General features: G+C 40.8%; 7 protein-coding genes across 8 annotated transcripts; 2 read left to right on the top strand and 5 right to left on the bottom strand.

Moving 5' to 3' along the window:
- Nucleotides 1-59458: 59458 nt before the first annotated feature.
- emx2 (empty spiracles homeobox 2) lies at nt 59459-64168 on the bottom strand. The gene is made up of 3 exons (XM_034681981.1): nt 63375-64168; nt 62093-62277; nt 59459-60691 (listed from the first exon to the last, which is right to left on the bottom strand). Exons 1-3 carry the CDS (start codon nt 63763-63765, stop codon nt 60524-60526), a joined length of 744 nt encoding a protein of 247 aa, XP_034537872.1. The 5' UTR covers nt 63766-64168; the 3' UTR covers nt 59459-60523.
- Nucleotides 64169-66344: 2176 nt separating this feature from the next.
- On the bottom strand, nt 66345-80540 carry eif3s10 (eukaryotic translation initiation factor 3, subunit 10 (theta)). Its single transcript, XM_034682562.1, has 22 exons — nt 80258-80540; nt 79635-79825; nt 79375-79511; nt 79031-79194; nt 77051-77250; nt 76710-76918; nt 76448-76619; nt 76219-76323; nt 75997-76095; nt 75778-75894; nt 75480-75665; nt 73483-73830; nt 73294-73398; nt 73106-73219; nt 72896-73018; nt 72223-72376; nt 71816-71997; nt 71370-71560; nt 70818-71278; nt 70501-70642; nt 70172-70389; nt 66345-67174 (listed from the first exon to the last, which is right to left on the bottom strand). The coding sequence occupies exons 1-22, from the start codon at nt 80304-80306 to the stop codon at nt 66987-66989; spliced, it is 3855 nt and encodes a 1284-aa protein (XP_034538453.1). The 5' UTR covers nt 80307-80540; the 3' UTR covers nt 66345-66986.
- Nucleotides 80541-82480: 1940 nt separating this feature from the next.
- Nucleotides 82481-92658, top strand: dennd10 (DENN domain containing 10). The gene is made up of 10 exons (XM_034681370.1): nt 82481-82671; nt 82756-82810; nt 83129-83325; nt 83435-83514; nt 83604-83752; nt 84702-84813; nt 85199-85299; nt 85435-85542; nt 85620-85714; nt 90814-92658. Exons 2-10 carry the CDS (start codon nt 82765-82767, stop codon nt 90979-90981), a joined length of 1056 nt encoding a protein of 351 aa, XP_034537261.1. The 5' UTR covers nt 82481-82671; nt 82756-82764; the 3' UTR covers nt 90982-92658.
- Nucleotides 92659-92661: 3 nt separating this feature from the next.
- On the bottom strand, nt 92662-97600 carry sfxn4 (sideroflexin 4). Its single transcript, XM_034681371.1, has 14 exons — nt 97394-97600; nt 97216-97281; nt 97071-97127; nt 96938-96964; nt 96714-96768; nt 96223-96248; nt 96075-96128; nt 95938-96000; nt 94571-94639; nt 94354-94444; nt 94069-94184; nt 93903-93988; nt 93704-93821; nt 92662-93627 (listed from the first exon to the last, which is right to left on the bottom strand). Exons 1-14 carry the CDS (start codon nt 97430-97432, stop codon nt 93550-93552), a joined length of 945 nt encoding a protein of 314 aa, XP_034537262.1. The 5' UTR covers nt 97433-97600; the 3' UTR covers nt 92662-93549.
- Nucleotides 97601-98071: 471 nt separating this feature from the next.
- On the top strand, nt 98072-106227 carry prdx3 (peroxiredoxin 3). Its single transcript, XM_034681372.1, has 7 exons — nt 98072-98158; nt 99455-99566; nt 99742-99883; nt 100029-100164; nt 102582-102685; nt 103348-103513; nt 106050-106227. The coding sequence occupies exons 1-7, from the start codon at nt 98123-98125 to the stop codon at nt 106098-106100; spliced, it is 747 nt and encodes a 248-aa protein (XP_034537263.1). The 5' UTR covers nt 98072-98122; the 3' UTR covers nt 106101-106227.
- Nucleotides 106228-107092: 865 nt separating this feature from the next.
- tm9sf3 (transmembrane 9 superfamily member 3) lies at nt 107093-129370 on the bottom strand. The gene is made up of 15 exons (XM_034681855.1): nt 129001-129370; nt 127792-127987; nt 127529-127651; nt 123811-123971; nt 123598-123675; nt 121875-122006; nt 121523-121689; nt 120192-120286; nt 119964-120094; nt 117533-117672; nt 116735-116803; nt 116509-116655; nt 114669-114752; nt 114452-114528; nt 107093-108716 (listed from the first exon to the last, which is right to left on the bottom strand). The coding sequence occupies exons 1-15, from the start codon at nt 129094-129096 to the stop codon at nt 108649-108651; spliced, it is 1764 nt and encodes a 587-aa protein (XP_034537746.1). The 5' UTR covers nt 129097-129370; the 3' UTR covers nt 107093-108648.
- Nucleotides 129371-136870: 7500 nt separating this feature from the next.
- si:ch211-117n7.7 (uncharacterized protein LOC751622 homolog) lies at nt 136871-143437 on the bottom strand. Of its 2 annotated transcripts, none has more exons than XM_034681910.1 (13): nt 143186-143437; nt 141503-141609; nt 141325-141430; nt 141100-141219; nt 140937-140967; nt 140787-140832; nt 140361-140490; nt 138298-138335; nt 138134-138213; nt 137945-138027; nt 137734-137812; nt 137445-137566; nt 136871-137345 (listed from the first exon to the last, which is right to left on the bottom strand). In XM_034681910.1, exons 1-13 carry the CDS (start codon nt 143275-143277, stop codon nt 137324-137326), a joined length of 1056 nt encoding a protein of 351 aa, XP_034537801.1. In that variant the 5' UTR covers nt 143278-143437; the 3' UTR covers nt 136871-137323. The 2 variants fall into 2 exon arrangements, with proteins under 2 accessions (XP_034537801.1, XP_034537802.1); XM_034681911.1 differs by lacking the exon at nt 143186-143437 and adding an exon at nt 142921-143023.
- Nucleotides 143438-144179: the final 742 nt, after the last annotated feature.

The following is a 144179-nucleotide window of genomic DNA, read 5'->3' as shown; positions in this document are numbered from 1 at the left end:
TCACTTTTACTTTGATTTATCCCGCAGAGGTTAGCTGTACGTTAAAGAAAGGAGGAAATCAGAGAGATGCTCTGATAAGTGGAGAGGGATGAGTATGTAAAATATTTATACAAATTATTTAGGTGCGAGGTCATTTCTGGGTTTAGCTGTTAGCACAGAGATAATATTGTGATCATGATTTACGTCCGGCCACTAGAGGTTTGTCATCTGCAAATGATTCAGTCTGAGGGACCGGGCTATCATGTAGCTGGGACACTTACAGAGAGGCTGGTGGGGAGTCTCACAGCTGTGAACGGAGAAATAATCCACATTGTGTGAGCTGGGCTCCAGTGCACTCCTCTGTTTTGTTACCTTCACATGGAAATATTTAATTTTCTCTGCTGTTACTTTGATGACACTTGTGGGATCATTCTGGGTGTTTTTCTTTTATCTGTAAGGGTCACTTATTACAGAAAGATGTTAATTTACACAACAAATTAACACATGAACCTGTTTCTGCTGGCTGTACTCAGCAGAAACAGGTTTCTCTGGAGACCACGATACAGAAACAACCTTGCCACAATTATTCAATGTGAAGCGTGGGAGTTTTTTAAGATAGAGATTAACCAACCCAGAAAAGAGGTGCTCTTAAAAGTCTGTGAATAACCTCACAACACCTGTAAATAAAAAAACTGAGTTCACTCGTCTTCCCACCGCTCAAAGCTCTCCACACTACACGTCACACGTCACATTCACCCTTTCACACACTAATGAATCCACTGACAGATCCGCCCCCAGGAGCTACCTGCTCTACCTCTGAACCAGAGCGAGCTCTCAAGACTTTGTGCAGCCAGAGCATCTCAGAGCTCTGTCCTGTGTGTTTCTGTTCCCGCCCAGCGTGATATGAAAACTTAATCAACATGGGGAGTCTTTTTCTTTTAGTCTGTATCACTCCCATGTCAAAGGTAGTGCTGATGTAGGGGTAACTTGAGGTTACACTTCAACATGAGTCTTCTAACATTGTTATAAAGCTTCTTTATAGCTAAAAGGAGTAAAATATGTCTTAGAATAAAGTCTGTGACTGTTGGTAAAGTGAATCATTTAATGACTTTATGCTTCAGTGATAAGGAAAGTCATTTTTCAGTCAATATCTAAACTGAATGATCCTCCAGTGATCAAATATTTCCATGTCATAAAAAAGTCTAAATCATTTAAATGTGTTGTACTGAAAATGACCAAAAGAGAACTATTAGACTAATCAATGAAACATTAAGCTCTTTAAGTAGCTTGTTAAAGTCACATCAGAGTTTACAGATGAACTCTTTCTAATCATAACTCTGCTCTTTATTCAAAAACAAAGGTTGGTATTAGTCTGTCCCCCCTCCCCCTTTGTGAACCTTGCCATAACCCGGGCTCCTGAACCCACTTGTACATTTTAGGCCTTGATAATAAACCAACATCTGCAGAACTTACAAGTGCTTTACCAGAGTTAATTGAGAAAATTGAAGCAAGCTGCAGAGCAGTGCTGATCTATGATCCCCTGTTGAGGGCCCAGAAGGGAGACAACAGATTTACTGCAAGGACAGTGGGCGGCCTTTTGTTCAGACCCTGGTTCATGGGAAGTTTGAGGTCAGCCAGGATTAAAATATTTTAGGGAACAAATGGAGTAATTTGAGTGCAGTTTAAGAAGCACTCCACTAGTTTGTACCCGGCATCCAGGTGTAATTTATTTGATTTTAAGCCCTGCGTCCCTTTTTCATCTTTATTTTAAACCCTTCACTATTATTTGGGATTTATAGATTACTTGATGATTGGTCCTTTTTTAACAAGCCATTAAATTCTGGTTGACATAACCCCAAGAGAGGGAGTCATGCATTAGAACACAAACAAATACCATGAGGGAAGCGTCTGTCTCTTCTTTTTCTTCTCAGGGGCAGTTCTGCTGTGTCTCTGTGAAGTGCTTTTGAACTGTGACATAAAAACAGAATATCAGATCCATTAAAAATAACTCTGGATGCAGATTGAGGATGTTAACAGGGTACAGATCTGTGTCTTGTGACCGTGTGATGTAGTTCATTGTAGAATTAAAACTGTCGGCCATATTGTCTCTTAGATATTTGCCTTTAACTACTTAGCCATTAGAATTACCTTTTAACATTAAATCAGATTGACCGAAGGAACACCTAAAGGCAGCTTGAACCAAAACAGAAGTTGTGGGAAAAGTTGAATAACTTCTTGCAGGTTAATTATCTCCCTAAATATAGACCTAACCTTGTCTGTGTATATCTTCTAATGAGAAAATGCACTTTATTTATTTTGTTTTATGAGACATAAAGGCGCTCATTCAGAGGTTAAAGTAGTTTTTGAGCAAAGAAGCTTGAGGTGACCCCCACCTCACACACAAACTGCATCATAGATACATAACCACAACTCTTTGTTAAGTTTTCTTTGTTGTAGTTATTAAAAAATGAGGTTACCTTGCTGTTTTTCAATGAGTTGTTTTATTCACACGACACAAAGTTATATCAAAGCAAATTCTCTCGTGCCCTGGGTATCCACCGGTGGACCTTATTGCAAGTCTTCAGTTTCTGAACAGTGTAGCCAGCTTTGTCATTTTAAAGGATTTTGAAAGGTTTACTAAAAACAATGTTCTGCATTTAAACCAACGTTTTGTAATTTTGAACTCAACTTTGTATCAGTGAGCTTATCTTATTTACTCTTGAAAACTCTGCCTTTCATGGTTATATTGTAAGTTTGACTACATAATACAGTGCTTCTAAGTGCTTCTTTTCACAAATTCAACAACAACAGATTTTGCAAATCTTAACACTATTTATGATGTGAACAGACAGAACGTGATGATTTTTAAAACTCTGTATCCACATATTTAATTAAAAACGACTCAAAGACAACTTATCAAAAGTTGAAACTGAGGAACTGCATTGTTTTGAGAAAAGGTGCTCATTTTGAATTTGAAACCAGCAACACGTTTCCTAAAAGTTGGGACAGTGACAACAAAATACTGGACATGTTGAGAAATGCTTCAAGAAAACACGTATGTGTTTGTGTATGATGTAACACTTCATGAATGATAAAGCTTACAAGCAACAGGTTAGTAACTTAATGGTGCCCAGAAAGAGCATCACAAAGACTTAGAGTCTCTCTGCAGTTAAGATACGGCAGGGTTCCTCACCCATGACAGACTGTACGGGCAAACAACGTGATGATTAAATGTGTCTCAGTGTAAAAATATCTAATAAAAGTAAAGTCCTAACCAACCAACACACAAACTAACTAAATTACTTACCAACTCACTAACCAACAAACAAATTAACTAACCGAAACACTAACTAACTAACTAACTAACTAACTAACTAACTAACTAATTAATTAATTGACTAAGTAACTAACTAACTAAATTACTTACCAACTCACTAACCAACAAACTAATTAACTAACCGAAACACTAACTAACTAACTAACTAACTAACTAACTAACTAACTAACTAACTAACTAACTAACTAACTAACTAACTAATGAATTAACTAACTAACTAACTAACTAACTAACTAAATTACTTACCAACTCACTAACCAACAAACTAATTAACTAACCGAAACACTAACTAACTAACTAACTAACTAACTAACTAACTAACTAACTAACTAACTAATGAATTAACTAACTAACTAACTAACTAACTAAATTACTTACCAACTCACTAACCAACAAACTAACTAACCAAAACACTAACCAACCAAAACACTAACCAACTAACTAACTAACTAACTAACTAACTAACTAACTAACTAACTAACTAACTAACTAACTAAATTACTTACCAACTCACTAACCAACAAACTAACTAACCAAAACACTAACCAACCAAAACACTAACCAACTAACTAACTAACTAACTAACTAACTAACTAACTAACTAACTAACTAACTAACTAACTTACTTACTTACTTACTTACTTACTTACTTACTTTCTAAATAACTAACCAACTCACTAACTAACTAACTAACTAACCAAAACAATAACTAACACAATAACTAACTCACAAACCAACCCACCCACAAACCAACTAACCAACTAACTAACTAACTAACTAACTAACTAACTAACTAACTAACTAACTAACTAACTAACTTACTTACCAACTCACTAACCAACTCACTAACTAACCAAAACACCAACCAAGTAACTAACTAACTAACTAAATAAATAAATAAATAAATAAATAACCAACTCAATAACCAACAAACTAATTAACTAAAACAGTATCTAACACACTAACTAACTCACAAACCAACCAGCCCACCCACAAACCAACTAACTAACTAACTAACTAACTAACTAACTAACTAACTAACTAACTAACTAACTAACTAACTAACTAACTAAATGACTTACCAACTCACTAACCAACAAACTAATTAACTAACCAAAACAGTAACTAACTCACAAACCAACCAACCCACTGACAAACTAACTAACTAGCTAACTAACTAACTAACTAACTAACTAACTAACTAACTAACTAACTAACTAACTAACTAAATAAATAAATAACCAACTCACTAACCAACAAACTAATTAACTAAAACAGTAACTAACACACCAACTAACTCACAAACCAACCAACCCACCCACAAACCAACTAACCAACTAACTAACTAACTAACTAACTAACTAACTAACTAACTAACTAACTAACTAACCTACCAGCCAAAACACTAACTAACTAACTAACTAACTAACTAAATAAATAAATAAATAAATAAATAAATAAATAAATAAATAACAACACACTAGTGAGCAAACTAACCAACCAACAAACCAACTAACTAACTAACTGACTAACCAACTTACTCATTTACTTACTTACTAACTTACATTATTTTAGGGCCTTTAGAAGATGAAAACTACTAAATAATTTCAGTAACTATTTTCTTGGTGGTGTTGTTATAAAGGTACAAGTTCTCAGATCCAGGTGAGCCCTCACATGTGAGGATGTTAAACATATGATTGACTGAGGGACACGATCGGAGTCAGCCATCATAGCAGAGCATTTATCTAAAGCTATTGATTTAACACACGATTGGTTGTTCTTCTGAGCTGACACATAAATTATCTTAAACTAAATGTTTACTTCAACAGTAGGATAGAATTTTGTAAAATGTAGAGCTTTTTCATTTATGGGGTTCTTTTCTTTCATTTGCTCAGAAAGGTCTGATAATTCAGGTAAAAGACAAAAATCTGAGAAATTATTTTGAGACATAATGACAGTGAATCAATGAGAGAACTTTCTATCTGCCTTTCTTCAGTCTCCCTTGAACACATATTGAAAAACAGGCCCATCTGTCACATAAGGAGATTCACAAGCAGAAACTGAAGCATATGCTATTATCCCTCAAGATGAGGAAACCTTTAGGCCAAACGTGGATTCATTCCAGGCTCAGAATTATAAGCAGGTCTCCTTCATGTTTCTTGTTGAAGCACACATGTCACAATATTTTGCCCAAAATACGAGTATCTGGTTCCCTATGCCAATACATGTCTGTATTATTGGATGCAAAAGATAATTAGCCATGTTGTGTCAATGGGCTGCCAGCCACACCATCTCTAGAAACATTTCACACGCAGATTTGGACAACAATTGGCTCCATGCCTCCCCCATTCACTACAGTGGAGTCAGTGAGCAACCGGAAGGTTTCCACAATGGGAAGGGTAGGGAGTGACACACAAGGAGCAAAACAGACTGAGGCTGAGAGCAAAGGAGGAAAGGTGGGAGGGTAAAAAGGGAGGGAGAAAGAAACAGCGGGCCAAACTCGTTTTCCGCTTGATGGGTTAGCTGCAGAGAATGTGCCTTTACTAGGTAAATGATTAAGGGTGGTGGGAGGGGGGCCATGCTGCTCTGCTTTATGTACTTCAAAGGTCTCTTAAGGCAGGTTAAATGAAAAGCAAATGTGTTGCCCTACTGCTCAAATACCTCGAATGTTTTAGCAGGTGCCATCAATGAAGAGGTGGGCAGTGAGCAGTGTGCTGCACCTTGCTTGGATACCGTAGGTCCTCCGATTTGGGGAGACAGATAGAGTCAGACGGGGTGAGGCGGGGTGACGCACAGGTCAAGCTCTGCTCAGGATTCCCACTACTTTGTCCAACATGTGACACACAGAGGACAGAGTAATAAAGAAAGATGTTGCTTACGTGTTAAAGACTCTAAATCTAAATAAATCAAATGAATACTTTGAAAAATAAGACAAAACCTTATTTTTTGTATTTATTACAAACATATCAAAGCAACACTTTTACAAAAAACTGCAGAAAATGGTCTGAGCCTTAGAGTCATATTGTGTTTTTCATGCCAACAGTATCAGATTTATAATGAGTGAGTTTCCTTGTAAGCAGTAGGTGTCAAAAGATTCAATGAGTGGCTTAAATGAACTGAAATTAATGTCATACTTTTTGAAAATATCAATAAGATAAGAAATAAGAAAAATAAGCGTTTTCTTGTGACTTTGTTTAACTGTTTGGATTTGCTTTCTTAACTAAGAACGAGACAAAGAGGACAAAGTTTCTGCCAAACTAAAATGTTTTCTAAAAATGCTTTAAGTAAGGAAAGAAGCAGATTGACTTTGGCTTGATCTGAACACCGACTTCAAGTGTTTCTGTTTCACGTCATGGAGAAAAACTAACATCAGAGTCACATGTCCACTTTGTCTTGATACGATGACTGATGGTGCACTTAACAAGACAAATGTAATCATTTAGCACAAATGATAGGATAACTTCATCACCTGCTGTATATGTTGAATCCAGCTAATCTCTAATTGACTATTAATCAACATCGTACTGCACCTAAGTGACTATATCACGTATATTAATAACGAGGACATAACAGCGCTGACATAATCAGCAGTGTGTTTGTAAATGAAGTCCCTGTTGTGGATGCTCTAAATGAATCATCTCTCTCGGCTCACCTGTTCGATATCAGCGGGGTCCATTACATAATCAGAGAGCAGTGATTACAGGTCTCCTACTCGCACAGCAATTACCCCGGCCCAGTCATTATCACCTCATAACATCATCTGCTCTCTACATATCACCACAGACAACAAAGCTGTATATTATTCAGCGTTAGGTCACAAAGCGTGTCTGCCGCGCTATAGCAGTCTAATTTGTTCGTTATAATTAGGGCTAATGCAGGAGGTGTTCGCACTGATGAGCACAATTGTGAAACCATTATTCTCGTGTGTTTGGGGGCACAAAGGAGGCGCATAGAAAACTGAGTTTGAGCTGTTATGATTCTGAGAGAGTCAAATTCAATCTCAAATCATCAGATTTTAAGATGTGATTTCAATTAATTATGAAAAAGAACACAAGTAGCAAGAAAATGTTAAATTTTAGCGGAGGCAACTCAAATTTCTGTTATGAAACAAGCTAGTTTTTGGTGCTAACAAATAAAATGCTAAATGAAATAATGCATCAAGCTGACCTGCTAAAATGATTTCACAATACTAGACCGAAAGACAGCAAGTGATGAAATATTGAACTACAGGTCACTTTGATGAGGACGACTTAGTTTAAGGGAGAGAAATAAAGACCATATGCTTCATTTATAAATATTTAAGGTGTTTGTACTAATTTATGTTTTTCTACTTTATTACATTTTACATCTGCTCAATTGGAGTGTTGTAGCTTTTACTCCACAGGATTCTGTCACGAGTGAATAAAGGAGGGGGAGGACGCAGGTGCAGATTCAAAATAAAAAGGATTTAATAAACTTGACTGAGAAACAAAAAACTTAATGCAAACAACAAAAACTCTGGAAACACTGGAAACAACATCGCAGAACACAGACAAACGTGTCACAGGTATAATGAACAGGCGCAGAAGGGATGAAACACTGAGACTAAATAGACACACTGGGTAACGAGTAAGGACACACAGGTGAAGACAATCACAAAGGTGGGAAAACACAGGTGAAACTAAACTTAACATGCCAGACTATTCTACAAAATAAAACACTGAAAACCAACTGAAGACCACAGGAAAACACAGGTATTAACAAGACAAAACACCTAAACACACAAGAACACAAAAAAAGGTAACAAATGAAAAACAGGACATGAATCACTGAAACAACAGTGGGAAGACACAAGGATAACTCTGAAGTGAAATCAGAAATAAAAGTCAGGACATGACAAAGAAAATACAAAACAAAAGTAACCCATGACAGATTGAAGGATTCAAGGTTGTTTATTGTCACGCCGACACATGCTTTCACATGAGGTGGAACGAAATTTTCTTTCTCAAGTTAAAAACCAAAAATAAGAAGACACACAACAACAAAAATGGACAAGCACGAGCATTAGACTGTAAAGAACAGCATACTTAAAACAGTAGTAAATAAAAAAGGTAAATATTGTGTGTAAATGAGGATATACAGTTTGAAGTGTAAAGTTTTTATTTTATTATTGTGTCATGCATACAATCGTATGCCAAGCCTTGGGCCATGGGCTCACAAGACATCATAAATTCATGCAGTCCAGGGTCAGAGCGCACAGCACACTCATTCAATGTAAGGAAACTAAGAAAGAAAATTAAAACAAATGAAAGATGAAAATAAAGATAACAATGCACACTACTTAGAAACACTATCTTGTATTCTTTACCAGGATTTTGAGACAAAACTAGCAAGTTTGAACAAGTCAGAATTAAACAACCATTGTAGTTTCTGCACATCTGTCCACCACAATACATCAGGCTTTTTACAGACAATTTCTTGAAACAATATCTCTCTGAGGACATCATAGTTTGTACAGTACAAAATAAAATGTGTACAGTTGGGTACTTGCAAACATGCAATGTGCAAATTTGTAAGATAGTCCATTGTATTATATTGTTCACAGTAACACTTGCAAGCTTTTATCAGACACTCTTTATCAGATTATAGTGTGACGAACAACACATATTTTAAAATCATCAAGCGTAACGTATTTTAATATTTTCAAACCACACTAAATTGAAAATAGCTAAAATCAAATATTTGACCGAAATCAATATTTTACCCCATTATTTTAATTATTGGACACAGTGGGAGGATCCTGCAGAATGTGATATATAACCCCTGATGTATTTGTAAGCATGGCGCCACATTTGTATATGTATTTGTATTACTTTTGACAATTTGCAAACGTCTTCTTCTTTCTGTGGAGTGGCACTTTGATGTGTTTGACTGTATCAGATATACTCGTGTACCGCTGCTTTTACTGAAGGAAAGATCTAATTACTTCTTCTACCAACACCGGCACTTGGATTTTCTCTATAATCATGATAATGTGCATTAATGATATTTATAAGCCCACGCCACAGTGTCTCATCATTCAGTGTGTCACCTATAGCTCCATTACGGATCTCAGCACTGCGGTTTTGAAGACAAATGACAGACTCGGAGTTTGATGAATGCAGAAATGATCTGTCATGCTCGGGGTCTTGCTGTGCTTTGTTTGCTCTGTCTCTCAGCTCCTGGTCTGCAGGCATTTGTAAATTCACGTCTAAGGAGTACAGGTGTTGATTAATCCTCTCGACATTTTCCTGAGACATTCTTTCATTGGTATCGACATTCCTGCGGCTGCCTGGAGAGTGGTAGGGAAATGAAAGCGCTGCAGTGGTATTTTGGAAGCCCCTCAGAAGTCAGACTTACACAGGCTAGCTGCTGTGATGGCCTACATTATGGAGTTTATGGCCTGTGGGGGTCTGCTCCCATGAGCCAGTGCTTCAGGAAAAAACATCCCTGACTAGTGTAGTACCTGGAAGACTCTTAAGTGCCCGTCCTCTCTCACACACACGTTAGAGCTAACTGCTACAATCATAAACACACAGAAGAATTAGAGGAGTCCTAGCTGTGAAGATTAAACATATAATGAGCCTGAGCTGTCATTATTTTCACTGTAATAATATTTCATACTTTACAACATGAGGGTAAAATTCAACCCTGACTTCATCAGCCACACAGCCAGAGCTCGCCCACTCCTTCCACCCTCACAAACACAGTAGCTCCCCCAGCAGTTCAGCCTGCTGGAAGAGGGCTGGTCTGATTTGGTTCTGATCTACAGCGGAGCGGTAATGACTCACAATTGTCTGTGCTGCAGAACATGGAGGAACTGTGTGACACTGTGGCTGACTCCGCACACAGCCAGGAAAAGAATTTCATGGTGGTGGTTCAGCCGCAGATAAAGGCTTTCGCTTCATTAAGAGAATAAACAAGCAAGGGAGGAAAATTATACATCAACACTTTATTGACATTACAGTTTTTTGAACCTTCTCTGCTCATTACGATTCCTCTGCTGTGTTGTCTCCAAATTGTCTGATGGAGAAGTTCTCACTGTGCAATTTAAAACTTCATCACGTACGGAGTTTGTAGTTTGATGAACTTTTGACACACAACTGTTAATGATAAAGCACACACACACACACACACACACACACACACATGATACATGACTGAATGCTATTAACGTGCTGAATTAACTCACCCGCCAAGTGGGAGCTAAAATGTTTTATTAGCCGTCTTTCTTACTGATCTTCCGGCTGTGTAAGAAGCTTGATTCTGATTGGTCAAAACACCTTGACTACAGTTATTAACTTTCACTAACATGATCAACACCTGAGGCAAACTGATCACATATCATGTCAAATCAATCCACAGAAAAGAGTTCAGACACATTTAGCTTCTGCTTGTTGACACCATAGACCATAAGGTGAGGTAAAACCGTTAGCTTCTGTTAGCATCAAAACAATGTGGCTAAAACATTAGCTTTGGTTAGCATGCTAAATTGGCAGGCTACAAACATTTACATATTGGATCCTGTCCATCAATCTGATGAAGGAGCGGAGCAGGGGAGAGGAACTTTAGGTTAGCGATCTCTACAAAGAAACTTGAGCGGTGGTGATGATAGCAGCAGGGTTCAAAGTTGTGACATTGGTTTCTTTTTAAAGGTGTGTGAACCGCAGAGCTCAGAGAAGGAGAGCTGAATGAGGACAGTTTCATGTTCAATCCACCACAACAGGCAGAAGAATCCCTCACCATGGAACAATCACTGATGAGGAATCACTGGGACTATTTTTAAAAACTGTAAACATAAATCATTTAAATCAATAAAATAATCTTTAATCAATGTTTTTGATAAAGTGTTTGTATTATAAGTTAATAGCCAGGTAATAAGCAGGATAATGTATGGTTAGCAGGTTGTTATGGGAAAAAGAACGCTTCGCGTCGGGGTCTTCTTTCTCTCATAATAACCCGCTAACCATACATTATCCCTTACTTACACACTTTGGACTCATCGATGGCGTTTTATTCCCTCTGAAAATGATGTGCTCTTTAAAGCGCTGGGTGCAGGGTGTGGGATTTTATGCAAAGAGGCATCTCTAACCAAAGCTTCTTTTTTTTGTGGGTCAGGTTGAGCACTCAGTGATGGAGCAGTGAGAGGAATCTTGGCTTCTGCACTTATCTGGTGTGTGGAGTGTGGGGTACTTTCCTCCTTCTTTCCTCCATTTCTTCTCTATCTCTGGCACCAAACTTATCAAAATAATGTGCAGTAAGATCATTTTTGGCTTGTGCCTGACAAACTGATATAAATTTCAATCTGACTCTGACAGAAGTTTTCATTTTGCCAATAGTGCAAAAAGAAGCATGCTTGTGTGTACTGTGTGTCCATGTTGTGTGTGTGTGTGTGTGTGTGTGTGTGTGTGTGTGTGTGTTGTGGGTGGGTGGGTGAGAAGTTTTACAGTTCACATCTTGTAAAAAAATTGAATTGTCATCACAGGGAAAGTGGAGTTGGCCAGAAAGTGTTGAGCATGTGTTTAAAGAACACTCAGAAAGAAGGAGTGTTTTCTTTTGAGTAAATCACGTCTTACAAATATTTCAGCCTAAGCCCCGCCTCATGCTCTCGTCCCTTTAATAAGGCTATTATTATCTCCCCACTGTAAACCCCAACAGGTTGAAATGACTCAAAATGTTTGTGGTAACTGATTATATAAGAGTTTTTCAGTAGCAGAAATACAATTTTGAGTATAACTGAAATTCTAAAATATGATTTCAGTTTACTCAATTGTTTTCTTTCTTTATTAATTATTAAGTTTCCCAAACTCATATGTATTAACTCAATTTTTCTATATTTTTAATGCATACATACTAGATGAAACTGAGTCCATGTCATGGTTTGGTCAGTTTAGTGTGTTCCTTGTATTTCATGCCTTGGTTTCAGCCTTCCATCCATTACCTTGATCGCTTATCCCGTTTCGGGGTCACAGCTGACTTCGGCGGGCGGAGTCCCCGGAGAGAACCCACGCATGTACAGAGAGAACATACTCCACACAGAAAGGCACTTGCCCGACCGGGGACTCGAACCAGGAACCTTCTCCCCGGGTTTATTCTGTATTAGTTCTCCTTTGTCTCTCTTGAGTGTTTAGTGATCCATGTCTCTTGTTGTGTTTTCTTAGTCTATTCTTGTGTTTCCTGTTTTATTTTGTAGTTCTGAATCTTTGTGTCTCCAGTTTAGTTTTGCCGCTTTGTGAAGCACAGCCATTATGGTTTTTCTCGTTTGTGAAGACTATGTGGTGACATTGATGACATCATACGCAGCGTCCCTCTGTACACTCAAAAGTTGTTATTTGGACATGGATATTAACTCAGTAAAATTGATCCACATGTAATCAAAACAACATTTTTCAGATAACTCAATAATTAATTGTTGGTTCAACTAAATAGCTGGTTTTGAGGGCTCTACCCTTAATGGCTATGAGTTAGAAGTACTGTTCGGGTTATTGTTATCATTTTTACAATTGTTACCACCTGTTGGGAAACAGTTAAACAGTGAAAGTGTGAAAAAAAAAACCACAGACACAAGGAGGAGGGAACCCGGTCTGGCTGGGATGCTACTCAGAGGTGTGCCATCAGCGCCCCGGTCCAGCTTGGCACCAGCTGCATAAGCAGGAATCTTGCACCCTCATTACACCTCAGGCACTCTAATTACAACCTGCTCAAGAGCTGTTATCCTACACCTTGCAGTGACAATGACAGCACCTCCTCCAAGAGACCTGGTCAGTTTTCTAAACTGAGGCGCAACACAACACCCCTGTTAATAAATGACTGTCCTCCTGAAAAGAACACAAAGCATCTGCCAACTCCAGCCTGGGATCTGGTGGAGGCAAACATTTGCTTGGATTTTACCATTTATTTTTAAATAAGAGCCATTTCCTTTATTTGATGATGTTTAATGGTGAGGATGGTTTTATGTATTCAAGTAAATGATGATGAAACTGAGCATAATTCTTTCTGGCCCTTCGCTCTGTTTCATGGAAAAGAAATCCATTTACACAACAGGCGGTGAATTCAGCTGTGAATGTGTTCCATGGTTTCTTCCGCACACAAATTATTGTTTGAGATCCTGTGTTATGCTGACAAATCCTCTCGTGGCGGCAATCACCTAAGCGCCGTCCATGAAAGGGATGTACATATTCCTCCACTTATTTCAGAATTTATTGTGTTCATCTCTAATCCAAAGATGGGTTCCTCTTGTAATACCTGCCATTTAATCATTCTTAGCACTCCAAGGGCTTGTAAGACTAGATCCTTTAGACTGTAATTGTTTTGTCAATTGATTCCACAGAAAATCTGAGAGAGATTAGAGAGCAGAAGAGTGTGGACCATCATTTTGGAGCATAAAAAATCCACATCAATACTTTTATTTTAGATATGTACAATTCTTCTAAATTAGTATCTGCTGTGACATAAACCCGGCACATTCAGGGGATACATTCTGCCTCTTTGAGAACACCTTGATGTTTTCTTGGAATACAGTGAACACATTGTTTTGATAAGGTGCCTGACTTCTGAGCTCTGTCACAGCGAGCGGTGGCTGCCTACTGTAAGTCCTCACTGAACCTAAACATATTACACAGCATAATGTTTTTATAAAAGTCCATATTAGGCTACACCGATCCTAAAAGGTTTATGACGACCATTAAGCATCATGAGAGCGAAGCTTAACATGGCCATGTCAAGATAACATGCAAGCATCCGTGTTGTTTTCATTGGCTGTCAGCACAGATTTTACACTGGCTGCAGGGAAAAGGGGCATATGGGCTTAAGACGCTCCTGCAAGGGCTGTCACTGCAGGAGAGCAGGGACGAGGATGTTGAGTACAAAAATAGAACAAGAGAGACACAGAGCTCTCCTGTCCAAAAAGATGATGAGGAAGAATAGAGCACGGTGGATAATTTGACTGGAGTGGGGGGATAATATGGCAGCAGTGTTTAATTTGAAGCTGCAGATCTTCTCTCATCTGAGGCCCATTCAGTTGTCTGCTCTCAAAAGGAGTGCATGGGCGAGAGCGGCGCTGCAGAAACTAGGTGGAGCTATTGCTTACATCTGTGTCCACTGCTGAGGAATAAGGCCAAGATATGGGAGAAGAAAAGACAGTGTTTGAGAGATGAGAGCAGTGCAGGTCCGGGTCACATCCTAGAATAAGACCTCAGGGGTAAAGAGCTGCACACTGCACACCTACAGTTAATCAATAAATAATACAAACAATTTTAAATGCATCATAAAAAAATGTGTTTTACAAGACAGACTGTAAACACAGAGCTCTCTCAGTATCATTGTCGGCGTTGTTGTGGTCTAGACCAGGGGTTCCCGAAGTGTGGGTCGGAACCACCTGGGGGGTCGCAAAACACTCTTTAAGTATAAAGACAACAATATATAGACAAAAACAGTAGCCAAATTTGAAATAAAACCTTGAAAATAGAAAATGTAATGAGTTTTCTGCCTTTCTTTGTTCCCAGATGACTCCTAAGTTTAGGGTTAGTGAACAGTTGATTATCAAAAGCATCAGTAGCAGCAGGTTAATTCATAACAGCAAGAGGAAACACAGACACATGCTCATATAGGTATACAAATGTTCTGCAGACCAGCTAAATGAAGCCACATTAAATCACTTTGAGGGACAGTGGGGTTCGCACCTATATCTTTGGCACCTATATTTTGGGGGTTGCGGGCCAAAAAGTTTGGGAACCCCTGCTCTAGACCAATTCCAAACTCCTGCATTAGTTCCCTGATAGGAAATATTTGCACAAAGTATTCATTTAGTTTCTGCATTAATAAATGACTCTTCATTTTCTCTTTTTGCTCAGGAAGCTTCTTTCTTTTGCTCTGTCTGCTGATGACTGCAGCTGTTTTTAGCTCACCACTGTTGCCTCGGTAAAAACAGATGCACCATCGATGGCACTAAATAAATGTGAGAACATGGTCCCTGATATTCTCTGACTCTGAAGTGAAACATGAATTAGGTAAACAACATCTGTAAACAATCTTGTACTAATTTTTGCTGTTGTTTATGGAGTGTATTATTTGACCCAAAAGCAGAGCTCAGCCCCTGGCCTTACACACACACATAGTTGTGACAGCTGTGTGACAGCTGATGTCAAAAAAGATCTCATCAGGCTTATTATAGCTCACGTAGTCCATGCTAGTTAAACGTGTCGTGATCAGGTGGTGTGAGCTGAGGAGGAGCTCTGTGGACACCTGTCACACAACACAATGAGCTCGCTTTAGGCCTGCTTGTTTTATTGAAATAGAGTAAGAAAACATCAGTTTAGTTCGTCCTCAACAAAGATGGTGCTCCCTACACCCTAAAGATGACACCCAACAGAAATTAATCTATAGGGAGATTGTGTTGCAGTAATGCTGAGTTGAAATGTGCAGACTAAATTACTCTTTGGCTCTTCTGGCTATCTACCCCATCACCCATGCATCATAAAAGCAGGGGTTTAGTGTGAGATGAATAATCTCGCTCCAGCATGCCTCTCTTCTGCTGCTTCCCTTCACACCATAATCAGAAGGCAAGCCAGCTTAGTCAACCCTGTGCTACGGGCCAGGATAATAATTGCTGTATTAATTGGTGTTGTCCAGGCTAGACAGAATATAAGAGATCCCACTGGGGCTAAGAATTAATGTTTTTTCACCCTCTCTTTCTCTCCTCCTGCTCTACCATCCCCAGCACCTGCACACACACACACACACACACACACACACACACACACACACACACACACACACACATGGACACACACATGGACACACACACACCATCTCTGCCTGTGTTTGCTGTATCATTAAGAAAGCACTTCAATACCTCCTCCAATCTGAGCAGCCGGATGATGATGTATCACAAGAGTATTTTTAGGTGAGGCGTTAGACAACAGCTCCACTGCCTGTGTGTTCATTTAGCTTTTTTTTAATCTCTTGCTTCTCAAAGATACAGGTATCATGTTTTCCTTGCTGTTCAGAGTGAATCGTGGGGATGAAAGGTCACGTTAAGGGCTGATACAGAAGCCTGGGCTGAACTGAGTGAAGCCGGCGTGATAAGAGTGTGAAGGCAGTCCAGTCAGGCAGAAAAAATAACACCAGGCAGATTAGAATATGCTCGAGTCCATGTCAACACTTCAGCAAATGAATGAATCAGGAAAGAATACAGGTTTGTACGCTCAGTGGTGTGTTTGTCTTCATCTTTTTTCTGCAGGTCTTTGTTCTCCTAACCAGATGGCTGCTTCACTATACTGCCCCTCTTAATATGAACCTGCTTAAGTTCCTTGTCGAAGCCCAGTGAGTCAGTCTGCACGAGTGATTGCCAAAGAGGGGGAAAGCGTTTTATGAAAAAGCACAGAGGAGCTCATGGCAGTTTTACACGGCCCTCTACCTGCAGGAAACAGATAATTACAGGCTGCATTATGTGCTGTAGTATCATGTCAGAAAGTACAGACACTGCACAGGACTGCTGAATGTGCTGTTACGGCATGTGTTCCGATTGTAAAACGATGATTATACTCTATGATCCCTGTAATGACAGATATGGGGATTTTTTCTCTCAGCTGGTACTTAGCGCATTTCTCAGTGTGGTGCTTTTAAATACATCTCCTAGTTTAAGGGGGAGGGAACCTAAATTTGGAACCAGTCTAGAGGAAAACGGCCTAATAGGAATCTCACTTTGTTATTTCAAATAAAAGGGCAGAGGCACGCTAACTCGCAGCTCTGTTGGGGCTTTGATTCCGTGACCTCCCGTGGTGTACTTGTTCTCTTTATTTCTTCCTTTTCTGTCTTTGAGAGTAAAAGGAAATGATTGAGGAATCAAACCTCTCTCTCTCTTTGGGGCTGTGGTGGTCATGCACACAAACTGTAAGTGCTTGTGCTGTTGAGATTTCAGGTCATATCTGGCATTTCACAGAGACTGTTGCTTAAACATCCGCTCTGTTGTCCTCAAACAAGTCGATTTGCTGTGTTCTTTATTTGTAGCCTCAGCTTTAATAAGGCTCCAACCGAATGAAAAGCAACTCCTCTGTAACGACATTTACGGGGAATTGGCAGAGGTATAGCTCGACAAACGGGCAGGGAATTAGGACCATGTAGAGGCCCTACTTTGTTAACAGTCCTGACAGGGTGATTTGACCATCTGCTTTAATTACAGGTACTGACACACTCACAAGCTAATGCCTAAGTGTCACCCATGTGAAGGTGCAAATTAGTTTCCACTCGAGGAACCTAGGTGTGCCACAAATCAAACTAACGACATCACTACTGGCCTAAGGCTGCAAACATAATCAGCTAAAGAGCTCAGGCAAATCTATTCCAACAACGTTCCAGTCTTTGAGTTTCAGGAGTCCGTTTGATGGTTTGTTCATAAATACAAAATAAAATCATGTTTTTCTTTCTTTTAACACATTTTCTGAATAATAGATGTTGCTCTCAGCTCGGCTTCACAAGTGTCCACATGCACGTATAATGTTGCCACCGTAGTTGGCATTTAAAAGGCAAAGGTTTATGAAACCTGCAGGGCAAATTAAACAGCTGCACTCCTAACATGTCTTGTTTTGTACCACACACACAGTTAACTCAGTGGAAGCCCTGCTTTTGATTCAATTACAGATTTTACTAGTACCTGATCCGTTCCTCATTCATGTGAACTTGTGAAACTGCATCAAGTCCGTCTTGCAATTTTATCCCCACATTGCACCTCTTCGCTCCCTCTTCAACATCTGCAGCAGGCCAGCGCCTCGAAGAGGGCATGACTCCAGGGAAACCTACAGTATTACTTTTCACTTTTCACCCGCACTCACCTCTGACTCATGGGTGTTACCGGAGCAAACTATCAACTAATCAGCTTTCCACACATATCTGCCCAATGTCGACAGTTTGGCTGTAACTCTCCGCTCGTATGGATCTGTGTAGAGAAGAGTGAACCATGTGGATCTTAAATCAGGCCGTCATTAGTAGAAGAACAGATTGTCTTTTCTTCCACTGCCCCTGTCCTTCAGATAAACAGGCCTGAGTGCTGCTGACACATGATCCCTTCAACTAACACAGCCCATCCTGACCAAGTGTTAGGAGGAATTGTAATCAGGCAGTCAGTCACATAGTATACCACACACAAGGTGCAAACTCTCTTCTTCAACTGGAGGGGATAGAGCAGTGCTGTATGCATTGATCTTTGAAGTGATTTCACTATGCTTACTTTAACGAGGACAACATTATAACAAAGAGGTAAATTAGACATTTGGATTAAAAGTAGCACCAAACAACATGTTCTGTATTCTCCACACCACTGTAAGATGTGATCGTTAGTCTTCTGAGGTAGTCTGACTGAACAAAAAATCAAAAAGGAGTGGCTCTCATTCTTGGGTAAGCTTCCTAATGGTGTGTTTTTATCCAAGCTAAACGGCTGTCTTTGTGATCTCTTCCTGCAGGAGCCTGGTGTTCTGTCAGCCCCAACCCAGGCAATAACTGTCATTAATTAGTCTGATAAATTACGTCCAAAACAATGATGTGTTTAAATGGTCCAATTTGGCTCAAATCTGAAATGAGATATTACATCAAAAGACAGCAGTTTCTCTCTTTGAGCCCATTTAAAGAGGCATACTGCCTTCCTGAAAGCGTTTTAAAGGTTACGATTTCCCGAGATGATAAAGCAGTACCTTTTAATGAAATTCTAATTAGTAATTTCATGGACTTTGTTACCAACCATATCTGATTAGTGCACATTTTCACAGCCCACTTTAATTAAGCACACTAACAGTACAGTTTCAAACATTCACCACTTGAAGATGGAGCTTAGCACAATCATACAACTTACTTTGTAAACATAAATGTTGCAATTTCCTTTTTTAAATTAGATTAAATTTGAATAATACATTTCTTTGTGCGTGCATGCGTTCATGTGTGTGTGTGTGTGTTTGTGTGTTTATTCACTTCAGTGGAAGTGCTTTGAAAACATAGAAAATCTGGTCATGATAAGGTTCTCATTATGCATTCTGCTCACCATGATTTTGAGTTATTATTTACTGTGACAACACAACTCGATGACTACAGCTTTTTCTATGATTGTTGTGGAACTTTCTGTCCAAGCATAAATTCAACTGCATATAAAGGGATGCATTTACCTTCCCAAATGGTAACATCAGTACTATTAGATGTACCGATTTAAAGATGTCAATTAGAAGAGGAAACTTCCAAATATGTGGACTAATTGGAGGACATTACAGGTCAATGCTGTAACTCCTCTCTGACTGTGTTCACCATAATCGCATCACGGTTTCCAAATATGTTACATCAGGGGTGTGTCATGACTTTTTTGACTGGGGCACTTAACGTAGGCAGGGGGGGCTGGGGTATGTGTGAGCCCATACACAAATTAACAGCATACAGGGCGCTGGTGGCCTAGTGGTCTAAGCACCCCACGTATAGAGGATATAGTCCTCGTCGCTGAGGTTGCCGGCTCGACTCCTGTCTTCCCCCACTCTCTTCTCCCCACATTTCCTGTCTCTCTACGGCTGTCCAATCAATAAAGGTAAAAAAGGCAAAAATATATATATATATAAAATAAACTATAAAACATATACGTTGTCTCTGTGACGTCACCCATTTGTTTCTTAAGTGGAGTTTTGAAGTCTGTCGTAGGTGGTTGCCATATTGAAAATGCTGACTCAATCTCACTTTGGTTGACATAACATGAGTTGGGGTGGGCCTTTAGCCTCTTTGCTAACAGCTACAGTGTTCCCGCCTGTCCATCAAATAAGCTGTGCCTCTAATTATGCAAAACGTTTAAGTGTCATATCTTCAAAAATAAAGAGTTATAAAAAAATCACCCTCATACAGTGTGTGTTGATAGAGAAATGAACTATTCAGACCTAAACTGTTTTTTGAACCAGGTTGTAAACATGTTTATTTCTGCTGTAAAGATCGTCTTCATTGAATGGATGTGGTTTCCCGGTGCCTCTGCAGCCAGCCTCTAGTGGACACTCGAGGAATGCAGTTTTTAACACTTCCAAATCTGCTTCATATTTTAGGACCGGAGGTTGTTGCTTGATTTACGCTCTCTGTCTTCACTATCTGCTTTAACAACTATCATTTAAGCATCATACAGCTTTATATTCCTGTGTTTAATTGTTTGACCTGAAAAGAAACACAACTAAATAGTTACTTCAAATCTTCTGAGTTTATAAAAGAGCAGATGTGTGTTTGAAGTCACAACAAGACACTAATAACAGAAAGTAGTTTAGTGGTTTTCTCACCTGTTAACACATTACAAATGGTGGATTTTAACACAAGTTCCGCCTCTGACAAGGCAAATAGACAATCATAGCTTAGGATTCAGGGTTGGCATCTTGGTAGGCCAATCAGATTTCAAGGGGGCAGTTCCACCCCTGGCCACCCCTCTGAACACGCCCCTGGGTTACATGTCTCGCGTCCCGGTCGGTCAGATTCGATTAATCACCAGCGGTGTGCAGTTGAATGCAGAGGATGTTGACCAAGAACCCATCAATTACATAATTTGATTTCACTTCCATTTAAATTGTTTTCCACTCTGAGATCTAATCCTGGTTTCCTAAAAGAACTCTGACCTTGGATGTCAACTGGACCGCTCTTGGTATTTAATGTTCATCAGAGCATTGTGGGAGTCTTCCCCTCACAGTGGAGTGCTTTTGACACCGCCTTCAACCAGGCCCCCAGCACGGGGCCCCAGCAGGCCCTCTCAGGTCCCTAACCACACAAGTGTTTCCACGGTGGCGAAACTGTTTCAGTCTGACTGACATCCCGGTGTTGGTGAACACAGCTATAAAAGTGCACAAGGCGTGACAGACCACCTTGGCCCTACCTCCTTGCCCCATCTCTGCTTTTAAACATGGAGTCCACCCTGTCAAGTCACATGCCAGAGCCGTAATTTAGACTAATAATTACCAGACATCACCACAATGAAACATCAGTGTCTGAACTTCTTTGGACCAAACTGAATTTTAATACATTTGGAAAAGGTTGGCCGGAGGCAGGAACCCCTCACACTGGGAAAGTCAGTGCACATGTGGAAGCACTTTGGGAAGTGATAAATGATTTGAAATCCACAGCGTCCCCGAAAATGGAAATTAGGGCGAACAGGTGTTAAATGGGAACCACTGGTCCATTTTGAAAAGGGGGAAAGAAAACGTCCCGGGTCGTTGGGGCCAGATGTGACGGGGCAGCCGGGGATGGGGAGGGCATTGCTGAGTGGCCGTGGCCTGAGGTGTGTGCTTTGTGAGGGAGCCCTCTGTCTGACCCCCCCTTCACAAAATAACAGATCACTTGTGTCAGCTGTTCTGGAGGGAAAGCTCTACGTACTCTTCCCCCTGTTGCCCCAAACACAGTGCTTCTCTGTTGGCCGTAAAAGAGAAGTATTATCGATTTAGCTTCACCAAACTCGTCTCTTAGATAACATGCGTAAGGTTATATTTAGCTGTGATATACCGTGACTTCAGCTTGCACTTTCTCAACACCTCTCGCATTATTGCTAATTTATAGTGGTGCCATCTTTAACGTGGATAATTGCTACAATGAGAGTTTATTCTGAGAAGGTCAGGAAATGGCCAAGTTTAACAGTTCTCAAGCCAGGAAGAGTCATTTTCCCTCTGCTTTACTTCACTCTGACTGGGGTTTGTATCCACAAATAACAACATAACCCCAGGGGCTCTATTCACCTTAGAGAGGCATTTTAAATGTGATCAGTCATCATATTACTTTGTGAGAGAATCTGAGCATCATTCATTTATTATTTTCAAAATGACACAAAACAACAACAGAAAAATACAAATTTTTCCATGATCAAAAAAATCAGATTTTGTGCTCCAATTGAAAGTGCAAGAAAGCGGACAACAAGCACTCCAATCAAGTTTATCCCACTCTGCTTTTAATAGACCACAGGGCGGCCATCATCTTGTGACGTCACACTAAGGGTGGAAAGTTCAAATATTGTTTTCATGTCTTAATTCTGTGATCCAGGTCATTAGCCGTGTACACCTCCATAATCTGACCCTCTGTGGTCGTTTCACAGCTCCCTTATTGAGCCTCAAAGACAATAAACATTGGAGATCCAGAGAGAGGTTGGGCAATACAGTATTTTAAGTGAACAAACATATTTGACAGCCTATTAGCTTACATCAGACACAGCTAGTGTTAGCCTTTATCCACTTCCTAGTTTACATTTACATTCAAAAATCACAGAAAAGATGGGAAAGAAGAAACAAATGATGATTTTAAAGATGACTACTTTGGAAGTGCTTGGTGTAATGTTGGTTTCCCTTTCTACATCACTTTACTCGGCCACAATGTTTAAGTCATGCAGGCAGATGCCGGTGTTATGGTTTTCCGAGCGACCCTGTCAACTTGGGACTTTCAGCCTGTTATTACCATAACCACCCAAGTGGATACCTTTGGCCATGAGAAATAAAGCCAATGCTAAAAACTACAGAGCGTCCACTTGAAGCTGGCTGCAGAAACACAGGAAACCACATACACACCAATTCAAAGAAGACGATCTTTACAGCAGAAATAAACATGTTTACAGCCTGGTTCAAAAAACTGTTTAGGACTGAATAGCTCCTTTCTCTATTAGCACACGCTGTATGAGGTGAATTGTTTTATAACTCATTATTTTTGAAGATATTAAATGTAGGATTTTTTTTACCAAATAAGGACATGGCTGACTGAGTTCAGCATTTCCATAAATGGCACTCGCTGACGGCTCCAAAACAGCGCTTCAGGAACAGATGGCTGACTTCACGGATACTACGTCCATTTATTATACAGTCTATGGAACCACCTAAGCCTTTGACTAATACTCGCCAGTAAACAGGATCACTCCTTAAACCCAAACACCAGTGGTTTACCTTCGTCACCAAGGGTGTAAGAATCAGTCTGGTTCCAGGATGAGAAATGTTTCTTGTACAGCAGCAATTTTCATCAAGCGAATAAAGAAACGCAAATAAAGTCAAAAGTAAAATCCCCAAAAAATACAGTCGTGTTGTTGGCTAGCTAATGTGATGAGGAAAATGGACGCAAACATAAACATTAGCATGACCACAGTGTGTCGCATTATGGTGGTTTACACAGCTTATGACGTGGAACACAGCATTAAGACATGATAACAATATTTAAGCCAGCCACCCTGAGCGTGATGTAACAGGAAGATGGGCGTCATATTTAAATAAAGATTTTTAAAGATATTTAAAAATGAAAATGGGACAGAAGGTTTTTGAGTGCTTGTCATTGTTATTTTTCCATCTTTGGTTTTAACACAAAACCAGTGAAAGAGTCATTTTCTGTTTTTTCTTTTTTTTTTTAAGTGTTTTTTTTTACTTTTTTTTTTTTTTTTTTCATTTTTTGGTTTCATATAGAAAAATCTCTGTAACCATCTAAAAATACACTCTACTTTCTTCATGCACAGAGATCTACAGGTCTTCTTACTGTTGGTACACCATGGTGGTAGTTTCTTCCTGTCAGTCTCACCTTCTCTGCTGATTTCATGGAAACTTTCTCAGACTGCTGAAACTCTCAGATTGTTTTGTCCCAGCTGTCAAAACAAGAGAAGTCAACACTCGTCAAGTTTGCAGTCTCGGCTGATGTCTTTCCCTTGGTCTATATCGCTTGGACCATAGAAGATTCCCAAATTTATCATCCTGCAGATGGACAGCTGTTGGGACACTGTGGCACGCTGCCCAGATGGAGCCTAATCCTATCTTTACATCAGCATAAATTAACCATTTCATAAACCCAGCTGCACTAACCAGTGCTGTGGTTAAGCTACACTGCTGCATTGTTTTGCCATGACACCACCGTATGAGAGTTTAATTGGCTATTCCATTAATAACATGGGCAAGCTTATTTAGTAGAACCTGTCTTCTTTAAACCACAGGAACAAAGAGTAGGAGGGTGGAAATCAATCTCAGCTTTGTGCCTGAGCTACTGACCCGTTCATGCTTTGAAGATTGCTGCTTTAAAAAAAGCATCTAAGAAGTTATTTAACTACAAACAGAGCCTACCTTTCCCATTCCAGCTGCATAATCAGGCATAATAAGTGACTGCAAAGGTCCACTTAATGTATTTCTAACACTGGAGACCTGCTAATCCTGTCAGGGGGAATAAAATGGAGGGGGGAACCGTGCAGAAGCCCAGCCATGGAGCTGAGCATTTAACTCCATAACCATGCAGGCAAATGCCTGGGCGCCTTTCACACAAAAAGAGAAAGAGAGGGAGAATAAGCCCAGCTTCATATTTCAACCCAAAGTGGGGATCCATTTTTCCGCTTTAGTGGTCATCGAGGAACAGTGGGAATAACAACAACAGCAGCCACGGCAGTAACAGCCTGTCTCACCGGGCTGAGTCCTCATAAACCTGAGCCATTATCACTCTCTTTATGGGCCTTTAAATAGAGAGCCAGATCAGCCATGTGTGCTCCCCCAGGTGAACATCAGCCCTCGCTTTTTTCGCTGTTTTTAGTTAGACAGTCTTTGGATTTACCTCTTTGTCAGTATTTATTTTACTGCTTTTCAGACAGACATTGTGCACACTATCCAGAATGTGTGTATGGTTTATGCATTTGTGTTGTGCATGTTCAAATTCTTATCTAGTCAACAGTTTATTCAATGGCTCTCTTTTATTACTCTGTCTTCAGATTTATGACATTCATAGACCTGATGTAAGGAAGCCAGTTTGAAGAGCATTATGCTTTTAACCAACAGAGAGCAAAATCTGAGTGAATACGAGGAAAATATTGAGCCTATCACCGTGGATGTGCTGTGAATAATGGAAAAACTCTAAAGGGTTGAATACAAACATGAGTCCCAAATCAACAAACACTCTGAGACTTATCAGATATGGTGTTCTCCCCAGCTCTGTTTGTCATAACACCTTTTATGGTAGTCTTTGAAATTCAGGGGGCCCATCAACAGTTCAAGCATATAATCACATCTCCGTAATGAGGTAATAATTAAGCAAGGGGCATCTATTGGCCCGCTAAACAGCCTCATAAACAATTGACAGGAGATTTGTGAATTTTGACTCCCTGACACCATTAAACAAATCAATATTGAGTTTTGCAGACATGCTCTCCGGCTGGCTCTCTCTGGTCTTTGCCAATCAGCTCTGTGGAATACTAATGAGGGAATTAACTGCCTCATATTCCGCATGTGTCCCATCAAACAGATCCTTATCGAGAGAGTCTCATTTGCATGGAGGAAGGCTCTGCTTTGTAGGTAAAGATTTCCCAATATGTCACTCATTATGCTAGCCCACCCCAACCGAACTCAGCCTCTTTTTCCACCACTCATCTCTTTTTTCCTTTTTCTTGTCAGACTCTTAAATACCCCCAAGAGCATCGGCACACACACAAAGACGTACACATGAGCACGCACACACACACACATGCACGGCTAGTCTTGGCATTTTTTAAACTCCTGCAAAGAATTAATGATGTAACATAATAAACAGAATAAAAGATTTGAAGTGGCGTGTTTGTGCTCACTGTTTCTACTGAAGTTTGCTCCCACCTTTGCCTATTGTGCTCTTCTTTGAAATGACTGCCTGTTTGTTGTTGCTTGCCATCGCGCCTCCTTTGAGTGCCACGCTAATCTTGCTTGATGTATATTGCGCTCAGAGTGCTTAATGATGTTTGCTGTTCAAATTGCACGCTAGATCATCCAAACCTGCTTTCCCATTGAATTTAACAGTCTAATATAAAGTCACATTCTCCTTCCAGCTTTTGTTCCACTTGGAAGCAGACACCTGTATTTAAAAGTAGTCTGCAGAGAGAGTCTGCAAACGAGAGTATAATGTTCTGTTTGGGTTCCTTAATGAGAATTAAAGGAGACTCTGACCACTAGTAGCACTATGGAGCAATGTTTTAATGAGGAGGTCCTTGTTGCGTCTGTGTGTGCGGGAGGACATGTGCATGTGTGATTCAAGCAATTCCAATCTCTCAGTTGTTGCTGCTGAAGCCAACAACCTGCCAAAAATGTTCAGTGATGCAGAGGACTGCCTGCAAAGCAAACACGGATGTAAATAAGGAACATTTGGAAATATTTTAAAATCAGCTTTGCTCTCCAAAGAGTCACATTCATGCAGTTGTTGTTTGAGCTCAGGGGTGCAGTAATAAGTTAACTGAAGGACATTAAATATACAGATGTTGTTTGGTTGACCTCACAACTTTAAGTTATCTATATATTCCTGAGATTAAAGCCACATTACGCAATTTATGTTCCATTGAAGACAAAGATACTATGTGGACTCATCTAGTCCTACCCTTTAGACCAGTAGTTCTCAAAGCCTGAGGGGTCACATGACACTAATAATGTGTCCATATAGATAGATAGATATCTTTATTGTCATTGTACGTTGAAACAATGAAATTCGTAGGAGCAGTCCTCCAGATGCCTGAAGAAATAAGACTTAAGTAGAATAAAGTATTAACTTTAAGAAAATAAACAATAGATTAAACATATAACTATAAAAAATACACAAATACACTGTATGAAATGTACAATATATAACGAAAAACACGAAAGAGTAGCATCTAATGAGAGAGCTCCGAGCCGCAGCATCCTTGCGAGCCGCCATCTTTAATGTTTCAGCTAAGATGCCGTCTGATTCCTTAAATATTGTTTATTCTATTCAATGTTTTAAAAACATAACCAAAAATAGTTGTTAGATTTAAAGCAAAACCATGCTAATAAATCCATTTTCTACTTTCTTTGTTGTTGTACGATCTGTGAGGGGATTACGACAGATTACCCAAAGCATCAGTAGCATCCGGTTCATTCACAGCAGCACAGGTAACAGCATTGGGTGCTAACTTTCTACAGCTAAATTAAGTTTCTCACACTTTGAGCCACAGTGAAACTCACACATGAAGATAAAGATACTTGTGTAACGTGAGGGTTCGATGTGTGGTAGTTGGGTCACTCTATTAATAGAAAACAGCAGGATGGAGACAGATAACAGCATAACAAGGGCTGTTTTCAAGACCGCCTACTATATACTAACTCCGAGTAAGTACTGCACACTGTGTTTGAAGGTAGACTGTAGTATGTCTGCTCTGTTGGATCTGGTCTGCAGGATGCTGGGTCAGGTGTTGCAAGATTTCTGGTTTCAGAAAGCGGAAGTAAACAACGTCCAAGCTGATAGAGAAACTTCTTCTTTAGCATCACTTATGATTTAAAAAGTTAAGAAGTGGTATGTATGGAGTTGAATAATTTCACAACACTGAAAACCTGAGTGCCCCGTCATATACAGAAAAAAAGAAGAAAAAAGTTAGCGCTGTGCATTGTGGGAAACATGTTCCTGAATCAGTATGACATCCGGGAAGTTTTGGCAGATTTTGCTCTTGTTCACATACTACATACTGAATTTTGGATAAATCAGTACATACTGGTAGTATAGTAGAAGGTTTTGAACACAGCGATCGACACTTTCTTGTCACTCGATCACATGTCACAGAACTAACCATTCAGAGGCCAGGATGACCAAGCTACAAATAAACGGAATAAGAACCACAGATGTACATTCAACACGTTTTGGTCCCAACTTCAAGATGCTTTAGAAATTATTCTAACATCATAAAGACATAAGTAATCACTTAAGTAAACTTGTGTGTGAATATTTCACTGTATGAATACTATAAACACATTTTAACCTTAACTCAAATACATGAATTAACTCAAATTTTGAACTAATTTTCCTGGTAAAGCTAACACTCATGCTTGTGCTTGTGTGCGGCTGTGTGCAACATTTAATCACCTCGGGGGACTGTGGGGGTCACAAGTCTCTGACACGGTTCTTTTGGGGGTCCCCGGCTGAAGAGTTTAGGAACTGTTGATTTACAAGTTCCAGTAAAGTGTTGAGAAGCAGTTTGTAAGTAAAGACTAAAAAGAAGACAAAAACTTCATACACATGGCTTTATGTTTTATGAGGAAGGAAATTCACTCCACAGATTTGTCAGACAAACCACAGTGATATTTGTGACCTGATCAAATGTCAGACAGAGTAAGATATTTGTTCAGAGCATTTCCACGCATCATTACATTCCCCAAGTTTGTTTCATCAGGTGAGCCCAGAAAGAAGAGCATCTAATTTAATCTATTTTGGGTGTGCTCTCTGCTCTGCTCACCCGAGGAAAATGAGTGACAGGAGATGGCCTGTTGTCTTTGTGCTGTGTGTGTGGCCAAGGGGCGGTGAGTTAATGCAGGAGATTGACTCTTAATTGCAGTGGGGAACGCTCATCTTTTCTCATTAATGAGATGGAGCCAGAGCCGGGAGATTTTCTCGTCACACAAATACTGTCCCCCTCCGTTCAGGTTAAGTGCTGTTTAGATTATTGCCTTCCTTGCATATGATTTCTTCCCAAGCACTATGTCTCAGATTGTGAACATAAGCAGAAGATGAGATGAGTGTGAAAGCAGGGAGGCTGTGTGTGCATGCGTCTGTTTGCTGAGGGGGAGTCTCTGAAGTGAGGCAGTCACATCTGTGGTACAAGTCCAGGAGAGGCAGGGCTCAATCCAAAGGGCTGGTGAAACCTCTTCATAGAGACTAACAAGGCAGATGAGAAGGCCATTTATGGGATCATGTTTCGTTTGCATTTTGTTCAGCCTCCAGATCAAAAAGCAATCTTAATTTTAGGGCTGCACTTATAGAAAGTGAGTGTTTCCTGATGGGTACAGATGTTGTGGGTAAAGCAGAACAGAGGCAGTGGAGGAGAGGAGTGGAGCGGTGCTGCAGGTCTGTCCGTCTGCTTGTCTGTATGTCTTGAGGTGGGGGTTAACCTCCGCCTAAAGAACGACCCCTGGCTCCCTATGATGCATAACCGTGAGGGATTAGAGAGCACAAAGCAGCAGACTGTTTGGTTGAGCACTAAAATGTGCTCCTCTGGGGCTCATTGAAAAATGATTGCCGATTAAGTGTTTGAAGTCTGCCAAAGACGAGTGTGCGTTTTCAGTGGGATGACGATGAAACTCTATCTTTCCTGCTTATGCAGGCAATTTTCCCTCTCTTTTTCCTCTAACTGTGCCATGATGTGTGTTCTCTTGTCGCGTCTGGAGTTGGGGTTGCCAAACTCATTTCACCTCTTGGACCCCAGCTTGACTGGAAGCCAGACAACCAAAAGTGATAAGAGTGAATTAAGCTGTTACTCTCCAGCGGGAACGGTATTATACCACTGCAGAGCGGCATTGATTTCCTTTTGAGAACAACAGGTGAGCTTGTTGAAAAAATCTCAGATTCTGTGTTAAAAGCAGGTAAAGCCGGTCTTTATAGATATGTTTTCTATAAAGGGAGGATAAGGCTCAATATCTAAATGTACACATGATAAATTGGGTCCTGTCCTTATGGCATATTAAGCACACTATAGAAGTAATGTATAGTAATTAGTCTTTTCTATTTCAGCAGCAGTTGGGACAACATTAATTTAAAAATGGTATTTTCCCAACATGATTTGCGTCTCTCTCTCTCTCTCTCTCTCTCTCTCTCTCTCTCTCTCTCTCTCTCTCTCTCTCTCTCTCTCTGTTGTTCACTTAAAGGAGAAAGCAGCGAAGTGTAGCATGAAGAAACACTGACAGAGAACATGAAGAATAGCTTGAAGTCCACAGCGATGCCGTGGTCAGCTCAAACCGCCTTGCAGAGGCTTGGATCTGTGCCGTATTTGATTAATTGAAACCCTAAGAAGACTAATACTCTGAAGTGAAGTGGAGGAAATAATATGTGCAAGAGACAATGTCAAGAGTGATGACAAACATAGCTTAGTGTTTCCCTGGTTGCACCTTAATTCCCCGCGATGTCAGCTTTGAAACTGCAGCACTCCTCAATATATTATCATGTTACACTCATTTGTTTTCATTATTGCATCAAAGAGGATCTGGTCATGCAACAGCCATTTTCTGCTGTACAGAGGGCTAGAGAACAAATGTGACTCTGGAGTCACTTTGAGGTTATACAAACAGAGAGGAATCTGCAGTTTAATAAAGGGTTAGACTCACATTCTTATGTTACTACCTAAAGAGAGCACAAGCCACTGGACTTCAGAGTGAAAAAGTCCTCAGTGTTGCCTCATTTGGACTTAATATTGTATCATTTGTTTGAGGTTTTAGACGAGTTTAGTGCTGAATTCACATTCTAAACTTCTCTACAACAACAAAAAAACAGACTGCGAAACAGTTTCTGATTCAGCACATGGCCACACGTAGAGCAGTGTGTTTTCCCCTGCTGTGTTGATAAACTGTGGCACTGTTTTGTTAAAATGCTGTAAAAGGAGCTGAGCTGGGTATGTTAAGTAGTCTCACAGAGAAGCTGGGGGTCGAGGGGTGAGGGGAGAAGCTAGTCTTGGCGGACAGGTGGAGGTAAGCTGAGAGCCATACCACCCAAGGGGAGGATGAACTTGAGACGTGTCCCTCACCGTCCTGTGAAGGTGGAGGTCAGCAGACAGCCACGCTGACCAGCCCAGATGCCCCAGTCAGGAGGAAGGACTGGACCCTTCTTCCCTCAGATGAAATGAAGCCACCAGTGGGCTAGGTCAGCCACAATTAGGACTCATAAAATATAATCAAAAGCTGGGCTGCAGTCCTCTGGTGGTCAGCAGAGAACACAGAACATCTTTGTCCTGCAAGAGGTTTTACTCATGCATGAAACAGACACACCTTGTTCCAACCACTGATTTTTTTCCTCTCTAAGAAGCTGAAAACAATCAGCTTTAAGTAAGTGCAGACTTGTGCCTATAAAGCAAGAACTGATTGAGCATAGTAAAGTACGGTTCTTACATATTTCAGGTGTCACAACCCTGCAAAGGCTGTTTTCAACAATGTATGGAGGCTCTTATTCTAATCTGTCTAAGACATCAAAATGTAACGACAGCAGGCTGTAAGGTTGTTTGCTTTCCATCAGCATCTCTTTCTAAGGCACAGTCATTGTTTGTTTTATAAATCTGGTAATTAAGGCAGCTGCAAATTTGTATTTCTGTTGTCTGATGCCTTGGGCCAGGATTAACAGCATTTAGCATTGTAGGGTGTACCCTGCCCCCCCGTAAATAGAGCAGATACACATGAAGATGAGTTTGTGTTGCGGTAATAGGCACAGAGAAATGCAACGTTGAAAGTTTCGTTAATTAAAAAAATGAGTCAGTCATTTATTTATTTATTTTAAGACATTATTAAGAGGAGCAGGTTGGGAAGCACTGCTGTATGCACTTTCTATGTAATACACATGAAATAAATATAAACACAGGAGTGTTGTTCTGTATCTCTTTCCATAAAAGGACACGTCAAATGTTTGTTTTTATAAAGACACGTCATGTGCACACATGGTAAATGAGAGCTGTGTAATATTTCTTGCACTTCACGGCACAGCTGACATAAATCACATTTTCTCAAGTGAAACAATTACAGCTACGCCCAAATATGGATTTTGGTTTTGACACCGTGGTGACGTACAACGCCAGAAGGTATTTGGAATGGCCATTGCTTTTTGACACACATTACCTCGCCATTACAAGAGCACGTCAACCATGAACATATTTCCCATTGCTGCAGTGAAACTTTAACAAAGAGTTACATTATAGCCCAGGAATCCTTAGACGCTCACTAGGCCTTATTTGCCCTAGGCTGCACCCACAGGTGACATCTCAACTCCCTGGCTTATTACATCTGCCTGTCAAGCCCAGCTCTCAATGTCTTGCTCAATAACAAACATGATTTGAGCTGTCACTGAGAACGACCCGCTGTGCAGACTTACTGAAAGGAAGTTTTCTAAGAGCAGATCAAGGTGATAATCCAGATTGAGCAGGTAATAAGTCATTTTAACTGACTGATCATTTAACTCCTTTTGACGTGCTGATATCTGCACTGATAACATCTGCAACAAATTATAGGCTATGAAAAGATCTACTTTATGAGTTCACTGATGCGGCATTTTGGAAAGATTTCGCTGGTAGATTACAAAACCCAAACCTGAAGTTTACAGAGGTGAGTCATAATGGGTGTGTATGTGGTTTCCGGTACTTCCGGAGCCAGCCTCAAGTGGACACTTGAGGAACTGCAGTTTTTAACACTTTCACATTGGCTTCAATTCTCGCGGCCGGAGGTTGCTGCTTGATAAAAACAAGATAAATGAACTTTATGATCAGACACCCAAAACAATGCTATTTATGTGACTGCTCATCAACTCAAATAACCATGTCTTTAGCCAAAACTCACATCTGCATTGTATTAAGGAGCATTAACTAGCTGTTGAAGAAGATTTGTATGTTACAGAGAATAAAACAAGTTGCATTTGATGCAGTTGCAGTAAAAAAAAAGCACTCATTAGTTGACTTCACCAAAAGTCGCTTGCAGTTTAAATCTCTGCAGACAGTGGTGGACAAAGTACATGTCTTCATTACTGAAGTCAGAGTATAGATCCTCCTGGTCAAACATTCCTCCAATACAAGTGAAAGTTGTTCAGTCAGATTCTGACTTGAGTTAAAGTCCTGGAGTACTTGCTTTTAAAATACTGAAGTATTCAAAGTACTTTTTAAAATATCTCTAAACATATTTTCACAAAGCATGAGGTCAGTCAAGAATGCATGGGTGAACATTCTGCTCCATTCTGTTTATCTAGAAAACATCATTTCAGATCTAAAAAGCCTACCATGAAATATAAACTAAGTTACTACAAGCACAGACAAGTTTACAATGTTCCTCTGGAATCAAAGCAGTGTGTTAGCTCCAGACCTCCACATGCTTTCTCAGGTTAGATGCTGATGTTTTGGAGGCTGTGATGAAGTTTGTGTGGTAAACAGATCAGAGATTTACAAAAATACAAACAATCATTCTTTATTTCAAAACCTCAAACGTGGGTTTAAAATATGGCCGTGGTGCTCAGGTAGAGAATCATCATCCTTCTCAGTCATAGCCATCATCACCACGACTAAATGAAAGCACTGATCTGAAGAACGTCTGATCTGGTCTACGCTCAACCCAGGTACGACTACACCACTGAGACAAATAAATACAAGTACACGGACAGTTTACGGTCTTTGGGATCTGATTTCAGAAAAGAAAACTCATGAGCTGACTTCAAAGCAAAAGTAGTGAGTGACTAGAGCACTGATAGAAATGTAGCTTCTGTTCAAAGAAAGGATGCTCACAGGATAAAAGGAGTGAAACCAGTCATTTACAGACCATCATGAGATGCTGTATGAAGAAGTGTATGTTGTTATATTTAAGTGTGAAACCAACAGACATCAGATCAAACTCTTTTAATGTAGGAGGCACAGGTAACAGTGTGAATGTGCTTTATAGGCTATATGAGGCTTTTAATGTTTATCCTCTCAAGATGTTTAAAATAAACTTTATTCTTGATCTCAGTTTTTATGAAGAAGACGTTTGTCATATTTGTTTTAGTGAATTCAGTCAGGTTACATTGTAAACCTGCAGCAGTGTGTGTCAGAGGAAAACTGTGTTTTTTCTCATACATCCCTCCACCATAGCTTTGTCATAAGTTATTTTCTGCTCCACTGCAAACCCTAATTGATCGAGCTCAATCTTAGCTTTACATTACATGGGCAGATGACATCATTTGATACCAATATTTCCTCACCGCTCTCTCAAGGTGAGCTTGTTTTTCTTGCTTTATAGCACCGCGCTGTCTAGACAAAGGTGTATGTACACAAAAATCAAGCGTAAAAATGTTTAGACAATCATTATTTTAATTTAAAAATGTGAAGGTTGACTTCCCTCTGTGTGAGGTGCCAGAGTGTGTTGGATGGCTTGTGTGAGCTAAGGCCTCCAGTGCTTTCGGCTCTTTCAAGCTCACTTGCTTCAGGAGGTTTAGCGGAGAGTGACGAGACAATAGTGTTATTTATTAGATAGCTGAAGATCGGGCCCTGCTGTCAATCCTGCCTCGTCTCAAAGGTTAAACTACACACTCTCTTATTGTTTCAGTCAAAGAGCAGTGATGGAAGTCATCCTGCACTTTCTCATCTGTGTCTGTCATTGCTGACTGTCAGCATTCTCCTTTAATGATTCCTAATAATCCTCCTCTGTGTAGACATGTGACATCTGAATACATGATGTGGAATAGTTCTTGTAAAGTAAACATAAAGTAAAAACATGTTTGTTTGTTTTTAGCTTTTTGAAACAAGAGTTTATCTGCTGGGTTTTAAAGGTGATGCATGTTTTCTTTGAAAGTTATAATATTGTAACTCCTTGTATCTTTGTGGTGCATGAAACAAAGCTCAAATGTTGCTGGTCTAGTCTGTCCTTGGAGCCTCTGTCTTACATCTCACCTCTCTATCCGTCTCTTTTGAAGTGTGGGAAATGATACTAAAGTTATGTGACAGTATCATTTAGCTGTAACGTCTTCATAACACTAAGATAAGCAATTTGTTTTTGCTCCGTAAACTTGCATCACCATGAGTCTCTTTCCTTCCTGCGTACCTAAGTCTTTCATTTTAACGAGACACTTAAGATACTCTCAAACATCAGTCACTTCAGGCTTTATTGGCATTCATTTCTTCAGGGTAGTACAGCAGCCTCCCAGAGGGCCTGCTAAATCAACCTTAAGACCTAAGACTAGTGCGTTAACCCCTCGACTACCTCTCTCCAACTCCTCCCCCTCTCAAAGCTTGTCCTTTAGACATTTACTAATAAACAACAGGTCAGCACCTGCGGTGGCAGGTGATTTATTTGACCCCAAACAGCCATGACGAGCACGCAGTGGGGAGTGCAGCAGGGTGGAGGTTAAGGGGGGTGGGGGGATCCTCTGCAGAAAACCAGCTTCACAGCCCTGGAGGCCTGGAAGTCGACGCCCCCACTGTAAAGCACTTACTGCTCACTTCGTTCTGCTTCTCATCTGACTGTTTTCTTTATTTCCCCTGTAAAAGACTGCAGAATCATTCCCCTTTATCACCATGAGCTCATAAAAAGCCTGGAGGATAGAATAATCACTTGTATGGTGGGTGAGGGAGTGTTAAGGCATGTCCCCTGTGTGTGACATCACTAAGCCTGACCAAAATGTCTAACCAACTCCCAAATAATTCCACCCAGTCTCCTACCTGCCAGGCCAGTCACACAGGGCCACCATGTCGTGGAGCAATGATAAAGGATTAAAGCATGTTTCCCTTGCATCTGTCCAATGGATTGAGCTGATCAGACAAGGTACAGTGCAGGATGTTGTCCAAGGACCTAACTAGAGCAGAATTATTGAGTAACAGGAAATTAAAAAATTCCTGCAATGCTGATCCACCACTCAAAGCAATTCTTTCGCAATCTGGCCTGCCCCCTCTCTGAACTCCAGCCATTGGGGGTTCATCTTTTTTGTTGTCCCCTTCAAAAGATCTCCAAATAAAAGAGAGTAAAGTCATAGTACCTTTGCTTTTTCACTGTGTGGTAATTGTTTCATGCATCTAAACACTCATTCAGAGTGTATTGAGTCAAACTTCCCATTTGTACACAGAGAAGACAGAAGCAGAAGTTAATACAAATGTAAGGAGTGTAATGATTGTATTTGATGTGACTCGAGCTTGTCTGGTCCGTTCATTTGGAGCGTTTAGTTCCTCTTCAGGAACTTCCTCTCCACATTCAGATACAGTAGCTCTCTAGTTGTTCATACAGGAGGTACAGGCCAACATGCTCTACTGTCCAAATGACTCCCCCGTAATTATACTGGAATAACATTATCATTATTATTAATAGTTATTTACAACAATGTGAGTCTTTTCCAAGAATCACAGGAAAGGGAACTCGTATTTAATCAGACCTTCATCATACCAAGCTCTCTCTGAGTCCAGCATGTAACCACAATGTTTCATGTGACAGCTCTCATAGCAAAGTAAGATGTGAATAAAGCCCCTGAAGGATAACAGCCATGTTCAAAAGTTATATATTTATACTTTTGAAGTGTTCAATTTAACAAAATATGACAGTTGTAGAGTTATTACATGGAGAGATGACCTCAGAGTTTGACCGTGTGCTGCATGTGGGTGTTATTATGAATTATGTGAACACATTACACAACCGTACGAGCTGGAGCAGTCGGTGTCTGTAAAACAGTAAGAGGGTGTTAATGGAAACTGAACAGGAGTATCAAACTATAACTGCGTGTACCCATAAACCTGTCAGACCCAGTGAATGTGACCTTTGACCTGCTCGTAAAAAATTAACAAACAGAGGAAATATTAAAGGTGCATTACTTTAGATTTCATCAGCATGTGGGAACACTTTCTGCAGCAGCACTTATGTGGCCTAACTGGCTGCTCTCATTAGCATGATGGCTGAGATAGGAGGGCCAGGGAGCAGGATGATGGAGAGCATTCAGGTCCATTTGTTCAAGACTTCAGCTCACCTCAAAGCGACAGGAGGATTTGGTGAATTCACTTCCTGCTCCCTGTTTGCCACTCCTCCAAAAAAAAAAAAGCAGTGCAGCTGGTATCATGCACATCAGTCCTCTGTTACCTCATTTTAACCCTAAACACAGCAGGGTCATAAAGTGTCAGCAAGTAGTTCATTTGTTTTAACCATGCTGGAGCAGCAGAAGGGTGGGGTTTACTCCTCTGGAATAAGGTCAAAAGATGAAACACTGAGACCAGAATAGTCCACAATAAAGTCTGTGCTGCAGTGCTTTTTAATTTTAACATACCACAACTGAGAAAGTTTTGGGAGTGTGCATGTCCTTTTAATTTCATCTATTGTTTTCTGCTTTGGATAATTTTGGAAATCTAGAAACAACTCTTTATGAAATTACACTTCTGTCTTCTTCTTCTTCTTGTATGTACAATTTGTAAGAACTCTGCTAATAGTGTAAATAATTTCATGAGCTAGAGTCGCCAAAAATACGATTCATTGGAGAGGCGGGAAGAAAAAGAGAGATACAATGGAGCAGACCAGAGTCCCTGCACTGTGTGCGCAGGCTCTTATTACAACATTAAATAATTAGAGCCCAACAGAGCAAAAGTTTCAGTCTCCTTATCGGTCGCTCTAACAAACTGAGGATCACAACCATGTTTCCCGTGTAGGCGGCTCGACTTAGAGTTTGTGTTTCACCAACCTCCCTGATATCAGAGTTGTGTATCTGTATGCAATCAGCACAGTGTTCTTTAAAATAATCTTTTCTAAGATGTGCAATTAACATTTTACTTCTGCTTCTTATAAATACATGTCTTTCTTAGGTGAAGGGTCATTTTTATGTAAACAGGAAGTTAAACTACCAGTTAAAAGTTTGGCAACACTTTCTCATTCAAGGGTTTATATGTATTTTAATGATTGTAAACACTGTAGGTTAATACTGAAGACACCAAAACTATGAAAGAACATATATGGAATTATTGAATGAACAAAAAAGTGTTAAACAAAGCAGAATCTGTTTTATATTTTAGATTCTGTAAAGTAGCCCCCTTTTTCCTTCATGACAGCTTTGCACACTCTTGGTATTCTCTCAGTCTGCTTCATGAAGTGGTCTCCTGGAATGGTTTCTAATTAACATGAGCCTTGTCAAGAGTTCATTTGTAGAATGACTTGCCTTCTTAATGTGTTTGAGACCATCAGTTGTGTTGTTCAGAGGTAGGGTTAGTACACAATGGATAGCTCTATTTGACTACTGCTGTAATCCAGATTATGGTAAAACCAGATTATTCCATAGTTTTGATGTCTTCAGTATTAATCTACAATGTTGAAAATAATTAAAATAAATAAAAACCATTGAATGAGAAGGTGTGTGCAAACTTTTGACTGATATTGTAGACTAGCTTGCCCACAAGTCAAAGTTAAGACCAGTTTTTGGAGCACCCTGCCAGTGACACCAGAAAGAATCTAGGTTGTATACATTTAAATCCTCACAACGTGTGCACAAGTGTGTTTGCCCCCGTCAAATTACATCAACCTCAACATAATTCTGTTTCATCCAAACAATCATTTGGATTAATTGTCAAAGAAAATCTCCTGTGCAGAAACCCGACAGTGAACCCCTGCCCTGAAAAGCTGAGTGTGTGTTTGCGTGTGTGTATTTATTCCAGCAGTAACACAGTTATTTTTCTCTCTGTCACAAATGTGAGGACTTGAGTGGAGTGTGAGTTGTGTTTGAAAGGTGGTAAACCTGCTGAGGCTCTTTAATTTTCTCCCTCTTCACCGGCATGAGGGATGGTTCAAAGGGTGACTCTCTGACAGGGCATGTGATCGCTCCTCCGTCCTTTATCTGCCTCCCCACATTAGCACGTAAATGAGGCTGCACTTTGGGTTTTGGGAGCTGAAGCGTGCTCAGTGTAAACAGGAGTTGTTCTGTTATCATTATTGGACAGATTTCTGACATCCTAACACCTCAGTTTCATTAACATTCAAAGAGCTAGGATTTTGACACAGCTTCTGTTTATACAGATTTCTGAATACTTTGTAGTGGGGATTGTATACAAAATACTGTAAACATAGAATCTCCACTGTTGGATGGAGTTACACACACATGTAATAGTAGCCAAAGCATTGTGGTCACACAGACGCCAAATATCCATGATGATTCTTTGCTATATCACGATGTAAAAACCTGAAGAGACGAGCCAATCACCAGGAAACTAAGGTTTATGTCTAATCAGCTACAGCGCTATATTTCAATGTGGCTTGCATATCGGTGTTGATGTGTATGCTGGAGTGTGTTCTCAGGCCTACAGTGGGGTGACTGCAGGGTCCTGAAACTCCATTGTGATTCAAGCAGAGCTTATCGCATGGGAGAGAACTGGCAGCCTCTTAAAAGGTATTATATGTGCTCTCGTTCTCCTTCCCTCTGTCTGACAGGAGCCCTTGGGATGAAAGGGAAAAGCAGTGGAAAAAGAGACATCGGTTCCCGACATGGGGAAGTCTTTGTTTCTTTTCTCTCCATCCCAAGTCTCTTCAGGAATCCTAATTTCCACCATTCACCTACCTATCGGCAGATAAAAGCTGGTTGAAGGGGGGGATTTCCTCAATTGAGACAGCTTGTAACCAGTTTGCATGAGGGGGGAGCCATACAAAGCTGGAGTGAGGGGAGGTTGGAGCGCAGATTTTAAATCGCTTTGAATTTGAGCACAGTGGTGATCTAGTTGTTCCAAAGGACATTTTCACAGAGCCTGATCTGAAACCTGGCTGGGAATCTCTTAACGGCAGAGTTTGGATCAGAACGGTGACACATGAGGAAAATCTCAGCAAATCCTAAATATTTTCAAAACACAAAAAGGAAGACGTGGGGCTAAAAAAAAACAGGGTGTGCCACAGACTTGTTTCCCATCATGTCAGCTTCTTGAAAGGACTCTCATTGTGCCGCTGCTTGTATCATAGCTGTTTCTTTTAGGGGGATGGTGCTTTTATGATGATGTCCAAGTTCGGGGACTGCCAAGCTTGGCATCTGACGTCCTTAATGTGGCTGCTTGGCATTCGAATGAGGGAGGGGAGAGTCCGTGCCTGTCTCAGGGGAGAGGGAGGTGTTAACTTCTAATGGCTTTCTCTGCCACGGCCCTGACATCTGCAGGGCTCCCAGCAGAAGAGAGTGAGGCCTTTTTGAAAAATTAATGGAGCTGAATGCATCTCACAGCAAGGAGAGGGCTGGATTAATCAGCACATTAAGGGCTGGCTCCGGATTGGAAATAATTATTGGAGCTGACAAGGTGCAGAGGTGCCACTGCCAGCTCCTTTCAGGAATGCATTTTAAAAAGCAGTTTAAAAAGCCTTCAGATGTTGGCATTATCTTGCATGACCAAATTAGGAGCAAATGAGAAAAGTTTATCTAGCATTTTGGAGTATTGAAAGAGCTTAAGCTTTATAAATTATACAGTGGTGTGTGTGTGTGTGTGTGTGTGTGTGTGTGTGTGTGTGTGTGTGTGTGTGTGTGTGTGTGTGTGTGTGTGTGTGTGTGTGTGTGTGTGTGTGTGCACGCTTACATGTGTGCATAAAGGGTGCAGATGTTTTTTGTAAGTGGGGGGAAGGGTTGCAGGCAATGAGCATTATGGGTAAATCCTTTTGCACAAAAACACACCATAGGTTTCAGATTAAAGTGGGTGTGTTTTTTTTTTTTTTTTGAGACTGCACAAAACTTTAAGGGGGATTAATTTAAATGGGTGCTTGAAACTATCATACTGTTTGTGGGAATAAAAAGTGGATGTCTTAACACCCTGAAAGAGCCCGACGGTAAACTGATTACTGTTGACCACCCATGAAACGCATGAAGACGGGGGAGAGGGCATGATTTAATAAGAGACATGTTTTTCTGCCTTTCAGAAATAATCCTCTCATTTTTTTTCTGTGGATGTGATTGCGTTACAGTCATCATTAATATTCTCTACATTTCAGACATCCTGTAACAGACAATATCTGATGGATATCAGCCAAACAGAGGCAAGGTGAAGCAAGCCGAGTCTGTCAAAATGTTAACTGTGGTAATTATTTTAATTAATTTACATTTGGGGAAAATAAAATCCTTAAATTATTTGTTTTAAATAGGCTTACATCAGTCACAGGGAAAAATCATAACTTAACATTTGTGTGTAAAAAATGAGCCAAAATGAGAAATACACCGTAGTCTTTTGTCAAATATTTGCAGGATTTTGTCAGAACTTCAACGTTTACTTATTTATTTATTTATTTATTTACTTATTTACTTATTTATTTATTTATTTATTTATGTTTTAATTGTTAGGAACAGATACAGTATTAATAGACAAACTGAATCAGCCATCCCTTTCAAATATCAGAGTGTTTGAAGTGAATGCTAATTTGCAACTCCCGTCCCTAAAAGAGCTTTTAAAGAGAATCAAATATTAAGATAAGATAAGATAAGATAAGATAAGATAAGATAAGATAAGATACTCCTTTATTCGTCCCACAACGGGGAAATTCATGGAGTTAAAGCAGCAAACAGAAAGGTGTACAGTACAAGAATTTCAACAAGAATCTATATAGAAAAGAAATGTCCATCAGAGACGACAGCTTGGCGATAATTCTCCCGTCAGCCACCACCTCCACAGGGACCAGGACTGAGCTGGCTTACACTTAAAATGGCAAGTAAAACTAAAGTGTATGTAAAGTACAGATAGATACAATAAAATACACATTTGGCAGTGACAAAACGTGCAAAACAAATCCGACATGAGTGCAGGTTTGTTGCTGAATTAAGCAGGATTTGGTGTGGCTCTTAAACGTGGTGAAGTTTGTAAAGATTGAGAGTTTCAGGATTTTGCTCCTTTCCCAAAGAGAGCTGTTTGAGAGGACGATGTTCTTTACAGTCTCCACTTATTGCAAAAGATCCTTTACAAAATAAAACATGTTATTTTTCCAGAACTGATTCCTATCAAAGTCCAGTGAATGATACTTAGCTCTGCAGTCACACCCTGTAATTACATCACATTTAATACACTTTCACATTTGAGACAATGTTTGAACGCTCTGTAATCTGAGCATTCTCTCCTCCTAATCTGCATAAAATGAATATGGCCTCAGCCCTTTAAGCAAACAGAATGTGACCAAATGGATTATCAGCAATAGTTTGTACATCTTTATGGATGTAAGAAGACAACACCTTTGAAGAGAGGCGGTCCACGACTTCAAAAGACATACGGTGAGGAGAGCGAAACGTCTTCATGAGCGTTTGATCTGTAAAGCCTCCTGATCAGATACGTAACCTTGGCTGTTATTCTCTTTAAGCCATCAACAACTGCTCCCCAGGTAAGAGCATCACACTCAATAACAAATTAGAAGGGCTGAGAGGAAGAGTAATCTTCACAATCTTTGTTACACAACAATGAAAAAGGGAGAAACTTGAGGCCCAGGAGAAACTTTAGTGCTGAGGATGAGCGATGACTTTATCAGACATCTGTGTTATTCTGTTTTCTGGGAGGTTGTCACCGTCCTCGGACATGTTACACAAAGCGTGACTAAAGCCAAACCTCAGACAGTGGAACTGCAGATGTAATCTGGTTTGTAATACACCAAACTCAAATTTGATTTAACTATTTCGACGTGAAATGATGTTTCAAAAAAGGTTTGACGGAGAAGGCACGTAAATTGAAAAATATAAATAGGAGAGAGATCCTCTTAATTACCTTGAAATTGGACTCATATTTCATGGTGCAGATATGACAAATTGTCAAAGGTAAGACATTCCAGTTTTTTATCCCCTAGTTGAGCTGCTGATTGTCGACATGGCATTAAACACATTGTATTTCCACACAGGGAATCAGTGAAATTGTGTTCATTTCAGTGTGAGGTAGATGATTCCACCAAAGGTGTGAAGAATTATACAGTTAATCGTTTAATACAAAAAATAAATCACTTCCAACGTAAATACTCTGCCCTGTAGCCTGTAGCTGAATTTCTTAAGCTTTTACACTCATGAAATCCAGGTATTTACCACCTGTTAATGCTTACACTCTAAGATAAACTCCTCATTTCTCACATCCATGTGTGTGTGATTGTATTTCTGAGGCCTCAGCTCGGCCACAGAGCCTCAGGGGCAGAGTCTGAGGCAGAGCTGTGTAACACCGAAACCACTGAAACTTAAGTGTGTCAGACTTGTCTCTTTATTAGGCTACTTATAAAGAATCACAGGGGGACAGTTTTTTCTAAAGGAACATACTGCGGACAGAGGGAGTTTATGTTTCTGTGTCCTGAAGAAGTCTAAAATAAGTCACTTCAAATTGACTTTAAATCCTGCAGGGATGAATTATGCCTGGAGGAAATGACAAACTTCACAAAGAGGGCGTGATCAGGAAGACATGAACAGCTTGTCATTACGACCTGTCCCACCTCGTATTTCCCCCCTCTGTCAGCAGAGCAAACCACCTCTGCCTCACAGCCATAGCCTCAGGCAAGGCATTCTGGGTAGTGTTTGAACACACCTGTCTCCTCATTTCAAAGTAGTTTAGATCTCAGGAATATTTATGGATCCCTTTTGATATCTTTGTGTATTACACTCATACAGGAGACCACACTCTTTGTCTCCTCCTCCTCATCCTCACTTAAAGCAGCAGCTGAAGGATTCATTCTGTGACAGAGCTTTAGGAGCTCTGTTTGTACAAGAACAAGGCCTTTGTTTGAAAGACACATTTTCACACAACACATGCAGAGAGCTTTGTTACCATCCAACAACAGGTATAATCCTGGACTTAATAAATACAACATTTGACAAAGATTACAAAGTTACAAAACGGCCATGTGCTGTTTGACTGTTTTCACATTATGTCATTTACACTACCAGTCAAAAGTTTGGAAACACCTTCTCATTCAAGGGTTTGTATTTATTGTAATGATTGTAAACACTGTAGATTAATACTGAAGACATCAAAACTATGAAAGAACATATATGGAATTATTGAATGAAGAAAAAGTGTTAAACAAAGCAGAATATGTTTTATATTTTAGATTCTGTAAAGTAGCCCCCTTTTTCCTTCATGACAGCTTTGCACACTCTTGGTATTCTCTCAGTCTGCTTCATGAAGTGGTCTCCTGGAATGGTTTCTAATGAACATGAGCCTTGTCAAGAGTTCATTTGTAGAATGACTTGCCTTCTTAATGTGTTTGAGACCATCAGTTGTGTTGTTCAGAGGTAGGGTTAGTACACAATGGATAGCCCTATTTGACTACTGTTGTAATCCAGATTATGGTAAAACCAGATTATTTCATAGTTTTGATGTCTTCAGTATTAATCTACAATGTTGAAAATAATTAACATAAATAAAAAACATTGAATGAGAAGGTGTGTCCAAACGTTTAACTGGAAGTGTTGATGTTATATTTAACTTTGTTGAATTAAAGATTACAGTGCTGCTGGTTTCTGACTTTTCTAAACTTGTGTGTTTACCAATTTAAAATGTAATTTATACAAATTTCACAAAAGGGAAAAAATACATGAAGAGGTTTACCAACTTTGACCACAGGCAGTCATAATGACTGCACATATTTTACCGCAGTGAGAACTATCTTTGTCTCTATAAAACTTAGAAACTGGCCATGAGTTAGTGTACAGAGCAATTTGAAAGGTTTTGGATTGAAACTGAGAAAAATAGACAACTCCATTTTGGCAATTATAGCAAAAAGAAGCTCAAACAGAGAGATGAAAACAGGAAGCCTGCTCGTTTTTTCAGAAATTAGATTGCACTGATCAGCGATCCCTCTGAGGAAGAAGCAAACGAAAGTGACTCATCATGGAAAGTTTTGTCCTATATGTATAAATGTACATGTATATCCTTAAATAATAAACACATCCAACCCCAACACGGTCTCAGCAGATGTGTGTCTAACATGAGTCTGGTCCTGCTGGAGGTTTCTACCTGTTAAAGGAAGTTGGTCCTTGCCACTGTAACTTGCTAAATGCTGCAAAGTGCTCTGCTCATGGTGGATTAAGATGAGATCAGACTGAGTCCTGTCTGTAAGATGGGACTGGATCTTATCCTGTCTTGATGTTGGGTCTTTTTTAATAATAGAACATAGAGTACGGTCTAGACCTGCTCTGTTTGGAAAGAGTCAGAGGAGAACGTTTGTTGTGATTTGGTGCTTTATCAATAAAGATTGATTGATTACTCTATATATTGGGTATTTATCATAATAGATCATACAATTTGGAATCTAGCAGTCAAAATGACCTCTCGTGGTCTTTCTTGTGTAATGTAGATGAGTACTGATATTCAACCTTGCAAAGGAATCTACTTTGTTCTATGTTTTTTGTGATTTTTTTAATTTACATTTTCATGTTTAAATAAAACAAGACTGTGTTTATGAATGCAAACTGTAAAAAAAATATATATACAAGTGTGTCCCCACAATAGCCAGCAATTAAACTTTCTCAAGTCTACAGAGAAGATGTTACGAGGGTTGTGAATCTTCAGCTGGCAGCGTGTGTGCTGTGAGGGTGCTGATGGTGCTGTATGGTGGTGGAGCAGAGCTGTGATAAAGGCCAGCTACTACCAATTTAATGAAGGAGCAGGGGATGTGGCCCCCCACAGCAACTTATCACCACTTAATGGCACCACTAATCCCTGTAGAGATGGTGCTGTACACACAATTGGTCTGCCCTCCATGTGGCGAAATACCCCAGCAACACTTTCTTACATCCAGCATGCCCCGTTAGCTGCTCACAATCACTATGAAATGGTGCCTCTTTGAAAAATACTGACAGGAGAACGCATGAGCTGGCTCTCACAGGTGATTCAGTGAGGAGCACGGTCTGTCTGATGGTGTTTCTCTGTCAGTCTGCCACTTCATCTACTTTATAACTGAAGACACGGCTTGGAGGTGCACACAACTAGGAGGTGTAAAAATGTGCCCATTATTTTTATCACAGTAAGGCTCTGTTGTTTATGACTGCTGTTGGCCACATGCTGCTAAACTGCAGTGCAATGATCACTCATACTTCCAGGGTTGTGGTGTTACAGGTTAAGACTGATCCATCACCTTTGGTCCTGTTCAGATGCTCTCGACATTCTTTAAAGCAATCTTAATTGGCCCTGAGCGTGAAATCGGATCTATGAGCTGCAGAGCGGATAGTCTCTGACCTGTTAGCTTTGCCAGGAATTCTGTCCTACATTTTCCCTGCATCCATTCAACAAGAGCCTCAAGCTGCTGCTATCACCGGCGATGTGCATACAGGCCTCCTTCAGGTCTCTCATCAAACACAATGATTTGGCTTTGTTTATACATAGCATGAGCAATTCTCCTGTCCATATTTGAACGGAGTCTCATCATAATAGCTAGGGGAAAGAACTCAAATTTCTGGTACTACTCATCAAACATACAGTACACACATACACATTACTCTCAAACACTTACAGAGCCTAGACGGACTAATGGAAATTGATTTGCAAAGCATGAACTCGTAACCACACTCAACAAAAATATTCCACACATAGGTTTGGCGGTTTCAAGTAAAGGGAGCACTTGTAACAGGGTGTGTGACGCAACCAATAATATTCTCAACTGGGAGCCTGCGTCTCCTCTGGAGAGGGGATACTTATTTTCCTTGTCTGGATAATAATTTACAGATTTGCTGTCTCACAGAATACACTCATTTTCTGACTTCAGTTGATACTTAGGTTTCAGCGAGACTCTGGGGCAGCGGAAACAAAACCATTCTGATTCTTTCTGGGCCATATGTTTTTGTTTATGAGCAGCTACCTCTGCCTGGGAATTCACCCCATCGTGTTGGGACACAAAGGGCATTTTCCTCATAGTTCAGAGGATATGCCCAAACATGTACTGCTGCCCACCTGCCCAACACACACACACACACACACACACACACACACACACACACACACATACACACACACAAGCTCTCCATGCAAATACACAACACACACACTCACATACACTATACCTCCCTCAGCCTTGGATCCAGATGTGCTGTGCTCCCGGCGTAGTCTGAGCTGCCAGCTGAGGGGAGAGCATTAGCCTGGCAGGGAGCAAAAAGGCCAGATGAAACAGACAGAGGAAGAGGATTAATGCTCCCCTCCCCTATTTTTTGAGAACCTGCCTTTGCAAACACTTGCCTCATACATTGCAACTAAGCCATAAAGAATTTACAAATTGGCTTGTTATTGGCTTTTATGAAGTCTAAAAGGAATTAGACACACCGGAGTTTATCCTGCAACTGCCCCCACGAAAAGTGTGTCATCGCTGATTCAGACTTTATTGTCTTTTAACTCATTCATGTCATTCAAAACCATTGCAGTAATAAAACCATGTTTATTGTTATAAAGGATATGATGGCAAGCTGTATGCTCAGAGAGGCCTTTGGTGGCACAGTGCATGAAAGGAAGACAAGTCATGTTCCTCTCCATGACTCTTAAGGGGGTATGTGCGCAGACATTCCTCAAACCAAAAAGTAGCACTACAGTTTAAATATTTGTGCCAGGTGTATTACCTTTTATTGTCCACTTGAGGCTGGCTGCAGAAACACCAGAAGTCACATACACACCCATTGAAAAAGGACGATTTTTACAGTATAAATTAATATGTTTCCAGCCTGGTTAAAAAAACGGCTTGGGTCTACGTAATTCAAAGCTTGATCCATAAGGCAACTGGACTGGTAGAAATTGTTGCCTTACGGATCAAGCTTTGGATTAACATGACCTGGATGACTGAGAACCTTCACAGACTTGGGTCTACGTAGCTAATGTCTCTATCGGCACACACTGTATGTCATGTCTTCCAAATAAGGACATGACTGACTTGACTGACAGGTGGAAACACATCGCTGTTGGTTAGGAGGTTCAAACTCTGCCTCTTTACCTCACACTAAGTTTGGTTGAGTTCAGCATTTCCAATATGGCTTCCACCGACGATTGGCTTCAAAACAGTGCTCAGGAACAGATGGGGGATGTCACGGATTCTACGTCCATTATTTGTACAGTCTATGATCTGAACACACCTTAACGCACAGCAGCTTTGCAGACAGAAATATGTCCCCACAGAGATTTTGTTCTCACCCTGAAAATATGCAATTTATTTGCATTTGTAAAAGTGCACTGGTGAAAAGACAAATCAGCACCATCTCTTTCCTGTGGCAGTGAATGAATACGATGAGCCACCAGTGAAAACAGGAATGAAGCTCTTGCTGCTATTGCCCCCATCATCCTTGACAAATGGAGCCGCGATAGAAAGGCCTCTTTGAGTGAGTTGTAACTTTCGGCAGCCCCTCGCAGGTGTGGGTGATCTTTCATCCTCCCAGCCCTCCTCCTCCTCCACCTCGGTGTCCTATCTCTGGCCTCCATCAAAAGTGAACGTGCTGCCCCAGGTTCAGATTAACTCCACTCTGACAGACCAAAGGCCTCCCCTCCCTCCTGCCCCTCTCCACCTCCACTCACACATCTCCTACAACAGGGGAAATTAGGGCTAGTTTAGCAGATCTTACAGCACCACTAAACACCACCTCAGATCACTCACTGATTGCCTGGCTCAGGCCATTGTGACTCTCCCACCACCTCCACTCCCCGTGCTTATCTTTGCCTTTGGCCAAAAGCAGCTTCTCTGCTTTAAACCCACCTCCCTTTACTTACACACACACATGCACACACACAGACACACACACACAACACAATCCTTCCTCCAGCTTGTCCAGGCAAAACGTTTAACTAACTTGTTGTGAACAGCCACTCATCAGGTCAGGTGATAGAATCAGAGCAGACTTTTGGCTTGTTGATGTTTATTTGGTGATTCTCCATAAAAACAGTCAAAGTTAATGTTTCGTTTAACTGTGGATTCAGACTGTAAGAACTGTAAGAACTCTGTTATATGTTGTTATTTGGGGGACATGTGATGCTAGTGCTTAGAGATCTACCAGGATTTGTGATGTTCTGAGTTGTAGGTTCTGCTAGAGGAAAGGTGCTCCTTTAAAAACTCTATGATTTCGTACTTTAACTCTTGCAGCGACCGTCCCTGTTCAGCCTTTGTAGCAAACTGCTCAAACACCCTCAGTTGGGTGAGACCTATCATTTGTCTCTCTTGTCAGTTTCCTGTTTTCCTGAGTAACTCCCCTGACCTGGCTGGCAGGCCCGTCTGCCCTGAAGAGCACTTTCCCTTTCCTCATGCTGTGTTGGGCCAGCAGGGAAGAAGGGAGGGAGTGTGTGTGTATGTGTGTGTGGAGGGGGATCTAACTTAATCTGACCCATTGCTCAGGTCAGTGAGCTGCTTACCGGGTCTATCCAAACATAGGGGCTTGTTTTGCTAAAGCTGTGGAAAGAAGAAGTACCCTCTTAAATCAATGCTTTACTCAGAGCTGTGCACATGCAAGGTTGTTATGCGTGAAACCACAGGAGGCAGAGCTGGCATACAACCAGCAGCGTGCTCCTCTCCTTCATACTCCCCTCACCATGAAGGCAGAGAAAAAAGAAAACTTGCTGCTGTACACAGCCAAAACTTTTCAACCTCCAAGCTTGTATTGCTGCATTTTTTAAGAATAGCTTAAGTTTGTCCAGTAATTTCCCCACAATTTCTATAGTGCATTCAGATGCAACAGCATTTCCATTTAGGCCTTACACAGCTTGTGCTCTTCCTTTGACAGAAGGGAATTGCACTCTTAAATGCATCCAGCTGTGTGTACTTGTGTTCTCTTGACATATTTTCAGCAAAAAGTCCAGCCCTGATTTAATCATGATGCTGCAGAGACCACATCAGGCAGCACACATGTATGTTTGTTGTGCACAGATGGGAGAGGTTTGAGTTCTTACTCCAGGTATCGTATGATCTAAGAAAGAATGTAGAAATAAGCCAGATTTATTGTTCCTGTTTGACTGATCGTTCGCAAAGGCAAAGGGGGAAATGTTTCTCCTAGCTTGAGGAGGCATTTAAGGCATCTTTGATGAAGCTGTAAGACTTCTCAGGGCACTTAACAACCTTGTCACAGACAAGAGGAGATGCATTACACACTACAGAGGTGGAGTGTCATTTAGACTGAATTTTATGAGCGCCTAAAGGCATCTCTCTCCAACAGTGTGTTCTGCAGTTTTAACCATAACACCTGTTTGTGTATGTTCCCAAACTGTATTATCACTAATGATTAAATGGAGTGCAATAAACTTGAACCCAGGTTATAAAGGACTTCTGACAAACATGGCCACCGGTAAAAGGCTCTTGTTGTGACTGTAAACAAAGACTCTAATTCACCATAATGGTTCTATGGGTCCAATGCTCTGGGAGATGCAATGGCCAGTCTCAGTAGCTTAATTATCTTTCTAATTTGTATTAGCACCGGCTATCCTCTCAGGGATAATTATGTATCTAGTGTTTGAGCGAGCTTAATGAGGTTCATTTAAGTCTTTACATGGAATAAGGGTTCAGTCACCTTAAAGAAGGAAAAAAGGCCCCAATGCTGCTGATTGCTGTGTTTTTCTCCTATAGAGATGATGACTGCAAAGTGTTGTAAATCCCAGAAGAGGGCAGAGGTGCAGTGAACTTAATCTCAGTGGTAACAGGCAGCAGAAGACACAGGAAGTTAGTTGAATGAAGGGAAAGTTGATTTAAACTGGCTGAGAGTAGCTCCACAGTGTCCTAGATGACCTGTCTGTGATAAGAATCAGAGGCTGCTCCTACCAGATCAATATAATGTTGCTATCACTCACCACATTACCTCCGCTTCTCCCTCCAGTGACATTTCTGAGCGATCGCAGCATATCTGCCAACCAAAAGTCACTGAATCATGTTTAGCAGGTATTGATAAGAACTCCAGTCTGCTTCATGATAACATCTGAATTCCCAAAGTTCTGTGATCATGTTCCCCTTTAGTTCACACATACCATGCCAGCACAAAGACGGCACACGGTCTCCTGCGACTGAGTGTAATCCACAGCTAAAGAACCCTTATTTATTTGCAGCACCCCGACCATGCACGTTTGCTTGCTCAATACTTTGCTGTTCTTGCTGCAGGTGAGCAAGGTAAACCATCTTATCTGTGACTGGAGGGATTTATTAGTGCAAAAAAGATAATTGCTATTCATAGGCCACTGGGGGCTGATTTACAACCAGTAATATTTGGGATTCCTAGAGCCGTTTTTCAGCTTTTTTATCTCCAGCCCTGCCTGCAGCACAAGGGGGGGGAAAGGTCAGGGTTGGACGATGAGGGCTGGGCTGGGCAAAGCCTCAACTCACAGCAATTTGTCTGAAGACTGATGTGAGAGGAAGTTACCAACACGAAAAGGATTCGTCCACGTAGGTCTGCCTGAAGCTGACAAACACCTGTTCTGTTTTAATATTAAGTCCTCAGCTCAGGTCTGGTCCCTTTCTGTGAGTAAAAACAATCCTAAGAAAACATGATGTGAAAATAAAAAGAAAACACCAGGAGGAGCAACATGTCTTAAAACCACCATATTCATTTTCACAAGAGTGGTTCAGCAAGTATAGATCTGCATTATCTTCACAAAGGTCATACCTTGGTTATGTTGATTGTCCTACCTGACACACAGGTAGCTTTTCTTGTGTGTAGTTTGGGAAGAGTTTGTTGCAGGCGAAACAGGAAATGAAGAGTTTTGGGCCTGTCTGTCCACGCTGATCCTCCAGCTGACCGGGAGGCAGCCGAGGCTTCGGCGAGAGCACTCAGATGTGAGGTCACGGGTTCAAAGCCCAGGTGTTGTGCCTCGCAGCGGGACACTTCCCAGTCTAAACAGTGTAAATGATTTTAGAGAATGTAGAGGTTAACCAGAGATCAAAGAGCTCCTCCTCTGAAGAGACACTCTGCACTGTAGCCGTCACAGACACCACTTTGTTTGCTGCTATCCAGTGTATGTGTGTGATTCATCATTATTCCAGCAGTAATGATGTTATTTTGAAAACTAAAACAGAATAAAAATAAAAACACTTTCATACAATCCAGATTGCAGCAAATCCAAACTGCACTTTTCTGCAGTTTTTTAATGAACTAATGTGAATCCACTTCCCTCCACAAAAGGCTCCAACCATTATCAGTTTATTTTTCAATTTGCTGTGTGAAGGAAAAGAGCATATTAGTGGATGTAAACTGTGATATTACAGCTGCAGGAAAAAATATATGCTTCCAGAGAACCCACAGAACACACAGCCACTCTCTTTTGATTCCTGTGTTATTGATTTAATTTCTCCTTCTTAAGGGATGTCACTTTGTCAGAAAATGTATTCATGGTGCATATGCGACTCTTAATGACGCTAATCTTTTTGCCAGAGCAGAAATCTCATGGAGGGATAATCTGAGATAAATATAGTTAATTGAGGCCAGGTGAACTTTCTTTATCAGCAGCACAGTCAACCAATCTGAAGTTAATGTGATAATTAGAATGGAGATGTCTTCACTTAGAACGGCGCGTGGTCCTATCCCACAGCTATTTTCCTCAAATTATATCTGATTTCACAACACATCACAAATCTATAAAGAGCTGGGGAAGTGAACGCGGCAGTCTGTCGAAAAGATGTATGTAAACATGATAATCTGGAAGCTATAAGCAGGGAGACATCTTCCACATTTGCCCCCAACGTGCATTTAATTGTGTGCATGAGCAACATTGCTAATCTTTAACATAATTTCATAAAACACAGCAACTACAACCAACCAGATTCACAGATTCACAGATTCATCGTCTCTCTGAGAGAAAAGAAAAACAAGCCTTCCTCAGTTCATTTCATTTCCTGGTGAAGCATAAAAGGGTGTTCTCTATGGCCAAACACGCAGCCTGTGCTCTGCCTGGACACCATTAACACCCCTGAGAAACCACGTCCTAATTACTCATTCAGCCTGACAGAATCTCCTTAATTACAAACTTCATTAGCCTGCAGGACTTTGTTTTTCTCTGAAAAAGGAGGGAGCAGGGGACAGCTCAGGCCAAGGTGCAGGGCAGACGAGGGGTAGGGACTTTAGCACCTTATTCCTCCATGCATTTCTTTTTTTTTTTCCAACAGAGATGCTAAGACAGCAGTCAGAGATCTAATTAGATTCATGGTGAGAATCAGACACCTTTTAACTAGCCTCTGGAGTCCCTTTAAAAGGACAGCAAGATCCAGGGTAAGAGAGGAACAGAGGATTAAATGGACCTACTACTGCCTTTCATGTGTGAAGTGGTCTGATTTGCCATGTCCTCACCTCCAAATACAAAATAACCTGCAGCACTTACACACCTTGCACCTATTATACCTCACTTATAAACACATTGTGCTGCCCATGGGGGGAGGGGAGGACAATGCCTGCAACACGACCATGTGCAGTAGTTTGGCTCTTGCAGTAATTGGACTTAGATGGACATATATTACCATTACCTTGTTTATATTTTCTCCACTCAGCACCGCACCTGTTTCTTCTCATTCCTGTGGTACAGTAAAGAATCATCTCAGGATGTGATGCACAATTGCACGGATCATAACACTTCACATGGTGTTAAATTCCCCTATTATTTTTTGTGCTGAGGTAACATGCATTAAGACATGATATGCTCACACTGCATGCAATTATATCGTGAATAGCACTGAAGCCAGTGAGCATTACCACCAGTTAGAGTCAGGTGAAGCACAGAGCACCTCTCAGTTGTTGCTAATGCATAATGGAGCGCTGCACAACCGTCAGTGTTTGAGAGTCCCAAACTGTCGTTGGTCCAACTTCAAAGTCTGTCTTTGCACGAGGAGCGCTGCTGCTGCTGCTGCAAATGGGAGAGTAATTATTTCACCTTAAGCCCATATAAACCCGCACAAGAAGTTATGCTTGTTATTAATTAGAAGGCAGCTGTTGGAAAGTCCACTTGAGGTCGTTAGACAATGTTTGCATCCCTCTCCTTCAATGGCTAAGCTCTGCAGCGTGGAGGAAAAACAACATGAGTGAATATGAGTGAATGATTTGCAAGTATAATTTGGGTTGGTTTCTCTGTTGAGGTGTTAAGGTGTTCACTGGCCCATAATAGATGTCACAACCTGAATTACTACCACCAATCATTTACACCACCTGTCAAGCAATGCTTCTTCATAGTTAAACTCCACATTTACACTCAGACAAACAAATGAAGTCTTCTTGTCTGTCTACATTGCTTCAACATGTCTGTGTTTGGGTGTCAAACACACAGACACACTGTAGTTTTTCTCTGAATGCATTCTGAACACATGGCTGCACTTTCTTTCTGACGGGTGTTCAACATCTGCAACCATAAAAGAGGAGTAACAAACACTGTCCTTCTCTTAGTGCTTCCATCCCATATTCTGAATACTTCCATATTTGTATTCATCCTCATGCTTCGTGACACAAAACCATATGCTAAGTAAGGTGTTTGTGCTGAACATACAAAAACACACCCAACCTAGGACATCCAATTTCTTGAGACAATGTGGATTTTGTCAAACAGCACTTTTCTGTGAGGAAGACCCGAGAATGCAAAGATACCCACAAAAGCACATGCACACATATGAGACACACACACACACACACACACACACACACACACACACACACACACACACACACAAACACACACAACCCCCACAGAAAAATGCTGTTGTGAATATTAGTCATGTTAAAACCAACTTCAAGTGTCTGTTGTGCGAGGGGGAGGAGGGTGTTATGACAGCACTGACCAAAGAATTTTCACGGCTTTGCATCGATGCCACAAATAACTTCAGTGTCATATGAAAAACTAATAAGAGTTGGCATAAGAGTCGTGTCAGCATTCATGAAGCTGTGGAGAAGGCGAATAACCATCAGTGTTGAGAAATCCCTGCCCAAGAAATATCAGTGTTATCTGGTGTGAATTAGGCTTCAGAGAATAGTCAAGAGCTCTTGTCAGTGTGTCTTGGCAATAAAAGGAAATTATGTATTTATGTGTATTTAATTAGACAATTACAAGAATATTTTAGCTTACAATAAAAAAGTATTTCGAGTTTGTTTTATGTTTTACTTTCACTTCATCAAACCTCACAGACTTGAATCCCTGAATGGAGAAATCTAGAGTTACTTTCTAAATGTGTCACAGTCTGAATTCACTCCCTTGTCAAAAGAGAATAACCAAAAACATTGCTCAATCCAAGTGCACACAAGCCCCTATCCAAAAAGCACACCACTAGTATTTAATGCTGCTTCACTTTCCAGACACTAAACACTCAGCTGCCATCAAACTGAGCCAACAGTAACTTGATATTTCATGTTACGGGGGATGATTTTTCTCCCTCTCAGCTACCAAGAGGGGGAGACACAGCAAAGTTCAGGCGGGTGCAAGGCAGGGACAGAATAACAGGTGCCCACAATTTCACCTGTCTATTCCACAGCCCACTCCCCAGCAGCTATATTACATTTCTGCTATAATTGTTGCCACATTTACAGCACTTTCACAGGGCTCAGGCTGCAGCAGAGAAGAGGGCTAAGATGCCAGTTTTACACTTGAGATCATTTCATTGTATGTGATCATTTCCTGTCATGCAATGACACAAAACATGGTCAGAAGAAAAGGTAGCTTCCATATGGATGTAACAGAGCCAGGGAGGAGAGTTGTGTAGCTACAACAAGCCGTACTCCTACACTCCAAATACTTAGCCCCAAGCAGGTAAAAGAAAGGAGCTTCTAAAATCTGTGGTATTATTATTATCAAGTATCTGCTTTAGTGCCACGGCACCAGCCACAAGCAGATGGACCATTATCAGTGATGATGTTGGGAGGGGACTTGCAGGTCAAGAGACACAAAATAGTTCAGCAGGCACATGTGATATATTTAGTGAGGCCATTGTTTGTTTTATTTAGGGAGCGAATTGAGGATTTTCCAAACTGCAGGGCCCCTGAGGTATTTTATCAGGTGTACAGTCCACCATATGTTACACATTAGTGCACTGAGGGGGATGCATGGTTGCAGATACAACCCATAAAATGTTTGGAGTTTGGAACGTCAGAGGACAGGGGGTCGACAATTGCTCTCTTCAGAACGGGTGGATGTGTGGGAAACACTTATATGCAAATTAAATTGCATCAAATTGCAGCCTAAATTCCCCCTATCATAAGAAATAAAGCTGAGGAATCTCTGAGTGAGCAGCGAGTCCTTAAAATATGAATACTGCTGAAATGCGTCTTCTGGGATACAGCTGTTGAAATAATATGAGAAAGAAATAGGCAAATAAAGGTCTAAAATTCCCGAGGCTTCCAAAAACTGACGGGCCGGGTTCAGGCAGAGACCGGAGGTGTCTGCTAACTGCGCGGGGCATTATGGGACAGAGGCCAAGAAGAGGCCTGACAGAGGAAAAGGCGTCTGTTCAGGTGGAAAATAAGTTAAGTGTCTTCAACACGCAGCTGTCAATAAATATTTAACCATGAAATAGTCATTTGTCACTCGTGGGTCTGCGACATCTCTTGCTTGGATGTCTGTGTTGACCTCTGTGAACATGGAGCACCACACCCTGCACAATGACACTCCGCGTGACTCCTTGAGAGACGCTTGTTGTGTGGCTGTCGGCCTGCTTCATCTATTACCGATCACGTCATGGTGCTGGGCCTGGAGAGTGTGTCCACCAGCTGTAACCCTGCTCTGTGCGCGGCCATGTGGACGGGGAATAAAAGAGACGCAAATATGGAAGGACCAGAAAAATGTTGCAAAAAAACACTATCAAGTTTTTCATAAAAATAAGATTAAATTGATTGTTTAGTGTAAAGAATTTAAAGGAAGAATAATGTATTGTCACACTTTAACATAACTTCATATAACTCATAGGCCGATGCTGCGGCGAACACTGAGGCTGCGCGTCATACTCACAAACCACCATTTCCCCCTCAGATATAATCAGAAATAATAATAATTTATTTTAAATTATATTACATTTATAAAGGTCGCGTAGTGTAGTCTTAGTTAAAGGATTCTCTCGTCCGAACTCCTGCCTTCATGCCAGCAGAAAGTTGTCGGAGTCGCTGTTTAGTCCGTGTCAATAAGTGCTGATTGCTCCCGGTGGTGAATTACAAAGTGCTGCGTTTGGAAAACATAATCTTCAGAACACATCATGGCTGCAAACGCCCCTCCCTCGTTATTAATAATCAAGAGAGAAACTAAATCCAGGGCTCCGATGTTTAATTTATCATTACGTAAGCTTTCTGAAGGGTGATTGTATGGTAATTGCTCATTAGTTTTGTATATTTGTCACTGCACCTTATGTCAAGGCCAAGGAAATTGTGTAGGGTTCATTCTCTCGTTTCAGGGATCAGTTTCAGAGGTAATTTGTGAAACGGGACAGATCAAGTTAGTCCTGGCGTCGCGTTGTGGCAGGGCCGGCCCACAGGTGCCACCTCAGGAGCATTTCACTCTGACGAGGTGTTTTCAAATGAAACGAGAAAAGTCGACTTCAAGTCCCTCGCAGAAAACATGTTGACAAACTATCCAAAGCCTTCCTTTCAAAAAGCCACTTGTCCCAACTTAAGAGATTTCTGCTCGATCAATTATTGACCTTCAGCACTAAGACGAAGCCTGTCCTCCGCCTGTTCCCTCCCTCTGCCACTATGCACATTAGTGGTGTCAGCGGACGTAATTATACCTACTAATTGCAGATTAGAGGTTTTGGGTCAGTGGGGTCACTTGATAGGACCGACTACTCTTTTCAATGACGGATAATCATTTCACGTTGCAGACTAAATGTTTCATGGAGCGGGGCTTAGGTCCAAAATGTCCAATCCGGCCCGCTCCTGAATATTGGAGGAAGAATCAAACGGTTCGGGAGCTGTGATGATTTATGGAGAGTTTGGCCCCTGCGCGGAGCAGGGCAGCTTAAGTTTAGATAAGTGGGTCACAAAAGGTCCCCACAGCTGGTCCATAACGCACAGCACGAGCGTGCGGAAGAGGGGTGCGCTATGTGAGGGCCAACTTCACATCACACTGTTTGAAGAACGTCCAAATTAATTATATTCCCATTTATGTGATCTTACAGTCACAGTTTGTTCCTGATCGCTTTTTAATGAGTGCCAAAATTTGAAAAGAGAATTATGTGACCCAAAGAGAGAGAAAAGAAAAACAAATATTAGCCATGCTTTTTCTCCTGACAACTTTGACCCAAACTTTAAATTTCAATACGCCACTTTCAATTTGAAATGTTAAATCCAAATTTCAAAACGTAAAAAATGATCGTTGCCTCCACAATAATGAGTCATTTGTAAATTAAAATGATGTAGAATGGTGCGACACATTATTTGTAGCTCAACCAGCAAATTCTCCATTCCCATTTAATTCTACTCTTTCCATACACAGAGCTACTCTGCCCGTATTTTAGAAAAGGAGGTTTCCAGTTTTTTTGTTTAGTCTTTACAATAATCAAATTGTACCAGGCTCTAATGAGAAGCCTGTCCTGTCTCCTGTGCGTCCATACAGGCGCAGGGGGCTGGGGGGGCTGGAGGGGTTTGGGGGGGTGCGTCAAATTTGTTTGCGGCGGATCAAGGCTCGCCGCCTCCACTGCACTTCCTTTATCTTAATTCCAACTTGAAAAGATATAATTATCTAGTTTGAACAGGACTGCTATCAAATCCTTCTTTAGAGGCAGGGTAGGGAAAAGCTCGAGTGGATTGTGAAGCTCTGAGCCGCTCGGTGTTGCCCGAGATAGGAGTAATGAAGTTGTGGAGTCCGGAGATACAAAGGGCATTAACCTCATTAGCATGAAACCTTTTCTTCTAACTATTGTGGGACCCTTTCAGTCCTCTAATCCCCCCTATTTCAAAGCTGGGTTTGTAATAAAGCTTTTAGGGTTTTTTTTTTTTTCAAAGCTAATGGTATTCTCTAAAGATTTTTATTGCTGTTATAATCTGGACCGATTAAGAATTCCCTATAGCCTATACCATGCCCCCCAACCCAAACCACAAAACAGCTCTTTTTCTTTATGAAATATTTAAACAAAAAATGCACCTCACACCCAAATACTCCGAGGTCGGGCTGGTAATGTATGAACATGGAAAAAATAAAGACTGCTGTTAAAATGAGTCTGATGTGAAAAACGGAGCGCTCATTGTTTTTCTGTTGGTTTGTTTGCGCGTAAATAGGAACCGTCTACTGCTGGAAATAGCATCTTTTTAGTTTAGCCTCCGGGCTCATAATGAAGCCTTGTAATGTTCCCGTTCAGTCCAAAGCAGCAGCTTGCAGCATGGTGCAGACTGCAAAACAAGATTTTAAACAAAGATCCCATTTTGCGGCGCATTGCAACCTTCTCTTATCGCGTCGTGAGGGGTAGTCAGATTGTACTAAATTATGTCCAACCGAGCCCCCTTGGATCCGTGGATTAAGAGATTAAAGTGGACCACTGGGCAATGCATCCCCTTTCCCCTCATATTACTCGCATGATAATTGCCTAAACTGATTTGCACTTTCACAAAAGCTTGGAGGGATTCTTTGTAGCTGGAGCGGAGCAGACGCCGCAGCCCCTCAAAAATAAAACTAATGCGCTCTTTATCAGGCTCAGAAACAAATGCAGCACTGGACAACAAATTACGGACTGCCGCATTCTCTTCATTCTCTATTCTCTCTCTCTCTCTCTGTGTTTAAATTAAACCAGCGTCCTAACTCCACATCATCAAACCTCCCTGCACACTCAGGCAAAATTGTTCAGCTTTATGGCACAAAGAATAAAGATCACCGCCCTTAAAGCTCATTAAATTAAATCTATTCACCTGCTCTGGTTAATGAAAAGCCTGAACTTTGACTAAGCGCAACATATTGATAAAACTTTATTGACAAAATATTGACAATTACATACTTCTTAGAAGTATATACTTTGTGTTAAAATTGTAGCAAACTTAACACAAACACAAAATTATTTACATTCTGTAAAAGAGGGTTTAACAGAAACATTGATTTTTAGCATCTGTACATGGAATACGCTCAGTGCTTGAAGAATTATTTTTCTCTGTCTCAGTTGTTGCATTTAGTCCGACATGGCAACTTTCACTGGAGGGTCAAGTCCTGACAGAAGGCTGCGTGGGGCCGCAGCGACACATTGGTAAAGCTTTAGGTTAAAGGAATGTCCTGACACCTTCCCTTTTCAGTACTTCATATGTGGTCTGATTCACTTTAAGTAAGCCTCTTTCATCGAATTTTTTCTTCTCTTTATGAAAAAAAAAAACACTAAACGCAGCACCGCTACTTCATATGTTTTCACAATCACTTTGACACGAGAATCATTAAAGACTGCACACTTTGTAAAAAGGAAATAGCACGACATCTCTCAGTTTGAAAATAGAATTAAAAACAAAATGTTTTTTTCTTTTCTTATTTGTTTGACAAAAGTGTCAAATTAAAACAAGTACCAGGAAAAAAAATATCCCATGCATTTCAAGTTTTACAAAAGCTGTTTGGTGTTTTGGTTTCTTGGGTGAAAACTTTCTTTCTTTCTTTCTTTCTTTCTTTCTTTCTTTCTTTCTTTCTTTCTTTCTTTCTTTCTTTCTTTCTTTCTTTTTTGCTAAATAATCCTTCTGAAGTGCAAACGTCCAATATGAATTGGAGAAAAGGGGCGGTGGTGTGGAGAGGTTGTAGAGGTGGATGTTGGTAGGGATCAGGTAGGTGCACTGACACTGTGTCAGTTAATTTGTCCTGGGTCATTTGGATTGACAGACCCACTTGGTGACAGCAGAGCCACCAGTCGGGGTTCTCTCACCCTCAGCTGCCGATCTCCGGAGATCTGAATTTGTGACATTTGCTTTTTACCCTCTAACTGTCTCTATGTCCTCCTTTTATCCAAGTCCTCTTTCACTCAGACGCGTATAGTCTTTTTAATCGTCCGAAGTGACATCAATTTCCTCTGGACTCGTCTGTTTAGTCGCCAGTCTCCACCGATTTATGTGATGAGATCCCTTCTTTTTCTGCTGAGACTCGGAACCCTCCTCCTCCAACTTCTGTCGCTTGAACTTCGTCCTTCGGTTCTGAAACCACACTTTTACCTGAGGAGGAAAATGAGAGGAAAAAAAACGAAAAAAAATTGGATCAGTGTCACCAGATGATCCGCGATTGGCCAGCGCGTAAAAAGCGAGCACAAAAGGGGCGCATTGTTTGGATCGCAGGGCAAAATACAGGCAGGCAGCGGTGCAGTGGAGATAAAGTTAAACTGTGACCCACAGCTGATGTTCACAGAGCAAACTACCAGTTTAATGAACTAAAAGTCATTTTATATTCATGAAATCATGTCCCTTAAATAACAGAATTATTAAATGAGCACTTACATCGGTAGCACAAAATAGTAAATACACGCACAGAGATTTAAATGTTAAATCTGCCCCTAAAAATACAACTGAGGCAGAGCATTGAGTTCAGATAATAATAAAGTATATTTTAAAAAACAGTTTTAATATTTCCTGCCTGGAAAGCTTTGCACGCTTCATCTTTAGTGGGTCATCTTTTTTATTTTAAACTCTGAATATTTTGAAGACAACAATTTTAAAGGCCATCATAGACTCGCGTCCATGCTGCGTAATTCACATGTATTTTTACTCACTCCTCCAAATCAACTCGGCGGTGTTAAATGGTCCCGTGGGGAATGAACAACATTTAAATCGATAAATTGTCTGCTCCTGCTTTGTCACTCTGCTGCCCGTCTAGTGCTTAAATGGCAACTGAGGTGCATTTAATAAGCCTTCAGTGGGCTAATTGAAGTACGTGATGGTTCATTTCTCCCTTCACTACCTCCAAAGGCCCCGCCGTCCAAAGAGGCACAGTGGACAAAAGACAGCCGCTGATGGGCTCAAACTGCGTTTTAAATATGGCAGGGGGGAATTCACTGAACCCGCCTCGCTCTTTGTATCGCCTATCCCATAAAATGGTTAACTGGTTAATTTCCCCTCCATTTTAAAAAGCAACATCCTCCCTCTTAAACAAAGTAATTCAACCCCTCCTAAAACGAGGTGAGCTCTGCACAATGACAGTGGAACAGATCCAACAGAAAGCCTCTGTCTCAGACTGACAACAAGCATTTCTTGTGTTTGGTGTGCAGAAACATCTCGATGGATGATTATCCAGAATAACTTTTTACTGAATATGTCTTAAAAATACTAAAATAGTAAAAACACTTTCAATTCATTTTTATTTCTGGTGCGCTTTTACGCACAATGTCACGTTGAGGAAACATTGTAAAAAACTATTATTGCATTAACTCTACATCAACAGCCACAGTGCATTTTTTTTATAATAAAACCATGGTCTGTAAAACGCAAGCAGGCCTGCTCTCATAGCATGGCAATTAATCAACACATGGAGAAGCAGTATACACTCAAAACAAGAAGCGCACGGACGAGGAAAAAAGACAGAATGTAAATGTAAATGTTTTTGAAAAATAACACGTGTCTTACCTGAGTTTCTGTGAGGCTAAGGCTGTGCGCGAGCTGTTTCCTCTCTGCTCCCACTACGTAATGGTTTTTCTCAAACGCGTGTTCGAGCCGCAGGAGTTGCGAGGGTGAAAAAGCTGTCCTGATTCTTTTGGGCTTTCTGGCAAGCGCGTTGTGCAAAAGGAAGCTCTCCGGACTCGTTTCATTACCTGGAAACCAAGCAGAAAACGAGAATCCGTCATGACCTTTTAATGTTTTGATGTGAACACTTTTAGCACAAACAGCAGGCCTACGCTCAGCTGCTGAAAGCAACAGCAGTCCGTTGGAGGAGATGTAAATATTCCATGATAATAATGTCTGAAGAGAGGATGGACATGGGTGAATAAATATGTGTTATCGGAAACATGTATATTTTCTATGATTGTTTGTTTGTGTGTCATTGATGAGACCACCGCGTGAAGAGGAGAGGGAAACAACACAAAGCTGCAGGTATAATCCCGGCCTAATTTAATTAGCAGGGAAAAAACGCCCATTGTAAAATATCACAAGTCAAATTACAGTAGCGTCAAGACATCCCAACAACAGTCGAAAAAATAAATTAAATCAACTTCGACAGATCATGTAAATATTGGGATTTCACTTTAATTAAGTAAAATAAGTTAAACTGTGACTCCTTAGAATGCAAAGGAAACAAATAGCTCATTTAACGAAATTCCTCTCCCAGCATCCCGCAGGCCAATAAACTTAGTAAATAAATTAAAACCGCATCAAACAGCCTCGTGACAGCTTCAGAAAATCAGTATTAGGCGATTTAAATTACCACTTCAGCTGCTCCGTTTTTAATTCTTTTTAAAAAAAATAATATTCTTAGTCAACATGTGAAACATTCCCATCATCAGCTGCAGAGCAGCGAGATGGCATTCTCTGCCTTTATTTTTTTTTTACACAAATACTAACATGCTGCACAACCTGCAAACATGCAAAGCACTAACATGTCACATTTTCTGTTGTTTAGCCCCTAATAGCCGCACTAACCACAGACAGACATAGAAGCCGTGTGGTGTTATTATTTTTGTGATTATTCCTCCAAACAGAGGAAACAGATCACATGCTTACATGTAAAAAAATATACATATTAAAATACGTGTTATTTTGCGCCAAAGGAGTTTAGCTCTACATTATTTTTCGTTTGATCCGCATCCTGCTCTCTGTGCAGACAAGAGACAGAACATTTTATAGCCGTTCTGAGCCGCTCGGCACGTGTCGTGCGTAAAAGTGAGCCCAACAAAAGACATTGAAAACTTACCTTGAAATCTGTGTCCCAAGTACCTATATCTGTGTAATAACCAGGGGTAGAAAGTTGATGGGTCCCTTTGCTGGCTGGCAAAAAGGGGGTGCGGACTGTGCGAGGACGAAAGCGGGTGAGCGGCCAGAGCGTGCGGCGGGGCCACCGAATGCACCGGGACGCCGGAGTTCGGCGGATGGGAGACCGCCTCGGCAAATACCAAGTCCGGGTTAGAGTAGACGCCCCTGCCGCCAGAGTGAAAGCCGTTGAGAAATGGGTTCATCTGGCCGGAGTTTGCATAGCTGAGAGCCGCTGGCCTGATGGGCTCCTCGGAGCGGGACACCGGTAGAGGATTATCCTTCGCCACTAAAGACTCTATAGTAAAACACCTCTTGGGTGTAGGTTGAAACATGGTCTGAATGTCCAGATTCCCCAGTTTAAGTCAAAGTTGTTGTAGGCTCTCTCGCTTAAAAATACTCCACGGGCAAGAAAAGGGGGAAAGTTTCTTTGCAGTAAATAAGTTCAGGAAAGGCGGCTGTGTCGAGGAAGCCAAAATAAAAAGTGCTCGGCTACTCCAGACTAATCCATGGATGTGATCGTTTTCCTCGCCGGGTTCGTGCAGGAAGATTTGTTAGTTCATGAGCCTAATTAGCGCTGCAGTCCCATAAACAGCTTCCTCTGAAGGCTGTAATGGCATGGTGATTGGTCGCTGCCGCTGCTGCTCGCCTTAAGGTGGAGAAGGGGAAGACGCTTAAAAAGTACGTCAATGGGAAGCAGGGGCGCGGAGAGGCGGACTCGAACGAGCAACACGGAACGGATTCGTCCAAAGGAGCCCCCGCACGCACACTTACGCGCACATATCTTGGGGACATTTAACACACTCATCAGAACCAGTAGAAACACCCAAGGTAGCCCGACAGGTTCAAACTGTGTTTTTACGGCTGGGTAGTGTGTATGTGTATGTGTGTGTATGTGTGTGTGTGCTGTTGGTAAACCTTCCAAGTGATTACTATGAATCATTCACAACAGTGTTGCGCACACATCAGACCAGCTTTGTTAAAGTAGGCCTATATTTCATTCTTTGCGCGCTAATATTAGCAGAGTTGAGCTGGCTGTCACTCGGCTTCCATACTTCTTTAAATCGTTTCTTTACAGATTTTTAGAGGAGCTGATCTTGGCCTTTCGTGCTCATTTTAAACTTTCCTCTCATTTCACGAGGATATGATTTCAGTCCAGAACAGTCTTACTTTCTGCAGGAAACCATGTAACCACTGGGAGACAAAAACAAGCTTTGGCTTTGATGCTTTTAGTAAACTAAAGAACATTTAGAAAAACCCAATGACACGTTCCCATTGATGAGTGGCTTACTCAGTGTTTTCAGAGTAAATGCTGGTAAATGTTTGTTGGTGTGCTTGACTGGAGATTCTCACCTCGGTGTGTGAGTCAGTGATTGAGAGCAACGGCGCAAAGATCATGGCCGAGCACTGTGGGCCTTCCAACCAAGGGATTCACACAGCGCGCCACGAGCCTGGTGAGAACCGACCAGGCCCGGGTGCAGCCCTGGTTTCAGATGTGTTACAGACCTAACGGAGGGCTGCTGTCACTCGTTTCAGGTTCTGGGGATGTAATGGAAATAATGGAAATGTTAGGTGGAAATTATTTACTCATTATTTGCAAGATGCTGGAAATAGAAATCCCATTTTAATGCCACAGTTGCTGGCCTGAATGGCACAATATTATTACCTATTAATAATAATAACAACAATGGTAATAATAATACTACTACAAGTAATAATAATGATAATAATAATGATAATAATAATTAGAAGAATAACACAATTATTATTATTATTATTATTATTATTATTAATTATCATTATTATTATTATTATTATTAAGCAGGTCGTTGTAAGTCGAGTTGTCCACACGGAGCTTCTGGACCTGTCTCTGTGTGTGGTGTTTGTATGTTACGAGTCTGCGGATTAAAACACAAACTACAGAGTAAATTGAGTTCTCACAAATAGCTGTACAGGATAAAATAGAGCTTATTTAACAAATCACAAATGCCGTATCCAGAACTCAGTTATTAAGAAGACGGAGAGGACTCACTGGGAAAAATGTCATATATGTGTTACAGCTCCAGAGGTAAATACTTTTAGTTTTAAATACCTCATATTGAATATCATCTGTATTTGAATGAACCGTTAGACACATTGTATTTATAATAGTTATTTTATTGTTGAACCCGGTCATACAAAGGTGCAGGTCATCAAAAATCAAGATTATTGAAGGAAAACGCGCTTTTTATTTACTGAAGCGCGCAGCATGGATGAGCGTCTTTTTTCTTTTTATCCTAACAGATGATGGTACCCACCGACAGACCGTGAACCGGCCGCAGCCTGCATGATTATAAATTCAAGTTTTACAGTGAACCATCACACACCTCGCATGCTTCATACTGTGGAGCGTGAGGGTTAACTTAACGTGGTGCGTTAGCGACCTCTAGCGGTGACATGGTGGTAGCGTGATGAAATGATACCAAAACAGGTGTTGAGGTTAGGAGAACCAGCAAGTCATCAAAGTTAGGACTTGTTTTGTCTTATTTGGGAAGTTAAAGCTGGCGCTGTCACCAGGGTCAAAGTTCAAAGGTCGCTCTAGACGCGTTTTCAGAAGGAACTCATGACCTGATGGATTATCACGTCTGTTTTTCAGGTGTGTGGATGCTTCATTTAAAGGGATACTTTCACACCTCACACATTTGAGTCTGTTCTTCCTTTTATTCATTTATTTTTAACTTCAGTTACATACACGCATGATTGTAGTAAAGTTGTTAAAATACTGAGCAGACAATGTTTCTGGAAACATCACGACCCTGACATTTGTCTCGTGATCCCCCAGGTCGGAAACCACTGTCTTATGATTTATGCAAACCAGAATTAGATTTGGCGTTGATCTAAAATACTTAAATGATAAAACAACATTCAGACAAAATGAGTTAGTGTGATGGTGGGCAAACATCTTTATTAATAAAGGCTTTATCTGTACACATGCAAACCTGGCTTTATACCACGACTGCTGCAAGATGGAACCATACCCTTTAAATCAAGCCAGACCAATTGGATAATCTAAGCATGCATGTGAAAATGTAGAAGCATCTGAACATTGGATGAGAAATCAATAAAACATGAACAATTCTTAGTCACTGCCATTACAGGAGCTGGAGATCTGAGCCGTACTAGAACATGGAAGCAGAGGTTAAATATTTCAATGAGGCATTTGGTGACACACTGAGTTTGCATTGAAAGTCGGAGCAGGTACATTGCTGTTCTGAAATCAGTTTTACTTCAACATGTAAGGTGGTTACACTCGTTACCATTGGGGCAGTCATGTTTACACTGATGGTTTGCACATGGCCTAAGAGCATGATCTTAGTTACTGTTTAATCAGCCAAAGTCAAAATAAAAGGAGAAAACTATCATCTACAAATATTTAGTTCAAAAAGGAATTACAGAAGAGTGTCAGAAGCTTGTAACCAGAAATTTACCGCTGTGGATAACCAGCTGATAGGACTCTTTTTTTATTATCCCAAAACCATCCATCATTAACCGGCTGACTCGGATGCTCGGTGGTTGCTCAGCGGCGGACAGTAGTCCAACCGTCGTCATCCGTCTCGTTCTTGGTGCGACGAGGGTTGTCTTTGTCAGAGCGCCACCCCTTCTCTCCGTCTGGCTCAAGCTCCCTTTCCCTCTCCTTGGGTCGCTCCACTGCCTTTTCTTCACCTCCAGCTCCACCTCCTCCACCTCCACGACGCCACGATCCACCTGCAGAGATAAAAGATGCTCATCAGGAGAAATTCAACCAGGAAGGTTTGAACGTGTCGAACCTGGTGGTTAACTTGTTGAGACAAAGGTTTGAATGCATCTGGACCACAGACTGTAAATAATGGACGTAGTATCCGTGACGTCACCCATCTGTTCCTGAGCGCCATTTGAAGCCAGTCGTCGGCGGGAGCCTTATTGGAAATGCTGAACTCAACCAAACTTAGTGTGACGGAGTTTGAGCCTCCTCGCCAACAGCTATTCGTTCCCGCCTGTCAGTCAAGTCAGTCATGTCCTTATTTGGGCAAAAACTCGTAATCTTAATATCTTCTGAACCGTCGCATTCACAATTCACCCCGTACAGTGTGTGCCGATAGAGAGATTAGCTAAGCAGAGCCAAGACATTTTTTGAACCAGGCTGTGAACATGTTTATTTCTGCTGTGACGATCGTCTTCTTTGAATGGGTGTGTATGTGGTTTCTGGTGTTTCTGCAGCCAGCCTCAAGTGGATTCTTGATGAACTACAGTTTATAACACTTCCGTATGGGCTTCATATTTTGGGAACAGAGGTTGCTGCTTGATCTTGACAGATGAAACCTCCACTGACTGATTACGACTCCCTCTGATACCTCATCGCTGTGTTTAACAATAAAAGTTCACGCATACTTATAAAGTATTTTTTGTAACTTGGTGACTATATGTGGTGCTGTCATTACAACAGACGCTGTGTGGATTTATGATTGTGATAACAGCGAGAATCAGTCCTTCAAGGAAGTTTGATTCATGCAAATTTAACCACTTCAATCCTTTTCCACAAATTGGACCTAGCATCTTATGTCCTGTGTGTTGTACGTTATCACACTCACCTCTATGATACAGAAATAGTTGCGCTCATTAGATTTGCATTATTGTGGAAACATGAGGGGGTGTTGTTTAATGTGTTTTAAATATCTGTGGACAGTAATCTTGTAATTTTGACCAATCTCTGCAACTTTTCTCTAAATTTGATCTTCCCCCAAAAGCATCAGCGGATTCTAAACCAAACTTACTTCTGATTTGAAATGACTGATCCTGTTAGGTCTGTAATGTTGTTTGAATAAAGGAGGGTACTGATCACTGAAATACTGAGTGAAATGTTCACTTTATTCTGGACTTTAAATGGCACTGAAATGAGGATAGCCGTTTCAAATTAGTATGTAAGTATTCGGTTTGTATACATCTATGTTGCGTCTGCAGACTCGGGGAGTAAAACCGACCTCTGCCAGAAAGGCAGCAGGACCTTTCTGAAGAATTGGTCACAGATTTAGTGTTTCTTGTTTTATTTGTCAGTATGTCGACGTCTGTCTTGGTACACAGCTACAGCTATGACATGTAGCTATGTAGCTATGCTAACTAGCGCTAGCACTTATCCATGATAAATAAAAATCATCCACTAGATCTTCAAATCTGCAGACGTGGGGAGTAAAACCGACCTTTGTGTTTATTAAGACAGCCTACAACTAGCATGCCTCCCTCCTAAGCTCCTTGTTAGCACACGTGTGCAGGGAATGAAAAATGGAGGAGAGTTGAGTTGTATTTTATACAGTCTATGGACTGAACAAGCTCCGAGCTCTGACTCCATTACAGACCGGATATTGTTATGATGTAACAAAAACACGGAAGTCTGAAACGGCTCGTTTCACACACATTTACAGAAAGGTGTAGAAATCAGAACAGGGGCAGAATGGATTTTTTCCATTTTTGGGGGGTTTGTAGACATGCCAGGGAAACATATTTCAGGTAGAGACCCATTAAAAAGTCAATTTTGCATGATATGTCACCTTTAAGACGGACCATGATATTGACAGCTAGCTTAAAGATTATTTGGAACTGATATCTATTGAGCAAGCAGCATCAGCACTTGTAGATCCAGGCAGTGGCCACAGAGGCTCTTTGAATTGTATTTTATTAGTGATAGATAAAAGGCCTTGATGGCTATTCTAAAGATTTAAGTTGCCAATCACTATGAATACAGTCCAGTACTGATAGACTCTTATTGACACTTGAGTTTTAAACCCCATCAATTTTTGAATGAACATGAATGTATACATTTTTTTCTTTTACCTTCAATTTTCTATCTCTTTATCTATACACTGAACAATATTTACGCTCCACCCCTTGCTCCCGAGTCTTGTCCGGTTGTAGGTTCTCACGTTTATTTGTTTGTATATTTTTTTGTTTTTCTCTTTTAGTTTGTGTATCAGTGTGTGTTAGACCTTGTCCAGTCAGAGTTGTGTTGCTGTATTATAATTTTGTGTAATAAAAAAAGTAAATAAATAAAAAAAAAAGATGGACCAGAAGTGATGTCTGAAGATCGGCAGCTTGTTATTCCAATGAATGGCTTTTTATTGGAGAGTTGTTCTCAGGGGATATCAAAGTGTTTCACTAAAGGCTGATTTATACTTCTGTGTCGAATCGACTGCGTAGCCTACACGGAGGTCCGCATAGCTCGGGTACCTACGCAGAGGCCAACGCACTTAGCTGATGTGCACCTCCTCCAAAATGTTACCATGCGTCGAATCAACGCGGACCACAAGCCCTGTGATTGGTCTGCATAACACACTGAATCGCTATGGAAAAGTAAACAGAGATCGTAGCGGGGCCGGAAGCAGGCGACCGGCTATCAGAGAGACCTCACTGCCCTCAAATGTTTCAGCGGAGTATTGCTGCGCGTCACGGACACATCGACGCACAAGTATGTGGTGCTCATGTCCGTGTCAACCCCTGCTGCATAGAGGAGACGCAGAAGTATAAATCAACCTTGAATATAAGGCTCATAATGTTGCAAATTTAAAAGAAGCTTCCCTGAGATCAGATACTTCAGACTGTAATGATCGCGGCAGAACCAGTAAACCCCTGGAGACTCTGCTGCGATGTTTGGAACATATTGAGACTGATCTGGAGGTAGATCAGAAGAAGCTGATATGTTCAAAAGTAATCCCATGCAGAAACTGTGCTTACCTTCTTCTTGAGGTTCTCGTGGTGGTGGGGCTCTGACTTCACGGTCATCCCTGCGGTCTTCTCTGCGGTCATCCCTGCGGACCACCTCACGGCGGTCACCACGGCGGTCTTCTCGGTCGCGGCGATCGTCACGGTCAGTTTCTTCTTTGCGGGATTCTCTCCAACCCCCTCCGCCGCCTCCTTCCTCAGCCCCTCCTCTCCTCCAGTTATTGTCCTCTCTGTAAACACATAATAAACACACAGTTACACTGGAAACAACGACACGCTCTACATTTACTGAAACAGAATGAATGATTCGTAAACTTTGGTCAGAGGTCTATCAGGCTCACTTTGGAGGGCGTCGGTCTTTGAAGCTGTCCTTATCCTCTCCTTCACCATTATCTGCTTCTTCCTGGCCTTCATCACGGGGTGGTCCCCAGCTCTCCTCCCTCGCCTTCTCCCGCTCACGCCAACCACCGCCTGCAGCAGATCCTGTGGATCCAGATTGTGGTTGATATTGTGTAAAGGCACAGAGCTTCAGACAGATGATTCAACATTTCCTGATTGTAAAATGTAGATTTTTTACAACTTCTATATTTATGATTTATGATGTTTTAATTCATGTCCATCACACCACATGTCAGTAGCTCAGTGTCAGTCAGCTTACCAGGTCTGGCCAGGGGCTTCCATGGTTTGGCATCATCACCACCACGACGTGGTCCATCATCCATGCCTCTCCTTCTGTCATCATCTCCACCTCTCCTGGGACCCCAGTCTTCATCAGCCCCACGCCTGGGCGCCCTCATGTCATCCATGCCTCTACGAGGACCTCTGTCCTCATCAAATGTGCGCCTGGGTCCACGGTCATCATCAAATCCACGCCTGGGACCACGGTCATCATCAAAGCCACGCCTAGGGCCATCATCAAAGCCTCTGCGTGGACCGCGGTCATCATCCAACCCTCTGCGTGGAGGGCGGTCGTCATCACCACCACGTCGCGGGGCTCGATCGTCCTCAAAGCCACGCCGGGGTCCTCGGTCATCTCCGCCCCTGCGAGGAGCTTCTCCTCTTCTGAAGGAGCCATCTTTCTCCCCACTGTCCTCCTCTCGGCCCTCCTGTCTCCAGTCCCTTCAGAGACACACAGGTGTTATTAAAGGAGCAGGGCTTCAGAGGGGGTAACTACAAACATGCAGGTTTGACATAGACCACCATCACACACCTTTCAGGCACAGAACGGCGCCATTCTGAATCCCCGCCTTCGGTACGTTCTGTACGCTCTGGACGCTCTGTACGCTCTGTACGCTCTGTACGCTCTGTACGCTCTGTACGCTCTGTACGTTCTGGACGTTCTGTACGCTCTGCACGTTTTCTCCATCCTCCTCCTCCTGCTTCCTCCTTCTCACCCCAATCCTGTACAAGCAAACAGATCAATCAAGACACAGTGGACCATCACACAGGGATCATGATGTTTTATGATAAATCACATCTGTTGTATTTGTCTTGTAATTTGGTGTTTTTTTGCCTAAAAACACCAAATTACAAGAAGTAAAGGGTTTGATTTTGCTCAAGTTGTGAAATACCTGTTATCATAATGGCATGAAACTTGAACATACAGTGAGATTTGATGGATGACCTGTACGCCCTGACCAAAGATCTAATTTGTACCTTGGCTTTCTCCTCAGGGGGGACTCTTCTCTCCTCCTCACGACGCCGCTCCCTCTCCTCAATCTCCTGCTGGCGAGCACGCTGCTTGCGCTCTTGCTCCTCAAGCTTACGCAGACGCTCCTGGTACTCCCTCTCTTCTTCCTCGCGTTGCTGCTGTTCCAGGAGTTCCTTCTCCTCTCGCTCTGTACCAAAAACACGAAGTCACATGGGATTCAGGATAATACAAGAACGTTTCCACAACAGCTTCCCTTCCTTCCAAAGTCTCCAAACATTTAGTGCAAGTCTCTCAAAACAAGAACTTTTAGCTCTACTGCAGTTATTTCTGAAAGCATGCACTCTTTAGTCCTGATGGGTGGTCTCAGTGGTCTCTCTGAGCCAGCTCACACATGTAAACAGAAAATAATGACCTTTCTTGAGCTGCTCCTCGTGGATGCGCTGTGCTTCTTCCTCTTTCTGGCGGTAGAAAGTGTTACGCCTGTCCTCTTTGCGCTGCTTTTTCCTTTCCTCCATGCGCTTCTTCCTCTCCTCCACCAAGCGCTCCTGGAAAGCTTTCAGTTTTTCCTTCAAAGACATGAGAGCGTATGTGAAAGCACTGCTGCAAACATAGAATTGTGTCTCATTTTCTTCAGCCATACAGCAGACAGTCCATGAAGAGTCTTAAATGTGCCACCAGTAAAGGGACTTTGGGCTGGAGTCGTTTCATACTTAAAGCTTTGTCAGAGAATTTTCAAAATGAAGCAGCAAGAGTTTTAACAAGACCAGAAGGAGAGCTCACATAACGCCTGTTTTAAAATCTTTACACTGGCTGCCTGTTGCTTTTTGTGTTGATTCTAAAATTCTTTTACTAGTTTTTGAGGCGCTGCATGGCCTCGCACCAGACTACATCTCAGAGATGCTTTTAGTGTATAAACTAGGAAGGCCTCTCAGATATTCTGCTGACACACTGCTGCCCTCTAGTGTCCCTCTCTACAAATACACTCTGCAATCTGGCCAAGTTCAACATAGCTGGTGACCTAAGCTGTGACGTCTGTATCGGTGGATCTCTGATCTTCAGTATCAGATGTTAAGACATTATCTTACCTCGTAGATGAAGCTACGGGCAGCTGTTATCTTGGACAAGAAGTTTTCTTTGTCCTCCATCATCCTGGACATGCGCTTCTTGTGCTCCAAAGCCTTCTCCCGTTCAACCTTCATGTTGCTGATCTAAAGAAACAAAACAAATAATGTTTACATTGTTGATCCAAACCAAACCAGGTGACACCCCTCACCTCAGGTTGAGAGCAAACATACCCGGTCCTCTTCCTGGAGCTCCCACAGCTCCATGTCCTTGACGCGCTGCTCTTCATAAGCCTTCTTGATCAGGGGGATCTCCTCCAGGCGTTTGGCTCTCTCAAAGTAGTCGATCTGGACGGAAGGAGGAGTCAGTGTCCAATTCACATCTATGAACATGACAGTTCAACAAAGTATCTCCCTGTTACCTTCTTCTCCTGGTTCTTCAGACGCTCCTGGAGTTCTTTCTTCTCCTTCTCCAGCTGCTCCACTTGTTTAGCCATGATGAAGTCAGGGTCCAGCTCCTCAAGGTCCTGTAAAAACACATCTGTTAGTCTCAGATCTTCACTTTAAATTACTACGACATGTTACTTTGTGTCTCCAAACAATCCATTTACTTCAATATCAATATCCTTGAAGGCCTTGGCTCCCAGCTCGGTCTTCTTGATCTGCTCCAGACGCTCTCGTACGGTCTTCTTCTTGATCTGTTCGTGCTCCTGCATGATGCGCTCTTTCTCCCTCTCTTTGGCTTCCTGGCGCAGACGCTCCTCCTCGGCTTTGCGGACCTTCTGCATCTCAGCCTCGCGCTGTTCTAGCTCTTCCTTCTCGCGCTGGATGTTCAGGCTCTCCAGGCGCTCTTTGCGCTCTTCAATGGTCTGTCTACGAGCCAGGATGCGCTGGTGATCCTTTCGGGCATTCTTCAGGTAGGCAGCGATAGCCAGCTGGCTCTGCTCCTCACGCTCTTGCTGAAGAGAAACAAAACATGAGAATGCAGTTTTTAGCAGAGAAATGACCTCATGGAAACACATGAATCAAATTCTGTCTGGTTTCTGTTTGTCGACCAGTTTAGTACTGAGCACTGGCATTCCTGCACGTTCAATAGTTTGCAGGAAATCAGTCTTTATGGAGAGAACAGTCGGTTTGCTGTCGCTCCCAGAGGAGATGTCATAAGGCGTTTTTCTACTGGAGGAACTTTACCCCTGAACTACGTGTGTTATGACCGGTGGACTCAGGGTCTAAATTTAGTTCAGGGGTAGATAGTCTCCCCCCTACAAAAGCCCCTGCTTGGGGGGGTAGTACTTTTGAAAGGTCCCGGGACTTTTGGGGGGCAGGGTCTACAATGCTGATCGTCTCTGATTGGTAGATTAACCTCAGTGTTTTTATTCCGCCCTCCGTCCACAATAACATCACACACATCTGTGATTCACTTGATTTCTCTTTCTTTCATTAGTTTTTATTTGTTCTATCTTTTTTGTATGTGTGTGTACTTTTCAAAAGAAGAAGCTGTGATTCTCTTGATTTAGCAGCTTGTAACAGTAGTCTTCTCTAAACACACCGTGAATGTGTCTCTACCGGTGTTACGGTTTTAAAAGTGACCCTGTAAACTGGAGACCTTCAGCTGAACATGTGTCAGTGTTTCTAATAAATTATAAAATGGTGCTGTGTCATTAAAAACAGCATATATACCATTGTTAGGATACCATTTAGTGGCTCGAAGGGATATGTGAGTCTTGCTACTGTTCATTTTCTAAAAGCGTTTAAGATCAATTACTTGAAAAGTATAAATGCTGTCATGTTGAGTCCAAAAGGAATGAAATGACCCTCTGTTTTAAAGTATACAAGTGGTATTTACTTGATTCAAATTAAAGTGTTATCTGTTTATCACTATGGAACAGGTCTGAAGTATTTACATTGATAAGTTTTACAATACAAATAGTTCAAAGGGCAACTAAGAGTGCAAATGGTAGTACGCATGTGCTTAATCTTTGTTACAATTATGAGGGGGTCCTTGGAAAATGTTCTCAACTGGAAGGGGTCCCTGGCTCCAAAAAGTTTGAGAACCCCTGGTCTAAAGACGTTGATGAGGGATGCATCCGGCTGAAAGTCTCCAGTTAACAGGGTCGCTGTTTAAACCAAAACACCGGCCGATCTCTGCCACGGCTTTTTGAGTTCAAAAGGATTTTAAAGCCGTGTTGAAACGTCTTTGCTACTCGCGCTTATCTCCTCTCACGTGTTGATTCAGTGAATCCATCTGTGATGAAATATAGCACCATCTAAAACAGACCAGCTGAGTCTCTTCATGCTAACAGGCTAACTGTTGTGTTGCTCATAATGATACCTGCCTGTCCGTCTGCTTCTTTGGTGTCATCTGTGATGAATGGCATTGGTCTTTGTTTTACTGCCCTCTACTGGTCTGGTGGTGTAGTTCATTTCCTTTTTTTTTCTCCATATGTCACTGGCCTGATTTGCACAATCTACTTAGGGCCGCGGTCAAAACGCAGACAACAATGGGGGGCACAGGAACCTTTTAGTTTACGGGTCAACTATTTCTGGGGGCTAAAAGACCCCGGAACTCTTAGTTGAGGTCAGGTGTAGGAGTAAGAGAAGGACTCACCAGGAGGGAGGCGGGCTTGATGACATGGATGGCCTTGGCCAGAGAAGCAGACATGGCGGTCAGCTGGTTCCTTATCTGCTCTGAGGGCATGTTTTGCAGGAACGGGCCCACAGGGGCATCCTCTTTGGTGGAGTAGTTCAGGTCTGAGCCGAAGCTCAGAGTTCGAGAGGTGTGGTCTATACGGACCTGTGAGGGAGAGGTGAATAATGGATAAGTCGCACTCTAAGGTCTTTACATGTTCTCAACACAAAACTCTTCAGTGTGTTCATCAGGACTGTTTCTTTAATCTTGATGTTACCTGCAGGTCACAGTGGCGGGCGGCATCCACAATGGAGCGCTCCAGCTGGAAGGCATCCACAAAGGGAACCAGGGAGGCCAGACGGGTGAACTCGATGCTTTGATAGATCTGTGCAACCTGAAATTGAGGGCACAGACTCATAAGAATGATTTCGAGCAGTCCAGTGTGAGTGTTTAAAGTTCGAGCATGTCAGGGGTTTGAAAGACTCGAGTGACTTACTTGTTGAAGAAGCCTCAGGATGGTGTTACTCTGCAGATGAGGGACATACTGCTGCAGATCAGCTTCCTTCTCTGCCTGGTCTCTGACCCAGTTCAACACCTGGTAAGAGAGAAAGTGAGGTGAGATGAGGATTCATCACTCACAGTAAATGTAAGGAACTGATATTATTAAACTCTAAGAGACTATTTTTGTTATCAGGCTGGTTGCTGTTAGATCACTTACCTTGGTCACTCTCCCACTCAGCTTCAGAGGATGAAAGTCAACTTCAAGCCAGTTGTAAAGTTCTTTCACATCTGGCACCACGTACTGCAGCAGGTTGAACCTCACCTAAAACACAGACATGACGGTAAGGATGTAAAAACATCTCCAGGCTCATTCAATCATCAGTTTTACAGGATCAGATACACGTTTTCATAACAGCACATCGTTCTGAGGTTTATTTGAAGTGTACCATGTCATTGATGAGACTCTGCCGGGTCGGAGGAGACTGCAGGCCGAGGAGGGTGGCCAGCCTGCGATGTTTCTCTACAATGATGCCGTCCATGTCCAGCAGCCGGGCGATGTCAGTGCGCTCAGGAGTGATGGGGATAGACAGCGTGGCCAGGAGGACTCGTGTTGACATCCTAAACAAAGACAGCAAGCACTATTAACCATTTGGTCACCAACACCGAGTCGTGTACGGTGTACTCATCAGCGGATCATAAATACGATACCTTTGCATCTCATCTTGGGTCAGATTCTTACGCATCTCCCTTGAGAGGTGATAGAGCCTGTGGAGGGTGCAGGCATGGAAGAGAGCGTTTCCAGACTTCCAGAACACAGTGGACACCTTGTTGTAGTAGTTGGCCATGAGCTGGGGTTTTGGGGGCTTCTTGGAAAGAGCGAACAGGCCGTGGATGTCCTCAACAGCCTTGAAAGCTTCCTACAGAAACACAAACAGTTCATCATCAGAAACGCCGTGATCAACGAGAACACAAATCACAGGAATGGGCAAACTAGAAAACATGCACGAGTTCTGTTGTGGTTATTTTGGAGACTGAGTTGATGCACGGACCTGCCAGAGCTCCATGCTTATGGCACTGTCTAGCTGCACCAGGCGTGTCTCCAGGTGCATGGACTGGCTCTCAGGGTTGTTCAGGTTGATTGCAGTGCTCTGGTTGTGGTGGCGCTGGATCTGACCCAGATGCATACGCAGGTTGTCACACAGCTTGCGGAACTCGGCCTTACGAGTGTACTGAAGGCAGAACTTGAATGCTGGTGGAAAGATGTCAAATTATTCATTAGTTTGTTACATTCAATGTCATCTTAGTCAGAAATGTAAAGCATACTTTTATGTGTTCAGCTTTACTTTGTCACCTAGTGAGTCTTCACATATTAGTTCTGAATGAACCGTTTGAAGAAGGGACATTTACTCATTGATTTCCTGATTACTGGTTGAAAATGACATACTGTCATTCCTACAAATGGTTCCTTTATACATAAACTTTCATGTAAACAATGAAAACTGAGAGATGACAGTAAAAGGCATTTGCAAACTGAGTCAGTATGTTTCTAAGTGTTTTTCAGATCTGGGATAATAAAAAAACATTACGCACAGAAACCTGCACACTGAGTCTGTTAAGTTTATTTTCCTCTTTGTGAATACTTGCAGTACAACACTTGTTGAAAAGGGGAAAAGAAAACTGGGTTTATCCCCTCCGTCAAACAAGACAAGAGCAAGGAGTTCGATCTGATACAGGAGCTGCAGAATTATCCTGATCACTTCCAGGTATATTTCAGGATGTCTTGGTCCAGTTTGATTAAAAGGAAGACCACCAATGTCCGTGAAGACGTTGATCCTGATCAGCAGCTAGCAGTATGTTTGAAGTTTGACACACAAACACACATTTACAACTGAGATGTGGCATCCTAAAAGTGTGCATAGACGCCTGGATCTGTGGATAGTCAGACAAGATTTAAACAAGTCTAGGGTTGTCCATGTTTTCTCAGCTCACAGGACCCTTTAAATGAATTAATCAAATGCCAAAAAATGCTGAAAATTGAACCTGTTCTGAAAACAAATGAAAGTTTCTGAATCAGTGTGCAGACAACTGGCACATCCTGATATCTTGTTTCTTTTTATGTAATTATAGAAGGAAAAAACAGACTCAGTGTGTAAAGGCCTGCAGCCTGTTGCACCAGCTGTGTGTAAGTTGTGTCCTAAGTTAGAGTGTAAAGTCCTCACTAAACCACACGTTGAAATGAGTTAGTTTGTAACTTAAGTTGTGTCATTGTTTGGTTCATCTGAACTAGTAGACCGTAACGTCCAAACTAACCACAACATGTAGCAGATATGAAGTTTACACTTCCAGCAGCCAATCAGAAGAAAGCACCAATTTTGATGCATTGTTATCTTTCGTGCCTAATCATCTCAGAATTGACCAACAGCTGAAACGAACTTCTGCCAACTGCCGCTGCTGTCACAGAACAACAACAGAAGGTATGTAAGTCTTGATAAAGTGTCACAGTAAGGTGATAACTTTAGCCTACAGCCTTAATCTGCAGTGTGTATAATAACAGTGACATCGAGTGGTGAAATGATCAACTACAACATACGTTAATATTCTAGAAATCAAATCTTGGTCATAATATTTTTCCAAAGGATGTAATCTCTTGCAGATATTGCGTTGCAGACATAATCTAGCTGGGAGAACTCTCTGTATCTCCTCATCCTCCAAACCATCCCACCTTTCAAAACGATGCTCCATGTCAACCAGTACTCTACGGAGGACTTTACACCTACTAGGAGCTTCTTACACTACTAAGTGTAAGAATTAAGGTGTAACTTAGGCTGACGTTGGAACTGTCTCAGCTGGAGCAACGCCAGAAACGATAGCAGAGTGTAAACTCCATCCTAAATGAGAAATTACATTCAAACTAGGCTACGTTTGAGCTTACACACAGCTGGTGCAACAGGCTGCTGAACTCTAACACATGAATGAATAACACACTACGTTCATATAAATATACATGGATGAATATCAGGTGCACTTACCTTGCTGGGCAATGTCATGGTACAGGCGCTCCACCTTGGAGTTATTACGCAGCAGGTCCAGGCACTGGCGATAAGACTCCCACAGGAACTTCACCCAAGGAGTGAGTAGCAGGCGGTCAGTACGATCCTGAGTGTCCTCTCCACTCACAGCACTCAGGAGCACACTGGAAATACAACAGGTTTGATATGAACGATACATCCTCCATTTAACATACACAATCATGACGTAAGCTTATAAAATGTGTTAAAGGCAATCCTGCAAATTACGTTCAGACTCTTTATGGATGAAGACATTTTGCAAATACAGATCTTTTCTGCTTCCAGTGTTTGAGACTCCTCCTCACCTCTCAGGAGTCTGGATGTTGTCAAGATCCTCAATGTCCAGGACCATCTGCTGGGACTCCCCCTTGGCAGTCTCAGTCTTCTCCTCTGCCAGCTTAAGGTAAGCCCTGACCACATCTTCCAGGGACTTGATATTAACCTAACAGTAAAAGACATCACAGCATTACACGTCAAGTCCAACAGAACCCAGAGTCAGCACTTGATCAGTGTGTGCAAGCATCAGATCCTCCTCCTCCTCCTCCTCCTCCTCTTCCTCACACACCTGCTGGCAGATGTTCTTGTACTGATAGAGACCCTCCTTGGCCAGGTGGCTTTTGCGGAGATCCACGCACAGCTCCAGGTACTTGAGCATGATGGGCTCGTGGATCTTCTGCCATGTTCGATGTTTCTTGCTCTTGATGACATCGTACAGAACATCCAAGGCTGGCTGCTTCTTGCCAACCTCAAGAAACTCTGTAACATGACACAAAATAAAAGACAAAATTAGGTTATAATACATGTAAAAAATAATCCATGTACTGTTATGTAATCCACATTACAATGGCATATCACCTAATATGTAACACCGTTAGCTTAACAGTGAGGCCTGTGGTGGTTCGTGAAAGTCACAGAAGAACAGCTTGATGCTAGGAGACTGTAAACCACTACAAAACTATCAGTCAACCTATAACTGACGTTGTGATTAACTCTTTAAGGGTGTGTAACAGGTGTCTGATTTAGCAGCACGCTTATTGAAGCATCAGCAGTAAATTGTAAAGGCCTGTTTGCCGGGCTAACAGCAGAGCCGTGAGACAGCAGATCTCCTCCCCGCCATGTTAGCTAAAAGTTAGCATGAAGGTCTGACACGTTAGAGGCTGTTACAGCTTCATTTCTCCACACACTCACCGTTTGCTCGTTTCAGAGCATTCTCCGGTCGTTGAAAGTACGCCGGCATGGTGGCGGCGTTCTATCGGGACTCAAACTCGGCTGACTCGGGTGAATTTTGAGAGATTTCTCCAGTCCATCCACGCCACGCACTCAGCCGCTCCAACGGTGCTAGCTGAGAAAGGAAGAACCTCGTGAGCGGCCTAGCTAGGGTTGCCAGCGGGACGCGTCACGCGTTATCCCCCTAACACGATGTGCACCTCTCCCGTAGACTTAGAAGAGTTTATGTGATATGATTGATTATTGAATAAAAGAATATGCATGTATTTAAACTTATGTGTACAGCAACATCCCCTTACCGCCTTCTTTATTTGACTTTATCAATTAAAATGTATCGAAATATAACACATCTGTATCTCCGTAACGTGCGATCACAAACTTACATTAAATGTATAAATTATGTGTAGTGTAATAAACTGATAGGTCGGCTGAATATGACATCTTTCAATATAAATCTACCGGACGATTCTTTTTGGTATTTTAACATTGATAACCGCGTCGTTCTAACGGGGGTTTCAACAAACCTGGCAACTCAATGTGAACTGGGTTCCCGTATGAGCTTCCATGATGGTGCGTTTAAGTAACCCCGGTAAAAGTTCCATTAATATCAAGCAATGACAGTTTCATACTTAAAGCTGCTGTTGGTAGTCACAGAGTAAACATTTGTTCAGAGAGAGGGACTTCGACTGTCAACACTATCCCTCCCAACCAGATTTGTCCTTGAAATGATCTCCTGGTTTTCGGGGTTAATATTGCAAGCATAAATGAGTGATCAGCTACAATTTATTGGCCTGTCTTCAGAATCAGAATCAGAAATACTCTATTAATCCTGGGGAGGGAAATTCGGTCATTACAGAGCTCTTATAAACAGTATGTAAGAAAGTCGAAATATTAATAGAAGAAGGAATAAAATAATATATAAATATTAATCAAATAAATTATAGATCAAATAAAATAAAATAATAATAAAGTATATACAGAAGCGCAGAATAGTTAGAATTAAGACATTGGTTACCAATATTGTTTTTTCAATATCCGATACCGATGCTCGATATATAATGTTGGTGTCATATTGTTGGTTTTTTTGCATTTATTTAATTTTTTTTTTTAAATAATAGTATCCATTACTCCACGCACGTTACAGTCTAATAAACATGGTTATCTTATCCAGCAATGTGTGTTGGTGCATCTTTAATTAATTCATGGAGTAGGAAAATTCATTTGGTTATGCTATAGATTTCAGAACATGACTAATATTCATTTTAGAATCAATATTAAACTGCATTATTCAATATATCATGATATAATTTATATTAACATTAGGCAGTAGCTGTTTTAAATCTCATATGCTGTCATTTAAGATGAAAATCTTTTTAATTTAAAGAAGATGATGGACTGAGGAAATTTATAGCAGAATACAGAAAGCACTAACAGTTCAGCAGCAGCTCCACAGACGAGGCTGCCTGCAGTGTCTGCAGACATTAACTGTCTCTTTTTATAATCCATCTAATCAGCGCAGACAATCAGCCAACCAATGAATCAGTCTATCTCTAGCATGACGGTTAGCTGTGTAATTTTGTTACCCCTAAGGATGAAAATATTGTTTACAAATCAGTATGATGAGGTCATGATAAATTGGTGAATTTAAGATAACTTAACTTTATTCTGTGTGCTACCTTTTGGTACTGAATATCCACAGTTCATAGTTCAGATTGCTTTATTGGCATGGACAGCTTGGTTATTACCAAAGCAGAATGAAAAAAAAAAAAATAAAAAAATGCAATGATATAATATTTTATTATATTGTTTTATTTTTTTATTTATTGGAGTTTTAATACATAACTTCAGATCTTCCTGTATCAGCAAAGTCACAGCTGTCCTATCATTAAACCTAAAGGCCCAAAAAAACCTTAAAATACTGCAGTTTACAAGTGTTCGGAAAACCATTACATGTAATCTGTGGTTCTGTTTATTCTGATTTTTAACATTTTTGACTGCTATTCTAATTTATAATCTAATCCGATCTACATGTATACAGAGGAGATGTAGGTAGGAAATGTAAAAAATATTGGATTAATTTATTATCAGCTGATTCCTGTTATTCAACGACCAGGTTTTAAAAGCCTCAAGACACGAGTGACCGCGAACGCACCACCAACCGTGAAGTATGGCCTGCTCTGATTGGCTCTCTTCAGAGTCTCCTCCCGCGAAATCCGTCTATCCCGGAAGAGGAACGAGATTTCTCACAGTGAAGAAGGAAAGTCTGTTGACAGCCGAAATCCCACCCAGGCCACCGACATTAACAACATTTCTCAGTGTTTTATCAAACCTGACAAGCATCGCTTTGTAATACAAGACGAACAGGAGCTCTCAAGGTATCTCGCTGTGAAGGCAGTGTTCACCAGGGATGGTTGGGACTTCCTCCTCCTAAGTTAACTTGTGGTTTTGAACTCTTGCAGGTATGGAATATGGCAGCAACTGAGCCGCACCTTATGTTGAGCGTTGGATTAATCGGTAAGCTGTGTTCACGGGTCGTTGTGTTTGTCGGTAGACTTTGGAGGGATGTTGGTGCCTCAAAGTCCGGCTACGTTAAGGAGGATCACATGATACCAATGTGACCCAGAAGTGTCTCATCAGCAGGGCTCCTTGTCTTTAATTGGCTCATTGCTCCTTCATAATTCAGTGATCTTTAAAATCTGGTCCCAGAGATGTTAGGTGCATTTGATAACGCAAACACCCATGGGATAGGGGGTCAGGGGTATTCATAAAGACTGTCTATGTATAAATATGTGAATGTTCATGTCTGATGGCCTGTTGTTTTCATTGTCCCAGAGAAAGATGTGAATGGAGACACACTGTGGGTGTGGTGCTACCCCTCAGTGGGCTCAGACCTGAGGAAAGTCCTGCTCAGTAAGTGCTGTCTGACACACGATGGCCGGGACTTCCACACCTTTGTGTTTGGTCAGTTCAGGCGTGTGTGGTACTACATCACCACCGTGGAGGTACAAGAGCCCACAGCACTTCTCAAGGTAGAGCATTCAGAGACTCCTTTTGTTGTTTCAATCATAAATAAGGAACAATGAGAGTGCAGCATTTCTATATTTACCATTCTACTTTTGTTCCTTTCTCCCCTTCAAGGTGACTCATTTTTCAGTAGTTGTTACAGCGAAAGACTTCAACCCTGAGAAGTATTCTGCACTCAGTAGAGTCCTCTGCAGGTACACGTTGCAGCTACATAGATACTGTTTACATTTCTATAAAGAGGGTTTGTGTGTATCTAACTAAGTGTTTTGGATTTGTTATCCAGGATGTACATCAAAAATGGCAGCCCTGTGAAAATGATGGAGGCATATGTCACTGTCCTTACTAAAGGCATTTGCCAGAGTGATGAAAATGGATCTTTTCTAATCAAGGACTATGATGTCCGGAAAGCGTACTTAGCTGGCTCGGTCAAAGGTACGTGAACTCTGCCCTAAAGAGGTTCACTGATGAGAGTACTGAATACTTACACTACCAGTCAAAAGTTTGGACACACCTTCTCATTCAATGGTTTTTATTTATGTCAATTATTTTCAACACTGTAGATTAATACTGAAGACATCAAAACTCTGAAATAATCTGGTTTTGCCATAATCTGGATTACAACAGTAGTCAAATAGGGCTATCCATTGTGTACTAACCCTACCTCTGATCAACACAACTGATGGTCTCAAACACATTAAGAAGGCAAGTCATTCTACAAATGAACTCTTGACAAGGCTCATGTTAATTAGAAACCATTCCAGGAGACCACTTCATGAAGCAGACTGAGAGAATACCAAGAGTGTGCAAAGCTGTCATGAAGGAAAAAGGGGGCTACTTTACAGAATCTAAAATATAAAACAGATTCAGCTTGGTTTAACACGTCTTTGTTCATTCAATAATTCCATATATGTTCTTTCATAGTTTTGATGTCTTCAGTATTAATCTACAGTGTTTACAATCATTAAAAAAAAATACAAACCCTTAAATGAGAAGGTGCTTCCAATCTTTTCACAGGTAGTGTATATTTTTGTGTGAATAGTGGCATTATTTCTATTCTTAGTATGTTTTTTTTACAGTCACCTGTAAGGAGACATATTAGTTATTATCTTCTGAATGCAGTAGTTAGTTTCATCCTAAGACAATCTTCTGTTTTGGGTGACAATAAAAGAAAACCCTGAAACAAGAAGGTCCTGCAAGAAGTAGATGTTAAATTGTAGAGATTATCCTGTGCCTTACAGCAGCTTGTCGTCCTCCCTTAGTGTAGTCAGTATAGCAGACAGCACATACCTGATAGATCGGAAACTTTGATTTCACATTCTTGATTTCTTATGAGATAACAGCGTCTCATCCACCTCCCTGTCATGTTCCTGTTCCTCCTCAGATGTGGTGTCTCAGTTTGGTATGGAGACGATCATCCTTTATACAGCACTCATGCTGAAGAAGAGGATCATCGTCCATCACCCTCGAGTAGAAGCTTTGTTGGAGTTTACAAGGTGCACTTTATGTTTGAAGGCTTCTCTTTATTTTTTAAATAACCCCTGTGAGGAAAAGTCTCAGCAGTCTACTTTAGCAGTGTTCTTGCATTCCTGTGTAAATATAAAGGACAGAGCCTGGATGGATGGTCGGAGTTTCATCCAGTAACTATCATATTTGCTCATTATGTTACTGAAGTATTCCTGGAAGCAGACTCTTCCACTTCTTCAAGCATTTAAGCACTTCACTTTGGACTTGAGCACTTACAAGAGGCATGCAGGCTGAATCAGAGCCATTACAAGATGAATGTGATTTTAAAACAGTTAATTCAACTGAAAACATCCTGATGGAGTTAATGAGGAGAAGGATTTAATCAGTGAGCAACTCTCTGCTTGCTTCCCCCAGAGTTCTTCCCTGCTTGACGTGGCACAGGAAAGACTGGTCCATCCTGCACCCATATGTGCATCTGACTGACGCTGAACTAGAGGATCTGAAGAAGTGCCCTGGTGAGGCTGCCTTCTGGTTCATGGACTGTAATTAACAGTAAACCTCCTCACAGTTGGTTATTAGCCACCATCTGCGCCGTTCTCTCATGGAGGGGGATTTAATATTTATGCACCAATATGTTCGTGTTTCCTCAGGATATGTAGCGGGATTTGTTGATCCAGAAGTGAGCAACAGAATGGACTTGTTTGATGTGTATGTGAACCTCCCAGATAGTGTGATCACTGTGTCCCAGAGTGCCAAAGGTAGAGTATGTTCAAAGAGAGAGAGCGCTTTGATTCTGTGTAGCGGTCCAGCATTGATGTTCAGTATGTTCCCACAGAGGCCATGGCTATGGGGAAGTTACACAAGGACATCGGGCAGCTCATTCTTCAGTCTGCAGAGGATGCTGAGAGGTCGGACAGTCAGGTCATCAAGGTAAGAATCCCACGTTACTCTCTTCTTAATCAACGGGGCCCGTATGCACGTCCAGCCATTAGAGATGAAAACATGCCTTTCGTACTAATGATGAAAAAAAATATTGATTAGCGGTCTGCATGAGACAGGTTAACGCCCCAACACTATGGGGCGCCGTTTGTAAGGTTGTGCACACCGAAAAAAAACAGCAACATTTCTTCACACTGAGCTCCAAAATATCATAAAAATGTAGAGTGAATTTCTAAAAGTTGCTTTTTTATCACATTTAGAAGAATATTTGTGATCCTTCACAATTAATTTTGTTGTGAAAAATGTATTCAGTTAAAATCATTGTTAAATCCAAATGCTAAATATAAATCTAAATGTCAAATCTAAATCTAAATATTAAATATAAATATAAATGTTAAGTTTAAATGTTAAATGTTGATCTGTGATCCTAACTTTTTAGCTGATATGCAAATTCACGCTGCCACCTAGCGGTAATACCAAAATAAAAGCGTCATAAAGCAATACAGACTTGCAGTGTGAATTTGCATATCAGCTAAATATTCCGGATCAACATTTAACATTTATATTTAACATTTATATTTATACTTAACATATTTATTTATATTTAGCATTTGTATTTAAAAATTATTTTAACTGAATACATTTTTCACAACAAAATTAAATGTGAAGAAGATCACAAATATTCTTCTAAATGTGATAAAAAAGTAATTTTTAGAAATTCACTCCACATTTTTATGATGTTTTGGAACTAAATCTGGAGAAATGTTGCTGCAGTGTGCACCACTTTACAAACGGCGCCCCATACAACACAGCATTAAATTTAATGGCGGTAGACCCCACCATTACAGGTGCTAATGGCTGGATCACTGCACCTGTTAGACTGTTTACAGGATGGAGGACATCGTGCTTATGTGTTACTGTTTAAGATGAAATATGCAAAGACAACAGATGTTTAGGGATCGAATGAATCATTTGGAAAAGTATGACGATGTTGAAATACACAACAAATTTAGACTTAGGAAACGCAACATAATTCTTAGGTAACCTACCAGCCTAACCTAACACCGTGAAGTGAATCCTTCCCAAACAACTCCTTTAACAAGTCCTCATCCTTCAATAGGGGGACAGGTGGTCCTCCACCTGGACCACGTTGGTGGCGGTGCTTGTTGCGCAAAGCCGCTGTCATGTCGCTTATTTTATTTTGTAGGTCTTCTACTGAGCGCGCTCAGAAACACCACACGCATTTACCCGGTTCAAGATCTGAAGCCAAACTTTCCCTTTCTCCTTGTTTGTTCTTTTTGACGATTGACTTGCTGATGATAGCTTTGTTCATTCTATATTCTTGTAATCAAATGTTCATTTCTTCTTCTGCTGAAAAACAGTTTTTTCTTGATCTTCTCCCAGTCACAGCGGTACCACTCGCCATGTTTATTGTTGTTTATGCGTAGTAGGCATGTGCAATTCAAATTTGTTGGATAGGAGTTTTCTATGGAGAGAATATTGTGTCTTTAATATGCAATCAAAAATAATGGATTTGAGAACAAAAAACAATTTTGCAAACAAAATTATGATTTGAAAAATATGAAATAATGCTATGAATAAAGGAAATATATTTGTGATTAAAAATGTATCTTTATAAATCCACTCTTTTTTTGTTACAAACAAAATTATTATTCTCACGAACCACAGATTCGTTTGCGTTTCCAGTTTTTGCGTTTGCGTTTCCAGTTTTTGCGTTTGCGTTTCCAGTTTTTGCATTTGCGTTTCTACATAACTGTCATGGGCGGGACCTCCCCTGAGAGATGCAAGAAGCCTCCTGATTGGTCAGTCTCACTCAGAGAGACGGTGTGACAACTTCCGCCCCAACAAGTTGTTGCCGCTGTTATCGCCCTACTGGTTTCTACGCTAACTGGTTTCCGTGATCCAGCTGTGTTGTATTTACTTACAGACAGGCGCTGTGTTCTGCTTCAGACAAAAGGTTCGCCACACATTTAGAAACATATTAACAGAAGTTCTCGGGTCTCATCTCACATCTACTGCAGCAACAATGGTCGGATCAGTGAGCAGTGCATCACAGCTACCCACGAAAGTCATTAAATATGTAAAAATAAAGTATTTTCAAACTTAAACGGAGTTGGATTCGTTCCCACGAGAGCAAAATATGATTAAGTCAAGAGACCGCTACCTAAGCTCGTGAGCCACGAAGCTCACATTGATTCAGTGATTCTGACAGGTATCAATCAACTACGTCATCATCCAGGTCACAGCCAGGGAACATGTTAGTCTGTGTTCACCTGAAACAACTGGTTTCCTTGAGTTCATATCAGGAAATACTGGACCATGTTTAGCGAAAGTTTCCTCCAAACTACGGCCTTATTAACCTATGAACTGCAGCACACTACTACACTTCACTCTGTGACAGGTAAATACTTTATAACGGTGACCATCTAACCCACAGAACTCGGTTAAAATACACCTTTAGACGGTTTACGTGGAGCCGTGGGAACACAGTGCAGGAGGAGTTTTCAAGTCGTGCCTCAGTTAGAGTCTACTGCAGGAAGAATAACTCGGGTGAAGGAATCACAAGATCACAGACATCTACAAAAATACAGCTAAGAAAAGACAAAGGACAGTGTTGCTCCGCAATGTATTTTATAATCACTATTTAAAACATTATTGAACTCCACGCCAGGTAACACTTTACCTGATGTTCGTCACTTTTTGCCTTTGTGAATATGTGTAGGTCTGAAGTGTGCTGTAAGGCAGCAGCTAATAAAGCATCTCTACCTACAAACACCTTACTAAATATATTGAGGTATTTCCTCACACAGACACAGAGTAACCTGTTGTTTTAGACGAGCACAGACCAAAATGTTACCCCACGTGAGCGTGTATAATATTTCAGTGACAGAGCTATAACATTTCAGTAGAGTTCGTGGCATAGTGGTTATGTTTGTGGAATGAGACTTTTGGACTCGTGAATTTTGTTCGCGTAAGATCGAGTCTGTGTTTTTGTTCGTCTTTGCATATATTTTTGTAGATGTCTGTGATCCTGTGATTCCTTCACCCGAGTTATTCTTCCTGCAGTAGACTCTAACTGAGGCACGACTTGAAAACTCCTCCTGCACTGTGTTCCCACGGCTCCACGTAAACCGTCTAAAGGTGTATTTTAACCGAGTTCTGTGGGTTAGATGGTCACCGTTATAAAGTATTTACCTGTCACAGAGTGAAGTGTAGTAGTGTGCTGCAGTTCATAGGTTAATAAGGCCGAAGTTTGGAGGAAACTTTCGCTAAACATGGTCCAGTATTTCCTGATATGAACTCAAGGAAACCAGTTGTTTCAGGTGAACACAGACTAACATGTTCCCTGGCTGTGACCTGGATGATGACGTAGTTGATTGATACCTGTCAGAATCACTGAATCAATGTGAGCTTCGTGGCTCACGTGCTTAGGTAGCGGTCTCTTGACTTAATCATATTTTGCTCTCGTGGGAACGAATCCAACTCCGTTTAAGTTTGAAAATACTTTATTTTTACATATTTAATGACTTTCGTGGGTAGCTGTGATGCACTGCTCACTGATCCGACCATTGTTGCTGCAGTAGATGTGAGATGAGACCCGAGAACTTCTGTTAATATGTTTCTAAATGTGTGGCGAATCTTGTGTCTGAAGCAGAACACAGCGCCTGTCTGTAAGTAAATACAACACAGCTGGATCATGGAAACCAGTTAGCGTAGAAACCAGTAGGTCGATAAAACCGCGAAGGGAGACATATCAACATCGAGAAACAGGTACGTTTTGCGTAACATACCTGTCTATTTTCTGTCTTATTGGTGCTTTTAAGGTTACACTTGTTGTTCGTTCTTCCAGTGTTTTTTTCCCCTAACCGTTTTAGACGGCGGTATCAGACATTAACACCTAACACGCTGTGTGCTCGTCATAAGTGACTGACTTTATTACCGCCCGGCTCATAATAACAGTTACCTCAGTAAACTGCTTCCTGATGCTGCTTTCTGGTGCCAGCGACAGTGATAAATAAAACATGATCAAACCCTAAGGGTTGAAAATCAGTGAAAATATGGCCCCTTTTATGCTTTTAGTTTCTTTTTACTTAACTTAAAGGAGGAATGACCCCTCAACAATCCACACACATGCCTCCTGATTTGTTCTGATAGTATATCTAATGAAAAAGTTCGTTTATTTATTTATAAACAGGCCGATAACTATGAAATTAGGATAACTGTCACTAAAGCCGGGCGGTAATAAAGTCAGTCACTAATGACGAGCACACAGCGTGTTAAGTGTTAATGTCTGATACCGCCGTCCAAAACGGTTAGGGGAAAAAAACACTGGAAGAACGAACGACAAGTGTAACCTTAATAGCACCAATAAGAGAAAATAGACAGGTATGTTACGCAAAACGTACCTGTTTCTCGATGTTGATATGTCTCCCTTCACGGCAACAACTTGTTGGGGCGGAAGTTGTCACACCGTCTCTCTGAGTGAGACTGACCAATCAGGAGGCTTCTTGCATCTCTCAGGGGAGGTCCCGCCCATGACAGTTATTTAGAAACGCAAATGCAAAAACTGGAAACGCAAACGCAAAAACTGGAAACGCAAACGCAAAAACTGGAAACGCAAACGAATCTGTGGTTCGTGAGAATAATAATTTTGTTTGTAACAAAAAAAGAGTGGATTTATAAAGATACATTTTTAATCACAAATATATTTCCTTTATTCATAGCATTATTTCATATTTTTCAAATCATAATTTTGTTTGCAAAATTGTTTTTTGTTCTCAAATCCATTATTTTTGATTGCATATTAAAGACACAATATTCTCTCCATAGTTTTCCAGGAGGTTCACTGGACATATGATGTTTTGCCACAGCCTCGCTGTCATGGCGCAAATAGTTAATTGGACAGTTATTTGCAGTCGTGAATGCAGCTAACGCTACGGCCAAATGGGCCGTTCCATAACGGTACGTTAAGACTAATGGTCCCGTTTGTGTAATGGCTGGACGTGCAGACGGGCCCTGATCTGAGAAATGTGTTGATTCTGAAATGACGTCCCCTCATTAATACACAGGACATCTCTGTGAAGACCAAAGAGATCCTGGCCAATCTGGTGGCTCTGGCTGACGAGTGTGAAGACTCCAAAATAACACTGGACGGTTTAAAGCAGCATCATTTTCCTCCGGCCACAGAGAACTTCCTCTTCCATTTGGCAGCGGCTGAGCAGCTCCTGCGGATATAAACGTTTTTTTAGACTGCAGGAAGACAACATTCCCACAGCACAGACTCTGATGTTGTGTTTATCTTTGTTTGTCTTAAATGCTTGTAAACACTCAGGATGATCAACACAGTGTGCAGAGGGGACTCTCTCACAGTGCCCTCCATGTGAGGGAGGAAAGTGTCACTCACATCTGCACTCATGTACTAACACACAACACAGCAGGGCCAGGGTCTGTTTACTGAATCAGAGGATACTTTGGCAGTGCTCTCATTTTATGACAACAATCCTCATGCAAAGACCAAAATCTATCTTTTATAATGACTGATTGTGATGTGTGAAGGTCTTCAGTGGGAACCAAGACCACCGAGGCCAAGCAGGAGGAATGTTGGAGAAAGGAAAAACAGTAGATTTTGGTTCTTTCATGAGTTTTGCTGACTAAAAGAAAACTAGAGGACATTTCCTTCCTTCTCCTTCAACATGAGTCAGTCTGAAGTGTTTGTGTCCAGCTCAGTGAAATGAAGCAGATACACTGTCCTCTTCCAGCTGGTCCGTCACTTACAGACACCACGTCACTGATCAGGTTCCTGTGTAGAGAAATATTTGTTGCATGTGGAGAAGAGTCACGGCCAAATTCCACCAGAACCATGTCCGGTCCGTCTCCGATCCGTCACAGCACCGGATCTGATAGGTTTCTATTCTAGTCGATGTGTTAACTTCCACTGGATCCGCTCTGTTCAGGCTGCGTCTCTGATCCGGCAGGTCAGAGCCCTGACTTTTATTTTTTGCTGGATGCCAGAGCACGATGCATCAATCTCAACAGAGCAGATGGAGCGAGACAGGAAGTCAGGTTTCACCAAAACAAAATGAAAACATCCGGTTAATTTTCAGAATAAAACACTCTGTGTTATCACCAGATCGTATTTCACTTAACTACAACAACAAACCGTCATGATGAGCGGAGCCAGGCCTGGAGTCAACAGGTCAGAGGTTTTCAGAGGACCAGAAAGACAACATGGATGAGGAGAGGAGGAGGAGAATCCTTGATTCCGTGATTACTGCAGGAAAACCTCGGTCACATGACTCCAGCTGTCCGGCGGTCCTGCTCCGTGCTGCGTTCTGAACGAGAGAGCACAGATCAGTAGATCGGAGACGGACCGGTCACAGATCTGGTGGAAGTCCCATGTCAGACGCTGTTTTATCTCAGACTGTATGAATGAATGCAGCTGCAGCAGCTTCATGAACTTGTGAATAGAAAGTGCATGAGGTTATGGAGAGGTTATCAAATATTTCATAACGTGGGTTAATCAACATTTTAAACAAATTTAAAATATGTTCTAATGAATTAAGTGTCAAACTAAACTGCAGGCACATGTAGTTGTGTTGGAGCTTCCTGAAGACGTGTTTAGTAAAAGGTGATTGGGTGCTCATCAATCTTACTGTTTAAGAATAACTATTGGTGCTCTCTTCAACATTGATTCCTTCATGTGTGTCTTTTTTAATCAGTGTGGATATGTGCCATTGTTTTAATACATTAACTAAAGATTTAGTGTCTCAGTATTTCAGACTTTCAGACAAGACATCAAGTGCAATATGTTGAGATGCTCCTGTAACTAAAAAGTCTAAATGTATTTTTTGAATTGATGTAAGATTTCTTAAATACAAATATATCTGCTATTCAAACAAAACAAGTACCACGAAGGAACCGCTTCAATCATTTTAATGTTCAAAAACAAGAGAAAGATAGGAGGAGAAAAGGCTGCTTTCATTTTTAAGACGGTTGAAAACTTCTTATACACCGATCAGCCACAACACCAGGACCACCTGCCTGACAGTGAGCTGAGACATGGACTCCTCCAGACCTCTGAAAGTGTGCGGTGGTATCTGGCGTCCAGGCGTTTGCAGGAGATCCTTAAAGTCCTGGAATTTGTGAGGTAGGGCCTTCATGGATCAGACTTTGATGTCAAGCTCATCCCACAGAGGCATGGATTGAGATCTGAGGAACTCGGAGACTGAATCAACACCTTAGACTCGCTGCCACGATCATCCAGGCCACTTTTCCTCGTTGATCTGTGGTCCAGTTCTGATACTCACGTGCCCACTTTCAGCTCCAGGAGATTCTTTTGTTCGATCAGACCACACAAGCAAGACTTCACTCCCCACACACTAACGTCGGCCTTCCCCATCCAAGACCCTGTCGCAACTTGACTGGTTTTACTCTACCTGGCCCTTTTTTGGTAGATCCTGATCCCTGCAGACTGGAACACCCCACAAAAGCTGCAGCTCTGGAGATGCTCTGACCCCTTTTTTTTAACCATCGCATTTTGGCCTCTGTCAAAGTCGCTCACATCCTTAGACTCTCCCATACTTCCTACTTCCAACACATCAAGGACAAAATGTGGACCCACTGCCTGACATATCCCACCCACTGACAGGTGACTTTGTAAAGAGACAACCAATGACATACACTTCACCTGTCAGTGGTAAACTGTGGCTGATCGGTGTATGTTTCAGCTGCATGATTGATGTAGGTATGTGCTGTCGTCACATCGCCCTACTAGTTACTTTGGTGATTTCTTTGAGAGCAGCTCTTCAGAGTCCTCTGTTGTAGTATAACTGTCCATCGACTGCTGCAGCCTTCAGCTCCTCTTCAACATGCTCCTTCTTTATCTGTGTGAAAGAGGTCCAGATCAGCTGAGCTCATCACAGGACAAACATGAGAGTACAGGAGGGTTTTAAAACTTACTGTCCCAAGCTGAGGAAATAGACTGAATGAGACGGGAATCATCAAGCCGAAAACAAACGCAACACTGATGTGACGGAGGGGAGCCACCAGCAGAGGGTTCCTCTGGAAGAGTCTCCATCTTTAAAAAGAAACAACATACTCAACAGAGCGTTCCGATGTTTTTTCCAGAGAGTCAGGACTACATTTTAAAGAGACTGACCTTTTTAAAAGCAGAACCAGGATGTTAGGGACGGCAGCAGTTGTGCCTAATAGGGCAGCTCTGGATAATGCTGTTTCCTTCACAGCCTGAATGAAAAGAGAACAACACTCTGCACTCAGACGTTCAATAAGACAGGTTTGTGCATTGTTTTTTTTCTCTCTCTTACCTTCTGCCCTGCTGCTTTAGAGAGACCGACTGGATTTCCATCACGATCAAAAACCCTGATCCCCGTTTCTGACTCCTCACTTCTGATGGTGAATACGTTGAAGAAGGCCAGAGCAGCTGCATGTTAAGAAAGCCACAGCTGTTACTAACTGATGCACTGATGTACTTAGGTAACACTTAAACATTGATGTATAGATGTGCTATCTGACATGCACAATTAAGTATTTAACTTCTGGATACAGCACCATTGATGCTGCCGTATTTAAGTTTCACTGATAACACTTACCTGAAAGAGGGATCGGAAGTATTGACCTAAAAATAGTTTGGACTGATGCGCTTCTTATTCCGAGTCTGTTTATGAAAATCTGAGGAAGTGCCTGAAACATTGATGAAGGAAGTTAAAAACAATCAATCTGAAGCTTTTTCATCTCAAAACACAATACTGTTACAACAGTAGAGTCTGCACAGCACAGCTGCCACTAATATGATCAGGTTGTGCTCACCCCTGCACATGTTGCATAGGAAACTGTTCCAGCGAGTAACAGAAGCTGCTTCAAAGATGTCTTCTTCCTCTGGTAGTGAGAGATAAAGAACGATTGAGTAATGCAGAAACAGAGGAAGCAGCAGGTTATAGATTGAAGATTCATAAAGGAGTAAAACATATTTCATACACACACTACCAGTCAAAAGTTTGGACACACCTTCTCATTCAATGGTTTTTATTCATGTTAATTATTTTCAACATTGTAGATTAATACTGAAGACATCAAAACTATGAAATAATCTGGTTTTGCCATAATCTGGATTACAACAGTAGTCAAATAGGGCTATCCATTGTGTACTAACCCTACCTCTGTACAACACAACTGATGGTCTCAAACACATTAAGAAGGCAAGTCATTCTACAACTGAACTCTTGACAAGGCTCATGTTAATTAGAAACCATTCCAGGAGACCACTTCATGAAGCAGACTGAGAGAATACTAAGAGTGTGCAAAGCTGTCATGAAGGAAAAAGGGGGCTACTTTACAGAATCTAAAATCTAAAACACATTCTGCTTTGTTTAACACTTTTTTGTTCATTCAATAATTCCATATATGTTCTTTCATAGTTTTGATGTCTTCAGTATTAATCTACAGTGTTTACAATCATTACAATAAATACAAACCCTTGAATGAGAAGGTGCTTCCAATCTTTGACTAGTGTTGTACGCACATGGGCCAAAGTGTTGGTACCCTTCTGTTAAAGAAAAAAAAAACCACAATGGTCACTGATATTACTTGAAACTGACAAAAGTAATAATAATAAAAAAACACTGAAAATTAACAAATGAAAATCAGATATTGCTTTTGAATTTTGGTTGAACAAAATCATTAAAAAAAACAAACTAATGAAACTGGCCTGGGCAAAATGATGGTACCCTTAGCATAATATTTTGTTGCACAACCTTTTGAGGCAATCACTGCAATCAAGTGATTTCTCTAACTCTCAATGAGACTTCTGTACCTGTGAACAGGTACTTTGTCCCACTCCTCATCCAGCTGTCTAAAGTTTAAAGGGTACCTTCTCCAGACTGCATGTTTCAACTCCTTCCACAGATGTTCAATATGATTCAGATCAGGGCTCCTAGAAGGCCTCTTCAGAGTAGTCCAATGTTTTGCGATGACCTGTGACCTTTTCAATCTTTTCTAGGGGTACCATAACTTTTGTCCAGTTTTTTTTCCTTGTGATTTTTTTTTCAGTTAATCTTTATTTTGTATTACTTTGGTCAGTTTTAAGCTACTTCAGTGACATTTGCTGTTTTTCTGTCTTTATCAGAAGGGTACTACTTTCCATGTGTTATATCATACTTAATGATCTGAATCCTCACCTGCTCTGATGAAGAGTTCCCGTTTGCGTGGTTAAACCCAGCGCTGTAACTCTGCAGCAAGAACTAAAAGAAAGCACACAGTCTTATAGGCACATACAGCAAACTGTAACTTCATTGATTGAACTGTGCTTCATTACCTGCCAAAACAGAGCTGGCTTCACACTGCTGTGTGGCAACAAGCTGGCAATCACCTAAAAACAGACACATTTTAAGAATTCATTTTACAACAAATATCAGAACCAAAGTGACACTTTTTATTTATATATATTTATTTACAACTCTTACCAGAGGTGCTGCCATAGGAAGTAATGCTGGAAAGAATGACAACATCAAGGGCGTGAGTACCTGTTTTACAAGTTAGGAGTTTCATTGATAAATATAATTCATAATAACATGACACACTATGCCATAATTTCAATCTTGTAATTTCCTGTTCAAAAAAGTATGCAGCATTTATTTGCTTTATTTATTTATTTAGTTTTTCTCTGTAAAGCGACTTTGAGTACCAAGAAAAGCGCTTCACAGATCAGATCAGTTATTATTATCATTATCATTATTGTTATTATTTTTACATTTCAGATGTTTTATGATTTATTTAATGTAGAGTTGAATCTAAATCCACATTATTATTTGGGATTTAACCCAGCTAATGAAGGGGAAGTAAATAATAGGTTCAATTTACTTTTGAATCACATTTTTTTAAAGCTTTTTGACAGTTTAAAAACTCTGCTGACTCCATGAAAATAAATGTACAATGTTCTGAGTTTTGAGTGTACCTGGAGGTCTGAAAACTAGTGGTAGGGTTTCTCCTGAATCCCCATGGACAGAAGTCTATAAACACAAACATTAAGCAAGCAGCACAAAGAGCTCCTTCAAATTACAACATATCAACAGCACAGCTTCTGGAGCACACATCATGTGTATGCATTAGACTTTAAACTAACTAACTGTCAAATTTAAGTCATAAGAAAGATGAATGAAATGTTGCTTGCATTCTTACAAGTGAGAGGCTCAGTGCATGTCCATCCTAAAGGAGGAAACAGAAAACACAGATCACTGTCTGTGTCAGGTTAATGAAGCTCAATGACTGATCAGAGAGGCTGAGCAGATAGGATTAGCTGACATAATCTCACCTCTTTGTTTAAAGGGTCTTCTCCTCCAAGTAAAGCGTGGGCCTTCTTTATCTCCACCTGAGGAGAGAATTGTCAATAGTTTTAATATCGCACATTTTCATTCTATCTCTCAGTGTAGGATCACAGTGGTGTCAGAAACACTTACATCTGTGGCACTTAGAGAAGTTGGGTCAAGGAGATTAAACCAAATCCTCAGTCGACCGAAGAAAGACTTGAAAAGAGAAACATATGGTTATTCACTAACTTTAAAGTAATGATGCGTAAACAGTTTAATCTCAAATGACAGCTTCATATAATGTCCTAATCTGTGATGGTGCAGTTACCTGTCCCTGGTTTTTCCAATACAGCAGATTAGGATCCATTAGACCGACGAGTGCACTAACGTCTCATAAATAGTTATACAAACACGTTAAGCTAAGCAGCAAAGCTACAACATTACCAGTATGATTTACCAGTGCTCTTAAGGTCAAGTCTCATTTACAAATTGTAAGCTGCTTCCGCCTTCAGCCATGTGTTCAGATGTGGGCGGGTTCATGGTGCGTTCAGGGACACTAAAAATATCGGAGAAAAGTGTTCAACAGTGGTCACGTTTGTTGACTATAGAGTCTACGATGTCACATAGTTGAATTCTAGGATTCATATTCAAAAAATAAATAAACGACTACATATATGTATCTTGATGATTAGGACATAATTGGCAGTTAATCAGTCAAAGTTACTCATAATCCCATACATGGGATTCAAGTCTCATTTTCTCCACAGCTGCTATTTCCTACGTCAGTTATGAAGCCTTGAACTACTCAGCCGTTAACGTCTGACTTCAGTGCTTCAGAATAAAAGCTTTATAATTCGGAGTTATAATTTCTTCAGTCTTTCACCACATTGTTCTTTCGAAAAAGAAAATAATACTGTTTAATATTTAGCTTATAAAAAAATGTGTTTAATTATTATTTTTTTGCTTGTTAACCGTTGACGTCGAGCACGTTGGTACATGACGTCATGACCTGCTCCCATGGCTCCCACCCTCCTCCTCTGACATACGATAATCCAAAATGGCAGCCACCATCGGAAGACTCCTCAGGACCTCTGTGAGTACAACTTCTCATAACACAGCTTCAAACTCGAAACTGAAACTCATTCTGCTCATATTTTTGTAATAATTGATCACTCGTTCAGATTTATGGTGCAGTTGAGTCAGTGTCCTCTTTATTGGAGGCCTGTCTTCTTCTGTGTCGCACATTATGAACCGGAGGATCAACTGACAGCGTGCAGTCAGACCTCTGGTCCTCGGCCTCTGTTCAAAACAATGATGACAATAAATATCAGACAAAGTAAATTTATACTTTTTATCAAGTTAATCAAATATGTACCTTAAAACGTTCAACATGTCGAAATAAATATAGCTTCAGTTATTCTTTTACTCATATTAATGCGGTTTACATGACAGTGTGCAGGTACTCATACATTCAATGAGTTTGTTTAAGTGTTTTTTTTGTAGGTGTGTTTGTTAAATTTAATTTAAAAACAGCATTAAATAATTCCACCTATGCAGTAAGGTGTAACTGTTATACTTTTGGGATTACAAATACACCAAAACTGAGTGAATGAAGTGTAATACAGTAGTCATTTGTAACATGTGTTACACCTGTGCGGTTTGTTCAACGTGTGTTTCCGGTTTCAGATGTTAAAGCCTTTTATTAAGTCTCCCTTCTTGTAGACAGGCAAACTGCAAGATTAAGATCAAATTAAAACAGTCAGCAGTACAAAAGTGTGAACTGTATAATTTTGATCTTGTATTGAATTAGCCAGCTTTAGGGTTTTATTGTGTAATTTAAAAAGATGCCTTCTTACATTCACAGTCTTTAGTCTTGTTGTAAGACTGAGACACTTCTTGCAGAAACATCTGCAGAAGTGGAGATAAGACTTAGTGCAGCTGATAATACAGCAGTGGTAGGACAATAACAGGCATGTCAAATCTTGATAAAAAAAACTGTTATTGATTTTTTTGCAAAAAATGTAAAGCCTATATTTATTTGAAAATGTTGCAAATCCAACAAATGAGATTGAATATTTGTATTGTTTTTATCATCTACAGTACATAATATCACCAAAAGATTCAGAGACTCTGGAGACATCTCTGTACAACATGTTTGAAACATGTTGCTCGCATCAAACTTAAAATTAGAATATATTTTTCACAAAACAATACAATTTTCACTTTCAGTGTTTAATATGTTGTTTTTGCACTATTTGCAATCAAAATCTGTGTTCACAATTTTTGCTGTATTTTAGTATTTTCATGTTGGTAAAACAAACAGGCTTCATATTTTTGTTTGTTTTTTGGTGATCAGTAAAATTGATTATTTTTCTCTTCTTTTTTTCAGACAGGGGTTGCAGCCCAAGGGTTAAAGGTCACAGCTGCATGCAAACATGGACTATCTAGGACTGCAGGAGGTCTCATCAGTCCTGCACTTCAGAGGGCCTGCTTCTCTACCAGTATGTAAACAAACAAAGTCGTAGGAAAATAGATCCATTCTGATCAGATTCACAATAAATCACATCATCTTTTTTAGATTTTTATATGAGTAACATTTTCAGAATGGTGTCGATGTGTTTGTTTTCCATCAGCAGGTAATGAGTATGAATAACTTACATGACTCTTCTGTATCAGGCACATCAAAATGGGCCGCTGCTGTTACTCAGCCTGCTCCAGCTTTTAAAGCCACAGCAGTCTACAATGGAGAGTTCAAGGATATGAGCCTCGATGACTTCAAGGGGAAATATCTGGTCCTCTTCTTCTACCCCCTGGATTTGTGAGTATCTGTGATATTATAAAGACTTGAAGTGAATGAGGTATTATCTTTGTCTCACTTTGAATTCAACAATCCTCTACTGATGATCAGTGCAGGTCACGCTTCACTAACAGCGCCCTAAAGTTCTTTGTGTTTGTCGTTTCAGCACCTTCGTGTGCCCGACAGAAATCATCGCCTTCAGCGACAAAGCCAGCGAGTTCCACGATGTGAACTGTGAGGTGGTGGGTGTCTCTGTGGACTCTCACTTCACCCACCTGGCATGGATCAACACTCCACGCAAGGTACTTTGTCTCTCTCATCTTTTACTCTCGGTCACTCAGGAGGTTTTAGTTAAAGACTAATATGGTTGTTTTTACAACACTCCGTAATGCTGACACAATCTAAAATGAATTATTTTTTAATGTTGTTTTATTATTATTATCATTATTAAATTGTATTTGTAACTTTTTAAATGCATTAACAAGACAAAACAAATACAATCAAACAGGGGCTCAGCCATGTGAGATGAAATAAAATGTATTATAATACAAATGAAATGAATAAAATAAACAGATATTAAACTAATAGAAAACAGGGGAAGAAAAATGTAGTTGAAAATAATTTCAAATGACAAAATAAATGAATAGAAAAAAGGAAAAAAGAAACATACATAAATGCACACATTTGCACATATACACATGCATACAAACATAAATGATTTAGATAGAGAGAGAAGAAAAGAAAAGAAGAAAAAAAAAGACCATACAAAGCTGCAAATTAAATAGTGTACTCTTGGTTGCTATGCATCAAGTCTGCAGAACATATAGAGAAATACTCCACTTTCAATATTATTTTATTATTTAAAGGACGGAGCAGTAAGTATCTGCAAATAAGACAAACTCAAATAGAGCCTAGCTTCTGTTTGGGATACCCCAGGGTTCCATCCTTGGGCCTCTTTATGATTTTGATAACATAAATGATCTACCTGAGGTCTGAATTAAAGCATTACCTTTATAGTTTGCTGATGACATGCCTTGTTATGTCACGTGTTTTGCACACTGATTCAGGAACAAATGAAAAGCTTTTATCTTCTGAAATGTTTCATAAGAGCAAACTCTTACTCAGTTTAAACAAATCTCATTCCATGATATTCTGTTACAAAAATTACAAATATTAAAAACAAAAAACAAAACACTCATAGATAATATCAGAATATTTCAAGACCATCACATATAACTCACACAAGTCTAAGTAGATGAAGAATTAGCACTGAAGTTCCATTCTGAATAAGTGTGCAAACAGATTATGAGGTCAGTAGAGTTCATTCACTGATAAATCATTCTTGTATTTGAACTTTTGTAACAGTTTAATTTGTCCTTACATCCTGCAGACTACAGACTGTGATGCTGTGTGGGCGGCCACTTGTCCCACTTATCTAAATGAGATTTTTGTTAATCCAAGTTCTTCTAAAAGATGTGACTCATCTCCTCCTCTTTTCAGAAAGTACAAACTTTATCAGTTTCTATTGTGAACATTTATTAAACTTGTGTGTGTGTGTGTGTCTAAATATGAACACTGAACACAGAACTTTTCAAACCTTCCTCAGACATTCACTCATGTATTATATAACACACTCTGGAGTGTCACCGTTCAATCAATCAATCAATCAATCAATCAATCAATCAATCAATCAGACTTGATTTATAAAGTGCTTTTCGTGCAATGACATTGTAACACAAAGTGCTGTACATAAAAACAACTTAAAATAGAATTTTAAAAAAAGAAAGAAAGGTATATATAAAATTACAAATAAAAGACCCCCCCATCCTAATCATAATCCCAACCCCAGCCCCGACTCCAAACCCACCCCACAATCCTAAAATTAAGAACACAATATATGCAACAAGAATAAAAATAATGACAATAAAAATAAAATCAATAAATACATGAACAATAAAAAAGAAGTTGCTGAACGAACTGAGGAAATGCTCTCATGATATCTTAAAGAGGAAACACTGGAGGTAAAATAAGTAGTTAAAACTCAACACAGGAAATTAAAACCACCAAAATAAAATACATTTCTAAGATAATAAAACACTAAAATATTAAACCATTAAAAGAAAATAAGATGCTATACTAAATAAATAAATTTCTAAGATAATAAATCAATGAAATATTAAACAATTAAGAGAAAACAAGATGCTATACTTAATAAATAAACAAATAAATGAAATAAAATAAAAAGTGACTAAAATTTGAACTAGATAATAAATAAATAAAGGAAAGTAAGGTGAAATAAAACTGTTATAAGAATGAAACTCTGTTTAAAAGCGAGACTTTAAAGGTTGGTCTTGAGTTTTCTTTTAAAAATGTTGATGCTCTGTGCGGCCCTCAGATTTTCAGGTAGGGTGTTCCACAGGCATCCAATGTGTCAGACGTCACTTAATCAATGCACACTGAAACACAGAGAACAATGTCTTTGGAACAATCTACCTACAGCTGTACAATCAGCATTAACATGAACGGTCAATGATAAGTCTTGTGACACTTATTGAATCTCATTGTGATGTCTCATAAACATACAACTATAGAACTGTTCTTTTTAACTGATCTGTTGCTGCTTATTATAACTAATGTTATTCCTAGAGGGAGGGAGTCTAAACTCTTGACGCAGCAGTTATTGTGTTAACCTCGTGGGTACTATTTTCTGTTTTGTCAGACTGGAGGCTTGGGAAACATCCACATCCCCCTGCTCTCAGACCTCAACAAGCAGATTTCCAGAGACTACGGAGTGCTGCTGGAGGGTCCGGGCATTGCGCTGAGGTTTGAGGAATTAAAATTTAAACGATTTAAAAAGAGAACAATTTTCATTTCTATCTGCTTCTGGGTCTGTTTTTCTTTTCTGCACCGTTTGTAAAAAGCAGATAATTTTGATCTTAAATCACATTAAAGTATCCTCTGAAGAAAACTGTATGTTGATGTGAAATGAAACCCAAAGATTTTCTGTTGTAACCGCGTTTGCTGCTGCTGTCACGTCTTCTCTGACTGCTTTTATTAGAGACCTTTAGAAATGGTTCAGTTGGTAATGTTCCTGCTGTAGTGGAGTTGCAGAATTGTTTGCTATTTTTAAGGCCCAGACTTTCAGCCGGCTTCATTCTGGTCTGTGCGTTTCAAATTGATTTCCTTGATGGAATCAGAAAGATGTATGTCACATATGGACGTTACAGACAGCATGTGAGGAGCTGGCACGATTACGTTCTCATACTCACTGTGTTTGTACTGAATATAAGACTGTGTCTGCAAGGGTGTGTCTCCTGTGGTAGTAGGTGTGAGAATACAGCTGCTATCATCACAGTTCTTTTTCTTGCAGGGCTGATCTCTGTGTTGCCTGTATGACTGTGGATTTCTTTATTTGTCCAGGAAAGCAGACAGTTGTTGAGAATGTCTGTTTTTTTAATGCATGCTGTGTTATCATTGTCCTTCAGGGGCCTGTTCCTCATTGATCCGAATGGTGTGGTGAAGCATATGAGTGTGAACGACCTGCCTGTGGGCCGTTGTGTGGAGGAGACTCTGCGTTTGGTAAAAGCGTTCCAGTTTGTGGAGACCCACGGCGAGGTGTGTCCAGCCAGCTGGACCCCCAAGTCCCCAACGGTGAGTTCCTTCAAAGCTCAAGCAGATCAGAACTTCCTAAACTTCAGTAATCATGGGCCCAATCTCAATGTCCACACCATAGACTGTATAAATAATGGACGTAGTATCGGTGACGTCACCCCTCTGTTTCTGAAGCGCTGTTTTGAAGCCAATTATTGGTGGGAGCCATATTGGAATTGCTGAACTCAACCAAACATAGGGTGCTTCTCAAAGCTCTAAACTTCAGTCTCCTCGCTCCTCGCTCCTCGCTCCTCGCTCCTCGCTCCTCGCTCCTCGCTCCTCGCTCCCTCGCTCCTCGCTCCCTCGCTCCTCGCTCCCTCGCTCCTCGCTCCCTCGCTCCTCGCTCGAACCGGAAGTACTTACTGACGCGCCATTTTAATTTGCGTCCCAAAGCTCTAAACGCTGCTGGAGGAGAGAGGAGCGAGGAGCGAGGAGACTGATCCGAGGAGGGATAATCGAGGAAACACGAGAGCAGACTTTGCGGAAGTCTCTTCTCTGACAGACACGCCCCCTTATCGAATACCTCTCACTGATTGGACGCTGCAGCGGCTCGGACTTAACCGAAACTTAACATCAGCTGAGTTTAATAAGAGAGAAAAGACGGACCTTAAAACAGTCACTAAGGGTGCCCTGAAACAGATCATACACATACGCTTGTTTCTAAACAGTCTGTCTGTGATGAGCTGAGATTGAAAAGTGTTTGATGTGAGTTTAAAACACAAAATACTCAACGCAAAATCATAAATTCAATAGAACAGAGGATGGTATATGTTATATCTGATTGTTTTTGTCAGATTCACTGTCTAATAAAATAGAGTAATAGATAATAGATAATCATATTCATGATCAGTTATTCCTCCTGTTAGTTTCCCCATTTGTTCTCTTTTTCTTCATGAAGAGAAGTCTGACAGTACTGTTTGTCTGTAAAAACACTTGTTATATTTCCTGTCAGGTTAATAAAGTTTCATACGAGGCTGATCATTAATGAACACAGGGTTTGAAAAGAGTTGCATGGTTTCTATTTTCCCTTAAAGTAATAATTAATTTAATAATGAGGCATTTTACCGGTGAATCGATCCGTGATGCTTCAGGACAGAATACACAGGGAGCAGATTCTCTTCATGTGCAGGTGTGTGTTAAACATGTAAACACAGAGACAGAGCTCTGTCACTGTTTATATTGATCAGAGTTATTACAGTGAACATGTGTGCAGACACAAACAGCTGTTAAAGCCGTCATCACAAACAGACGTCGCTTCACGTGACGTTCCGGGGGAGGGGACGTCTCATTTCTCTAAATACAAATCTCCTCGTTTCCTCTCTCCTCTGGTTTCATTTCCTCGCATCTCTGGTGGGCGGGACTAAGACGTGAGGAAGAGACGCGAGGATGGACGTTTAGAGCTTTGAGAAGCACCCATAGTGTGAGGTAAAGAGGCGGGGTGTGAGCCTCCTAGACAACAGCTGTGTTCTCGCCTGTCAGTCAAGTCAGTCATGTCCTTATTTGGGCAAAAACTCGTAATCGTAATATCTTCTGAACTGCCATGTTAGAAAAAATGTAACCCCCGTACAGTGTGTGCCGATATAGAGACTAGCTACGTAGACCCAAGCCGTGTTTTTGAACCAGGCTGTAAACATGTTTATTTCTGCTGCAAAGATCGTCTTTTTGGAATTGGTGTCTATATGGTTTCTGGTGTTTCTGCAGCCAGCCCCAAGTGGATTCTCGATGAACTGCAGTTTATAACACTTCCGCATGGGCTTCATATTTTGAGACTAGAGGTTGCGGCTGGGTTCACATTCACACACTCTCAGACTTTGAGGCGTGTTCCCGCTAGGTCTCACTGTCAAACCATCAAGTGTGTGAAGGATCCATCGCAGACTTTTTTAAGCCCTTTATGCCCCCTTTCTGTAAGTGGGTATTTTTGCAGACTTAGCGGAAGGGAATTACCCAGAGTTCATAGCATTGTGACGTGAAACACAGGATTCACAGGGGAAGCCCACAAGCATGGAGAGTAACAACAAGAAGCAGGGAAGGTACAACCAATGCTGCGTTACAAAAAGGTTTGTCTGTAAGTAAAAATATAGAAAACAGCCTTCATCAGCCAAAATATATTTATCTTCACATATATAGTATAATTAATATATTTATATATTTTAAATTGGGTGGTTAAACAGTCTGTACGGTAAGAGCCTGGATCACATGACAATCAGTCAGTTGGTCCCTTAAGCGCCTTGAATTTGAGGAAAGTAAAAATTGTAGAATAAAGTTTACTAATGCCGCTAGGGTGAGCTACACAACGTCATGCAGGTCATGTGGGAAGTCCCAAAGTGCCGTCCCATTCCCAGTTCTTCAGTTTGGAGCCCTTACAGCCTCCTGCCCTCAATCACTTTCCAGGTGAAAGTCAAGAAGGGCTCAGGGCTCAGGGTTTAGGGAGGACATTGAGATTGGGCCATGTTCTTCTCCTTCAACTTGAGTTGTGTTCAGACAGAGGTAGTCAAGAGTAGTTTGAGTTCATTTGGTGTAACTGTTTCTGTTTCAGATCAAACCGACTCCTGAAGGTTCAAAGGAGTACTTTGAAAAAGTCAACTGAGAAGACAAAGTTCAAACAGCTGATGCAGTGAATGGTACTAATCTAAAAGCCATTGTACACATAGTTTAAATGTTGTATTTACTCACACGTGGCAGAGTACTGTAATAAATCTATTCTTTATAAGAGACTGCTGTTTTCTTTTGTGTGTACACTTTAATGCTCCTTATTGTCTGAATGTGATCGCTGTACTCATGGGGTTTATTTTGTTCTCCTCTTCTTCCTGTTGACATTCTGCAAATATACACACTGTGTAGTCCTAATGTTGTATTATATCTCAACAACCAGTGGTGGACAGTAACAAAGTAAATGTACTGAAGTACATGTTTTGAGTATCTGTACTTTACTTGAGTATTATTTTTTGGGGAACTTATTGCTTTTAAATACAAATATCATACTTTAGACTCCTACATTTCTATCAGTGCTCTAGTTACTCACTACTTTATCTTTGAAGTCAGCTGATGAGTTTTCTTTTCTGAAATCAGATCCCAAAGACCGTAAACTGTTCTTGTACTGTTTGGTTTGTCTCAGAGGTGTAGCTGTACCTCGGTTGAGCGTAGATCAAACGTTCTTCAGATCAGCTAACACACTGCTTTGATTCCAGAGGAGCATTGTAAACTTGTCTGTGCTTGTAGTAACTTAGTTTAGATTTCATGGTAGACTCTTTAGATATGAAATCATGTTTTCTAGATAAACAGAACGGAGCAGAATGTTTACCCATACATTCTTGACTGACCTCATGCTTTGTGAAAATACATTTAGAGATATTTTAAAAAGTACTTTGAATACTTCAGTATTTTTAAAAGCAAGTACTCCAGGACTTTAACTCAAGTCAGAATCTGACTGAACAACTTTCACTTGTATTGGAGTAATGTTTGACCAGGAGGATCTATACTCTGACTGAAGTAATGAACACGTGGACTTTGTCCAACACTGTTTATAACTAGCCAACCACTGAAATAGTATTTACTCTTGAATGAAAAACACACGTAATAACCCCTGTACATAAACATGTTTATTTTTCTTTTTACAGCAAGTTAATATGCAGTTTCAAAATGTCTAGTCAGACATCGGTACACAAGATGAGGTGCCAAAATCAACTTCAGTGGGGGCAGAATTGGAAATTGGAAATGAAAAGGCATTGCCACTTCTTATACAAGTAGGGTACATACTGTATTTACACAAAATGAAAAAAAAGCGTTTGAAACACTGCAGCACTGTGTGGTTATGAAAACATCTAGTTTTAAGTGTACATAAACTTCACTTTGTACAGTATGTTTGCAGAAACAAAGCATTTGCCTCATTCCGTCTGACATTCACAAACGATGCTTCAGGTTAGGCAACAGAACGAGCATATGAGGGTAATGGCTTTCCCAGGAAATGAAGAGCCTTTTAAAGCTTTAAATAATATATGAAAGAAAGAATAAGAACAGTGCCCATACGCAGGCCTACCAGCCGTCAAAATGTACCGTCTACATTTTGAGTCGGAGGAGAAAACAAACCTGACAGCGCTGACTGAAGTGTAGTTCGATGAGCACATTGTTTGGTGAAACTTCATGCAATTTCAGGCAAGATGTAACAGCGCCACCAGCCCCATCCCAAGCACCAAACAAAGACCAAAAAAAGCAACTTCTTTAAACTTGAATGAATCATTTAAAAAAAACACCCTGTAGTAAATCTGTACAACGAAAATACATCTGGGATCTACATCTAGAGTTACATTATTAAGGTTATATACACTCCCCCCGATCCATATATTATCTTTACAAGTAGACTTCATTCAAACCCAAACATTAAGAAAACCCAGACAAAACAAGGAAATGAGATCACATCAAACATCCATTTAAAAATCGGTTTCTTACTGTACCTCAGCGGTTGATCAGGCCCTCGCTCTCGTCTGTACAGTAAACTACAGCAGGACTAAAATCGTTGGACTGGATGGACTGCTACTGTAGAAGGGACTCAAGAGTTGTTGAAAAGGGGGGATGGTCTCTGAGTGGCAAACTTTTAGTATATCATCTTTTGGAGTTGGAAGTGAATCAAACATAACGGTCGTATGTAGAAACAATATTTCAGGTGACTTCAAGAATACAAAATAGAAATCAAGTGAAAACATGGGCACAAACCCAACTCTCCAATATTCTGACACAATAGAACAAAGGCTTTCAATACACTTCGGCCTCTTCACTGAAGAGAGCTACACTAATGCCATCAATACACATGTATGTTCTGTGGTCTCAGGTGGGACTGGGTTGGAAAGAGAAGCCATGTCAGCCTTAAACATTTGCCTCAACGTTTTTGTGAAAGCAACAGATAAAAACAGAACCTTGTGTTGATCTTTTTTTCTTTTTTGCAGATTTGCTCTGGTTCACTTTAAGTTACGGCGCTGAAATTCATTCATAAAATGGAAAAACTACATTGTACAAAGTGAGATTCTCATAATCTCTTTGCAAGAAAGAAAAGTAATAAAGAATGATTTGTGCCCGCCGTCTCTCGGGATACGCCCAGGCAAAATCTTTTAATATCCCTGTGTTGTTGCTTTGCTGTTTAGTCAGTCAATTTTCACATTTGTGTAGATCTTCCTCACGAAGGCACTTGTTCCCATGTATCCCACAGCACCTGCAAAACAAAGGGCTTCTTTTAGATTACATGGCAAAACCAAAAACTCATTTTCCCTTAATCTGACTGATAAGGACACACATCAGAAGACAAACAGTTGACTGTAAAGATGAATGAATGAATGAGTATTTTTATTTTGGTCATTCATTTGAAAAGAACAAAAGCCTACAGTTTGTGTGAGTAGTCATCAAACCAAAAAAACGACAACACAATTTTACATGTTGATATTTATTTGTTTCTTGCCAATCACGATTCTAAAGTTCTGTCCTGAGAGCCACGACTGAGTCAGTTGATTTTACTCTGACGACCATTTGATTTTGTTTTTGCTTTTAACTTATTGCTAATTTCTAGAATTGGGAAAACAGGCAAATGATCACTAATATCTGTCACCAATAAACTACTTTTTATCTTCCCATTCATATGATTCATGAATATATTGTGAATCAGGGTTGCAGTGTCCTTTGTGATCCTGCTAGGTCTTAAAATCAGAGGACAGAGACTCAAACTAAACACAGTAATGAGAAATTCTGTAGTTTTAGAATGTTCATTTGCTTTCATCAGATCGATATTAAAGTCACTGCAAACCAAAATGACTTTATCATTATGATTTTCATGTGTTCTATAAATGCAACTGATTCATATATGTTTGGATCTTTCAATCCTGATTTCTATAGTTACCCATTCCATCAAATTATCAACATGAGTTGTCATATCACAAACAACCTTACATTGAAATTCAGACAGCACAAACAGGGCAACACCCCCTCCTCTCTTATTTGCCCTGTTTTGCCAAAACATTTCACAGCCCTCTAATTCGTCCTGTAGTTCTTTATTGACACTCAAACAGGTCTCTCAATTCACACTGAACCTTTGTTTAAACTTTTGAAGGTAATCTTTCACTTCAGAAAAGTTGCTGTAGAGGCTCCTACTGTTAAAGACATCTGATCAAGGTATGAACCATCACTGAATAATCCTGTCAGTAAAAACCAGGATACACAAAACATCAAGTACAGACTGACAAGTCTACAACGAGGTGTTTTAAAGGGGTCAGTCTGGCTTCATCCTACACAGGGTGGAGAAATCAGGTCTGGCTTACAGCTGGAGAGGAGAAGTTGCATCAACTTAAAGCTACAGCGCGAGTGTGATGGAGACACTGTACTCTGCTCTGAAAACATCACATTCCCTGCAAGAACCAATCAACAGAGGGATTGAATCCTGAGGGAGGCAAGTATGCAAACCACATCTATCTATCTATCTATCTATCTATCTATCTATCTATCTATCTATCTATCTATCTATCCATCTATCTATCCACCCCTCTATCTATCCATCTATCTATCTATCCACCCCTCTATCTATCTATCCACCCCTCTATCTATCTATCCACCCCTCTATCCACCCCTCTATCCACCCCTCTATCTATCTATCTATCTATCTATCTATCTATCTATCTATCTATCTATCTATCTATCTATCTATCCATCTATCCATCTATCTATCTATCTATCCATCCACCCCTCTATCTATCTATCTATCTATCTATCTATCTATCTATCTATCTATCTATCTATCTATCTATCTATCTATCTATCTATCTATCTATCTATCTATCTATCTATCTATCTATCTATCTATCCATCCACCCCTCTATCTATCTATCTATCTATCTATCTATCTATCTATCTATCTATCTATCTATCTATCTATCTATCTATCTATCCACCCCTCTATCTATCTATCTATCTATCTATCTATCTATCTATCTATCTATCTATCTATCTATCTATCTATCTATCTATCCACCCCTCTATCTATCTATCTATCTATCTATCTATCTATCTATCTATCTATCTATCTATCTATCTATCTATCCATCCACCCCTCTATCTATCTATCTATCTATCTATCTATCTATCTATCTATCTATCTATCTATCTATCTATCCATCCACCCCTCTATCTATCTATCTATCTATCTATCTATCTATCTATCTATCTATCTATCTATCTATCAGAACAGCTGTAGTTTATAACATAAACTGATATAGGTTTATGTTCTACAGCTGCTCTGTGTCTCATGTCTGCATCCCCCTGTCTCTTGCTCCTTTGCTAACCTTCCATGTGTATTCACTTTGATACAGTATGACATTATTTTCAGCATCTACCTTGGTGTCAAAGTATTCCCCTGTTTCGTCTGTCACAGAGCAGTGCTGCTGTATGACACTCTGTCACAGCTGCGTTCATGTTCTTTAATGGTTTGGGTTCCCTGCACACACTGAGACAGCTACAACCAGGGATGTAAGGATATATCACAAGACGGTTTCCCTGATATTCCTGAAGACAAACATGTCAATTCACAGCCAGGAGCACAAGCTGCACTTTAGTTTATTTAAAGAGATTTACCTTATTTATTTTAATATTTAATTATTTCATTTGGAAATCGTTCACTTTCCATTTCTCTATCATTGTTCTGAAATTTTCCAACAAGGTGTTTTTGTACGGTCATTTTGAGTTTTTTTGCAAGGTGCTGAAAAAAAGTGTGCAGTGGTTTTATTTGAGTTACAACACACCTTAAAAATGAAAAAGGATGACTTTGTTTACAAAGAAATATAAGAGAAGAAATATATACTGCAGCCATCCACATCTGAGAATTGAAATAAAATAATAGTTATTTTAATTTTGAGTTCAATCCAGTTTTCTTGAAAAATTGTTATAGAATCTTGAGTGAATCGTATCGTTAACCAAAAATCAGGATTCAAATGGAATCGTGGGTTGAGTGTATCCTTACATCCCTAGCTACAACTGATGTGTTTCTAGAGGCAGTTTAAAATCCCTCTTTGGTTATATATTTGTGATTACACTTGCCCATAATTGGACTGATCTTAATCTAATTTATAAATGTTACATACACACAGAACAGGGCCTTAAAGTGGCACAAGTTTGTGATCTTTCAAACCAAACTGGACAGTAACATGTTGCTCAGGTAAGCAAACTCTGACCAGTGACCAATGTGTGCAGCCACTTTCAATAGCAGTAGAGCTGCGTTCAATACTACTGATTTGGTGCACCGCCATTGTGAATCTGGCGTCCTGTGAGAGTTGCGAGCAGTATTGCATGCATACCAGCTGCGTGGGTCTCACAGAGCAGAGCATGTGAAACTGATTGTGAGTTTTACAACAACGCAGCTGGACGAAGCTGAGGACATCTTTCAGTGTTTTGGGTGCAGCTCTGTTATATGGAGCGCCTGCAAGCTGGTACAGGCACACAACTAGAGCTGCACAGATTCATACTGACACGTCATCCTCTCTATCAGCTGATCTCAACATCCTCTCGTTTGGTGGTCCGTTTAAGCTGCAAGTCTTCCTGTCTCTGCCTCTCCCAAGAATCCACCTGGAGGCTCTGGGGGGGGTTATTCTGATCTCATTACTCCTTTATGTCTGCATTTAAGTTGTTTAAGTTGTTCTGCAAGGAGTAATGAGGTTCAGAGCCTAGACGCAAACACAAATACTGTATCCTATATTAATAAACTTCAGCTCAAAGTAACGTGAGGTGTCTGACTGAACTAGGCTTAAACCAGCAACAGATCAAGACTCAGTATTGGCAGACACTTGATGCTAAAACATCAGATCGCGACCTCCCTCATTAAAAGCTTGCACACACCTCAATGTCTGTGTCAGGAAGTTTCTCTTTGTTGTCTTAAGACCACAGAAGGAACCTTTGATCTGCAGACTTATTTGCTGCTTTTTTCAATGTGTAAGGTGTTTTGCAAATGTGGGTGTCCATAATCCCAGGTGGATAATCTTTTATATATTGAATCCTGCATGCAAGTGTGTCTGCAGGGTGGTAGAAATCTAAACTTCAATGGGGCACTGATTTTGGTTTTGGGGGTATGTTCTCTTCCTGAATGGAATATGCATTGTGAAAGCAATTCAGGCATTCAGGCATGTTTGATGCTTATAAATGGACCCCTCTTATAAACAGAAGGCTTTCATCAGATTGACACAAGAGATTTAAATGGGTCTGACTTTGAACACTCGCACCTTAGAGGAAAAGTAAGAAGTTTATCTTTAGAATATAAAATGTCTTTGCACTAGGCCGGACTAATGGAGTGAAACATTTATGGCACTCCATGTCTGTTACACTTTGAATAAGTCTGGGATTTACCTCAGCCAGATCTCATCCTACCTCAGATTACACTCGACTGCAGGCAAAAGTGACCGAGATCCTGAGCAGTTATAACAATCTGAACCAAACCTGTCACATGGGATCTGAGCTTTTAGACCACGTTCATATGTGGTCCTCCATCAGATACAGGTCAGAGGCTGTATTCACAAAGAGCTGCTCCTATTGATGAAACTCTACATCATGACGTCTTCCTAGGATTTCTTCTTACAGTTAAGACTAGATCCTGCGTCAGAGACATACATTATCCACATCATTTTAGCCCTTAAGAGACACTTCAGGTGAGAAACTGTCAGGAGTGGTGACTCACTCGTTACTGTGTAATAAGACTTGTTATTAATGAAGGAGCAAAGCTAACATCACATTGGTGGCAACAAAACGTTTAAAATGACAGACACTTCACACTGCAGTCATTTCATTTAAGGAGAGGCAGAGCAGCTGACATCTCTCTGATCATCAACAGAGAGCAGAGAGAGAGCAGACCGCACATCGGTTCATCGATCTGAGGTGCCAATCTTAGACGGTCAGCCTGACCAGGTATAGAAAGTCTGTGTGTGTGAAACACGGCTTTAATTATCAGCATGTGAAGAGGCTTCTGTGCAGAGGGCAAGTGTCTTCATACATTCTGTAGGCTTTGTACTGTACTGTACTGTACTGTACTATACTATACATAAGAATGTATCTTAAACACTACCCAGTAACAGTTTAGATTTGATCTGCTGTCATTAAAGAAAACTTTGACTGAAAAAAAGACCTGATGAGGCTGCAGACATCATTTGTTTATTTTGCTAAATCGACCACTGGAGTGCCGGCGTCGGCTGATGCCAATATTTCAAAATACTTTTGATTGGTTGACAGATTAATTGGTCTCTCTTGAGATTTAATCGTTCTTCTATGTCTGTTCTCACAAAGAGAGCTTTTTTCCCCCTCTTTCTATGGATCAGCCAATCACAGCTAGACACTCTTTCAAAAGCAATGTGGGCAACCATCCTCCATGAGATCAAAGTTTCTGTCTCCTCTTTGCTTACAATGTCTCTGAGTGTTCCTTCATCATTCCTAGGCCAGGACTCTTTGCTAAAAGCTTTTAAGCTCGGTTAAGAGCTCTGATCTTCCACACACACCACGTCACTCAGAAGCAACACTCGCTGCAGGTCTGTGCTGCTGGGATGGGCATGAGCAAACAGACATCTTAGAGAGCTGCAGTAGAGGAAGTTCCTCCTCCTCTCTATCATTTGCTCATAGATCTGCTGGCCAACACAACAATTGAATTTAATATGAAACCACGTTAATCAAAGGCCACCATGTGTCCTTCTCTAAACTCTGTTCTGTGTGTGATATCTTTGTTGTTGATCTTTTGCACACATCTATCACCTAAGGTCTGCAGCCGTGGGAATTTGATAAGAGCCGCCTTTACTGAGTAATATGAACAGCCAGAGACAGAAATCTGATATGAGCGATAAATCCGAGCTGATCATTAAGCCTTGCCTCTGTGTCAAACGTTGCTTTGGTTCAGAACAGTCCTTGAGTGTTTAAACAAACAGATCCGGGACTCACCACACATGATTCCTAGAGCAGTGCTGAACACAGCCATGTAGCCGAAGTAGAAAGATGTCTGGAACAATCCGTACATCCTGGAAGAGAAGAGGATTCATCAGATGAGAAATGTATTAGGTCTTTCTGACATGGTTATTGTTTTATCATTTATAAATGTCAGAATATAAGAAACACTTATTATGGAACCACAAAGTGTTGAAGGAAGTTCAATACTTACTTGGTTTTGAAAAAGTAGTAGTAAAAGGAGTACATGTAAACATAGACAGCAGTGGATGCAGCGGAGAGGAAGCTTGTCCATTGCCTAGAAAACAAAAGACAGTTAGAGAGAGTTCCTACACACATGAAATCAAATTTAAGACTTTTTAATACTTGAATCCTGCTGCCGGTGTCAGACTGAGTGATTACACCTGACGAGTGACAAATGCTGGCCTATAGGTGCATTTCAACCAAGAGTTCCGGGGTCTTTTGGCCCCCAGAACTACTTTACCCTGAACTAAAAGGTTCCTGTGCCCCCATTGTTGTCTGCGTTTCGACCGCGGGCTGAAGTCCCGGGTAGATTGTGCAAATCAGGCCAGTGATGTATGGAGAAAAAAAAAGTAAATGTACTACACCACCAGACCAGTAGAGGGCAGTAAAACAAAGACGAATGCCATTCATCACAGATGACACCATAGAAGCAGATGGACAGGCAGGTATCATTATGAGCAACACAACAGTTAGCCTGTTAGCATGAAGAGACTCAGCTGGTGCTGTTTTAGATGGTGCTATATTTCATCACAGATGGATTCACTGAATCAACACATGAGAGGAGATAAGCGCGAGTAGCAAAGACGTTTCAACACGGCTTTAAAATCCTTTTGAACTCACAAAGCCGTGATCGCAGAGATCGGCCGGTGTTTTGGTTTAAACAGCGACCCTGTTAACTGTAGACTTTCACCAGGATGCATCCCTCATAAACGTCTTTAGAAGATCATTAAATATCTGATGAGGATATTTTGAAATCTTGATAAAAACTAAACTAGTTTGCATTCCCAGGAACTCCCTCTGTGTTTCAACAGCTGTGTAAACTCCACAAACACTGACACGTTCAGCTGAAGGTCTCCAGTTTACAGGGTCACTTTTAAAACCGGAACACCGGGAGAGATGCATTTGTGGTGGGCTGAGAGAAGACTACTGTTACAAGCTGCTAAATCAAGAGAATCACAGCTTCTTCTTTTGAAAAGTACACACACATACACAAAAGATAGAACAAATAAAAACTAATGAAAGAGAAATCAAGAGAATCACAGATGTGTGTGATGTTATTGTGGACGGAGGGCGAAATAAAAACACTGCGGTTAATCTACCAATCAGACACGTTCAGCATTGCAGGCCCGGACCCCGAAAGTCCTGGGACCATTGAAAAGTACTACCCCCTTAGCAGGGGCTTTTTAGGGGGGAGATCATCTACCCCTGAACTAAATTTAGACCCTGGGTCCAGTGGTCGAAATGCATGTAGTTCCGGGGTAAAGTTCCTCCTGTTAAAAACGCCTTATTATGACGAATTGTTCTGTCTTTACTTTGGTTGGAGTAACTAAAGTCCCATACACCCATTAAGAGTCCAGACAGAACGTGGACCAATCATACTGATGTTCCCTATCAAAATAAGAGCTTAACACAGAGAATGGAGCGCTGTAACTGAACATGAACAGACATCAGACGTAAATATAGTATAATATAATAATAGTCACGTGGAAAACAAAACCCACACGAACATCATGTAACATACTATATTTGATAAAGTATTCAGGCATGTATCAAAGTGCCATCTAAAATGTAAGACCTCTCACAAGTGAAAATAAGAAATTTTAAGGCCTTTCATTTTGAAAACCTGATATTAGACGTTTTTTAAGACTTTTCCAGGATCTGTGTGAACCCTGGTTAGAGACTAATGCTGTAGGTTCGGTCATTTATTGACTCACAACATTTGAACTTTAAGTTTAACATCAAATATAATGTTGAAATCCTGAGGAAGATTAACGTCTGATACGAGAAGTTAAAAACAGAACCACACTCACCATCTGTAGTCCTCAGCATTGAGCAGGAAGTATGTACACACGATGGTGACACACACGGTCACGATGCACAGGATCACCAGGACAAGCATCATGAAGCCGTACACGTAGTAGATTTTATAGGCCCAAAATGACGTGAAGATAAAGTACCTGGACATGAGGACAGAAAACATGTCACCTGCTGCAAACATCCATTGTCAGCACATACCGAGCGTCTCAGCGGACTTACATTTCAATGAAAATGGACCCAAATGGAAGGATTCCTCCGAGGCAGACGATGACAGCTGGCTCCATGAACCTGAGAGATCACAAGATCAGAGTATGAATACAAAAGTACACCCCCCCACACACACAGGCAGGGATACATGACCTATTGTGTAATGAGAAAGAAAACAGAAAAGCGAGACACAGGATGGAAATTCTAGCAAAGTATGACAGCGGCCTGAGGTCACTTCTACCATTTCCTGTTGGCAGCTCGCCACGGTGCTTGGCAGAAGATTGGAAATGTTAATGCACTCTGTTTATTGCTTCGCTATTTTTTGTTACCCAAAAGACTTTGTGCAGACAGCAAGCCATTATCTACGTCAGTCCTGATGCCAAACACTTGACCACGGGCCCTACAGGATTAATTTCATGCGTGAATGCACCTTCCTCACTGCCCACTGCTCGTTCCTTACACTCCTCTCTGCACCCAAAGATAGACCGTGTATCCATTAAGACTCAACACAGTGCTGTTACGATGACCATTTACACCATTCACTTTATCACATTCATTAATCACCGCTGAGCTATTTTAAGACGTCACATTTGGCTCATGTGGGTAGCCAAACCTCCTTTTTTTTTACTTAATAAATGAAATCACTGAAATATTATTATTCAATGTGTAATGTATAAATACTTTGTTGAATTTTTTCACATTTTTGTACCATAAGACGTACAACCGTCTCAGACTCGGCTCCAGTTTCTAAAAAGTTACATGGTACTCAGAGACTAAAACAAGCCCAGCTGTGTCAGACCCAGGTCATACCATTTCTTCTCCGGGATTGGTCGAGGCACAGCGTTAACTCTGCAGGGGAAGTTTGGCTGGCCGGACAGATTCCTCCCGAGGATTGTTCCCACAAGGTTTAGTGGCAGGATGACAAAGAAGCAGATGCAGCAGACGGCAACCTGCAGAAAACAAAACAAACATTCAGCTTTGTTTGTCCCTGCATGGAGAGTTCAGATCCATCATGATTTATCTCATTTTTCCTCTGACACGTCCATGTTTCCTACAGGTAATGACAGTGTTGTAGTCAAGACCACATTAGATGAGACCAAGACATGTCTGAGACTAGAGCGCACTGAGACCAAGAAAAGACCAAGACATTTAGGGATCCAGACCGAGTCAAGACCAAGACCAAGACCATGTATATCAATGAAAAATCATGATGAGAGTTAACAAAATAAAAGATGTCTGTATATTTTATTTAAGTTTGCTTTTGGGTCTCCCGTGGCGCGTTGGGTCCTTTGGCCTGACTGCTCTCGTGGCCCGGGTGCTGGGCTGAACCGCTCGGCTGATCTGACCCAAGTGGTATCATCTGCACCAGTGGTGGTCTTGTTACAGAAATAGAACACAGCACGGCGGCAACCCTCTGCGACCCAAGCTTCAGTAATGATTGTTGACACTAGGGGTTAATCATTGGTATCACCGCACAGAGTTTTTGGTGTCATGGTGAGATGGTACCTCTCCATCTAAGTGTCTTAGGTCTCTCTCTCCTTCTCTTTCCCTGTCCCTTTGTATATCCTTATGTAATCTTTCTTTCACTTTCTTTTATTATTTGTTTTGGTCCACCTAGGTGTGCACGCCCTCTTTTACAGAACATGATATTAGCTGTCAATAAAAGATAGGCCAGAGTTCTAAGAGGGATGGTGATGGTCTCATGCACACAGTCACAAGCACAGAAGAAAAATGTTTTCTTTCTTTTCTTTTGCTGCAAGAATAAATTGCATTAATATTTGACAGTTTGTGACAAACATGACACAAACCAGAAATATATATGCAGACAAGAGGGAAAAAGTTTGCTTTAAATACAATTGACAGTAACAAACAAGGTTTGGTTTGTCTTTGTTGCTTTATTTTGACGCGCTGAGTGCGAGTAAAAATGCTTTCAATCCCGAGACAAGACCGAGAGTTTAAATAAGCGGTCTTGAGACCAAGACCGGTCTCAAGTACTACAACACTAGGTATATATGTCTGTTCTTTTATTGGATTTTTATTTGATCTTTCAGTGTTTTTACTTTATTTGTTTATTTATTTATTTTTTGTGTTTTTTAACTATTTTTAAAGCTCCTGTGAGGAGTTTTTAAGCGGTCATGAAATGGACTGAAATTAACAGTGATGGCTTTTTATGACCTAGAAAAGTAAACAAGACTGTTAGAAAAGGAATTGATCATTTCTGTTTTGTTATTCTTAAGCCTGAAATGGCTGTGAGGGGGTAGGTGTCAGATGAGGTGATTGACAGTGCATCAAAGAAAACCCCTTTTTCTGCAGTAAATATTCTTAATGAGTGAAATAGTTGACTGTTGGTTGAAAGCGGGAGGAGATAACATAATTTACACATGTACAGGACAAAATAAGCAAGATCACTTAGTCCACAGGGGGGCGCCAAAGTCAACACAAACAGAAAGTTCCTCACAGGAGCTTTAAAGTGTTTCATGTGTTTTATTATGATTTTTTTATTTTATTCTAAAGTCGATTGGATTGGAAAGCATTGAGATGACTTTATAATGTGCTTGATTTCTTGATTCCCAGGTTTTTTTAAATGATTTCTCACAGCTAGATGTAAAGGTAAAAATGCCCAAAGGAAGTTCTCTCATGTTATTTAATGAACTATCAGATTCTCAGATGTTTGACACGTTAACCAGACACTGTTTTTCATTTCTGTTGCATTGACAGGTTGGACTGATGCAGTTGCTTCATGGATTTTTCTTGGGTTAGTTATGAAGACGCCTATTTGACACGACTGATATATGTTGTGCTGATTGTCTCATAACTCATGAGTGTTGAGCTGAGCCAACTTGAAGCGGTTTGTAATTGAGAAACTCGGGAGTTTCCTGGGATATCATTCTGCATAGTTTGGAAAAGTTGGCACTTCAGGCAGAATATCACCAACAGGAATGAGAACTGGAGCTAGGTGAGGCAGCGTCGTGTGGAATGTGTTTTATAAGATGTGATCTGTGTTTAATGAGGCACGTTAACATCTTATAGCCTACAGGGTTCTTTTCTTCAGAACATACAGGGCATGAGATGCCGTTTAAAAGACTGATAGAAAGTCAGCTGGAATAATCAATTCAGTCCCCTATCAGCTCCATAATTGATGACATATCAGATCACTTGGAGTACAGAGCAGCAAACTAACTCCAGCTGTTGACTCAGAGCGTGCTCTTCATAACTCTGTGGTTTGTTGTGTCAAACCCACCATGGTGCCAAACGGGATGGCTCTGGAGGCGTGATAGTAGATGGCGATGAAGTTGATGAAAAACGCAGTTCCGCACACCATGGCTGGAATCAGGAACGCCCCGATGAACATTTGTTTAATCCATCTTCTGCCTGTTTAGACAAATCAGAGAGCATGTGGATTACATACACGAGTGTCTGGAGGGACGTATCAAGCCTGTATTCAGGAAACAGAATCACTTTTTATTACCTCCTTGTTTTGCATACAAGCTTCCTCCGAAGTAGCCGTTGACCGGAGAGGTGGCTGCGTACACAAAGATGGCTGTGCTCAGCATGGATCCTCTCCTGAGGAGAGAAACAAGAAAAGGACATCAGTGTTTGGCCTTTGTTCCTCTTTCACTGAGTATGCACTTTGTGTTTTTTAAACTCAGAGAATATTAAACATCTTTCAGCTACATCTCAACTCAGAGCCTGAACTTAACCAGACACAACCAAAGTAAACTTTGGTGTACTCCACTTTTATTCTAGAACAGTTCTCATCTTAGTTTGTTACGTGGTTGTTAAGTTCCAAATGTTTATTTTTCATATTCTGGTATATTGTTATGATAAGACCTAGAGCTGGGCGATATTGAAAAAGATGTTATCATGATAACATATTTCACATGAGTCGATATCGATAATTATCACGATAAATATCAAATCATTATTTCATTTAAATTTAAAGTCAGATTTTTGCTCGTGAGTGAAAGTTGAAGAAACCAGACAGTTTGTTAGTTTGTATCTGGATTTAGTTTTCTGATAAGCTTCTGACGGTGCTAACAAGAAGCAGGTCTTCTGTGTAAAATAAGATTTTTGTGAAGTTTTAGTTTGTAGATTATCATTTTTCTCAGGTTGAGATTATTTGGATAACTTGATTTAAATTTAGAACAAAGATGTGCAGTGAATGCATCCCGGTTATTCAGTGTTCAGTTGTCCTACGGTCGTGTTGGACATGTCTGAGATGAACAGCAGAAGTTGTCTCAGCTGTGTTTACATTCTGCTCCGAACGTCTTTAAGCCCCGCCTACCTCTCAACCTGCGACATGATTGGCTGTTCAATGCAGTCTTCTTCCATCTAAGGTAGGGTGGCAACTAGCATTTAAGGCTCATTGTGCCCCTCTTTCCAGTGGTTGGGATTTGTAATTATAGGTTTATTTATATGGAATTTGTATCAAACATTTAATATATTTATAGAGAAAATTATATCATGATAATTATCATTATTGAATTATCGCCAAGCCCTAGATAAGACATTGAAGAGCGAAAGGTCAAACTCATTTCCAGGGCAAAAACACCTTTTTGTTAAAAACCTGAATTTCTTTGAGTGTGAGAATCAAATCTAAGTTTTCCATTTATCGTGTTCATGATAAGAACCTCATAGCTCCATTTAAGTTCAGTTTCAGCTTAAGATCTTATTCAAAGCATTTTATCAGCTCTGATAAAAATTTCATTTGACTACCCACAGACACATCTAGCTGATGTACCAACAGTAAACTAGGACCTGGTATCTTATCCCAACCCCACTTTAAAACCTGTAACTTACTCTGTGTACAGATCTTCAACCATAGCTACGATGATGACGATGAGGGAGACAGAGAAAATCTGGCAGCCGGAGCCGATGAGCGAAGAGAAGATCAGTGGGTGACTTGATGGCCTGAACACATCACCATGTACCTGCTTCCACCCGTACTCATCTCCCAGGTCTCTGTCCTGATGGTGCAAAGGGACAAAATGCAAAATGAGGAGGAAGTTCAAACACCAAGAAAGTCACTGTTACAGGATTGTGGGTTCAGAGTTCTGCATGTCGTCAATCATTGGACACTTAGAAACCCTAAAACTGAAGACTTACACAAAGTTCTACATACTGCTGTTGATAAAGGTTCAACAAAACTCACCATGTCATCCATTTCCTCCTCTTTGCTGTATCTGGCATAATCTTTTCTGAGTGTTCTCATCAGGATCATGGACACCAGGCCAACCAGGAAGATGACCATCATGAAGGAGTTGAAGATGGAGAACCAATGAATCTGAAAAACAATCACATCAACAATTTAATACAAGTTCCCTTGTTGTAATATAAAAAAAATATAGTGAGTGGACTCGGCTAGCCTACAATCTACAAACTTTTTCATCCTGTGGCTGCTGGGTTCTTAAGTACTGAGTCTAAAAGAGTCACAGTGGATTCCTGCCACAGGGGAAGGAGGAGTTTAAAGCCATTTTACACATCAATCTCTTAGCAGCACCTTAACAAAGCTCTGCTGTTACACCACCTTTACATATTTAAGATGAACTACACAGCAGAGTAGCACTGAAGTGGCAACAGAGGCATGACCTCTTAACAAACTGAACGCATCCCTGATTTTGTAACTCATTAGTTCAGAAGATATTTAGATTAGGAGCTTTTTATAATTAGAGGCACAGCTGACTTGACTGACAGGTGGGAACACTGTAGCTGTGAGCTAGGAGGCTAAAAGGCCCGCCTCAGCTCCTCCTCTGTGCCTGTAGCTAGGTCGACTGAAAGTTAGGTTGAATCAGCTTTTCCAACATCATCTACAGGCTTCAAAACTCTGCTTTGAGTGACATCACTCAGGCATGTTTTAAACAGTCTATGTTCCATCTTTATGGAGATGCTGGTTCCCTTTTCCAGCAGGACTTAGCACCTGCCCACAGCGCCAAAACTACCACCACATGGTTTGCTGACCATGATACTGCCGCGCTTGATTGGCCAGCTAACTGACCTGAACTATGGAGAGAACCTGAGGGATATTTGTCAGGAGGAAGAAACACCCGAACACAGACCAGCTGGAGGTCACTAACAAAGCACAGGGACTAACACCTTAGCAGGGCTAAAGGCTGATCGGCTCCAAGCAACACATCACTGATACACTAATAAGTCGTAAAGAAGCCCCCAGCAAGTATTGAGAACATACTTCTCAGAAGTTTAACATTTCTGTATTTTAAACCCTTTATTCAATTAATCTTAGAAGTGTTCTAATAATTTCAGATACTGGGTCTCTGATTTTCATGAGCTCTAAGTCAAACTCACCAAAAAAGCTTCAAATAATTCACTTTACATCCAATGAGTGGAAAATATCTGAAGGTTCATCTTTGTGAAATTAAAGTCCTGTGAGGAGTTTTTAAATAGTGGTCAAACAGATTGAATTTGATAGTGATGTCCTCCAAGAACGACTAGAGCAAACAAGACCACCAGCTACAGTGTTGATGATCTCTATATTTGAATGTTTAATGCCTGCAACTCCTGCAAAGGGGGCAGGTGTCAGAACAGAGGACTGACAGCATGCTGGGGAAGGTCACAGAGAGTGACACATTAAAGAGAATAAAATAAGAACACAGGAGGAGATTATTGATGAAAAATAATACCTGTTGATACACAGGACAAGATCAGCACAGTTACTACCTCTAATGCCAGCTGAGTGACTTCACTCAACTCTCCACCATGTAGGTTTTATTTAGAAGAGAGGGTGCATAATCAACAATGCAAAAGAGGCTTCAGCTACCAAGTTCTACAATCACAACATGAAACACAAGAGGCTCTACTTCTCCTGAAAGAAAGTGAGGCACATGTCTCTGAGACCGAATGAGTAAGACTCGACTGACCCTGTGTTGGAAGAAGGACGGGTCGAGGTACTTGTCGAATCTGTCTTCAAACTTCACATCAGATTTCTTCCACTTCACCTGTGACAGAAAAGGTTTGTTCACATTTATAAATCAGCTTCAAAAGTACATGACCTAACCTTCATGTGATGACCACAACCACAGTTCAGACTTCACATTAGTATTGCTTTACAAGAAGGACCACTGAGTACTCACAGAATAAGACATCCCAATTTTTGTGTTTGGCACAAGTCGGACTTTCCCTTCACTCGTCAAATTCACGTCTACGATTCTGTTGCCGTTGAAGCCGATCTCCAGTTTCTTGTACGTCCACAGATAATGATCCTCTCCGTTTTCATCGGCCTCACCAACAATACCTTTAAAAAGAAGGACGTGCATTAGACTGAGGACCACAGTAGTGTTCAAACAGAGGAGGTGTGAACACTGAGCCTTTTATTATTAATCAAATGTAATCATGTGTTCACTCTGGAGCTGCGATCATGAACAGTTGTGACTGAGCCGTTCAGTCACTATGAATCCTCTCCCTGCTGGCTCACCATGTCTCTAGCACATGCTGCAGATCTATCTTCCTGCTTCCACAGCATCTGTATCCAGCTAATCTAATGATGATGTAGCTATAGGGATGTAAGGATATATCACAAGACGGTAAAAAATCAATAAAAATAAGGGTGGATTAAAATCGATTAAATAAAATTTGTAACCGGATATTATTTTTAAACAGTAGAAGGTGCTATCTGCATTTCACTCCGCTTGATCAACATCACTAAGTCTCTTGCGCTGCTCTCTCGTCCCTCGCTGAGTTGAGCGTAACAGACATGGCGGCAGCAGGTGAAGAACGAGCAGTTCAGGATGCACCTTTGTGTTTGAAGTCTGTGGTACGGCAGCATTTTGTCTTTCTCTGATATTCCTGACGACAAACATGTCAATTCACAGTAGGGCTGTCAAAATTGCTCCAAAATGACGTTCGAATATTCGCTCTAAAAAAAAAAACCATAGGTTCGAACCATTCCAATATCTATATTTGCACATTATGTCAATAACAGGTGGACAAACTAATACAAGGAGACATAACTACTTGTATATGTATTTTTATTTAAGATATAACATGCCTAAAACATACCTACACATTACAAAACAAGTAAAGGACCTAATGGTCTATACTGTAACACTTTTAAGACCGTAGACCGCTCGCTCGCTCGCCCCCCTCTCTGTGCGTAATGCGCTGAGTGAGTGCAGAACAAGACTTGTGCGAGTAATTAAAGGTCCCAACTCTTGTCCCTAATATAGGCAGGCTTCATTCAGTGATTGAAGCAAATATTATTAACATTAATTGAAGTTAAAAACGAAAAAGTAGTGCGCTTACATTCTTGGCGCTTGTATAAAAACAAAGAGGAAAAACTGCATTTTATCCCAGTGTCACTGATTGTCGGGCTCTTTTAGTCCACTGTCTGTAGGGTCTTAGGCCTGACAGGTTATTTGCCAAAAACACAAGACAGTCAGTGTGAAGAGGCCCGATCTCTTTTTATTCACTGTATTCCCAGCGAAGGAAAATACGCGTTCAGAGCGCACTGAGGATCCGGGGACGGAAGGATTTCTCTCTGCCGTCTGCTTCACACTGCATGTGTGACTCCTGTGACCTGTCCCTGACCCGTCATGCAGTGCGCCTACTCGCAAAGCAGCCGCCGATGTGTTTTTTTCCACAGTTGAATATTATTTTTCACAATCAAATCTCTGTTTTTTTTAAATATTCGAATATATATTCGAATTTAGAGTATTCGTTGACAGCCCTAATTCACAGCCAGGAGCAGAAGCTGCACTTTAGTTTATTTAAAGAGATTTACCTTATTTGTTTTAATATTAACACTTTCATTTGGGAATCGTTCACTTTCCATTTCTCTATAATTGTTCTGAAATTTTCCAATAAGGTATTTTTGTACGGTCAGTTTGAGTTTTTCTTGCAAGGTGCTGAAAAAAAGTGTGCAGTGGTTTTATTTGAGTTACAACACACCTTAAAAATGAAAAAGGAAGACTTTGTTTACAAAGAAATATAAGAGAAGAAATATATACTGCAACTGTCCACATCTGAGAATTGAAATAAAATAGTTATTTAAATTTTGAGTTCAATCCAGTTTTCTTGAAAATCGTTAGAGAATCATGAGTGAAACAAAAATCAAGATTCAAATCAAATCGTGGGTTGAGTTTATCCTTACATCCCTATGTAGATATTTAATGTAGTTTACACATGACAACATAGAATGTGTGGAAGTGAAGCTACTATAAAATAGCTCAAATGTTTAAGAGAAAGTAGTGAGTTTGTCAGTAACAGTAACAGCTACGATGATCCACTTCTATAAAAACTGCACATTCTTCTGGAGACATCTCTTTAGTTGATCACCTTTGGGCAGGTTAGTGGAGTCTGATATGCAAACACCAGTGGGAGGATCTGCTGCTGAGCTGTGGTCAGAAGTGATCAACTGTAGCCTGAGAACATCAAGCTCATGTTTTAAGAGGTTCAGACTGACTTCCACATAGTCAGATTTAAGCGTAGCCAATCACAACCATTGGTCTAATACTGGCGAGTTTAACTTCTATCCAGTCTTTCATCATCCTATAGATAAACATCTGAACATGCTACAGTGTCAGTGTTGGAGATGTTGGATCCTTTTAGAAATAAACACAGCTCACATTAAGCACAGAGGTGAGTGCTGGTTATAATCACAGCATGCAGAACTTCTGTGAGTCTATAGGTGCACAACACTTTGTCTGCTCTGCCCTTGAAATCAGAATGAACTGAAGGTAACAGACAAATGGGATTCTGCTGATTAGGCCATCATTACCTGGATAAATAAACTACACATAAACCACACACAGCTGTTTCATCATTCCATTGTCTCAGACGTGGTTCAGGTACACTGGAAAACCGGACGCGGGGTCAAAGTCTATATTTATTTATAGTGATTAAGGCTCAAGTGTGTCACATACTCTATGTACAGTTGTCTTAGTAAATGCCAGCGCCCCACCCATCAAACATCAAATACGACATTCAAGTTTGAGCAACTGTGGGAGGAGCAAGTGAGAGAGCCAACAGCTTACAAGCCCGGAGATGGAGGCTGTGACGACAATGACTTAAGGATACGTCTCTTAGTGCACAACAGAAAAGAGAATGTTCAGACTCTTTTCTAAAAGAAAGTGAGCTAATTCAAAGATTGGTGTGTGTGTTTGATTTTATAAATATACAGAAGAGTTATACCTGACCCATTTAAAAGGGGTTTTCCAGCAGCATATAATACAGTACATAAATCTCTCTACCCTAGAACAACCGGCCCAAAGCGGATGGTCCACTATTCAGAAGAAGGAACAGCTCCTCCAGTCCAGAGAGGATGTTGGCCCTGTTAAATACTGGACCCAACACACTCCAGCATTGCGTTGATTACATTGCTTTGCATTTTGTGTGCATCATTAAAAGATGAATTGTTTTGTGAATCTAAATTTGTAGCATGAAGTGTCTCATGTGAAGCAGACCAAAAGGCCCTGTATCAGTAAAATCAATTCACCACTGAACAACCAGTTGAGAGGACACACTGCTGGTCCACCACAGACCTGAACTGCTGAACCAAAAACCTGCTGAGTTGTTTGACTCGTCACACAAACTGACTTGTGCTTCGGCTCCTCCAATCTGTTTGACACATGACACTGTTTCACTCCTGGTACACTTGCCAAGGATGAATGGACAGTCCCACCCATAAATAAGAACTGGTTTAACTTCTCCTATAGCAAGATAAATACTCAAACATGCAGACTCTTTCAAGAAGTGAATAAGCAAATAAGAAACTCAGAAAATACTACAGTTAAGTTGCAACTGAGGCCTTTAATGATAACTGGTTATTTCATAAAACCATGAAGTCAGTCTTACCCCAGATCGGCAGGTCATCGATGTACATTTGGTACCAGTAGTGATTCTTTATGGCATACACGAATGCATCCCGTTTGGCTTTGTCCAGGTCAATCTCACAGTATGTCGTCTGCATGACTTCATCTGCAGGGATTATAAGAATAACACAATTTTTGTTGAAAAGAAATAGGACAGGAATTTAAAGACAGGAGCATCAGCATCCTTTCCAAACTCTCTCATACATCTGTGTGCACTTCACAGGTGAAGGAGGAACAGTCGCATACCTCTGAACTTGATGTCGAGGCCGCTGAATTCGAGCTCCACTCCTTGCAGAGCCTCTCCAAGGGTTTCATGGTAATGACTGATGGTCTTCTTGGAGCCCGCGCAGAACGGCAAGGAGAAATACTTGTACGTCTCCTGTCGGTTGTGGTAAGGCCCCACTGTGTTCATCCATAAAACTACCTCCTCTTTATCTACGTACTGCAGAGAAACAGAAACAAGGACTCTTATTGTGAAGGCTAGAATTGTGCTGCACCAGTTTTGCTCGTCCTACTGGTTTCAAAGAGTTGGTATTTGTTACTCTAGGAGAAAATGCCAGTAAGTTATAAATATATTTCAGTAACACACTTCTTTATGTAGTCATATAGCTCCACCAAACACTGTGGGTGAAGAATAAGCTGCAGTGTTATCATCACATTTCCACTGATTGTTACAACTACAGCTCTTCTATTCTAATGCATGCAAACATTAGAGATGTGAGGTTATCACCCCCCACGTTGAGTCTGTGCAATACTTCAGAAGTGATGTGTTTGTTCACAGACGAGGAAGTTCACTTCAACCTTAAATATAGTGCTTATACGGAAACTGATCCACACACGCTACAGCCTTCAAACTAAACTCATCCGTATAAGCTTAATAAGATAATATAGTATGCATCATTCATTGTTATTGGTAGTATTAGTGAGTGTCTGGGTCGGACAGAGGTAAAGACATAGGAAACACATAGAGGCCTTGACGTGTACCCGGTGTTTCAGCACAGTGTGTGGTTGTGTTGTGTTGTATTTATGGGAAACAGTGGTTGCAATGATTGCTTTGAAGACATAAAGTTGTGCACATTTCTTCTGCATGTAAATCGGATTTGTTTAACGAGCTGTCCAACGCTATGTGTCTGAACTTCAGTGCAGTCTCCACCGGTAGTTAAAGGAGTCTGTGAGGAGCAGTGTGGAAGACGTGCTAACAAGCTAGCATGAAAAACGTTAGCTATAAGCACTTAGGCCGATAAGTGGTTATAAGTTAGCGACCTCGTTTAATGCTCGTCAAGTTAATAGATCACACAGAAAACACACGACCCACGGGAGATCACGATTCAATGTGTCGTGTGTGTATTTGTGTTGTCTCGCTTGCTAGCTAAAGCTAAAGCTAGCATGTCACACACACAGAGCACAAACGTCCATTATTTTCTCCCGTTTCAATCGGCCTCTTTGCTTCCTTACCGTGTGTTCATGTTCATCTGCGTCCACACATAATAAAGAGCCCACGACAACAAGAAGGGCCGCCGCTGCCACCTTCCACCTGGAGGAGCCCGTCATTGTCGGAGAAAGTATGTAGAAAGATCTGGGATGTCAGCTTTGTAGGGCTATCCCACCTTCTTCCTGGTTGTATGACAGAGGCAGTTTTAGGGATGCTATCGTACGCATATGGCGTAAGCTTTTCACGAATACTCAACGCAAAGGCATCCGATTGGTTGTTGGGAGTCACGTGGCGCACAGCCTCCAGTCGCTGCTGTCAGCGATTGATCAAACGGTGAAAAAGCAAACTCCTTCAGCGCATCGTCCGCAACCTTCAGCCACGTCACCCGACTGCAAACGCTGAAGCTTCACAAACTCATCTTTGACTGAGCTGTAGAACACGATCCACAACAAACCAGAATATAAGTGTCCGATAGGGCCTCACAATTAGACTTCAATGTGTCTGAAGCATTTTAAAAATAAAACACATTGGCTATTTATAATATTCATTGCAACATTTTTATTTACCTGAGTGTTTGAATAGTTCTAATTTATCAATTTATGCAGTAGTGGACAAAGTACACAGCTTCATTACTTAAGTCAAAGTATATGTAAGATTATTACTAGAGTTAAAGTACTGAAGTACTTGCTTTTAAAAATACTTAAGTATTCAAAGTACTTCTTAAAAAATCTCAAAACATTGTATTTTCACAAACATGCGTGCAGTGAAGAATACATAGGAGTACATTCGGTTACATTATGTTTATTTAGAAAACATTGCTTGAAATCTCTAATAACTACACCATGGAATATAAACAGCGACTAAGTTACTCCAAGCACAGACAACTTAGTTTGATTTTAAATTTGCGTTTATACTATTTTATTTCTTGAGTTGTATTTTGTTTCTGCATTGTTACAATTTCTACAGTCCTCTCTGTCTGTTGAAGAGATGATAGAATTTGTGTTATATGAGACCTTTTGAAAGTTCTGGTTACAAGTCTGGCTGCAGCATTTTGAACTAATTGTTTTAGAGACGTTTTACTGAGGCAAGTGAAGAGTGAATTGCAATAATCTACTTAAAGCTTCCACATATAAACAAACGTTTCTGTCTATGTTTAGTTTAGTAGACCCATGCCCCACACTGTATTTCTAATCAAAGCATTAAAGCTTTTACTCAGCAAAACATCTCAATTTTTCAAGACTGGATGTTTTTTATATGTTGAAAAACACACTGCTCTTTACCAGTCCATAGTATTGTTTCAACAGGCTGGGCATACCCTCCAGAGCGTTATGTTGGAGGTTCAGTATGTCCACTCTCATAAATGAGGATTTTTGTGTCAATCTCAAAGACATATTTAATATTTGTATTAATCTTAATGCAGGTTTAGTGAAGGATTTCATAATGGATTGCCATCTGCTGCTGTTTCCAGAAGAACGCCTCTATTACATTTCAATTTCACCTTGCAACAGCAGCTGCTGCATAATATCTAAGCTATACTCTCTCATAGCTTGAGGCTGAGCAGTCAGCGGACTCTCGGAGGGAAGGCAGGGGACACGAAAGGTGACAGGAACTAAGTTGTGGCCTGCTGCACCAGTTGTGTATAAGTTGTGTCTTAAGTTAGTGTAAAGTCCAAACAAAACCATACATTAAAACTAGTTAGTTTGTAACGAGGCAGATGTGTGTCTAACATGAGTCTGGTCCTGCTGGAGGTTTCTGCCTGTTAAAGGAAGTTTGTCCTTGTCACTGTAACTTGCTAAATGCTGTAAAGTGCTCTGCTCATGGTGGATTAAGATGAGATCAGACTGAGTCCTGTCTGTAAGATGGGACTGGATCTTATCCTCTCTTGATGTTGGGTCTTTGTTAATAACCATAGACTGTATAAATGGACGTAGTATCCGTGACGTCACTCATTTGTTTTTGAGGCGCTGTTTTGAAGCCATTTGTCGGCGGGAGCCATATTGGAAATGTTGAACTCAACATAACTTCTGTCGAGCGAGTGTGTCGAAAGAGGCGGGCTTTGAGCCTCCTAGCCAACAGCTACAGTGTTCCCGCCTGTCAATCAAGTCAGCTGTGCCTCTCATAATGGAAAACTCGGAATCTTGATATCTTCAAAATTGCCAGGCTATAAACATGTTTGTTTCTGCTGTAAAGATCAGCTTTTTTTAATTGGTGTGTATGTGATTTACGGTACTTCAGGAGCCAGCCTCAAGCAGATCCTCGATAGACTGCAGTTTTTAGCACTTCCACAGTTGCCTCATGTTTCCAGACTGGAGGTTGCTGCCTGTGCAGAAATAGTTTTCTCTCTATCTGGCATATCATTGAGAGCTCTTTTCTCATTGAGGTGTTTGATATGTGCTGACTGTCATGCCTGATTGCTCCAACAGGCTAACTTCTGTCAAACTATGTAAAATATGACAAAGCATTGTGATAAGGTGATAATGAATCAACAGTTTCAAATTATAACATATTTTTTATAACATATATACATGTTTTGCCTAATTGATGTGATCTATCGTGGAGAACATGTTGCTGACACTAAACAGCTGGGAACACTCTGCTTCTCCTCATCCTGTAAATAATCCCATCTTTTAAAACAGTGCACCATGGCATCTGAGGACTTCACACCTGAGGTAGGTTTAAGATTTAAGTTCAGACTTATGCTCGCCCCTCTCCCAACTTCTTGTTTTTCTCTCTCTCTAGAACCGCTGGCTCAACAAGTCAGACAGCATTCTTTAGGATTTCATTGAATGCTGATTTTTGAATCCTCCTTTCCTTGGGTAATGGTAGCCCTTCAATTCCACATCTGCCCTCTGACTTCAAGTCATTTAGTTCAGTGTCTTGATCTCAAATTAATGTGATAAAATCAGTATTGAAGCAACTGGACTCACTTTCAATATACCCTGCTGCTTCACAAAGCTGTGGTGAAGAGTTTCAGGCAGTGGTGTACTCAGGCTGTTTGACGGGCAGGGGCGAAAACCCCCCAAAAAGGAGGCCATCCCCTTTCAAACCCCTAGTACTCACAGTTCAGGGGAAATTTAAATGTATTGATGCAGAGGTAACAAGTCTGGGATCCTTTCACAGAATGTTTTGAGCATTACTTATTTCCTGCATCATGATGAATATGTATGTGACCATTTGTGGTGGAAATTCAATTATGAAAAAGGAAAACACAAAACTATTGATATATTTCTATATTGTTGATTATATTGCATGATTAACAATACATAACACAATTAACTGTAAGGGCATTAGAGGGCACTTTCTCACATTAAGTTGATCAGAAGGGCATCCAAAGGGTGCTTTATTGGTGGAGTTTAATAAAAGGGCATTCAGAGGAGGTCTTTTCACATCATTTACTGAAATAGTCATGAAGAGGGCACTTTTTTTTTTACATCTAATTCACTGGAGGGGCATCCAAAGGGCACTATATTGTGCATTCAATCCAGTGAAGAGGAGCCTAGAAGACACTTTTTTATTTTAACAATTTACTAACTGTGAGGGAACAGAGGGAATTTTTCCACATTAAGTTAGAAGTGTATCCAGAGGGCACTTTTTTACGTTTCATACCTTTGAAGGGCATCCAGAGGACACATTTTCATGCATTTTCCACTGAAAGGGCACCAGAGAAAGGCAATCTGTAATGTTTTATGTATTACAACAGAATCCAAAGGGGCACTTCAGTGCAGTTTATTTCGAACATGTTTTAGGTATCTTGTCTGTGATATCTTTCTCTTTATGCCTTCCATTGCCTGCTAAAATTTTCATGGTATATATAACAACATCGACAGAGACCTTGAAAACTGTTCCAACTTCCCAATTTCATTTCAGGCCCACCAATCAATAGTAAAAATTGATGTTTTCCCTGGTGTTAATTTTAGTTCTTCAATGATCCCTCTTGCTCCTTCCAACGTCAGCTGGAGACTTTGTTTGCTAGTTTCTTAATTCATGAGGACAGGCAAGAGGCTCCACCTGAAGCTCATTAGTCTCCATTGAAACAAGGCACAGGGAAGAAATAGCTCTCCCTAATTTTAACAAATACTAGATACCCTTTGTATTACACCTTCTTTGTATGTGGTTCAGTCCTAACTCATCTGTTTCTTGGAGATCAGCTGAGGAGAATGTTTCATTACCTCACAGATTTTAAGATCTAATGTATTCCTTTTGGGCCCTATAATATCGTATTTACTCACAACTTGCACTCCTGAGAATTTGAATGACTTCACCACTCAACCATATTTAACACATTTTCACTCCTAACTGAAAATAAAACTAACAGTTCTCACTCCCTCAACAGGAGGATAGAGGAGTCAATGCTCAAAAAGTTTTATATAATGGCATATTCCAAAGGGGCTTCGATGATTTACAAACAAAATATACACTACGAAGGGCCTTTTTTTTACTACCTTCATTTAAGATATGCAATGCTAATGTATGGAGTCCCATGGGATCAGCATTTTCCACGCATCCCCTTCTTAATTATCTCAAACAGGACTAACACAAGGAAATGGTTTCTAAACTACAAATATATCTGTCTCATTACAACTGATGAGATTTGCTGGAGCATGGTGTGTTTCAGCTCTTTCATGTTAAGTGACAAACTTGAAGTTAGGATCTAATTTTCACCAATTCAGTTTCTGCTTAACAACGGCTCCTTCTTAGATTTGACTCTGCAACGAAAACAATTTTATCAATCAATCTGACTTAATATGTATAACACTTTTCATATGTCAAATGTACCACAAACCCAGGCTAATGCACAAGGTTCAACCTAGACTTTATAAATACTGGACTTGGTATCTGTGACATCAACCATCTGTTTCTGAAGTGCTGTTTTGAGGCCAATCGTATTCGGCAGCCATATTGGAAATGTTGAACTCAACATAACTTCTGTCGAGCGAGTGTGACATAAAGAGGCGGGCTTTGAGCCTCCTCGCTAACAGATACAGTGTTCCCACCTGTCAATCAAGTCAGCTGTGCCTCTCATAATGGAAAACTCGTAGTCTTAATATCTTCGAAATTGCTGTGTTAGAAAAAAAAATCCCCTGTACAGTGTGAGCCGATCAAGAAATGAGCTATCCAGACTACATTCGTTTTTTTGTACCAGGCTGTAAACATGTTTATTTCTGCTGTAAAGATCGTCTTCTTTAAATAGTGTGCATGTGATTTCCGTTACTTCTGGAGCCAGCCTCAATTGGATCCTCGATGAACTGCAGTTCATCTTTTTAGACCAAAGGTTGCCGCTTGGGTTCAACCTCAAGACAAAAAGACAACATGCCAACCAACAAAGGACAAAGGAATACAACAAAGAGCTACATAAAACAGGAATTGAGTGACTGAGGAACGGAGGAAACACTATCATGAGTTCATAATGAGGAAACACTGGAGGTAAGATTCATTTTTATAGGCCACTCTCACTGCTGCCAACAATATGCTGGCCGTGAGATGACAACTGCCCGGGCTGTCAGTGTCAACATGTTTATCTACCAACACAGTACTTCAAGTTTGAGCTACCAAGTACGAGCTAAGCATGCAGGTGCAGCTAATCGGACTGATGTCAGTAGGGAACTGCAACACAAAAGCTAGCAGGGCACTATATTGGACTTCACAAATTTGGAAATCAAAGCAAAGAAGTTAACTACATCAATGTGTGGTGGCTGATGGCAGGCCTGTCAAATTGTGAAGAGACGTCCTCATGTTGCGACCTCACGGTTGCAGGGAACAAAGGTTTAATGCAAACAGAAAAAACAACCAATCTGGAACTCCTGAAAAGTGCAAATGCTGTCACATTGACCAGGGATCATTGGAAGAAAGGGAACTAACCAAATTATCTTGGAACAACTGCAAAGCATATTGACTCTGATTGGACTCACAAACTCTTTTGCTTTAACAAAGCAAATAAAAATAAAAGCTTTATTTATCAGAATAAGCACCTTGAAACTCTTTACTACCTCAAAATCATGGTTTCAGATCACACCCCTGTAGCTGTCCCACAACTGTTCTAGATATGACAAATAATGGAAACTTAAACATACGATTTGAAATGTTATTAACTGACATTAATTATTGAAATTTAGTGATCAATCATGATTCAAAATATTGATAAATTTAGACTCTCCTTGTAGCCCACAGTACGTGTGTCTCTTCTGCGACGCCTCAGAGCAGGCACATCATGGATCAGTGGCCTCTCTCATGGCTGAGGGTCCAGAGGGAGGTCTCTTTTTTAGCTGCACAATCTCGTAACACCCAGAAGCATTAATCAACATCATGCCTGGATGTTTGCAGACCTCACAGTCACACAGCTTCTCAAGGTCATAGCCCCCAAGTTGACCCTCTCCACTGACCATCATCTGACTCTCTGACCGTTCTCACTTGATTGGTGTCAGATTTATCTGGCTATTAATTTTGTGTGGGTACTCAAGTAGTAGAAACCTAAGAACTATCAGGTTTACTATGTGGTGATGTGTCCAGCCGTCGTCAACACACACAGACTCACCCTTCAGAACATGTGTGATGGAGGCAGCTGGACCCCTGGCTCAACTGTCTTGAAACCGAATGGCCAAGCCACCATGTCTGCCCTGCAACAAGCCAGCAAGGGGGGATGAGACAAGCAACTAGTGTCCTGGCAATCTCAGTTTCACTCTCACAAGACCCACAGCACCAGCGGACCTTGTCCACCATCATCATGGTGCTGCAGGACCTAAACTTACACCCCTCTAGATGCCTGTGCTGCTGTCGGGAAGGACAGGAAGCCCTCTGATGGGCACAGAAAGACGCCTACTCTGAGGTGGTAGCTCAGCCAAAGCCCAATAAACCAGACACTAAATCCCTTCTCACTGGCCCCATAGCTTGACAAGGCCTCAGGACTCATTAGAGTTTGGTGGCTTCTATGTTGCACCACTGACCTCGGGTCAGAGACAACTCATTCATGACCTTTGACCCTCAGCATCCCCCTCATCAGGTTGATCAAGCAGGATTAAGATGACAAGCTAGGTCATCATGGGCCTGAGAGAGTGTTTGCACAGATTAGTGGGAGATATTACTTTACAGACGTGAGGCAGAGGGACTACTACCACTCAAACTGTCCTGATTGAAGATGAAGGGAGACCCCAGCACATCTTAAAATCTGCCTTCCACCCTGCAGGTGCTAATTGTTTGAGATCGTACCTCATCAAGGTTGCACACATGAATGAGAAAAGATGGGGGGGGGGGTACTGTTCAAATGCCGTTCTGTTGTTTCTGAGACCGCTTATCACTCGGCAGAGAAAGCCTCATGAGCTGCTGTGTAATCAAGGAACACATTTCAGATGGCTATAAAGAGAGCCCCAGCAGTCCTCTGCAGCCCTACGTCCTGAGCCTGCCTGGAGATCAACCAGCCAAACAGCAGATCAGGAGCACAGGCGCTGAAAGAGGTGTTGCTTACAGTTGTCAAGATAACGGAGATCCTCAAGTCAAACCGCCTTAGGTACATCTCCTTGTCCCATCACCACCAGCTGTCCCCACATGGGGGAAGGAGGACACTACACTACCACAGGTTATGTGAGGGTGCTAAAATCTTTTAGGCAGACCATCTTTGGAAACACCAACTTCCAGACCCTTCAGAAACAAGTGGCTGAGTCTGCAGACCTGTTGGTGGGAGAAGTTCTCATGATCATCAGTGATCTATTACATTTAGCCCTCTGGCCTGTTGGAGGAGTTACTCAGATTTTCCCTGGTGCATCTGTTAAGCTGCTCTGAGATGAAACAGGAGCGCTTTACAAACCCACAGCCATGTTTACTTGTTACTTGTGAAGTGTTAGATATTATATTCATCAGTTTGATAAGAATGAGATTTGTGCATCAATGAAACCCAGAACACAACTCTCAGTACTCCTTTAATTCATATCACAGGATCTTGTGATCAGCACAAACCCTTCTTTAAGCCTCAGCAGTTTGAACTGACTCTCCACGGTGATTTGCACAAACATATCAGCATCAAGATTCACGTTTTCCCCAAGCTGTTCTCATTGCACCGTTAAAAAAATGCAAGCCTACCATCCTAATTATATAGTTCATAGATGGGCATTATCACCACATGCTGCAACATCTGCTCACCCAAACTGGGATTGTAATAAAAAAGTTACTGCTCGTTTTCATTATGAAGAATAAAGTACCATTTTAGGGAAAAATCATTTCTAAAAAAATCTGTTATGGAACATAATTACATATTTATTCAACAGTAATACAAACAGTTCATATGAATGTAGTGTGTGATCAGAGGGAATCAGTGTTCTTTACTTTGGCAATCTTCTCCATCTCATTCGTCGAGCATTACAATGACCCCACAAACTTCCTGCAGAGGAGACCAGAAGAGATGCTGTATGTGTTGTAGAGACAACAAACATAGAATGATTTGCAGAATTTAATCACTTAAATGGAAATGTTTTCTCACTTTAGGATGTCGGGCAGCTGGGGATCTCTGTATAAGCCGTTGTGTAAGTACCCCAGAGAACCATCAAACTGCACCAGCTTGACTCGCTCGGCATTCTGGGCATTGGCTGCCGCCTCATGCATCTGTGATACACAGGAAAGATCATACATTCAACCTTCAGTAAGTACTTATAGAAGACTTGAAATTCTTAAAATCTTCATAAAAAGGCCCGTTTGTTGTGGCTGTGAGGGGAGTATTGCCTCAGCTGATGTTGTGTTTGATGGAAGGAAGCTTTAAGAGGCTTTAATACCTGCTGAGCAATCTGAATGGGAACTAAGTGATCGTCCTCTGAATGAAGGAAGAGGATCGGGCTCTTCATCTTCTTCAAGCTGCAGAGACAAAAACACTTTGTATGATACTGCTGATTCCAAATCTAGTAGGTTATCACTGTTTGATATTATACTTAATCAAATATTAGCATGTTGTCTTAACCAGCATGTCAGCATCTCAATCAAACTTACTTTTCGTCAGTAGGAAACACAACCTTGTTATCTGCCCATGGCTCTGGGAGAAACAAACCCACACCTGGAAGTTTCCAGTAATACTTTGAATGGAAGAAACATAAATTATAAGGTTGTGTACAATGTAGCAGCAAACATATAAAAGAACAAACTAAATATGTTAAGTTATTATCATAAGAATGAGTTTACCCAAGAAAAGGGGTGTTCTGTAATCTTCTGTCGAGCGGAACTAAAAGCACCCTCAAGGATGACGCCATCGAAAACTTCCCCTGAAAAACAAAAGAGGAAATATCAATCATAATAATTCTCCCTCCTCTCTCTCTCTCTACCAAACCAAAGGCACCAAAACTTACCTTTCTCAACCAGTTTGACAGCTGTGTTAGTCGCCACACTGCATAAAGAGAGAATGAACAACAGCTTCAGTTTCTTTCATTAGTAAAACAACAGTTTTATATTCATCTGTCTCTGACTGTAGCAGGTGGTTTATTGTAGCTGCGGCCTAATTTAAATCAGTCTGCTATGAATGTAGTTTGTATTTGTTAGGTATAACTGTCACCTACACGGCTGTGTTAAATACTGGACTCTGATTGGTCAATGCTCCAAAGCAGTAGTCTGTTATTTCTCCACAGCGCACCATTACTATGGATGTGGCTCTAACCACAGACTGCAGCGGGCGGACTAATCATATCAGTGCGCTGAAAGAAGTCGAGCTAATTCTGAGGCTATGACGGGGAAATCTACAAAACTGATGACGACACATGAAGTGAACACGTGACAGATCACGGTGTGGGATATGACAGTTTTCCTCTTATGAGGTGAAAAACTAATCCCTGTTCACCTTGTTTCCTCATCTGTAGAAATGTTCAGTTAAGTATGAGTGTTAACAGCTAATTCAGCCCATTTAAAAAAAGATTAGTAGATTATTTGACAAAGGCTGTAGAGCTTTATTATTTACATTCACTGCTGCTTTGAGTGTGTAGTGGATTATTTTCAACAGAAGAAAAACAGTTGTAGAATCATTTCACATCAATGCAATCATTTCATGCTGAGGTGCCGCTCGAGCTGTTTGGGATTTCATGCTCAATAACAACCCACCTACTGAACATTTTTTCTCACTTACTACTTACCTCATTAAACTTTATGATGCAACCAAAATAAAACAAGTAGCTAATTAGAACTGTTCAAATACCTGTTAAGTACAGCTGCTATATTATTCCTCCTATTTGCTTTTTAGCGCATCTTTCCTTTTGATATTATAATCATTGTTTTAACAACATTTATTTATCTTATTTATTATTTTATCTATTTATTTCTTGTATATATCTCATCTTTCTAACTGTAACCGATTTTTAATCTTGATTTCTACCCTTACTTATTTTATTAATTTTACTCTATTGATTTTATTTTATTTTTAATATAAAATATAAATATATTTTTTAATTTAGAATTTAAATTTAAAAAAAAAATGTTTTCAATTCATTTTATTTTATTTTTAATATAAAATGAATATATATTTTTAATTTACAATTTAAATTTAAAGAAAATTTGTTTTCTATTTATTTTATTTCTTAATTTTTAAGTATTTTATATGATTACGTCTTTTATTGTTTTACCCATCTCTCTTTTTTAGTTATATTTTTGGGGCTTTTACACCTTTATTTATAGAGGAGAGTGGATAGTGTAGGAAACTGGGAGAGAGTGGGGGAATGACATGCGGGAAAGAGGCTACAGGCTGGATTCTAACCCGGGCCGCCCGCTACATGGGCGTACAACTTAACCATTAGGCGCCCGTGCTTTACCAATCTCTGTGGTTTTCTGTATCTCTGTTCACTTGTAAAGCACTTTGGGCTGTATGCTTGTATGAAAGGTGCTATTAAATAAAGTTGAGTTTGATTTCTTGAATTCTTATCTCACTGTTAGATGACAGTATTTAGTTGAGAGAGATCGGTCCACAGCATCAGTATGCTCCTGTGATCTTCTCAAACCTGATTTTTCCTGCCTCAGCGTAACACAGAGGACCTTCTCCAGTCATGCTTCAATCACAAACAACCTTTGTGATAGAAAACAAGTCTCTGTTGAGGAGAAGTCTTCAGGTCTCTTGTGATCTTTGTCTAATTTAAAGTTGTGCACCGCTGCACTTTAATCTTTGTGCTGGTACATGCTGAGTTTCTCTATGTGGAAAGAAATCATCATACAAGCCATATCAAATAGGCCTACTATCATCACTCATGATCGCTATGGATTTCTGCTCTATGATATTAATCAGACACAGTCAGAGGAGGTGTTATTACTTTGTAAAATATAGATTATAACAGTTCATAATGTGCATAAAACAGTTACTACAACTGTGATTGAACTCAAATAAGAGTCTGTTCTTGTGTAACATGCTGTAGATTAGAAGTGTTTCTTCACTGACCCTGTGCCCAGAGAGTGTCCCCAGATGACCACCCGGCTCTTTCCACTGCGTGCTTTCACCCAGTTGTACAAGTAGAGGGCATCAGAGGTCAGACCAGCTTCAGTCGGCTCTCCAGTGGAATCTCCAAACCCTGCCAGAGTTTCTCACATCAGCAGCTGCTCACTGACAGACCAGAGAGCTGCTCTTCATCGCCACCAGGTGGCAGCAGCTGAACAGGAAATCCTGCACTACATACTGACCTTTCTTTGAACTGCTATCTTTTGATTGCCTTACAACAACTCATCAAGTACGCATGCATTTCTCTACAGTAATCATATTGCTGCAAATGATATCAAATCAATGTGAGAAGGTTATGCATTACAATAAACGAGAAGACATGGAAGCACAGGTTTAGAGGAAGAGTGATAAATCTTCATTTGTACCAACCTCTGTACTCAGGCACCAGCACATGGTATTCCAGTGTACTCAATATCTGTAGACACATAAGACTAATTTGTCATCAGAATGGCTGCGAAGACTTTCATACCTTTATTAGACCTCCAAAAGATTGATACGTTGTTGTTGGTGATCACTCACTTTTGCCACTCCCACCCGATGAGGCGCTGCCCTGTGGAATGATTCAGGAACAACGTGAGTGTTCTCCAAACTCCAATGACAAACATGTCTAGCTGTGAGGCATTTTTGCTTTACTGTGCTTCCTGCAGATCAAACTATAATACAAATGCATAATTTATCATACCTTGTGCCCGTGTTACCATGAAGATAGATGAAAACTGGCCTCCCATCACCTAAACTCTTATGGTACCAAGCCAAGTCCTTCCCCTGGGCCTCTTTCCACAGGCTTTCAGGGACTGTGTGCCTTGACCAGGTCAGAACAATACAGTCGGTGAGAAACACAGCTGATAATTGGATCATAAAAAAGGCTTTTTATATCAGTGCTACAAATATAGGAGAGTTGACTCACCATACACCGAAGGAGATCCCCTCCTCTGATGTTAAGAACATGTTGACGGTGTGATTCTGAGAGAAGTCTGCAGGTTGGCTCAGGTCAATGAAGAAAGGCAGCCTGACTACAGGAGGAGATGGGGGGTGAGTATTTGGAGTATATACATGACTTCTATAAGAAATAAAAACTGACTTACTTCTGTGAGCATAAACACCATGCTGGATTAATTCTGGGAGTTTGGTCAGCAAGTAAGGCCCAAAAACAAGCATGATCAGAAGGGCCAATACGCCTCTTTTCAACCACCTGAGAACAGACGGAGGGAGAGGGTGTTAGTTAGATCTCAGCAGCCACATTGGTTATATCATTTAATATTGCTGTCTTCTTTTTCATGCACTTTGATCACCACATGAAATAAAAGTGAAATCTCCTGGAGCCTACACATTTCAAAACTGAACATCAGAAATGAGATGTCGGGGAAAAAGTGTCCCTCCCACCTTCTCTCTCTGACCTCCTCACACGTGGCTTCACGACTGAAGTTATACGATGACTCAGGGATTTGAAGGGAAAATAACTTTGAGAAGTGGAGTGAGTGGAGTTAAAATGTGCTTCATCCTGAATGTCTATCTGTATCTATGTGAAGGCATCACTATTCATATGACTCGATGCTACTTGCTGATTTGTACTCATCAGTTATGTACTATGTGCAGTCTGTTGCTACTCAACGCTCTTATACTCAGCGAGCCGACACAATCAGTGCTTATGAGGTGAACTGCTTGGAAACCAACAACAACAGTTACTCTGGAGGATTTCTTGATGAACATTTGTTCATAGATGTTCTGAACATTCTGCGTCGACGGAGGAGGGAGGAGGATGTGGGTGTGGATGACTTCACTGAGAGGTGCAAAAAGAACCATCTCAACTCCATGGAGGCAAAAGAATAATCTGTGTTTAAGTGCTTCAATAGATATATGGGAAGGCAGAAGGAGGCCCATTTACAGACCTACACATGTCCTGCCAGCAGAGCGTGCCCACAACGTTAAACTAAATGCATTAATGTGGGTGGGAAGAACTGAAGATCTAAGCATGCAGCTAGGCTGTCAATGGAGTCTTTAATCCCAGAGGCAATCAGAAGATTCAGACTATTGTCAATTAATGGTCCATAAATCCCCCCCACCCTCCATTAACACTCTTATAAGCCAGAAGACCCTTTTAGCCAAAGACAGATCTCTCCACACTGCTAGAGGGAAACATATAGCAGGTACATTTTCAGCAGCCATCAAACTGTCGTCTATCCAGAGTTAACAATTCTACTCCTCCATAAACTTCCAAATCCAATCCCAAGGATGCCCCTGAGCTCTCAACAGACCTCCAATGAATTCATAAGTTTGGTGTGATGCAATGCAATCTTTCACTCAACAGAACAACCATTACGCAGAAAATGTAAATGTTTAACAACCAAAACTCTCAATATGAAGATATGATTCAGGATTTTCAGATCATTTAGTTTCAGATTTCCAAACATTCCCAGGACTTCTCATGGAGTCTGTCTACTCTGCTGCCCTCTACACGCACATTGTTTTCCTGGTTTACAGTAACACATAACACATGACCTACATTTGTTGCACTGGGTGTTGTCCTCACTTTGCTTTTCCTACTGGACTACAATCAGTGCATGCTATCTCTACTTCAACTTCCGCCTCCCGTCCTCTGCAAAAGTAGCCCGTTAACTCAGCCCCTCAACATGTAGCGTTACAAACCGGGAAGATACAAAATCCATGCAAAGAGACGGACTTCCTCCTCAGAGAGCATGTTACATCATAACTTCAACACTAGTTTGACTTAATAGAAAAACTTGTGCGTAAAAGTGAAGATAACTCACGATGTCTCCTCTTTCTTCTGCACCCTGTCAGCCGCCTGTGCCTTACTGCGCATGGAGGACTTGTCCGCTTTAGCACCTCTCTTCCTCATCATGTAACCTCAGTATTAACACAGTCAAGGTACTCAAGCATACGTGTGGTCCTGTCTGCAGTCGTCAAACTTGCAAAGTCAGAGTAGTGAGTGGCACAAAGTTTGATCAAAGTGCAGTCAGAGCTTAAGGCAGTGGTGACCAAGGTTAAGGTAGTACTGCTATGCATACTGTTTAGTGTATCACAAAGCCCAATTTATTTATGCAAGGCTACCTTAACACAGGGCAAACATGTCAGGCCTGCACTCTGATTTTAACCTTAATTAACTTTCATTGTCCAAAAGTTATGCGACACAGGAAGCACACTCCTGTAGTGTAAATAAAAAGAAGGTGTGACAACATCAGGTATGATTTAGAGTGAAAAAGTTAATAACTGTTGTCATATGCCTCAATTAAGGGGCAGTGGAAGGGCTACTCAAGGTTGAATACTTTTCTTGGTTGGACATTGAAGTAAAATCAAATCAACACTGAGCTTTAGAAAGTTTAACAGATTGTGTTCCTCCCACATAGAGTTGCAGAGACTTGGAGGATCAATGCCGAGAAGCACAAGGCTCACACCTCACACTTACACACTACAGTTTGTTTCCTCCTCCTCCTCCTCATCATTCATCTTAGAATGAAGCTCATCTTTTCATTGGGATGCATCATTCTCCACCGTATTTAACCGGAGCACTAATTTATACTCAAGTTAAAATGCAACACAGGAAATAAAGGAACATACATAGTGACGACGAAGTGCAAAACCGTAGGATACACAGCAGCCCCGCCAGCCTCCACATCCACATTAATAATCAGAATCAGAAATACTTTATTTATCCAGAGGAGGGAAATTTGGTCATGACAGAGCTCTTATAAACAGTATGTAAGAAAGTCAAAATATTAATAAGGAATAAAATAAGATATAAAT

This window comes from Notolabrus celidotus, chromosome 4, assembly GCF_009762535.1.
Source record: "Notolabrus celidotus isolate fNotCel1 chromosome 4, fNotCel1.pri, whole genome shotgun sequence".
NCBI lineage: Eukaryota > Metazoa > Chordata > Actinopteri > Labriformes > Labridae > Notolabrus > Notolabrus celidotus.
The sequence above is the reverse complement of the archived record's forward strand: the minus strand, read 5'-3'. Positions and strand labels throughout refer to the sequence as shown.

What these genes read in the sequence shown, in the direction of transcription:
- eif3s10 (XM_034682562.1), bottom strand. Translation starts at nt 80,306, where the DNA reads ATGCCGGCGTACTTTCAACGACCGGAGAATGCTCTGAAACGAGCAAAC. An exon ending in TCAAGGATATTGATATTGAA is followed by an intron (nt 73,399 to 73,482) that starts GTAAATGGATTG and finishes GTGTTTTTACAG; the next exon opens with GACCTTGAGGAGCTGGACCC. An exon ending in AGCTCCAGGAAGAGGACCGG is followed by an intron (nt 73,019 to 73,105) that starts GTATGTTTGCTC and finishes TTGTTTCTTTAG; the next exon opens with ATCAGCAACATGAAGGTTGA.
- prdx3 (XM_034681372.1), top strand. Translation starts at nt 98,123, where the DNA reads ATGGCAGCCACCATCGGAAGACTCCTCAGGACCTCT. An exon ending in GAAGACTCCTCAGGACCTCT is followed by an intron (nt 98,159 to 99,454) that starts GTGAGTACAACT and finishes TCTTTTTTTCAG; the next exon opens with ACAGGGGTTGCAGCCCAAGG. An exon ending in GAGGGCCTGCTTCTCTACCA is followed by an intron (nt 99,567 to 99,741) that starts GTATGTAAACAA and finishes CTTCTGTATCAG; the next exon opens with GCACATCAAAATGGGCCGCT.
- si:ch211-117n7.7 (XM_034681910.1), bottom strand. Translation starts at nt 143,277, where the DNA reads ATGATGAGGAAGAGAGGTGCTAAAGCGGACAAGTCCTCCATGCGCAGT. An exon ending in TGTCAAACTGGTTGAGAAAG is followed by an intron (nt 138,214 to 138,297) that starts GTAAGTTTTGGT and finishes TTTGTTTTTCAG; the next exon opens with GGGAAGTTTTCGATGGCGTC. An exon ending in CAGCTGCCCGACATCCTAAA is followed by an intron (nt 137,346 to 137,444) that starts GTGAGAAAACAT and finishes TCTCCTCTGCAG; the next exon opens with GAAGTTTGTGGGGTCATTGT.
- tm9sf3 (XM_034681855.1), bottom strand. Translation starts at nt 129,096, where the DNA reads ATGACGGGCTCCTCCAGGTGGAAGGTGGCAGCGGCGGCCCTTCTTGTT. An exon ending in AGGAGGAAATGGATGACATG is followed by an intron (nt 121,690 to 121,874) that starts GTGAGTTTTGTT and finishes TTGCACCATCAG; the next exon opens with GACAGAGACCTGGGAGATGA. An exon ending in TACTACTTTTTCAAAACCAA is followed by an intron (nt 114,529 to 114,668) that starts GTAAGTATTGAA and finishes CTTCTCTTCCAG; the next exon opens with GATGTACGGATTGTTCCAGA.
- emx2 (XM_034681981.1), bottom strand. Translation starts at nt 63,765, where the DNA reads ATGTTTCAACCTACACCCAAGAGGTGTTTTACTATAGAGTCTTTAGTG. An exon ending in CTTGGGACACAGATTTCAAG is followed by an intron (nt 62,278 to 63,374) that starts GTAAGTTTTCAA and finishes CTTGGTTTCCAG; the next exon opens with GTAATGAAACGAGTCCGGAG. An exon ending in TTAGCCTCACAGAAACTCAG is followed by an intron (nt 60,692 to 62,092) that starts GTAAGACACGTG and finishes TTTCCTCCTCAG; the next exon opens with GTAAAAGTGTGGTTTCAGAA.
- sfxn4 (XM_034681371.1), bottom strand. Translation starts at nt 97,432, where the DNA reads ATGGATCCTAATCTGCTGTATTGGAAAAACCAGGGACAG. An exon ending in ATTGGAAAAACCAGGGACAG is followed by an intron (nt 97,282 to 97,393) that starts GTAACTGCACCA and finishes TCTCTTTTCAAG; the next exon opens with TCTTTCTTCGGTCGACTGAG. An exon ending in CTTCTCTAAGTGCCACAGAT is followed by an intron (nt 97,128 to 97,215) that starts GTAAGTGTTTCT and finishes TTCTCTCCTCAG; the next exon opens with GTGGAGATAAAGAAGGCCCA.
- dennd10 (XM_034681370.1), top strand. Translation starts at nt 82,765, where the DNA reads ATGGCAGCAACTGAGCCGCACCTTATGTTGAGCGTTGGATTAATCG. An exon ending in GTTGAGCGTTGGATTAATCG is followed by an intron (nt 82,811 to 83,128) that starts GTAAGCTGTGTT and finishes TCATTGTCCCAG; the next exon opens with AGAAAGATGTGAATGGAGAC. An exon ending in GGATCTGAAGAAGTGCCCTG is followed by an intron (nt 85,300 to 85,434) that starts GTGAGGCTGCCT and finishes GTGTTTCCTCAG; the next exon opens with GATATGTAGCGGGATTTGTT.